We start from the raw sequence: 144,179 nt of genomic DNA, 5'->3' as shown, positions 1-144,179 counted from the left end.
TATTATACATAACCCTGTGACTCACTGTTCAGCCTTCCACAAACTCTGGTCCATGCAGACCTAATTTTTGTATCCTGACATCTGTATCCTGGTGCCCATAACTCCCTGACCCCATGAAATGAACTTACATCACTTCCAGTGCTGTCAGGGAGATTTCACAGTGTCAGAAGCAAGATTTGTTCCAGTAGAAGTATTCAGTGTTTCTTGAAACTCATTTTTCTTTTACCTGTGAACACCAACTAAGACCTATTTTGAGGCATTGTAACTAATGCTACTACTTGGAACATAATCAATAAAGTAATAGAAACAGCTTGGGAATGCCGCTCCTTTATGTTGTCTTTGGTATTTGAGTCACAAAGTCTGAATTGCTGCAGGGGAATAGACATGTGTTTTCAGCTGCATGTAGAGAGAAGCCTGAGGATTAATAGAAAATTATACATCCCCATATATTGTACCAATTACAGATTCTTGGTTATGACACATGTTGCAGGAACATTTTGTTTAGAAGTCAGTTGCTATAATTTCAAGAAGCCGAACTGTGGAAATAGCATCCCTGCCTCTGAATACCTTGTTCGTATTAGTGAAGTCCACAGTGTGGTGACTGTAAAACCCATGCAATGATTTTGAGGCACGCCCTACTCTTCAGAAACTGACAGATCTTCTTTAAGCTTTGGTAGGATTTCAGGGAAGTTTGTGTCTGCCCATCACTTCCTGCACCACAAGACTGAAATGTGGTCAAATGTTTGTTTTTTTAATTTGCAGCTTTCAGTTCTTTCTCATAGTATTGAAGTCTCTTTTATTAGAGTTAAGTTAGTCTCCACTCCAGAAAATGATAGCTATTTTGCCCACAAGAAACTTTCAGACAACAGCTTATTTAAAACAATTTTGTCTGTAGTCCAGAATACTTGATTCAACAACAGAACTTGGTAAATGGGAACACAATACCTCTCCTCCCTGCCTCCTCTTTTGTGTCTGTTAATTTAAATTCTTGAAGTCTGTAGGAGATAATCTTTGTCACAAGTACTCAACGGGCCAACTAGGAAAAAACGCCTTCCTAGACTTGCTATTTGTGGATAGAGGAGGACTCATGGGAGATGTGATGATAGGTGGTTGTCTTGGCTACAGTGATCATGAAACGGTTGATTTTCAGTGCAATGTGAAAAAATGGCAACAGAGTTGCTACCCTGGACTTCAGGACAGCAAAATTTAAGATATTCGTGGAGCTATCTAGCAGAATACCCCCAGAATCTGCTTTCAAGTACCTAGAGATGCTGGTTCATTTTTTTAAGAACCACTTTTTAGAAGACCAGGAGCAGTCAAGCCCATTGTATCCTAAGTCAAGCAAATGGGGCTGAAGACCAGCTTGGCTGAACAGTGACATCCTTGTGGAGCTCAAGAGGAGAAGGAAATTGTGTGATGTCTGGAACACAGGTCAGGGCTTTGCAGGAAGGTTACGGAGCTATGTTTCATATACGCGGGGAGAAGACATGAAAGGCCAGTGCTCAATTAGAGCTTAGACTGGCCAGTGTTCTTTCATTTAACAAGGAGGGCTTTTTAATGTATGTAAACAGCAAGAGGAAATCTAAAGAAAACACTGGACTGATACTTGTTGAAGGTGGTTATCTGACTAATAGGGATGAAGAAAAAGTGGAGGCATCAATGTTTTTTTTTTTGTCTCAGTCTTTAGTAATACTGATAGAACTTAGGCTGCCCAGTCCCCTGAGGATCACAAGTGTGGGAACAGCCACTTTCCCTATGTGAACACTGAAGTTTTAAGGGATCAGCTGTGCCAGCTGGATGTGCAAAAGTCCATGGAGCCTGATGGGATTCATTCCAGAGTCCTGGGAGAGCTAGCAGATGTTATGGCAGGACCCCTTTTGATTATCTACTTAATGTCTTGGGACTCTGAGGAGGTCCCTGCTGACTGGAAGCTAGCCAGTGTCATTCCAATCTACAAAAAGGGCATGAGGAAACACCTAGGGGGCTACAGACTGTTTAACCTCAGTTCCTGGAAAAACTGCGGACAGTACAACTAAAATGCATTTAAAGAACAATGCAGTGTCAGGCACAGTCAGCACAAGTTTACAAAGGGAAAGTCATAGAATCACAGATTCACACAAGGATTTGGGTTGAAAGGGACTTTAAATATCATCTAGTTCCAACCTTCCTGCCATGGGCACAGACATCTACTAGACCAGCTTAAGTCCTGATTAACTAATTTGATATTCTTCTATGATGAGCTCACAGAGCTAGGTGAAGGGAAAGGTGGTGGATGTACTTTTTTTTTGATTTTAGAAAAGCTTTTGATACTGTCCCTTATATAATCTTTCTGAGAAAATTGTCTAATGAACTGGTTTGTGGTGCACAGGGCTCAGGCCTAGGGCCAGTTCAGTTCAATATGTCTATTGATGATCTGGATATAGAAGTCAAATGTACCATTAGCAAGTTTGCTGATGATACCAAATTGGGAGTTACAGTTGACTCTCTTAAGGACAGAGGTCTTGCAGTGGGATCTAGATAGATTGCAGCATTGGGCAATCATTAATGGGATGAAATGTAACAAGTCCAATGCTGGATTCTGCACATAGAACAGAGTAATGCCAGGCTCAAGATTTAAGTGGGAGAGGGGTGGCTGGAGAGCAGCCCTGCAGGTAGAGATCTGGGGGTGCTTGCTGGCAGCAGGCTCAACGTGAGCCAGCAGAGTGCCCTGGCAGCCAAGAGGGCAAACACACCCAGGGTTGCGTCAGACACAGCATCACCAGCTGGTCAGCAGAGGTGGTTCTGCCAATGTCTTCAGTGTTGGTGCAGCCTCACCTGGAGCACTGTGGGCAGTGCTGGGTCCCACTATTTAAGGAGGATATGAAGGTCCTTAAATGTGTCCAGAGGAAACAGAGCTGGTGACTGGGCTGGAAGAAACTTCCTGTGACGAGCGGCTGAGGTCTCTGGGCTTGTCTAATTTGGAGAGAAGGAGGCTGAGGGGTCACCCCCTTGATCTCGTACAGCTTCCTGAGGAGGGGAACTGGAAATGGAGGTTCTGAGCTCTGCTCCCTGGTACCCAGTGACAGGATGCATGGGAATGGATCCAAAGCTATACCAGGGAAGGCTCAGACTGGACATCAGGAAGCATTTCTTTTCTGAGAGGGTGGTCAAACTCCAGAACAGGCTTCCTGGAGAGGTGGTTGATGCCACAAGCCTGTCAGTTGAAGAGGCATATGGAAAATGTCCTTAACAGCATGTTTTAACCTTTGGCTAGACCTGAAGTGGTCAGGTAGTTGGGCTAGATGATTGTTGTAGGTTCATTCTATCTGAAATAGTTTATGTTATCCTAGTCTATTCCAAATTACTCAGTAATTTTACTCATAAAAATATGGAAGCTGCATTATTTCAGACCATTTCCCTGCTGTCATTAGGTTGGTTTTCATGAGGAAAGTGTGCTGAAGAGCAGTTCAGCTTTGTAAGCCAGCAGTAATTCCACTGAAGCCATTAATTTTATGTTGTTTCTAGTAACTTATAAAGGAGAAATATCTCAGTCTTAAATACAGAGTAGAGAAGGCATTTTAACAAACATATAAGACATTCTTACAAACAGATGTAAGCTAGAAACAGCACCTGCTGTAAACAAAAGAAATGTAAATGCAGAATCAAGGTGCAGGTTCTGTCTTATAACTAACAAATAGTTCTGCAATTCAATAACCTGATCTTATTTTATATCCCTCTAGCAGGAAACAAATTATCCAGAAGTCACTGGAAGCTTCAGAATATATAACAAGAATTTGAGATGGACACCTGGTCAGGTGGCATGCTACTATCCCTTCCCAACATAAAAATTGTCCCTTGTCTTCAGTAATTCCCATAATCATAAAAGAAATTGTCAGCTATTTAGACCATACCAAGCCTTTTTCCACAAAGGAATCTGTTATCTGCTGCCAGAGGCTGGTTTGTGGCAGCCTAATGGATTCACACATTGTTACAGAAGTAGGGCAATGTTCAGGAATCACTATTTATAATGCCTATTATGATTGTCTATTGGAAATTTTGCACGTTAGTCAAGTTGTTAGCAAAGAAGTTAGAGCTGCAGATCACAGTGATTTTATTCATTTGGCCACAGGTTGTGCCAATGTCATAAACTCAAACTACAGGAAAAAATGTCTAGCAGATCCAGTCTCTAGTTCTGATTCAGCTCACATTTGCAGTCAGACATACATACACATGTGAGGAGAAATTGCTCTGAAGAAATATCTAAGATTTCTTGGTCAAAAGTGCCTTCTTAATGTTGTTGGGAATTAATTTAAACAGTAAATTTTTCTTGTATTCTGGACAGGCTATGTAAATATAACTAGGATTATACAGGCATCAGTTTGCTGATTTAAATAAAAAACATCTAATTGGTGCATCTCCAGATGAATTAAGGTAGGGTCTTCAGACCTTCTGACTTTTAATGTGGGATTCATCTTGCAGATTGAGACACCTGCCTTTAAGTGGTTACATACAGGTGTATGCATATAAACCGTGTATTTACAACTTGTATGACAACCAGCGGGGCTCTAGCTAACCTAAAACATACTCTAGCTGACTCTCAGGAATTCAAGACATCATATAGCTGATACTCTGGAATTATCTTCTTAATAGATTCCTCACTTCTTTTCCAATTTCAGTTCACATTCCAAATATTTTCCTAAGGCTCATCTCAGGCCATGAACCTGGACACAGTAAATATGCTATGGAAATGAAGGAACATATATGGAGGTTTTGATTTATTAAAGATTAGTGGTTCTTTCAGGCTTGCTTTCTTATTTCTTATTATTTCAAACTTTTCTTTTTTTTTTGACAGAATGCTAGTATAAATCATGTAAATTTGAAAGAACTATATGGATAGCTAAGTCCACAACTACTTTGGAGTACATCTTTTTTTACATGTATACTATCCGTAATATTTTATCAGAAGTTGAATTTGCTCTTACACAATGGAAAAGCTTTGCAGTACCAATGAGAATCATTAGAAGCAGATCTGTAAGCAGCTAAAGTTTTTACAGAAACTGCTATAGTATCCTTTCTTATTTGATTAAATATAAAGTTAAATATGCTTGACTGGAGCATATATGCTTTGACTATAGTGCTTGAACCATATTGCAAAGGCAGAATTGAAACCATACGTAAATGGAATGCAGATATGGATGACAGGAAGGATGTTCTCATAAACAAAGCATTGGAAGCCATATCTCCCTCCTCCTCCTGCTTGTTTCCATCTGCTGGTCAAGTACATCCTATGACTTAATCTGTGTTAGTTACTGGAAATAAGTGTAAGAGTACAGTGGACCACAAGAAAGGTAACTACTTGAGCACAGCAGCAGCAATGATGGTGAAATTATTAGCACAATTGTGAATTGGAACAAATGGGTCTCTTCTGTGTAAGTGTAACCCACAATTGTCAAGGTAAAAAACCTTTTTTGTGCCAATAGACATATTTTTCTGATGTTACATTTTGTTACTGGCAACAAGTACACAAAAAAAGCATTCTGTGCCAGGCAGTTAATCTGTCTTCATATAGGTGGAAGAATAGCTGTATAATGTACATTTGATTGGTTCAAGACGAGCCTCATCTGGAACTAAGAAAATGCTTACTGTGAAATGAACTCTGAGAAAAAATATTTTACTCCTGACAGTGCAAACAGATGCTTTTTCAAAATGTACTTACCTGCTCATATTATACACAAAGGAGACTGGCATCTATTTTGCTGCAACTCTGCATTACAGGCAATGGAATTATTTCGCATGAAAACTTTTATTCATTTGAAAAGACTAAAGAGGCCTAGTACATACAAATACATTAAACATTATATGACTCTTCACCATTTCAGAAACATTCCTTGAAAGATTTTTCATCTCTGTGGCCCATAACTGCTGATTGACTGTCCTGTGAAATTGACAGTGCTTTAGACTCTTGTGGAGGAAGCCTTTTGAGGACCTTTAGCATAAAGTAATTATATGAAATACCATTTTTCATGTTAAAGCAGAGGCAATAAATGAAATTTCCTATGATATTTAGAGAAGCTTTATCTACCGTTTGCTGGTAAGTGAGTCCTAACCTTGAGGATAACTGATAACTGGGCAGTGATCTGAGTTTGTGTGAGCCTAAGTCAATTGCAGTTGTAAGTCTATTATAGATGAAAATGGAATTGGTGGGACTGGAGAAACTGTAAGGATAAAGAACTGAGCCTTAGATTCAGTTGTTCCAGGCCAGAGGAATGTTTGAGATTCTCAGGTGACCTCAGCTCTATATTAATCTCTTGGGAATGGGATGTTATAAAAACTAAAGGTAGAATACAAACACTTCTTAAAAAAGATGGTGATTAAGTAGCAGTTATTTCTAAAGAATTACTTTAAATATGTGAAGGACATACTTATAAAAAATGTTCTGACTAATGCATAAGCAGTGTGCCTCTCAGAATAGATCAACAAAATTTATGGATGAAATAATTTTATTTGATTCTGCTTTTGGTTTAATGCAAGTATATTCTGCTTTTCTCAAGGAAATTCTACTTTTTTCCAGGCAATTCTTAACAGAATTAAATTTTTTTTGGTTGTCAAAAAAAAACAGATCGATCCAGTGAGAATACTTGAGGGGAAAACCAAAATTAATAGATGAAGTCTTCTGTGTTTAATGAGAAAAGATCTTTGTGGAAAATTCTGACATCCTAGTCACATATAGCAGGATGAGGGCATGTTTTAGGTAACTCTTTAGAAAGAAGGAAAGGGTAATTTTGCCAATAAACGCAGTACATCAAGAGAAATAACATTGATAATGAGCTGGATTTGGTTAGAACTTTTCCAGATTCTTCCTTGATATCATGTCCATTTCGCCTGCTTTCATATGCTGTCTGTTCTGCATTCAGTAAACTGAAAAAATTCCTAAAGGTAGAATTTTTATTCTCTTCTGTGAAAGTAGTCAAAACCAAGCAGTTATGTTGATTCACAGCCTCAGCACTTGCCCAGATAGCGGAAATATTTCCCAGAAATGGCTGTTGTGTTAAGACAAAAAAAGTCATTAGAAGCATGTCTTTCTATGAACAAACATAACTGCTCAGTGCTACCATGTCAAGCAAAACTACATGAAATAACTCAAGCATTTCCTTCCTTGAAAATACCTGAGATTCCTGCCTGGGTACTTTGCGTAGAAGGGATCAGAGGTTGTGTCTTCTGTGTCTCCATCGCCACCCGCCCTCCCCCCCCCAAAAAAAGAAATAATAAGACACTAAACCCCCCATGAAACTCAGGAGAAGTTGCATGGAACAGCTGGCACACAGCAAACTGGTGAAGTTTGCTTGTATGGGGGAATCAAAATCTGCTTAGATTGTAGAGCTGAACAGTAGATACTCCTCTAATGTCTTTAGTTCATCCTCAAAGCACAGACAAGTTTTCAGCTGATTTGTAAACATGAATGCAGAAGACCCAGCTGTGGGAGGAAATGACTAATAAGCAATGCATGACAACTTGACTTACTGTTGACTTTTTGAGTGACCAGTTCAAATAGCCAGAGGATATGTTAACTAAACCAACAACCAGATTCCAGTGGGTGGAGGTTATGACAACATTTGTCTTTCCAATCCCATGCCTGCTGACACAGACACAGGGCAGATTTTTGTTGTTTCTGAAGACTCTCTGACACATGGAGCAGCTCTGAAGTTTGTATAGCTCATTTTATCTTTGGATTGTAAGAAGAAAAAGGGTAAGAGTAAGGGAGAGTAAGTGAGCTAAACAAATGAATAATAAATAGGTCCAAAACCAGACAAATTTTACCTATTTCATTTTAATTTAGAGTAGTTTGTACATTTTGGCACTCACCTAGCAGGTTAGAAGGAGAAGGCTTTATTTGTGCTAAGTCATTAAGTCAAGAAATTCCAGACAAGTTGATGCAAAGCATTAAAAGGAAGCATCATGATTCTTCTCTGATCTTTCCAACAAGACCAGCTCTTTCTTACTGGAGTATTGTAAAAGGACCTAATTTGCAGACTCACAGAGGATATGGCTCTAAGAGACTCGTGCCGTGTTTTAACAGCATCATACTGGTTATGGATTTTTTAATGGCAGAAGGCATAGCAATCACTTTGGGGACTCCTGTCTTAGTCACTTGTCTCTTGTTTTAGAAGACTAATTAAAAAAAAAGAAAAGCTCTGTCATCATGACATGCTAGCATGCTATTGATACACAGCCACAGTTTTAATCCCCTGCAAAAAAATTGGCCATTGTATCCTTTCATTTTAATGGCAAAACAAAGTATACAGCCCTCAGTTTTGTGGTGTTATAATGCTTCATGTGAATAAATTTTATCCTAAGAAAGCTTCTTAGGAATTTGGAGATGTTGCCTCATATTTTATTTTTTTTTTTGGGTGAAGTCTGAGGCAAGTGTTGTGGGAAAACAGCCTATGGTTACGTGGAAAGTCTAAATTAGAAATTATGTTCAGGTCACCTAAGTGCCAGAATGCAAGGAAATCCTCCTTTCTATTGTGTTATTCTTTGTAATTTTTATTTTTTATTTTTTTTCATTTACTGAAAGAACAGATTCTGGGTGATCATGAAAATTAAGGCCAAGAGCTTTTAATTTCCTTCTGAAGTAGGTTAATATCATTCTGTCTTCAGTCACGTAACTTTGAAACTTAGCATTTAACTTTCAAAATCATAAGGAAATTGCTTTTGGCAGGGATATAGGTCTCAATTTCCTTGCATATTCTGGTTATTGCTTTTCCTTTCAAAAAAACATTTGGAATACAGAACGGTTACTTGGATGCATAGTCATATCATAGAATCATAGAATGGTTTGGGTTGGAAGGGACCTTAAAGATCATCTTGCTCCAATGTACCTGCCAAGGGCAGGGCCACTTTCTCTCAGACCAGGTTGCTCTAAGTCCTATCCAACCAGGCCTTGAACACTTCCAGGAATGAAGCATCTATCATCCCTGTGGGCAACCTCTTCCAGTGTCTCACTATTCTCACACTAAAGAATTTCTTCTTAGCATCTCCCCTTTGCCAGTTTAAAGACATTCCCCCTTGTACTGACACTGCATGCCCTTGTAAAAAGTCCCTCTCCAGATTTCTTGTAGCCCCTTTAGGTACCAGAAGCTCCTCTAAGGTGTTCTTGGAGCCTTCTCTTCCCCAGGCTGAACAAGCCCAGCCTGTTTTCCTAGCAGAGGTGCTCCAGCACTCTGATCATCTTCAGGGCCTCTCTGGGCTCATTCCAACAGGTCCACACCCCTCTTATGTTGTTGCCCCAGAGCTGAAGGCAGTACTTCATGTGGGAGAGAATCACCACCCTCAGCTTGCTGGTCACACTTCTTTAGTTGTAGCCCAGGATCCTTGACTCTGAAGATTCATTTCAAAATGGCACCTTCAGCTGCCTTAGCAGGAGCTTGAGTCACTTCAGAGGAGCAAAAATACAGCTGCTGTTTCACTTGGATTTCTGCTTCATTACCCCAGACACAATTAGTTTAATAATCTGATATGAAATATCTTTCAGACCTTGAAAGCTCCATTTCCACACTTTCCCCATACATCTGTCAAAATCAAGTCTGTCTCACTAAAATATATGATTGTCTTGAAATTCATAAGATGTAATAAAAGGCCTTCTGGGATTTTATGTCCACTGTTTGCAGTTTTCTGACTTCAGGTGTTCAAGGTTTTTCTATGAAGGTATAAATGCTAAAATAAACATGATTCTTAAAGAAAAAACCAAAGTTATCTCCTATTCCCATGACACCCCTACCTGGCTCCGTGCCTCAGGAAGCGACAACTAATACTGTAAACCAAATAATAAACTTGTGATCTGGATGTATTCTGGAGTTTCGTAGTAAAAATGCAATTATTAATATAACTTTAAAGCTGTATTTGCATATATAAATGAAAACTACACAAAACAGGTAATGATGACCAAATCCTAGTTTGTTTATTCTATAGTTGACAATATAGACTATAAAGTGCCAATGAATTTAAGCCAAAATATTGGTACTTTTAAAACCAAGAATTATCTTAGTGTTTTCTAGCAAAAATCATTACAGCAGCATTTTCTGTTGCTATTATCCATTGGTGAAGTTGCAGGTTTTTCTTTTGGTAGGTTTCATACAAACTTCACATTGCTCATAAAATTTGTGTGCCTTTTCCTTAAAAGCAGTTTATGTATCAGAGCTGCCCCTGCCTGCCAATTCCATTGTGAGATGATTTGTGGGCTAATGATAGTCCATATAACTAGAATCTATGCCATGTACACTTAACTTTAATCTCTCCCTTTTTTAATATTTTTTCACATTACTGTCGTATCTTGCTTCTGAACTAAAATAGATGGACAAATCACAGGAATGTGTTTTTACAGTTGTGTCTTTTTGCTACTTCATTGTGTAGTCTAAAATTGATGTTTTTTTGAAAGCTTTATATAAAAAGTGATGTGTGGTTCTCTTATCTTTGCTATGTGCCCAGCAGTGGATACACAGGCTGAAGTGTTTTCAACTGTCTCAGCAAAAAGGACCTTTTCTTACAAACTTGACAAAGTTGACAAACTTTAGGGTTCACAATGGGTGGAGCTGCACTCGGTGCTCCCTGGTGGAGGTCCTCCTGCAGCAGGGGCTGAGCTGCGGAATGCTGTCTATAGGCTGACAGATGTCAGGGTAGCTGAGAGGAAGCAGGAATGCTTGCTACTGGCCCAAACTGTGCAGGGGCCTCAAGAGTCCCCTGTAGTTCATGGAGGAAAGAAGGAGGCCGTTAACCCAGGAAACTGGGAAATAGTTAAAAAAAAAAGACCAGCAAAAAAAGTAGGAAGAGGACAATTAAAAGCAAGGGGCTTCCCCCTAAATCTGTTGTCCCCCCGCAGAACCACTTAGCTGTCCTGCAGGAGGCTAACGAGGAAACACACTCGTACCAGAAACAGCCGGCTGATGCACTGGTAAAGAAGATCTCTACTGGCGCTGCCAGGAAAAAGCATCAGGTCATAGTAGCAGGGGACTCTGAAAAGAACAGAGGCACCCATCTGTCGGTCTGACCCCGTCTCAAGGGAGGTGTGTTGCCTACCAGGGACACAGATCAGGGATGTTGCAGAGAGGCTGCCTGCTCTAGTAAATCCCACTGACTATTAGCCACTTCTAGCGATCCATGTGGGTGCTAGTGATATAGATAGCAGTAGCCTGGAGAACACAAAGAAGGACTACAGAGCCCTGGGAGAGGTGGTTAGACTCTCTGGAGCTCAGAGAGTCTTTTCGTCCATTCTCCTTGATAAAGGGGAGCACCTTAAAAAGGCTAGGAGGATTGGTCAGGTTAATAAATGGTTAGAACAGTGGTGCCATAGTCAGGGGTTTGGGTATTTAGAACATGGGACTCATTTTAGGAGTCCAGGTCTAGTGGGGGCTGGTGGAGCTGGTCTAAGGGGAGGAGCGGTTTTGGTAGGAGGCTTGCCACACTGGTCAAGGATGTCTTAAATTAGATGTGTTGGGGGAGGGGAGCACCATTCCACCCCAACACACCCAGTCAGTTGCCAGAACCTATAATAAATGCTTGGAGCAATGTAGAAATATTCCAGCCGCTCCAGCCAATGAGCCGGCTTCATTTGGAGCTCGGCTCAGATGCCTCTATACAAACGCCCGTAGCATGGGAAGCAAACGAGGAATTAGAGATGTGTGCACGTCTACAGGGGTATGATATAATAGGCATCACAGAAACATGGTGGGATGGCTCCTATGACTGGAGTGTTGGAATGGAAGGTTACAGGCTCTTTAGAAAAGACAGGCCTGGCAGGCGGGGAGGGGAAGTTGCTATTTGTGTTAAGGATAGGCTGGAAAGTATGGAAATCTGTCTGACTCTGACTCTGTGGATGAAGCACTCTATAAACAGATAGGAACAGCCTCACACTTGCAGGCTCTTGTCCTAATAGGGACTTCAACCACCCTGATATCTGTTGGAGGAACGGTACAGCCCGGCACAAGCAATCCAGGAGGTTCCTCGATTGTGTGGACGACAACTTCCTTCTGCAAGTAACAGAGGAGCCGACAAGGAGAGGTCCCATGCTTGACCTTGTGCTGACCCAGGGAAGGGCTGGTTGGAAACTTGACACTCCAGGGCAGCTTTGGTTGCAGCGATCACGAGATGGTCGAATTCAACATCCTAAAGACAGTGAGAAGAGCGTGCAGCAAGCTCACTGTCCTGGACTTCAAAAGAGCAGATTTTGGCCTCTTCAGGAACCTGCTTAGTAAGGTTCCATGGGATATAGCCTTAGAGGGCAGGGGGCCCAAGACTCTTGGTTGATATTCAAGGATCACCTGCTACAAGCTCAGGAGTGTTGCATCCCAACTAGAAAGAAATGCTGCAGGAGGACCAGGAGACCTCCTTGGATGGATAAGGAGCTGCTGAGGAAAATTCAAATGAAAACAGAGGCTTATAAAAGGTGGAAGCAAGGACAGGTGGCCTGGGAAGAGTTAGGGATGTTATTCAGGAAGTTAGGGACCAGGTTAGGAAAGCTGAGGTCCAGTTAGAGTGAAACTTAGCTAGGGATGTGAAAGATAACAGGAAGGGCCAATCCCAGGCATGACTACAGGTTGGGCAGAGAAGAGATTCAGAGCAGCCCTGTGGAGAAGGACTTGGGGGTGTTGGTCAATGAGAAAATGAACATGAGCCAGCAGTGTGTGCCCCCAGCTCAGAAAGCCAACCGTATCCTGGGCTGCATCAAAAGCAGCATGACCAGCAGGTCCAAGGAGGTGATCCTGCCCCTCTACTCTGCTCTTGTGAGACCTCACCTGGAGTATTGTGTGCAGTTCTGGTGTCCTCAGCATAAAAAGGACATGGAACTGTTGAAGCAAGACCAGAGAAGGGCCATGAGGATGATCAGGCGACTGGAGCACCTCCTGTATGAAGATGGGCTGAGAAAGTTGGGGTTGTTCAGCCTGGAGAAGAGAAGGCTGCAGGGAGACCTCATAGCAGGCTTCCAGTATCTGAACAGGGCCTATAAAGATACTGGAAAGGGACTCTTCATTAGGGACTGTAGTGACAGGACAAGGGGTAATGGGTTAAAACTTAAACAGGGGAAGTTTAGATTGGATATAAGGAAAAAAATCTTTATTGGATATAAGGAAGAAGTTCTTTCCTGTGAGGGTGGTAAGGCACTGGAATGACCTGCCCTGGGAAGTTTTGAATGCTCCATCCCTGGGGGTGTTCAAGGCCAGATTGGACAGATCTTTGGGTGACATGGTTTAGTGTGAGGTGTCCCTGCCCATGCCAGGGGTTTTGGAACTAGATGATCTTAAGGTTCTTTCCAACCCTAAATATTCTATGATTTTATTATTCTATGACTATCAGCACTTTTAAAAGTATAGTCTAATTTCCTGAATAAAATGTCAAAAATTGTCATGGTCATAGTCCATAATCATTTCAGTGGTTCTGCTACAGGAAATCCAGATAATGGGTGTGCACCTAATTTGTTCTCGGGCAGTCCATAGGGAATCAGCACCCTCTTCCACTGTCTATGCACAGCCACAGGGAAAAAGATGCAATGCCCTGAGATCACAATTTATTGCCTCATTGCTGAAAGGAAAAAGAAAAAAGGTTGGGCCTGCCCATTAAATTGGCACTGTCTGTTAGAATTCCTTTCAGCTTTTCTTTCTATTATATTGGTTTTTCTTAAGTAGATTAATAGTAGTACCTATTTGGGCCTCAAAGGAAAACTCCCTTATCAACTTCTTAGCTAAGAAAGAAAATTATCCTTCAGTACAAAGAACACAGCAAAGCAGAATTAAAGCTAGAATCTGTCCTCCTACGTAAGTTACACAAGGCATGAATCTTAGAAGATATAAGGAGTGGTTTGCAAATAGAACAAAACATCTAACTATATGACTCAGTGGTATTTATTTCCAGTAAAGGTTGGAACAGATGATCCTTGAGGCCCTTTTGAACCTAGTCTTCTATGATTCTTAAGCATCCACACAAATCATTGTGGTTTTATTAATGACTGTAATTGTGTTGAGAGAATAGAAAATATTTTCATGTTCACTGATAGAATATAGCACTAATGTAAACAAGTTTGGTTTGCATATGCAGTGCCATTTACAAGCACTTAGAGTAGAATTTAGCCACTGTAAATCAGTGAAATTCTGACTTGGAGATTTGTTGATTTATCCTAGTTGAGGACTATACTTGTTAAAATGTAAGTCCCATTTTTTTTTTTTCCTGAATTGTTATTTTAGTATCTGGTAAGTAAGCTGCAAGTGGCATGTCAGTGCCTTCTGACATGGCTGTGTAATTTATATACAGAGACATCACATATAACATACATGTACATACTCTCTGAGAGTAAGCTCTTAAAAGCACAGTTATAGCACTGGGGTGGGAGTCAGGACATCTCAAGAGTGTCGGCCATACTTATGAATGAATGAGAACAAAAGATAGAATATTGCAGGTAGTTATTGCAGCACTATGTTCACTTTCATTTTACTTTCTAATGAAGTCTATCCACAAAATGCAGGTTTTTAACTTGTAAAGGACAAAAGACATACAATTTTGTGTTTAGAATACCAAGGGATATATTTAATTTTAAAAGTATACCTGGAGGATATATTTAGAGTTTAAAGCACCTGGGATACCATAGTGATTAACAGAGAATGAATACCTAAAATAACAAAAGGGCTTGTGTGTTCTGAAGTTTTCGTATTTTCTGATTGAAGCTAAAGCCAAACTGGAAAAAATGTTAAAATCAGATGTACTAACAGATCACAGGGAAATAAGTTATTTTTGTCTGTCTGTCCAGAAATAAAGACATGCAAAACCTTTGGAGAATGCACATCTTCGTGTGATTTTTACAGTGAGACCTAAGAAGGAAAGGAATTTCAGAAATATACAATAAAAAGCAGATTAGCAAGCCTGTCACCAAAACCTCTTTAGGTTTGAAAAAGTTCATATTTAAGGTGGCAGTTTGGATTTATTGCTGCTTTATCTGATCTGAGCTGCCATTTCCAGAGGAGTGAGTACATTGCATATATTTGTTTATTTATAATTTTTATGTTTCTCTAATATTTAAAAGAGCTATGCAACAAGAACTGGAAAAGAACGAAGTTTTTTAGATGTGTAAACAAGGCAAACAATACATTCTTTTTTTTTTTTTAATGGAAAAAAAAAAACAAAATACCATCACCACCCAAAAAAACCCCAAACAAACAACAAAATAACAACAACAACAAAAACCCCAAAACCCAAAGAAGTTTCTGAATTTATATGTTCTTCCATACTTGCCTGACTCAAACATTGCACTGTTTTTTGAGATGTAATTTTGCAAGTCCTCCCAGTCCACCCTGTAGTGGTACATTTGGCTACTAGGAGAAATAAACATTTAAAAATAGCTAAATACATCATTTTAGAAGCACTGTTCCTGAACATGTTTAGCCACAACATACTCAACCAAAAATGTCACACAGTTTTAAAACTAAAACATGTGGAATCTGCATTGAGACGTGTAATAATAAGCCTCAGCAAGGGTGCACATTACAGACTGTTGGTATACTCCTTGGATGTGTTGTGAGCATGGAGACCAAAGGCTGAGAGATTTCAGTATCTTCAGAAGTTTGTTAATAGCATGCTGCTGTACATCTTGACATCCTTAATTTATCTTAAATACAGTTTGTTGCTACGATATTTCATTGAACTCTTCATATACTTCATCTTTCAACTATGAACAATAAAGAACAGTAGAAGAAATAAAAGTTTTTAATAATTTCTCCTTTTTTCACAATATTTCTTTTCATCCATCTTGACTTATTTAGTTCCTTTTGATGAATTCTTTTTGCCAGTGAAGCTGGCCTGTTGTTTTAATAGTAGCCCAAGATGCAACAGATATTCTAAAAATTATCAGCAGCCAATTTTGAATATTGAAGGGATCTGCTTCGGGTTTTGCTTGTGCAAATTTAACTGTCTATTAATGCTAACTCTTATTATGGGCCTAATGTATTATGGTGTAATTCCCACATAAAAGACTTAAAACTGCCATATTCTTAAGGCTCTGCAAATGTTTCAGGTAGTTTTAACTTGCTGAAAAAGTACAGCAAATTCAAATGCCATATGCCTCTTCATGAGAAGAACAGAACTACCCTTAGCTCTCCAGTTCTTAAGACTGCACGTAAGAAGAAGCAGTAGGATGAAGATTTTAGTTTTCAAAAGAGTTATATGCTTAGAAGTGACTTCCACAGGGGTATGCAAAGTGTAAACATACCAGAGGTATTTTGTAATCTCCTTTACTCATTCTGCCTGTGTCCAAAGAATGTGTATCAATATATCTGAAAATACACATTTCATTTTGTTGGAAAACTAAGGGTGAGATTTTTCTCTTAGGCTGAGTGACTCCTTCTCATGGTCAACGGAGGGAGGTTGTCACCTCTGGAGAGTGACTCATACCATCCTAAAATATAACTTTGTATACTGAATAAGAAGGGGTCCCAGTTACCATTTAGATGGCTAAAGATAAATCAGATGACCCTGTATCTAGAAATCTACTGATATCACCTGAAATAGCTGGTTGAAAAATATACTTTGAAAAAGAGTTTTCTACCTAGAATACTTTTATTTAATTAAAATGTAGGAAACCCCAAATATACCACCTCTGAAAAGGAAGTAGAAACTGCAAAGGTATCTGATAATGAGATAGAACCACGTAGAAAGATGAAAGTAAAGTATAACTATTTACATCTTTGCGGCTTGACAGACTGTCCATTGTAATTAAAGTAAGATAAAACTACAGCTTTACAGTATCACTCCCATAGAAGTAGATACCATTTTTCCAAATGTCATATGCAAATGATAGACAGACTAATACCAGTTTATGTGATAAGGTGGAATATTTGTATGCTGCTTTTCTCATAGTGTGAAATTACACTAATGAGTGGTGTTGCACTGGTTCTCCTAAATGGCTGAAGAAATAGCTTGATCTTAAGGTCCTTTCCAACCCTAACTATTCTATGATTCTATAAAAAGTATGCATGTGCCCTCTAATTGTAATTAATTTTTAGCAGAGTACAAACAAAATAAAGACTTGATTTTAAGGTGACATAATCTACTAAACTAATGTCTAGAAAAAAAGGATTCATCTTGTGGGCTGCCAGCCCAACTTCAAATTCTTTGTAAGGGTCATCTACCTCTGAAAGTGCAGCTACATACGGGTAGGTGTGAGCTTGTCACAAAGAATTTTTCATTATGTTTTTGGAATGAAGAATTAAAATCTTCTAAAAGTTGTTTGGTTTATGTAACTTTAAATCTTTGCTGTCTTCATTTTCTGTGAATTGAAATTTGACCTTTTTGACCTTTGCACTTTCTTGTGTGCAAAGACAACATCCATTTTTCTTTGAGTGAGGCTAGAAGACAAAGCACACGGTTTCTCACATGGAGATGCCTTTTTTTATACACTCATTTTGTGGCTTTTATTGTGTGGGAGAGCTCAACACAGATTCAGATTCTGTCTTGAAGTTAACAGAGACACACTGAAACAGATTATAAACAGGTATAAATCAGCACAGATGCCACTAAAGCAAGTGGAACAGTATCTCATGTCAGAGAAGGGCCTGGTCAAAGGTTTCTCTCTGGGTTCTTTTAGAACTGAAATCAGAAATAAGCTTACTAAAAAATATCCAAACACGAAACAAATTCAAACAACTTTCATTCTGCTATTCAGGGTGGATTCAGCAGGAGTGGCTAACAGAACTGTAGACCCATGACCCATGAACATGGCCTTTTGCCATGCACGCATTTCCAGATGGAGGGAGAAGCTGTGCTTCTGAATCGCCCACAGCAATTTTGTGGCTGTGCACAGCCCTGGTACTAATAAGGAAATAAAAAAGAAAATGGTAGGAATGACTGTTGGTGGTTTTTCCTCTTCTCTTTCTTTCTTCTTTTTTTTTTTTTTGGTGGAGGGGTTGTTGTTTTTTTTTTCTTTTCAACGAGTCAAATGTCAATATTTTGAAATCATGCTGGCAAAATTAAATGTTGCCAATAAGGTCAAACTATGGGTCCGGTAAGAAAAGATGTTGGCTTCTTCTTCTGCGTGTGACCCAAAAGTTAGCAGTGTTGAATCTAATATTAACTCAGTGCACACTTCTCCCAGAGTAGCAACAAAAGTGATTATTAAACACAGTGTTTGAGCTGTAATGCTGTCTGTAGCACTTGGTGAAATGAAAGATAGCATTTCTTAATAGACATTCATACTTTTGAAAGTAAAGCATCATCAAGTTTTGCAGTATCCATGCGGATTATTTTTCCTGATTTACTTTCCTAATAAAAATTACTTACAAAACTAAGAAAATTGTCAGCCTACAATCTACAAAAAAGGAAGTCAATTCTCCCGAATGATTTTTTTTTTTTTGTAGGGAGTAAATATTTTTAATAAATGAAAATACAGTATTTCACAGCTATCCCTTTTCACCATTTTCAACTTTAGCTGAATAATTTTTTCCAGAATTTCCTTTAGAAACTCCAGGGACCTTTGCATCGTACCTTTCAGAGAGTGGGGGATTACACTGTACACTGGCTTGCTACAGTGTAGGTAGTAGTTACAATTTTTAGAAGGTATTTACTGTCCAAATGTTTTTCTTTATGTTGAAATATAAAACTATTCTTGCACAAGCTACAAAACCAACAGCTTACTGTCAACTGGTAAGCTTTGGCTGTCATTTCATTTCATATGACTGTGCTGAGCTAGTTTAATTTCTTCTTAAAACATTTTATTGATATGTGAAATAAATGGGATATGGTTTCTGCATACAAGTTTGGTCAGTCTTAGATAGTATAGATAATTGGAATCTGAGTGTACCACTAAGTAGAAAATAGGAAGGTTTGTCCATCAGATCATTTGGTTATGTGTTTTTCTGAAGAACTTTCAGCTCAGTATTTCCAGCAATTTCATGTTAGGATGTGGTCTCAATGGGCAACAAACTTAAATGTCCTACTGTTGACTTCTCTGTAACCTGCCTTTTGTTTTAAAATGATTTTTCCATCACTGATCCTGTTTCTAGATCTAGGTATCATGCAGCTGAGCAGAAAATCCTCTACCTTTGGAGTTGTTTGTAACTTACAGACCCAGAGCCAAAAAGGTAAAAAAAAAGTGGAATTTGTCTGGAGTTGTTTTTTCAGATATCTCAGGTGAAACAACTTTTGATATGCTTATTAATTAGAAATGATTTTAAAGTAAGTAAACAATGCAAACAAGAAAGAATAATTGTATTAGTGAAATTAGAACATCTTGAAATAACATTCTAAGATGCAAAGCTTGTACTTCCTAAAAGTAACTACAGTAAATAAGTGCTTGTGCCTTTGGGTTCTTTGTGATATATTGTAAGAATCCAGGGGTACCATAATTAACTGCTACTTGCCAATATTTTCCAGCAGTGTGTAAAGTTAACTGCACATATAAAACATCTTGTCTCCTGCTGCTGACTTTTTATTGTCCTGTGTCTGTATTATATGCTAGACTGGTATGCTTAAGGATATAATTTTGTGCAGGAAACCACAATAAGGTCTGGGAATAATTGCAACAGAAGATCAAGATTAAAAGATCCACTTTTGCAAAAATAGTTTGACACTTCTATCAAAAGGGTTTCTCTGCAAACCAGTGATCTGTCCATGTATAAAGATAAATGTTAGCGAGAGTAACTGACGTTTAGTGTTGCCACACACCAAAACAGTTACATAAGGCTTGATCAAGTCATGACATTACCTTGTCATCTGGTTCAACACTCTGCTTGAAAAACATTTCATTGCAGTATTTTACAATCCTTCTAGGCACGAACAGTTTGCTTTTAAAGAGTATGTTAGATGCAGAGTTTGGCTCAGTCTTCCACTGATGCTGGTAAAGCTATTCTCAAGGCCAATTGCAACTTCTGGAGATCTATACAAGACATGGTTGAGTATAGTCTGCCTTCCATTATAGCTTGTTGTAATGGAGATTTTCTTTCTGATATATGAGGTCAGGAGAAAAAAATCGTTTTATTCAGGATGCTTCCTCATGTGTTATTCAGGCCTTCTATCCTTGATGCAAAGTCGCCCTAGCTTCCCTGACCCTTGCCATTTTGGACGAAATTCCCCTTGAAGTATTTTTTCTTTAAGAGGGAGAAAAGTTGATTTATGGTTCCAGTGTTTCACAGACAATTCAAACCAAGCCTGCAGCAACAGAACAAGCAACACTGTAATCCATACAGCATGTGCCATCTGTAGAGGATGTAATTGCAACAGTGTTATAACCTCTTCTCTGTCGGCCAAACATGTGAAACATCCTCAAGATGCTATGCTTGGCTGAAAATGTTTAATGTCATGTATTTTGAATTGGGATGAACAGCCAGTAACAATGTTCTATTCCTAAGCATTCAACAACTGCATCAAACACAGCATTTGAAGACGGGCTTGTAAAAGACAAGGGCTTATAAACCCTATACAGACCTCCTTGGGGTCATAATGGAGGAGCTGCGATTTAGAGCTGTAGTATGAGATTCATGAATTATGCTTAACTGTGTTTTGGTAAACTAACCTCATCTTGATCTGAGGACTTAACTCATACCAGTGGTTCCAGTTGGACCAACAAAAAAAAAGAAATTAGCAGGTATTTTCTTTTTGTAGTGGGCAAAGAACAGGAAACGTGCATCAGTGCTTTTTGCTATTAAAATGGATTGCTAAAAATAATGTATAAACTTAAAGAAATCATATTAAGAACACCTTAATTGGTATTTGTTGCCACAGAAGCTTCTGTCAAGATTATGGACATTTTGTGGAAGGAAATGGCACATAATAAAGTCAGTACTTTTCCTGAAGAGATAATAGTCTTAAGATGGTATGGTCCACCTTTAGCTGTAGGAAAGTTAGTATCTAGTCCAAGCTGGATTCCTAGACTTCTGTTGTAGCTAATGTGGTGACAGCTGACTTCTCAGGACACACATTCCAGGCTCAGATAAATTTATGCAGAGTTTAGTGTTGACCTGTATAGAGGTAACCTCCTGGGGGTTTATTCTTGGGAACCCTAAAAACAGTGATTCCATACAAGATGTGTTTTGTTTTGTTTTGTTTTTTGTTTGTTTGTTTGGGTTTTGTTGTTGTTGTTGTTTTTCTTCTTTCTTTTTTTGTTGTTTTTTTTGTTGGTTTTATTTGTTTGTTTGCTTTTATGTGAAGGGCAATAAAGCAGAACAAGCTTGAACATGGATTTTCCTCTTCCTTAGCACATGATATAACCTGTAGTTTAGTCTAAGCAGCAAGTTAATCACCAAATGGTCCTACATGGGTCAAGGGCACTGTAGAATTTATATACTAGCTAGAGGCAGGTAACTATTGTGAAGTACCAGAAGCAGAAATTTACAACCAGCTGTTACTCTGAATTTAACCAATTAAATTAAAAATACTTAGTTTCTTCCTTAGTAATTGCAACTGCAATATGATGGACAGAGAAAGTGAGTTTGTTCCACAAGGGTAAATGGATTCTCGAAGAGATCATGCTTATCAACATTCTGACAACACTGCTCTAAGTGACAGATAGAAAAAAAGCCTGGCCAGCCACTGTGTTGTGGAAGACAGCACCCATAATTTTTGTTGATTTGGTTTTGCTGATGTGAGATCAGCTTCCCAAATCCTCAGCTCCCATTAATAACTCACAAAGGAGAAAATCATGCTTAGGAGAGAGCTTGAAACTGACCTGGTGGATCAGAATAAGAGATAAAACACATACAGTGTAAAGGATCTTAACCAAAAAGAGAAAAATGACAACAGGGTTCAAGCAGCAACCAAGTGAAGGTTGTCAGATTACAAATTTTGATGCACGCAGCTATCATCTGCCACAGACATCTGAATCTTTATTTTAGCCATTTTTTCTTACATCTGTCTCTACATGACTTGCCAAGGTCATATATAGCCACTCTGGCAGCTGAGATTTGAGGTCAGAATTCAAGTCCAGTGCCTTACCCACAAGATTAACTTTATGCTTAGACACTAGAGGCATCTTTGAAAAGTTTGGTCTGTGGTTAAGATTGCAAACAGATTTCCTGTCTTCTATAGTAAACATTTCAAAGAGGGATAGCTCTTGGTTTGAGGTGACATGAGGATCTAGCACTCAACAGTTGCCCTTCAGAAGTGGAGCATAAGGCTGTAATAATACTTTTAATATGGGTTTTCTCATGTTCTCCCCAGCTTAGGCTGGAAAGATAATTTCATTCTGTCAAAGCCAAATAAAATCAAGTTTTCATACTATTTTACCTTTTTTCCTTGTCTGAGGTTCCCTAGCGCTGCGGTGCTCATATGACTCTAAGAGCATGCTGAAAACAAACTGAAAAACATGCTTTTTGAGGCAGTAGATTCAGGATTAAATAGTTGCAAACCTAACTAGCCATTTTGTAATTAAATATATACATTTAAATCACATCAGAGCACCAGCCTTGGCATATTAGTTTCAGCATCAAGCAAGTTTCAGTAAAGCACTGTTTATATTCAGCAACCTGCTCTTAGCATGCACCACAGCATCAGAGCCTCTCTAGATCTCTAGTCTCAAAGAAAAGCTAATCTTCATATGGCTCGTTTATCACCAAAACACAATCTAATGTATTTTAAAGATCTGTCTCACTCCCAATCTCTCCTGCCACCCTGTATCGTGAATATCTTAAAATTTTGTTTTACTGGAACAGTGGCATAAAAAATACCCCATGTGGTCTGTAGTGGAAATGTGAGCAGATATATGTAAAATGCTTTCTAAAATATGTCTTGCAAAATTGGAGTCTGCCTCCTTTTTATCTATAAATCTTCAAAAATTAAACAGCTTGCAGCTGATGGTCTACTGTTTTTATTCAATCAGTTAAGTGAATCTCCCAAGTATATTTTTAGACTAAAAAGGAATAGTCTATCACTAAACAACAGAAAATGAAGACATCCCCCCACCCCATTTTTTGTCAAAAATAGTATTTATTTTGTTTATTTCCAAGGCAAATGGATACACATATACTGGCAAGCACAAAGAGAGTAAAAGTGGAAGAGAACAACATGGATACTGAGAGGGGAAGCTGTGCCTTTATGAACTTTAGGAGTTCATAGCTGTGCTTATGAACCATACAAAACCTATGTCCGTCATATTTGAAAAGTCATGGCAGTCAGGTGAAGCTCCTGATGACTGCAAAAAAGGGAAATATAACCACAATTTCAAGAAGGCAAATACGGAAGCCCCAGGAAATTACAGACCTGTCAGTCTCACTGCTGTCCTGTCAGGATCAGAAAAGACTCTCCTGCGAAGGATGCTGAGGCACATAAAAAACAATGAGGTGGTTTCTGGCAGTCAACACGGCTGCATTAAGGACAAATCCTGCCTGTCCAGTCTGGTGGTCATCCATGATGGGCATACAGAACTGATGAATAGAGGCAAAGCAGTTGATGTCATCTACCTGGACTTGTGCAAAGCATTTGACACTGTTCCCCATAACATCACAGTATCACAGTATCACAGTATGCTAGAGATTGGAAGGGACCTCGAAAGATCATCTAGTCCAATCCCCCTGCTGGAGCAGGAACACCTCTTTGTCTTTAAGCTGTAAAGACATCAATTTGATGGATAGGCTACCCACTGGATAAAAAACTGGCTGGGTGGTTACACAGAGAGAGTTGTGGTCAACAGCCTCATGTCCAACTGGAGATCAGTAATGAGTGCTGTCCCTCAGGGGTCAGTGTTGGGACAGACTCTGTTCAACATCTTTGTCAGTGACATGGACAGTGGGATTGAGTGCACCCTCAGCAAGTTTGCCAATGACACCAAGCTGTGTGGCTTGGTTGATACGCTGGAGGGAAGGAATGCCATCCAGAGGGACCTTGACAGCTTCAGAGGTGGCCAATGCCAAACTCATGAAGCAAACCAAGCCAAGTGCAAAGTCCTACACCTTGGTCAGGGCAATCTCAGGGACAGCTACAGGTTGGGCAGAGAAGAGATTTAAAGCAGCCCTGCGGAGAAGGACTTGGGGGTGCTGGTTGATGAGAGATAATATGAGCTGCCTTCAGTGTGTGCTTGCAGCCTAGCTTGGAAAACAGAAGGCTGTGTGGGGACCTCATACCAGCCTTCTGGTATCTGAATGGTGCCTACAAGGATGATGGAGAGGGACTCTTCATCCGGGATGGTCATGATAGGACAATGGGTAATGGGTTGAAACTTAAACAAGGTAAGTTCAGATTGGATATAAGGAAGAAATTCTTTACTGTGAGGGTGGTGAGGCACTGGAATTGGGCTGCCCAGAGAAGTTGTGAATGCCTCATCCCTGGCAGTGTTCAAGGCCATGTTGGACAGAGCCTTGGGTGACATGGTTTAGTGTGTGATGATCTTAAGGTTTTTTCCAACCCAAACCATTCTGTGATTTGATGATTCTATGTATAATGTGATATAATTGATGCACAATACTAATGTGATATGGTATACCTGTGTTTCCAAAAAAAACACATATACCTCTGACTATTTACAGCTATTTCTTTGCTATTGAGTTACTTTATTTCATCTTGAAATTTCTCATATTTTTCATGAGATCAATATGGAATTATTGATAGATTTTTTTTGTCCAGTGATTTTTATTTTCTTGTTAAACATAATAACAACCATGGGCACACTCACTAGCCATATAGGGTGCATTTCATAAATATGCTGCATCCTGATCCTTCCTGTCCTAAGGCAGAGAAGCAAAACGTAAAAGACTTTCTAGTCCTGACCTCAATTAATTTGCTGCTCACAACCATGGCAGATGTAATTGTTTTTTTCTGGAAGTAACATTCAGAGAATGGCCTGTTACAGCAGAGAGGCTAGCTACCTATTTCCAGAAATTTAAAACATGATATCTGGGATTGTAGGATGCTTTAGATTATTATAGTTGCAGTTAGCTGTCTTATACCGAGGCTTGGCAAGTGTTTGAATAAAGTAAACTTGTTACATGTGTTACATGTTAGAATAGGCTAACTAAAGTAAACGCTTGCCTAAATAAGGTTTATATGAATGCCCAGCCAATTTAGCTTGACTTACTTTCTGGATCTCAAGAAGCAAACCTGTTAACTGAATTGTTAGAGCAGGAGCAGGCAGATAGGAGGTAGATAGGAGTCTGCAGAGTAAGGTTGGAGGGCAGGGAAAGGAGATTCTTAGTTTATATGAATTTTGGCTCTTGATGGGAATTATCAGAGTGTGGGTTAATATTTATCTGCACTAGTTGGATGCTTTCACTGTAGTCCTCTGTTCCGTGATCAAGCAAGTTAGAAGCATATGGTCTCAGTGAAAGTGATATAAAGTGAGCTCACATATGGTAGAAAACCATCTTACCTATTGTACATGAATAGGATTGGCTGGGCAAATCAAGAAACAAGTTTGGGATGCAGGTGCAAGTGAATATTCACTTATAAAAGAGGTAAACGTCATTCCAGAAGGTTAGTAAATGAAGGTCTCTTGTTAGGTTTAGAATGTCTTTATTTTGTGCTACCTGTTGTTGTTGAGCACTTTTTTGGGGGGAGGAGACACTTTTTCTGAAAGACACAGAACTGGAGATAATTTTTCATAAATAATATGGATTATAAACTGTATAGAAAACATGACCTCCAAAGCAAGTGTGAAATAATTTCATTTGTTTAGTCTGGAAAAGAAAAGAATGAAGAAGGATATGATGACAGCTTTCAAATGCATAAGAGGTTATCGCAAACAAGATGGTGATCAAGTGTTTTCATCCCTGCAAAAGGCAGAACATGAATTAGTTAGATTAATTTGTAGCAAAGACCATTTATATTAGATACTAAGAATCTAAAGCAGGCTACTTGAAGAAGCAGCAGGATTTCCATAACTAAATATGTGGAAACTGTCAGATGAACTTCTGTCTGGGGTGGTTTAGGTAAAGGATTATACATAAGAAAAAAGGCCTGGAACAGAAAACTATCAGTTTTCTATCTCCAGATCACTGATAAAAGTAATAAGTACTAGGCAAAAAGAAAATTAACTGCAAATTTTCAGAGACATTCAGTAATTCATTGCTTGATTATTTTGCTGGATAAGCTAGCAAATTTCCTGTGTGACTCATTATTAATGATTCATAAGCAACAAAACCAGCATTTTCTTCTTTCTTCTTTGTTATGTTCTTACAGCAAGCCACTGTCTTAATGATTAGGTGAATAGCCTTCAGCTCATTTGCAGAGTCAATGGAAGTGGAGATGTGAATTCAGCAAATTAGGCTGGATGGCGGCACACAAAGAATTGTGGTCAAGGGCTCAATATCTGGCTGGAGACCAGTAACAAGTGGTGTCCCTCAGGGATTGGTGTTGGGACCGGTCTTGTTTAACATCTTTGTCGCTGCCATGGACAGTGGGATTGAGTGCGCCCTCAGCAAGTTTGCTGATGACACCAAGCTGTGTGGTTCGGTTGATACGCTGGAGGGAAGGAATGCCATCCAGAGGGACCTTGACACGCTTGTGAGGTGGGCTGATACCAACCTGATGAAGTTTAACCATGCCAAGTGCAAGGTCCTACACCTGGGTTGGAGCAATGCCAGGCACAGCTACAGGTTGGGCAGAGAAGAGATTCAGAGCAGCCCTGTGGAGAAGGACTTGGGGGTGTTGGTAGATGAGAAACTGAACGTGATCCAGCTTCAGTTTGCACTCACAGGCCAGAAAGCCAGCTGTATCCTGGGCTGTATCAAAAGGAGCGTGACCAGCAGGTCAAAGGAGGTGATCCTGCCTCTCTACTCTGCTCTTGTGAGACCTCACTTGGAGTATTTTGTGTAGTTCTGGTGTCCTCAACATAAAAAGGACATGGAACACTTGGAACAGGTCCAGAAGACGGCCACGAGGATGATCAGGGGACTGGAGCACCTCCCTTATGAAGATAGGCTGAGAAAGTTGGGGCTATTCAGCCTGGAGAAGAGAAGGTTGCATGGAGACCTCATAGCAGCCTTCCAGTATCTGAAGGGGGGCTATAGGGATGCTGGGGATGGACTCTTCATTAGGGACTGTAGTGACAGGACAAGGGGCAATGGGTTAAAACTTAAACAGGGGAAGTTTAGATTGGATATAAGGAAGACGTTCTCTGCTGTAAGGGTGGTGTGGCACTGGAATGGGTTGCCCAGGGAAGTTGTGAATGCTCCATCCCTGGCAGTGCTCAAGACCAGGTTGGACAAAGCCTTGGGTGATATGGTTTAGTGTGAGGTGTCCCTGCCCATGGCAGGGAGTTTGGAACTAGATCATCTTAAGGTCCTTTCCAACCCTAACTATTCTATGATTCTATGTTTCTATGATTCTAATAGGCCTGGATGGAAATTTAGACCATATGAAGTAAATTAGATTTTCTTTACTAAGGTAACGAGTTTGATAAATAAAAGCATGTAGATACATTAAGTTTTATAAACTTTACATTAAGCATCATATTACAGTTACAAAAATCAACATTATAAAACAGTAATAAAATACATGTTAAATGATTTACAAAGTGGCAAAAAGTAGCAATCAGAGAAAAAACAACCAAATAAAGAAGTTCCAGAAGTGAGCATATTAGGCCTGATGCTATTTAGGATTTTAATCTATGACCTGGCCATAAACATAGATTTCTTACATATTGATACAAACCAAGTTCATAAGAAAGCATTCTGTGGCAAAAGGTGAACTAGTCTCATCCTCAGACTTATAATTAGGGGCAATAAAACTAGAATTTTTTATTTTGCTAATAGGGTACTGTAGGCACTGTGGATGCTGCTACACCACAAAGTCTTAAACATAAGAGGAAAAGCACCGCGCTTTACGATGAGCAACTGAGAGTTCTGTCTATTTAGAAATGTTGAAAGTGAACTGATTGTTGTCTTTCACAGAGAGTAAAGCACTGGATATCACTGCTTTTTAGCTCCAGTGCAAAAAGTTAGAATTGAAAATGAGATTCATGTTAAAGCCAGACAAAGACAAATTTTAATTAAAGCATGTCACTGAGATAAAACTGGACTCACTCACTTTTCAGATACTCCTGTCAAGATAAGGTCACCCACCAAGAAGAGATGCCTTAGTCAAATACAAATTAGGCTGTAATTAGTGACAAACTGGTTGAGCTGAATATAAACACAATGTGAAGATGAAATGATATTTCCTTCTAGTTTCATGTTTTCTGGGTGCATGAGAGAAAGATGAACAAGATAATTGTTTTGTTTGCAAAAGCAATTACTGAAAAGTTCCATATCTGAATATATGTGTAAAAATATTGGTCAAATGTTGTGCCTAATTAACAAAGGCAGAACAGTCATGGGAACATGGAAGCAGTCATTCATTAGTGTAAAGTGTTTGCAGTGAAGAATTAGATAATTTACTGTACTGATGGTGTTCTCTTGGTCACTGCAGACAGTATGTTTAAGTACAATCACAGCAACCCAGGTCTGTCAGCCCACTGTGCAGCCAGCTTCCTGCATTTTTTACTTCAGCCTTTTTCCTCTTGTGTCTTGACTTCATTATTTCTTTCTGACCTTTTCTCTTTTCTTTCTTATGTTGTTCTTTGTAGGAAAAAATGGTTCTAGTGGAGTTGTTACCTGAACATGTCATAGAAAACGTTGACTACATCAACTGTACTTGCCCTGATTCCACTGTATAAACTACTTTCATTCTTCCTTTATGTTGCTGTTTTTTCAAAGAGTGAAGTGTAAAGTTCTGTGGCAACAAAAAACAGCTGCTAATGTGAAGAACTTCTTCCCTAATGGATTTTCTAAGATCAGTGTTAGAGATCTGTTTTACAATGCGTGCTAAACTGCCTCAGGATCTCCTATAGAAGCTCCTGGTTTGGTATGGGCTGCATATTGGAAGTGTGGGTTAACACAAACTGCTACTTAGTCCCACAGTCAATGTTGTGGCTCTGTACAGTACCAGCTATGTACATCTGCAGGGAAGAGTAAGAGTGAGAGTATGTCTTCTTCATTTCTACCTAGGTGGCAAGAAGTCTGTTGTGGATTTCATGCTCAATAAAAACAGACGGGAAATGGCACAAGATTTCTATGTATTACAATGGTGTTGCCAACTGTCCTCTGTTTAATTAGGGATGTACTTGTTACATAGTGCTTGTTTTAAATGTGATCTGGCTCAAGTTAAGAAAATTCTCTGTGTTTACATAAAGCACAATAATGTTACCAGTAAAATGTTTACAGCACAGACAATCTGAGAAGGACTGAAACAAACAAAAATCAGGTTTAATTTAATAATTAGAACCAAATAGCAACTTTCTTCTATGTCTGGATTAGAAGAAAATTTGAACTTTTCCCTAAGGCTCAGGCACTGCCCAAAACTTGAATATTTTCTGTGAGGTTCTACAGAGCTAATTTAAGTCATTCTTCCCAATACTCCTTATTACCACTGCTGTACTTTTTGGTGTAGCCACACTTAAATACTTCTGTTGCTTTTGTGATATGAAGCCTGTCATTGCCCAGCAGTTTTTTGCAGTTATCCTTTATACATAAAAATCCTTATATTACCTTGCGGCACTTAGGGCATACTTGATAATATTAAGGCTGTAATTTTGCTCTACAGTGCTGATATGATGCCTTTTATTCTCCTGTAACATAGCTTTGAGCTAACTATTTGTTTAAAGGAAAGAGGTAAAACATTTTCGATAAAAGCTTCATGTTTGGCTCTAGATCTATCCCTTCCTGCAGCTTTTGATTGACACAGTTGTTTCTGTCACTTCTGAGCACTGAGCATTCATGTTGGTCATTACAGTGCAGTATCAAGATTCACATTATGCTCCTCTGAGATACATTGATATTTATAAGAAAATATGTATAAAGAACAGCTAAATTTGTGTGGCTACTATGTTTTCCTCAAGAACTTTATTTTCAAAATAAAAATAATGAAGTACTATTTAGAGATGATATTTCAAATGGCTAAAAGTCAATTTGCTTATAACTCTTTCCTGAACCTATTGAATGAGAAAAATGCACATTGTTCTGAGATGACCATCATGATCACATACTTTAAAGATTACGTCCTGTTGCTGTTTGGCTTGGATGACAGCAATGCATCCCGTCATTAGGAGGCTCAAGGACACAGCTGCTAAAATCATTCTTCTATGACAAGCCTTGGCACCTTTTCATTGTCTTTCTATCTTTGACCTCACTTAAAGAAAAGGGACCTACTGAGACTTCCCCTGATATTATACGACTTGTGATAGTGTGATGATAGTAGCTCTGATTGTTGTTTCTACCTTCAGCTCTGGTTGTTGCTTCTACCTTCAGTACATCTGAAGGGGTTTTGCTCATATTCCTTCCTTTGGACTGACAACAGAGTGTGAGAACAAGAAGCTGTGGCTGTCTGAGTTGTCCCCACTGTGAGTAAAGGGCTTTATATGATGCAGGGTCAGTGTGTCATTTGATAAAACCACACTCACTTTAAAATAATCAACAAAAGAAAACAAATTTCAATAATCACTACAAAATACAAAGCTTGTATTAAATAGAACAAATTGATTTGCTGGTTAATTTATAGCACTGTTAGTGATAGCTGAAATAAGGGGAGGGACAGTATCTCCAAGTCAGCCAATACTAGAACATAGCACATCTCGAGGAGGAGTGGGTAAATAGAGAAGTTTGCTCACTGGGGCATTATTCTTGCAAGAACCACTGAAAAAATACAGCAATTATTCATGAGAATTATCTGTTGATTTAGTTACTAAATGTCAAAAGGAGGTGGACATTGACCTTTGCATATTGTAACAGCCTGGGTCAGTCCTGTTTTCTGCAACCAGTGTGCAATGGCAGTGTGGGTCAGACCCAAATATTCTAACAGTGAGCATGAAAGTGTGGTAAGGAGGTGGAGCAGAAGAATAGAGCAATTTTATAGTATTTCCATAAAGTACACTTCCAAAGTCCAACATTAAGAAACTCAAGAAATTCCTGAGCCAAAACCTCGTGTCTTGTTTTAACAGTCCTTAGCGGACAAGCTGAGTCAACTGTCCAAAGCTCACTGAAGTCCTTTATGCAAAAATAAATTACAAGTTTAGGGAAAATCTGATATATGTAAGGATTAACCCCAAGCACAATACCTGAACATAAGAGCTGAGGAGTAGTCTGCTCTTACCTCTTGTCCTGTTTGTCACAGAGAGCTCTCAGCAATGTGTCTGCAAGGTGCCAACTCCAAGTTTTCACTTGAGATTTTTCACTAGTGAATTTTCATCCTTAGTACCTGGTACAGATAAGATGTGACGCTAGAAACCTCATACAGTATTTCATTTCAAGCGCAATAAAGAAAAACTGTGTTTGTGTTAGGACTTAGAGAAGAAGCCTAGGGAAAATGTTAAGGAGTGTCGGGAATGAAACACGGCTGCTGCAGGTGACTTAAACTGTTGCTGGTCACTTTTTGACAGTAAGCACAATTTGCATCATGTTCTGCATCTGTACATGTAATCCAGTCAATTTTGTTGTGACTTAAATCTGGAGAATTGTTAAGACACTAGAGCAACCAGGGGATCAGAGGGCCTACCACTGCTTCTGGAGAACTGACTTTTTCAACTCTGGAGGCCTTGGCATTCATTTACAGCTCAATGTCAGCTTTCGGTATAGGTGAACCTTGCTGCAGGATTTCGCACTGAAATAATTTAGCTATCCTGACACTGTACTTTCCCACTCCACCTCCCAATTGACACAGAAATGTAACAATTGTAGCTATTCGCAAGACTTTCTCTCACACTGTATCGTTCATCTCAGAGCATTTAAGAAGCAATCAGTTAAATAGATGAATGGATTAAATCTTATCCGTCTTTGTCAGGAAAAAGATACAGTTCTCATTTAATAGGATAAGCGGAACCATATCTCCTCTTCCAAAGCTGGAATCTTTTAACATAATCTATATTTAAGTGAACATAAACTGTGTGCTATATCAGTAGCACTCAGTAAGTTAAATTGGCTGACCATAAGGAGGAGAAAGAGGCTGATCCTTCTTTTACAAGATTGCTGATATCTCTGTTCTATTTCATCACGGAAATAAGATCCAGTCAAAGACTAGCACAGGTCATGTACTGGCTACCAATGAAGAAAAGCATTGAAGATTTTAAATAACAACAACAATAACAATAACATATCCTTTCCTTCTATTTCCATTTCCTTGACTGAACCATGGAAAGGTAAAGAAAATTGCAGTGTATCTTGTGCACAGTGATTGTTATAATATTCAAGCTATTCTCACAATGCATATTCAACTTCTGAACCTAATTTGAATATTTGCTAGTAAGTGTATGAGTAGTTTGAGGGCAGTCAAGGATTAACAAAACACTACAGTATCACTGGATCTCTGTGTCATGTTCTACAGAACCAGAAATGAGTCGTATGTTTGTAGACTTATTGACAGTTTACTGCAGATATCAGTCATGCAAGCTCCTGAAGTGAAGCATTTATGAATCTGGCTGTTTGGATGAATGATTACATGTAAGAGAAGGAAGAAATCATAGGAGATTATCATAACTAGATGAGAAATATACGGGTTTAGCATGTAAAAGAAAAATATATGCACGGGTTTAGCAGTAAGAGTACACTTAAAACTATATTTTTCAAAAAGATAAAATAAGAACTGTTCTGAGCTCACATTTTTAGTGCAAATTTAAAAAATTAAGATACCTCATGTGGAAAAAAATCACAGAATCTTTTGCGTTGGAAGGATCCTTAAAGACATTCTAGTTACAGACTTCTGCCATGGACAGCAACATCTTCTGCCAGACTATGTTGCTCAAAGCCCTGGTCTTGAGCACTTACAGGGATAGGGCATCCACAAGGCCTTGGGGCAACCTCTTCCAGCAGTTGCTTCCATCAGCTTCACAGTAACGAACTTCCTAATATCTAATCTAACTCTACCCTTTCTGAGTTTAAAGCCTTTCCTCTTTGTCCTACCCCTACATGCTCTTGTAAAAAGTCTCTCTCCAGCTTTCTTTTAGGCCCTTTTAGGTACTGGAAGGCTGCTATAAGGTATCCCTAGACCCTTTTATTCATAACTTATGTTGTGATTTTCTTTACACCCAATATATTTTTTCTTTGATTTGTTAGAACCGTTGCCTAAAAGGTCTCTATTATCTAGAAGATGTTGAGGTTTTTTTCCAAGATTCTGCTGTTCCTGGACTAGTGCTTCTACAATTTAGTATAAATAAAATAGTTTTTTTTCCAGTAGTCATTTATATCTGAAGTATGCTACTAATCAGTATCCAACTGATATAGATACCAGAGGACCAAGCTCAAACATTTTGATTGTCCTGAATGGATTATTTTAGTAGAGTTTGGAAAGAATGTTGAACTGTATGCACAGGTTCCTGATAAGGCAGTTCCTTTTCTGGTTGCTGTCTCAACTTGTTAAAAAAACAAACAAACAAAAGAAAAACAACCTAAGCCAAAAGAAAAAAAGTGCTCATACTCTTTTGTTATGTACATTTTTTGAAACATGGGGAAGTGAGACTTCAGGAGTATTTCTAGTGCAAGAAGGTATATAAATTAGCTGGACATCATGAAAATAATGGAGTCAAGAGATTCCTTTTTTATCCCACTCAGATATACTTCACTGAATAAGGCAAGTTCCTCCACGTACAACATTGAAAGTAATCTGGCTTTTTTCAGCTATTTATAGCTAGGAAGAAAAGTGCAGATTCAGGTGTGGACCAGCATTTGGCCTTTTTCCATACTTCTGTGAAGATATTAGCAAATGAAAGGTTTAAAAGTTCTTTAAGCAATTAGTAATACAGTTTCATAATCAGAAAATCAGATAACATAATTTAAAACAGGCCACAGAATAGCTTGGATGGTGAGATAGTATATCTGGAGCTGCAATGAATGGCTACACCAAAGGTATGCACACTTTACATTTCAGCAAAATTAAAGACCCTGTAATGCTTTGATTCTTCTTTTACTACTTTATTGCAAGATAAATATAGTGTCTGAGCTTTGATGTGAATATAGACACTGTTTTTTTCACTGTGGTACCTATATACCATCAGTGCCCTAAATACTTTTTTCAGAACTGTACAGTGGAGTACTTTCTGCCATTTTTTTTCAAGATACTGTGATTCTTCATATCTGGACAATGGTCTGATAGGACATGCATTTCTGATGTCACCATTGGCATACCCATTTATTCAATTTCATGAATTAGTATTTTGAAATAGTGTACAGTGACATCAATAAATTTCCTCATCAGAAAAATTGCATTAATTAATTCCTGGCTCAGTGACTGGTGTCACTTCAGAGTGTTTTTTTTTTACCATGGGTCAGTCTACACAGTATGAGGCCTGCTGGTGGCAAGTGGGGTACGCCTGCCCCAAAAGCGGGAAATGGATTCTAGCCCAGAAGCTAGCAGGACTTATGAATGGAGCTTTAAACTACGTTCAAAGGGGGAAGGGGATAACACCCGGTTCACTAGACATGAGCCATTGGGTTGTGTGCTGCTGCTGGAGTCCAGATCCACAGGACAACTTAAATGCATTTATACCAATACCTGCAGCATGAACAACAAAGAGGAGGAGCTGGGAGTCATTGTGTAGAAGGGAAATTGTGACATAATTGCCATCACAGAAATGTGGTGGAATGATTCACATGATTGGAGTGCTGCAGTGGATGGCTACAGCCTCTTCAGAAGGGATAGGCAAGGAAAAAACTGTGGGGTTGTACTGTATGTCAGAGAGCACAGTGACTGCCTTGAATTCAGCGTTGTGAGTGAGAAGGCAAGGCTGGTCTGTGTGTAAAGATCAGGGGGAAGGCCAACCAAGCTGATATCCTGGTAAGAGTTTGCTATAGACCACCAAGGCACGATGAAGTAACAGATGAAGTGTTCTTCAAACAGCTGGGACAAGTTTCATGATTGCTTGCTCTTGTCCTTGTGGGGGACTTCAACCTACCAGATGTCTGGTAGTACAACACAGCAGAAAAGAAACAATTCATGAGGTTCTTGGAAGGTGTGGAAGGTAACTTCCTGATCCAGCTGGTGAGTGAGCCAGCTAGGAGAGATGCATGGCTTGATTTGCTGTTCCAAACAGAGAGGACTGGCGGGTGATATGATGGTTGGAGGCCGTGTTGGGCAAAGCAATCATGAAATGACTGAATTTTCAGTCCTTGGAGAAGTCAGCAAGAAAGTCATCAAAACGTCTACCTTAGATTTCCAAAGGGCTGACTTTAGCCTGTTGAGGATGCTGGTTGGCAGAATTTCTTGGGAAACATTGCTGAAGTACAAAGGGGTCCAGGAAGGCTGGACCCCCATTCAAGAATTAAATCCTTAAGGCACGGGAGCAGGCGGTCCCTGTGCGCTGAAAATCAAACTGACAGGTTAGAAATCAGCCTTGCTAAACAGGGAGATAGTGCTGGAACTCAGGTAAAAAAGAGAATCTATCACCTGTGGAAGAAGGGACTGTCACCCCATGAAAAGTACAAAGATGTTGTTAGGCTGTGTAAAGTTACAAAGGTGAAGGCAAAGATGGAACTAAATCTGGCCACTGCCATAAAAGATAATAAAAAGTACTTTCACAAATGTATTAGCAGTATAAGGAGGGGCAAGGAGAACTGCCATCCTTTATAGAATACTGGGGAAAAGCTAGTAACCAAGGATGAGGAAAAGGCTGAGGTACTTATGCTTACCTTTGCCTCAGTCTTCAGTAGTCACACCAGCCATCCCCAGGGTATTCAGTTCCCTGAGCTGGATGGCAGAGAAGGGAGCTGACTGAAGTCCCTGTAATTCAGGAAGAAGTGGTTACCAACCTCCTGCTCCAGTTAGACGTATGCAAGTCTATGGGGCCAGATGGGTTAAACCTAAGAGTGAAGGAGCTGGCAGAGGAGCTTGCCAAGCCATTCTCCACCATCTATCAGCAGCCCTGGTGTAATGGGCAGGTCCTGGAGGATTTGGTGTTGGCCAGTGTGAAACCTCTCTACAAAAAGGGCAGGAAAGCAGACCCCAGAAGCTGCAGGCCTGTCAGCCTGAGCTCAGTGCTGGGGAAGGTCATGGAGCAGATGATCCTAAGTGAGATCACAAAGCACACGTAGGAAAATAGAGGGATCAGGCCCAGTCAGCACAGGCTCATGAAGGGCAGGTCCTGCTTGACCAACCTGATCTCCTTCTACAACAAGGTGACCCATCTGGTTGATGAAGGAAAGGCTGTGGATATTGTGGTTTTGGTTGATGAAGGAAAGGCTGTGGATATTGTGGCTTTGGATTTAAGTAAGTAAAGCATTTGACACTGTCTCTCACAGTGCTCTCCTGGAGAAACTGGCTGCTCATGGCCTGGAAGGAGGATTCTTCACCAGGCTGGAAACTGCCTGGAGGTCCCAGCCCAAACAGTGGTGGTAAATGGCATCACATCTTGCTGGCAACCTGCCACTAGTGGTGCCCCTCAGAGCTCACTGTTAGGGCCAATGTTCTTTATATCTTTATTGACAATCTGGATCAGGGGATCAAATGCACCCTCAGTAAATTTGTGGATGACACCAAGTTGGGTGGGAGTGTTGATCTGCTGAAGGATAGGAAGGCTCTGCAGAGGGATCTGAACAGGCTGGATTGATGGGCTGTGGCCAATGGAATGAGGTTCAACAAGGATCAGTTCTGGGTCCTGCACTTGGGCCAGAACAAACCCATGCAATCCTACGGACTTGGGGCAGAGTGGCTGGAAAGCTGCTCTGCAGAAAAGGACCTCAGGGTGCTGACTGACAGAGATGAACATGATCCAGATTGTGCCCAGCAGCCAAGAAGGCCAACAGCATCCTGGCCTGTATCAGCAATGGTGTGGCCAGCAGGGCCAGGGCACTGATCATCCCCCTGTACTGAGCACTGGTGAGGCTGTACCTCCAATCCTGTGTTAATTTCTGAGCCCCTCACTACAGAGACATTGAGGTGCTGGAGTGAGTCCAGAGAAGGGCAACGGAGCTGGTGAAGAGCCTGAAGCACAAGTGTGATGGGAAACAGCTGAGGGACCTGGGGGCATTTAGTCTGGAGAAGGCTCAGGGGGGACCTTATTGCTACCTGAAAGGAGCTACCTGAAAGGAGGTTGTAGTGAGGTGGGGGTCAGTCTCTTCTCCCCAGTAATAAGCAATAGGACAAGAGGTAACAGCCTCAAGCTGCACCAGGGGAGGTTCAGGTTGGATATTAGGAAAAATTTCTTTGCTGAGAAGGTGATTAGGCATTGGAACAGGCTGCCCAGGGCAGTGGTGGAATTACCATCCCTCAAAGTGTTCAAAAACCATGTGGATGTGGCCCTGAGTGACATTATTTAGTGGTGGACTTGGCAGTCTTGGGGTAATGCTTGGACCTGATGATCTTAAAGGTCTTTTCCAACCTAGACGATTCTATGATTTCTGCTGAGGAATTTCAGGAGTGCAAATTATCCTTATTTATACTGCAGTAGCTTAGAGATCAATGATCCCATATCAGTTACTTGAGGTTTAGTCATGGTTCCTTTATTTTGCCTTTCGCCAGGGTGTATTTTCTTTACATTGTTGGGCCGGGCAAAGGACATACATCTTATTTTCTGGGACTAGTAAGTGAAAAGACATTAATCAGATATCTGAGATTCACCATGCTTTATTAGAAAATCCCCAAAGTTACTCCAAGAAAATTTCCATATAGTTAAACATGAAATTCAAATATCTGAGGAGGTTAAGCGTAACCATAAATCATAATCTGATAGGTCCAAATCTAATTGATTTTCCATATTTGATTTCTTGCTTACAATATGATGGGAAACAACTTTTTATATCTTTTTGCATGTGTTTGTTACTTGCAGTTGCACCAGCATTGATTCAATCAATGAGCTTTTTCTGAAAAATACCATCAGTAATCAGGCATTTACTATCTGCAGCAAAATATGTGTTGTCTTGCACTTCCTTTTCTCTAATTTAATAGAAAATTAGGAGGATGAATTCTGCCCCACAATCTAACTTAGTAAAGTAAATAATGATACTTGATACTACAAAAGAGGGGCTGTCTCCATGCATTGGTTACAAGATCACTCCTTGAAGCAGTTATGACTGATAGTGTGAATAGAGACAATCAGTTTCAGAAGGGACAGAAATTACAGTTGTGCTGATACACTGGTAGTCTTTTATTACTAAAAGTTACTAACCCTTAGTGAACTTCATAACATGAAATGTCTTGAATAAAGTCTTATATAAAATGTAACTATTTTTCCATGTCTAAAGTTTACTTTAAAAATGTGAGTACATGTTCTTCCTAAAGCCCTTCATTCTTTCATCAAATGTACTTGCTTTAAATTCATTGCTTTTTCCACTTTATAAACTAAGTGGATTTGAATACTTACAGGAAGAATCTAAAGCATTTGGTTGTTATTAGTGTGGAGATAGCTGACTCACACATGCAAAAAATTAAAGAAACTCAGAAATGTTCAAGTGATATTTGTTTTGTTTTGGGGCTATACAGCACCAAACCACATCCTGTAGTACAATGGGTATTTTCCCTTTTTATTTTTGTTGTGCAGTATCTTTTCAGGTTAATAAAACAAACATGGACATTATTTTTATTCTCTATCCCCACATTGATTTTTTTTTTTAATATAACATACTATGCATTGTTGCTCAATGATTTTTATTTCTCTTTTAAAAATCCCTACCCTTATATTTCTTTTGCTCAGGAGTCTGTTATGCGAAGGGTGACATAAAACAGAGCTTATGGTTGAGGATCTGTGATACTCTAGATAGAGTGTCTGCAGTTTCCTCCCACGACAGTATATCAAACACACAGGAATCAATGATTCCTTCAAGGTTTTCTTTTTTTGGTTAATTTTCAGAAACCACTATTCATGCCACAAATGGTTCTTGATTCACTTTGGAAAAGTGGTATTTCCTGATTTTGGCCTCTGAGCAGCATGGTGTTTTGAGTACTATGATCATATTTATGCAGAATCCTTTCCCTGACCAAGTCATTTAGGTAATTCTGTCAAAAGAGAAATTCATTTGTACCCTATATGTTCTTTAAGTGGTCATCCAATACTGCATTCATCCAAGCTCACATTGAATGTTCTCTGTGGGTGGTCCTTTAGGTCTTGTCAGTTTTAATTAGTGATTACAAATTTAAACAACAGAAACTTGTCTTTATCATGGCAGTTAAGTTTTGCTATGACCTGCAATTACATTTAAGGTCTGAAATTCTTATTTCCCTTTCTACAAAAATCTCATTTGTGAAGAAGAAAGTTGGAGATAAAGTATCATGAAATACAATGCCAGCTATCAGCTAAAATGTCTCTCAAAGAATTCTTGGTTTGAAACAGTTGACTTTATATAAGGACAGGAAATACAATCTATTTTGTAGTTTACGGAAAAGCTGTTTTTTTTTTTCTTTTTGCCATTTTTTTGAAAAAAAAAAAAAGAACAGCTAATATTTAAATAACAGGTTAAGATCGAAGTGCTGGTTAAACATTGACTTAAATAACTTACAGAAGATTCCAACTACACCAGCCTTTATAGAGGTTAAACATTCTCAAAAAGACACATTAAGCAAGGCTCTCCCTTGTACCAAAATACAGCTTCCAAACAATAAAAATAGAACCAACTTTTTCACAACAAGAAATATTGAAGATAAAACTGCAGCATCCATATAATCTCATACTTATCAGTTAAAGTATTTAGAACAAAATAATATTATACTACTTTTGTTTCTTACTAAAGACACTGAAAAAGGCTTATTGATTTATTTAGTGGAATACAATGTGAAGACAGTGGTAAAAATTGGTTGATGTACTGTTTTCTATTTACCTGCTCTAACAAAATGAATCTCAATATGGTTACATTGGTGAGCTATCCAGAGCTCTCTAAAATTACAGAGTAAAGCAAAACATAAAACATACCTTATGTACCTTTAATTGAACAGACTTCATATTATGCTTAACTTTATTATACTGCAGTTGCTCAAGTTAAGCCATGGGACTAGTAACACTTCATAAAAATGTGCTGGATACTATGTATTTTAAGCCTTCAGTTACTATGATGGATATGAAAGGCAGGCTAAAGCTGGATAACCAGCACAGCTTTTTGGTTGTGTCTCATATATAATATACATGTGAATAATAATCTCTGATAAATGCATGAGTATGACTTTGGATCTCCTGTCCCTCAGTCCTTACTTAGGTATCTTTCCCACTCTATGCATGTGATTCTGCAAGCTGATAACTAGAACAGATGGGCTGAATGGGTGTATTAGTTGAGTAAGCAGTGCAGGACTGCGTGTCCTTTTTTACTTATGTTTCAGATGCCAAATTTTACACTTGGGAGTTACACACTCTAACATTTGTAATCTCGGTGACTTTAACACGGCTGTCAACATCTATGTTCCAGCCCAATGCCTGCTGCAGAATATTTCACTGATTGCGATGCATCAGATCTTCACACTCTTTAATTTTAACATTTGTAATCTCAGTGACTTTAACACGGCTGTCAACATCTATGTTCCAGCCCAATGCTTGCTGCAGAATATTTCACTGATTGCAATGCGTCAAATCTTAGTTTTAAATTGGAATCAGTCAGATGAATATACACATGCACTGACACCCAAGTACATATGCGGCCCCTTCTCTCTATTTCAACAGAAAGACCCTTTGAACAAAGTATTTTTTGAAGTTTGCTCTTGAGTGTTGATAACTAAAAAAAGTTATTCTCTCCAACATAAAGACACCCAGTACCACAAATGCAAGCACTGCTTGTTTGGTCTTTTTGCTTAAGTGCAAGACAGTTTAGGAAAAAAAATGGATTATACATATTAAATTCTGCCTTTAAAGCCTTGTCTACTACTTATTCTCAGAGTACTTCTGAGGTTTTGACATTTAAATCTATCAACCTCTGTGTGAAGTACTGAGAAAAAGGGAAAATAACAGAGAAGTAAATGAGGAAAATATTTCAAATCAGAAAGATATTTAACATCCTATTAAATAAATAACTTAAGAGAGAAATAAAAAGAAATGAATTTTGAACATACAAGCAAACCATACTATTCATTTTGTTAGAACAGTTTTATACTACTTTGCTTATATTCCTTAAGTCTATCCATTCGTCCACAAGGCTCCTCCAGAAATGTCATAATTTGTGCATATGACCCAAGTGCTTCCAGTAAATGTTTGTGTGTCTAACTGTTCATTGGATCATTAGGCTTGAACGAGCAACTAAGGTCTTTGATATGAGTTAGTATTCCATAAATAACTTTCCCCATGAAGACCATTCAACAGATTGTCTCATGTTCGTTAAGTTCTGTTGCAGAGATAAAATAAAATTAAAAAAAATTGTTCACACTGGCAGTAACTTACATCCCCATTGATCCAGCTTATATCTTGATTATAAGATATGACACTGAACTGATTAAAAGTATTTCATATGCCAGTAATGAGTACAAAACCTTCAAATGCTTCCCCTGCTCTCTTTTCAAACAAGCAGATGTCTGCACTATTTCTTTGCATTTACTCTTCAATAAGATTACTGAATATTCTTGACATAAGAGCCTTTGGTTCAACTGTATCAATAGAATAGTTCCTTCATCTATGACATCACTACCATTGGAAGAAAGTGAGCTGAAGTGTTTTTCCTTCTTGTTTTCTGTCCTCTCTTTGTGGCTCCCCTTCCATTCAGGGCCACAAACATTTGCCTTCCGTTGTGCTTCCAATTTAATGACGCATATGTGTTATATCCATTTTCTTCTATTCTTTCCTTCAATTTGCAATCACTGTTAAACTCCTTCTGTTAAAAGAAGAAACCAAATACACAAATTCAGAAAAAAATAATCTGTCAGAGTTGCAGTATAATGAAGGTAAATCGTTTCTAAAAGTGTTCTGGAACATTTGAGCAGTGTGTATGCAACACACTTTTAGAATTCTACAGTGTACTTAAAGAAAAGTTTCATTGTGTACATAGCATTTAAAGCAACATTAGTTAGACTGTAAAAGGTGAAATCAACATAAGACTTTTTTTTTTGGTGCATAATTACAGCGGTGAAATTATATAATTCACTCATAGCTGAATTTAAACTCTGTGTTGGAATATAGCAACAATGTTAAATCATATTCTCAGTCATAAACTCAAAGTATGAGGTAGCACTCTTGGAACCATTAATCATAACAAATATAACTCTTAAATATCTTGAATGAGATTATTGATACCATATGTTAAACAAACATTCATGGCATAGGCCTACTTCTCATTTAAGTAAGATCCTTTACACCACACTGGCATTTCTGGATGTGTGCAAGTCACTGTTACACTGCTGTTACGATGCATGTGAGGCTTGTTTAATTTGCAGACCTGGAAAAGGGCTTAGACTAAAGAAGAATCATGGATGGTCCTGTATCTTATTGACTAAATAAACCTGAAAGCAATTTTTTTATATGGTGCTAGGGATTAGGGTTTTTGTTTTTAAAGGAGAGCCAGTTGACAGTTTGCTAAAAAAAAAATACAAAAATACAAGCTGGTGGAAGCATGTAGGAGAAAGACCATTTTTGTCTATAATGTTAAATGCACTTTTATACATATCTTCTGTACAATGAAGATAAGAATGCTTTGTTTCAACAAACAAGTACTTTCTACTTGTTTGTAGTGGGTATAAAACTCCCTAGTTTTATCAAGTTACTTGTATTCCACTTAGAAGGCTTTTGAAAGGGGAATAATTACAACATACTTTAATTACAACCAAAAATTAGTATTCAGAAAATGAGATGTCATTTCACAGCTCAGGCAGAAGCATGTCACAATCTTAGAGTGTGATATATTAACTACATGTGGTATTTTTACCCTGTCTATGAACAAGATAATAAATATGTCTCAACAATAAAACAATTTTCATGGCACAGATAAGAATTTTAGGGGCATTTTATCTTTTATTATGATCAAAATCCTCAGATATTCAGCTAGTAAAGATATAGAAAGTATCCACAGGAATAAAAAAGGATATATTTTAAAAATATATTTTTCATTCCTATTAATTTAAATCAGAATTTTTAAACTGCCAATGATCAGTACTTTGATATAGTAAGAACTTTTGGGTCTGTAATTAATATTTCACTTATTTGCTGCTAAGGCCACAGAATGCTTATATTTTCCTAGCAGAATTTTGTATATTCAGACTTAATTTGGTTCCCAAAATGTTCTTTGACTTTGGAATTAGTAGTTAGTTGAACAATGTCTCGCACGATCAAGAGAAGACTCTATATGATCCTTGATACTGCCCATATTCATAAAGATATACATAGCTAATTTAATATTTATTTACTGCAACATGCCACCTCTGGTGTCAAGATACTAAGGACCAGCAATCAGTTCTAAACTCTGCTTATTTTGTTAAAGAAACCAAATAGTCTTCTTTTAGTCTCTCATTCGAACCAAAGTAAGTCAAATGGAAAAGTATTTGATAAACATAGAAAGTCTTACTTAACTTGTTTTCCCAGATGCAGAACTGTACTCAAATCCAAACTTTTATCTCTATTCTTAGATAATAAAGAGAGAACAGATGATGTTGTGATGTGGTTAAGAAGTCTTATTGGCAGGAGTCTGAGTGTCAGCTCGGTACTGCTTTGCTCATTTCAAACAAATTTCAGCATAAACCTACACCAGTGTCTATTGTGCACATGCTCAAGAGTGTTTTTAAAATTGTTATTGGTTCTGGTTTTCATATTCATCTGCAAGCTGCCACATTGTAGTAATATGAGTCTAACTGCAAGTCTTGGGAGGATGGGAAAAATAATAACAGAAGGATTCTTGAAATCTCTGAGGTATTATGGAATAGGTTTTGATAAGCCATTATGTTGTGATTTTATGATGTGAATATTGAAAAATTATCTCAGCTGGAATTAAAAAAAATGCTTTCCACTTTCGTATCCTCCTGTCAACACTATTTCTAATACGCTATGAATTACTGAATCTTATGGAAGCAGTTTCCACCTAGGTACCTGAAAGCTGCTTTGACTTCTTTTGTGTGCATATAGGGTTGGGATGGATTCTCACCATATACCAGCTGTGGCTAAAACATGGGTAGAAAGATCTTTTCTCAAGCTTTGGGAAGGACCATCATAAATGACTAAATCAAACACTGTAAAATGAGATGTGTCAATTGAAGATGGTGATTTATGCTATCGCCTTCACATAAGTGCAGATGCATATCCACGATCAATTAGTGTAACTTAAGTTACAAAAGGTTACTTTGTCAGCAACTCAGTATATCTTATACCTCCCAGTGGTGCAGGACTGACCACTGATTATCCTGTATTTCTGACTAGTGTAATACTAGAAATTAAAATACACACTTACAGGAGTTTAAGAAAAATTTCTTTGTTTTGGTCTCTCCTGAATGTGATTTTTCGACACTGTACAGGAGTTTAGAAAGGAGTGACTAGCTACAATGCAGATCAAGAAGGACAGTTTATATAGTTTGTATGAACTACACCCAACCCATAGAAACGCTTCCTTAAAACACAGGACCAAATGACTTTAAGCCCCTGGAGTTGCAGTTGAAACTGGCATTACTTCATTTTTTTCAGCAGAGGTAAGAGGCTTAGCTGTATCGCCTGAGGATAAAGCCAGCCCCAGTATCTATCTGTGACCTGCTCTTTTTTAAGCATATAGGTATTTGAAAGCAATCTAAAGATTGGTTCATAACCTTTGCATATGACTTGAATAAGTTTACATTTATGTGGGCTCATACTCACTGGAACTGGCAAAACTGGCCTAACTACAGGCAAAATTACAAACCAAACCAAATGTAATACCAGAACAATCTGGTATTTGTGTAATCACATGGATGTGTGAGGGTACACTTGAGTTTAGTAGTCAGATTTATAGATTATTGTATCGGACACTCTTCAAATTATACCCAAATTCAGCTCAGTCAAACCTTATCTGCTTATATATAAGTTCACATCTGTCTGCACTGCCCATAATCCTGTTTGTTAATTAGTACACTCAATTGGAAGCTGACTACTCTAGAAATCTTCAAAGTTGTAATTTCATATTGGATGTGTCTGCTTCAACAGCTGATGTTTCCAAGATTTCAGGTACACTTTATCCACACATAGCAAATTACTGATAAATGTGACTGCACTGCAGAAAACCAGAGAAAAACAGCTTTAAAGATTACATTTTGTAGGATCCTCTCCATTGGCCACTACTTAATAAGAAAACTGACTGAAGCAATAAGCACAATAACTCCCAGCAGCTGCTTTGGTGTGATACAAGCTTAACAAACAAAGGGGAGATTGTGGAGAGTGAGGGTGCTGGTTTACCAGAGGATGAAACAGCTTATTTCAGCTCTCATTAGTCATAATACACAGTATTAGGGTTTTCAATAAGTAAAAAAGAGAACTATGTGGATAACTGAAATCCATTTGGAAGGTTAAAAAATACTTACAGAGCCGTAGACTTTTCCTTTCTTGTTCATGGCTAAATAATAGTTGCTCTTAATAGATTTAACTGCCACAACTCCAATTTCTACAGATGTTATTTCCAATATGCCTAAAAAATAAAAATTGAGCTATTTAATCACTTCATTAGAGGATTTTCTTACTATAGAAAGTCAATAAGCCTGAAGAACATTAAACTTCTAATATTCAGAACCAACTGACCAACAAACTTTTGTAAAATTTTTTAAACCATTACAAGAATATACACAAACATTGTTTCAATTAATGTTTCCTTTGCTAACCCTGCATTTTAAACCCGACAAATACTGAAACAGCTTTATTCTTCTTAGCATAGATCTTAATAAAATTTATCATAAGAGACATCTGAACCACAGCATTAAATTAAATCTACAGCATATGTCAATAGAAATGTTAGATTTCCCACAATCTTCAAAACCCGTGGTAAACTATTTATTTCTTGTAGGACATTTAGATAAACTAAATCTCTTGGCTGAACTGAGCTGATAAATTCACTTTTGGCAAGTGTGTTGACATTCTGGGATATAGTAAGACTAACCCTAACGGCCACACTATCTTTGTCTTTCAGATATCAGAAACATTTTGCTCTGTTTGTAATAAATATGATTAATTTTTTTTTTTCTTTAAAACAGACTCTTTCTGGTATACTGGATGGCTCAAGGGGCCAGTAATGGGAGACAGGAATTTTCATCTCTATGTTTTCTGCCCAAGAGCATACTGATTTGGGAGCAGTAGAAGTTACTTGACTTTAAGAGATCCCTTTTCAAATATTGCTAGAGTAACTGGATGGCTATGCTGTTTTATCATTGAATCTTAATACAGGATAAGTATATCTCCAACCAAATAACTTCTAAATTGTTTATCCAGGTAGTATGCCTGGCTCCAACAATTCTCCTGATATTAAAACAGTAGTAGTCAGAACAATTATACATCTAAATCAGTAGTCACTAAGGGTCTAAAAATAGGGAAATTACAGGAAGGGCAAAAGTGTTTAGAAACTGTAAAGAACATCCTAGACCAAGTAGAGCAAGCAAACAAATAATGTGACAAATAGATCAGGTGGAAAAACCTTGCTGAATTGCTACCTGTTTAAAAAAAGAAAAAAAAAAAAGAATCTGCAATAATTTATTTCTCAATATATTCTATGTTTTTTGTCTGAACAGGGTAGTACTGGAAAATCCATATATTTTTTCATTTACTTAAAAATTCCTTTTGGTAAACACAGATCCACTGAATCCAACAGTGTAACTTGGAATTCAGGGCTTTTCACGGAAATTCTGATTTTCTGTCCCTGAAAACTGAATGCAGTCTGTTCAGAATGTGGAACCATGTGGACTTTATTGTGGAGCAGATGTGAGGAAGAAGTTCTTTTGCTGTAATATTTTTTTAAATGGCTGCTTTATATACAATGCAAAAGCCATTCTGTATGGGCATTGAACTCAGGAGCGAGGGTGCTACTTCTTCTCTGACTGGAAGTAGAGACTTTCATGTTAGCTGGGCAGCAGCTGTGAGTCAAGCATGAGAAGGCAATAGCTGATTTTTATTGGGAAGTAAACTGATGACACAGTTTATGTGTATGAAGGAGAGAGAGAACATCAAACTGGCCAATTTAACATGAAAGACCTCCTTTTGTCAAGAATAAGCGGTGGCTTTTCCTGGATGCATTTTAAAATATATATATAAAATTCTGTATTTATATAAGCTGCAAAATATTTTGATATTAAGATATATAAATTCTAATGCAATAACCAGAACCTTTGTTTTTACTTAGTGAGAAACATTAGGCTGGCAACAGATATAAGGTCTCTAGTCTTTACATATAAGAAAGACTTCAGTGAGAACTGCAAGATAAACAGTAGGTCTAGGACCTATTGAAGCCCCTCAGAAAATGGAACATATTAAACAAGAAATAATGGGGAAAAAAAAATACCTTGCTCAACTCTGTAACGAGATGAAAGTGAAGGATTCTTTTGTTTAAATATTGGTATAAAAATACAAATATAAATGTTGACAGACACATCAATCATGTGCAATTAAAAAAACCCCAATTGATAAAGTCTGCTGTTGCAAGATTTTTATGATATGATTCTTATTTGTAGCATTAAAAAAAAATCAGCATTGCTAGGGGTAGAGTTCCATTTATAAACTAAGAAAACTTTACCTTTACTGTGAAATATCTGAATATCCACTGAGCTTCTTATAGCTGTGTGAGAACAATTCTGCATTAATGGCCTCTCAATCTTGAAACTCAGATTTGAACAAGCAAAGTGAATGCACAGTTGCATACAGAGCTGCAAGTCTGCTGCTTTTGAGAGAGAAAAACAGTTCCCCAAATTAGCTTATTCCATCCTCAGTGGTACCCAACAGAAGCAAAGGCCTCTTCAGTAGCTTGAGGTGCTTAATTACTGCCAAGCAGAAAAGATATGGCTGGCTGTCTAAACAAAAACTCTAAACACGACTTCCATTAGTTGTAACTAATGTTAGCTTGAGAATTAGCACAAGATGCTTAGGTGGAAATAAGAGGAGCTACAATGTGGGGAACTCTGTAATATAAGAAGACTCGGCAAATGTGAAGGAAGAGTCAGTTAAGACCCATGACCTACTTTGAAGGCTAAATGGTCTACTTTTGCAAAGGAGCCATATATAATTTTCCATACATAAGCTGAAAAGAATAATGCTCTCTCATCTCAAGAGAAGTTGTGAAGGCTCCTTAAATAGGTCTTGATAGTCAGCTCATATATACCAAATGTCATGCCATTGATATAAGCAGATCACAGAGTTCATACTAGCCAAGGCCTATCATGTTTATATTAGTCTTAAATTCACATTTTCACGTTTTCACACTTTCAAAGTATAGAAAACTCAAACTTGTTTTCCTGACTTTCTGTGAGAATATTAATACAGAACAGTGGACTTTAATATTTCTCCCATGTGAGACATGACCTAAAGTATTTGTGCTGTAAATGAAAAAAAGTTAAGTGGGGTGCCTAAAGTTATGTGGGTAACAAGCTATCAGATAATAAGAACGCTGTGCAAACACTACCACAGTGTTTTGCTGTTTTTTTTTATTGTATTTTTCATCCAAAAAGTGATGCGAAGACTTTAGTCAATTCTTTCTACAGAAATTTATTGCTGTATCCTGAACTGTGTCACCAGCAAAACTAAGCTGGGTCCACCCATTTCTAACAAGGGCAGCAACCAAAAAAAACCCCTACAAAACCTCAAAGATACTGACATAAAATGTGCCATTATTAATCTTTATGTTAAAATGGATGTTATATTTTGAAATGAAGTTATATTTTGTCATATTATCCATGAAAATAACACCACGTTAGACCATTTCAAGTCACTGTTACACCTGAAGCTGAAGGAGAACAGTTCTTAAATAAGAAATTTGTACTGAATAAACCCATTTTAAGTGTCTTGTACTTGAATGATGGAAATGGTATGTCCTCTTCAGTACAATACCTAAGCTAACACAAGTATTCATACAATAAAAGATAGTAATTTTTTGTGGTGAAGTTTGTTTGCAATCTTACGTTCCATTATATCCTCAGTGGAGCAGTTGAAAGGAGGTAATCAGGCGTAATGTTACTACATTTACATTTTGTCTTCAGTAACTAGCTTAATTATACCTAGTTACGCTATTTAACTGGAGCCAAATGTAGCTGAATTCTTCAGAACTATTATCAGTTTGATCTCATCACCAGTGTTCCTGGATTTATTGAGTGTGTTTTGTGTATTTGGAAGTTGAAAAGTGCATAATTTTCCATGACAATTTTGCATATTCTAACCTCTGCAGTATTTGGTGGGGAGAAGGGAAAATTTTATTGAGTATTTTTCTTTTAACTTAGTTTAATACTCTTGATCTATCACGCTTTAGTAACAGGGACCTAATAATGCTAAAATGGTAATTTCCTACACTGCTACTCTCTATATGTCCCAGATACCCCACTGGAATTACATGATAGTTACAAGAAGAAAAGTAGCTTTTGTCTAGATTGCAAATTATTCAGTATTATTTACAGATTTTCTCAGGAGACTCTCTTATGAGTTTGATACAAATCTATTGAAGACAAAAGGAATCATTTCCTAGGTGCCAGTGATGTAGACGAAAATTTCAAAGGTCAGCATGAGAACACCAACTCATCTGACATGGATCTACAAGCAGAAGTCATTAAAACCTTTCAAAACCTTGGAATAGACGGGATTGAAATCAAATGCCTTTGATGTAAGGGTGAAAATATGTATTTGATTATTCTTGAGTCATTATTAAGTTCAGCAGGAATGTATAAAAAAAGAAATTGAGACATAACAGTATGAAGTTTAAAACTAGTGTTTTCCCCATCTAACGAAACTGACTTCTTTGACGGCACAACAAATTTTGTATTTTCCTCAAGGTCTATGCAGTAGAGTCATTGGCTGTGATTGCACGTCTATACTACTGCAATAAAAAATAGGCTGTCAAGCTTAACTCTCTAAAATTTCATATTCTTCAAGTGCTACAGGCTTGGCGGTAAGAGCCTATGTGTTGTCATAGACAGTATGTCTGAAAGGACGACAGACCACTGTGGGTACTCCCCTGGCCTTAGTTAGGAGAACAACGCTTGACAGATGGTTGCCCTCAGACACCTTCAAAAAATTCAATTCTATGACCTGCCAGGTAAGCTCCTCTCCGTCTACATTAGAAAGTGTTTTAGAATCCAATCTGCAGGTCGAAGGAGGTGATCCTACTCTACTCTCTTCTCGTGAGACCCCACTCCTGGTACTGTATACAGTTCTGGTGTCCTCAACATATAGAGGACATGGAACAGTTGGAACAGGTCCAGAAGATGGCCACGAGGATGATCAGGGGACTGGAGCATCTCCCGTATGAAGATAGGCTGAGAAAGTTGGGGCTGTTCAGCCTGGAGAACAGAAGCTGTGTGGAGACCTCAGAACAGCCTTCCAGTATTTGAAGGGAGCCTACAAGGATGCCAGAGAGGGACATTTCATCAGGGACTGTAACAACAGGACAAGGGGCAATGGGTTTAAACTGAAACAGGGGAAGTTCAGGTTACATATACGGAAGAAGTTCTTTACTGTGCAAGTGGAGAGGCGCTGGAACAGCTTACCCAGGGAAGTGGTAAATGCTCCATCCCTGGCAGTGTTCAAGGCCAGGATGGACAGAGCCTTGGGCAATGAGGTCTAGTGTGAGGTGTCTCTGCTCATGGTAGTGGGACTGGAACTAAATCATCTTAAGGTCCTTTCCAACCCTAACCATTCTATATTTCTATGATTTGAAATGGCCTTCTTGTAATTTGAGCCTATTAATTCTTGTTTAAACTCTAAACTAACTTGGAAAATGAGATATTTTCTTTGCAGAAACCTTTTACATATTCAGTATTTATTATCACACCTACCTAACTAGCTACCAATTTCTGCTCTCTAGCACAGTTTTTCAATGCTTTCCTTAAAGCTGTCAGGTTTTCTAGACCTTTGGATACTCTTGTGCTTGTGTCCACAGAATGGTCATAGTCCTCTTACTGAAGTCTTACCAGTATTAATACATGAAGGAACATTTCATATTTCTGCACAGAATGTATGCATACTCACACATTTATGCATGTTTACTTTTACATTAATATGATAATACCGATTCATGTTTAGTTTGTGATCCACCACCTCAGATACATGGAATAAATGTAAGCAATTATTCCTCATTCTGTAGTTGTAAGTTTGATTACTTCTGATTAAATGTTGTGCTTTGAACAGGTCCCAGTTAAATGCCCATTTTTTTATTTCATAGTTTGTCTAATTTGTCAATATTGTTTTGAGTTCTTATTCAGTCTGCCAAAATATTTGCAACTATTATAGGTTTCATATTGCCTTCAACTTCAATAACCATGTTTTTCTTCCTTCATTCAAGACATTAATGAATTTCTGATTAGGAGATATCCTGAAGAGAGTCTTGGAACTTGGTGCCTCTGTTCAGGTTTGCAGTGAAAACCTGCTAATTCCCTAGTATGGCTGTAAGATTTTGCTTGCTGATCTTAGTTACGAGGATATCATTAGAGAGATTAGAGTCAAAAATCATTCTGAAATTTATGATGTCTACTTACTTTTTTCCTATAAATGAAGATTTTTATCTAATCACAACTGAAAATTAGGTTGCTATGGTATTACTTCTCTTTGATTAATTCTTTTTGGTCAGTAATTTCTTTTGTGTTTATAACCATGTATTTAAAAATTATTTTCCCTGTATTTTTCTCAGGATATGCTGACTTGTCTCTAGGTCTTTGTTTTTCCCTTTTTAAAGAAACGTAGCATATTTACTGCTTCCTCAGTTATCTGAGGAGTGTTTTTTTTTTTTCCACAAGTTTTCAGAATGAATCTCTATAGACTTTTGGCCAGCCTACTCAGTAGAGTGAGTAAATTTTATCAAGTTAAAACCAGATAAATCATCTAACTCATTTTGATCTTGTTCTTTTTCTGTTCCAACCAATATTAACTTTTCTCTGGAGCTCCTGTTTCTTTGCTGTGAAAACTGAAACAAAAGTGAAACTTCAACATACTGTGATGCTTGTTTCTTATATCTTCTTTTATAACATTGCTTGGGCTCAGGCATTTCCATGACTTAAAACTTTTAACTCCAAGAAAATGTGTAAGGTAAAAAATTTCCATAATATAATGTGACTTGTAATTAGGTGTGATAATAAAAGCTATCAAAAATCAATATTCTTGGAGGAAAATTCTTGTTATTAGTGACTTATTTCTGCTTCCATGCTTTTTAGGAACTTGGAAAGAAAAATAAAATAATTAAAAAAGAAATGCTGTGGCCTCCATTATGGTTTTAAAACAGATAGCATGCTATTATTCTACAGCCGTGATTCTGTAAACTTCAACAATTACAACTAATCCCCTTTGACCACATCCACTCTAAAAGCATAGCTTTCAATACCCAAACCATTTCCAACTCATTATAATTAGAAACATTTAAAACATCAACTTGAGATGTGCCCTGTAGCTATGCATGTGCTGTCTTTACAGGTCCCAAAGGCTAGAAACATATTCCCAATAGAAACCAAATATATTTAACTTAAATAAACTGTATTTTTATAGTTTATAAAAATGATCATTATATAAATAACAAGGCAACAGAAAGCTGACTGGCTGTCTTTCTCTGCACAGAGGGACTGTAAAAAGTACTAGTGAAAAATTGCTCTTACATAATTCTGTACTCTAATTCTAAATGTCCCATGTTTTTATAAAAATTACAGTAATTTGAAACAAAAAGTTTCCTAGAAATATGCTAGAATATGAGCAAAAAAAAATATCCTAGAGCTTGAGTGAAACTATTTCAAGTAATTTGATAGGACATTTGACAGAGAACCAGATGCATTATGAAGGCAGTACTGCAATGGATCCAAACATACCCTGCAATGAGAACCACTTGATCCTGTGACCAAATACAACTTGTCTGCAGTGAAATGAGGCAGTGGCCAGTTCTCTACAGCTGCATCATTTGTGTAATAAGTTCTTAAAAAGCACTTTAAATGTCTGTAACTCTAGTTGAAGTCCTTTAACATAGAGAAACAGGACCACTTTGCATCTTCCTTTCCTTTTCAGAGATTAGCCCGTATATGAGGCAATCCACAGGCACTCACTCCCTCCCTTGCCTGCAGAAATACTGCAAATGAGGAGTGAATTCAGCTGGATGGAATGTGATCATGACTGAGAGCTTCCAAAACTTTCCAGTTTCCCAAATGGTGACAGGAAGCTGCTGCTCTTGGTGGGCAACTGGAGAGAATGGAACTTCGTAACATTCGTTTGAACTGATTTTTCAGAACTTTTGTTTGTACACCCTCCAGTGAACTTCTCTGAAGAGGTAGCTTTGACTGGCATTGGTTTGCATCAAACAAAGTCACTGAAAAGGCAAAACATTAAAGATTTAGTAGTTCAAAAAGCTCTCTTAGTAGGTATCTTGAAAAAGAGTGGTTTGAAAGCAATAAGAAAACAGGTTGGATGTGGTTCATGAAAGAGTGAAGTACTAAGGAATGAGAGGCCACTGACAGTGTTTCCACTCTGTTTCACCATTTACACCTGTGCAAAGCAAGCTGAAAACATCCCCAGGTGACAAGTTATATTGTTCTTATCTTTTCTTTGTTTTGTATAAGAATTACTGACAACAGAAAGCCAAAGATGATGGAGTAGAAGATAGGAAATGGAAGATGCGCTAAGACAGACTCGCCTTTGGAAGTTTTTTCAGCAAGAAAAAGCAGTGCCATTAAAATGTAATCTTACAGATTTTACAATAGTCTTTGAAGGCAGCTTAAGATACAAACTTATGTTGCCATGTAAATGATGCCACACTTATGGGCATAAATATCAAATAATAACCAATGTGAACCTTAACTTGATCCTTTACTTAAAACTAAAACTTCATGTGCAGATAAAATCAGTTCAGTGCTTTTCATTATTATTTAATATTTTCTAAGACCTCCACCCTTCCTGCTCTAAATCAGAAGTACTGAAAGATTGCAAAGCAAGTTGCTAACGTGTCATCTTTAGATCAACTATAGCCAAAATTCTAGTGTCCCATGAGGTTTCCAGTCCAATTCCCACATCTGATGATTTGGATAAGACTGAGATATGCATCCAAACTTCTGGAAGGCTGTGGGAACAGGACTTCTGAGCCTTCCTGCATTATCACAATATCAGCATAAGATGTGAAATCTCCATGGTGCATACATACCATGTAAAAGACTAACTATTAGAGCCTTTTCTCAGACCCACAAGGGGATTATAGGAAAACTAAAGTGTTCCTCATTTCCTTATCTACTGCTTTTATAGCTTTAATATCATAGCATAACAAGGACCACTTAGCAGTGTTCTGTAGACCAAGTAAATGGAAGGGTGTCAGAAGCAAGAGTACATGGGAAGAGAGAACTTCATTAACAATGCAATAGTGAGAGCTGTTGATTAGCAAAGGAGGAGTTTAAGTTTAGCTACAAGAATGACAGGAATCATTTTAGCTAGTATACATCCTGACACTTAACAGAAACAATCCAGGAACAGTTATCCTACGTTTTTCCCTCTTGTCAGTGAAGAGAGGCATCTCCAAAGAACAGTTCTAAACACCACCAATCTCTGTAAAATGTCCAAAGTTAGATGAGATAATCTTAAGTAAAGGAAGTTCTGGAAGCGACTCTGGGACATATCAATGCTGTCAGTTGAATTCAGATCTGCACTCTATGATACCTTGTCCATCACCTTCATCACTAACGTGTAAGCATGTCATCAGATTTAGCCAAAGTTCTAGAACTATCATGCAGGAGGGAAGATAAACAGTTTGCTTCCTTCACATGGATTTAATTCATGCAGTGGAGATGGGATGGCTACAGGTAGAGCCAACTGTACTGAGCTCATTAATCAGAGATCAAGATTTCTTGAGCTCTATGCTTTGATTGAGATTAGGCATAGACAGTGTCAGAATTCATTAGCTGACCTGTTTCTGGGATGGAGGTTTTATAACTTATGACTCATACTGACCGAAGAATGGTAGCAGTTCATACACCAAGAGAAAAAAAACAACACCCACCCCAGTATATATGGTTGAATGCAGCGTTGCAGTTATCTGATTTGTTAGATTTCTTGACAAAGATGGCTTAAGGAGTTCCAGCCCTCCCCTCCCCCAGATACATTTTCCTGCCTCTGTGCTGAAGTTCACCAACCCTTCAAATATAGCAGCACTATAAACAAAATCATTGGAATGATCTGTCTTGGAAATAACTCTCAATAGAAAACAAATCAACCTAAACCCCTAAGGACTAAACAATCCAAGTTTTTTGTAGTCATTCCTAGTGGTATATGTTTTCTAGACCTCCTATTGCTCTCCTTCTGGTACCTTTCCAATTGGCCAATTTTTTAGAAATGAGGTGGGTGCCCAAGACTGGACTGATGTACTAACAAGGGCCTGATGGGTACTGAATTGAACAGAAAGATTACTTCATGTGTTTATAAGGAAACTTGGATCCCAATCCAAATCCTAATCGAAACTTGGCAGTCCATATATGTTTCCATTTAGTAGACAGGACCAGGCACTCAGGATTTCTGCCAGATCTTAAACTTTTAGGTCTCCACAGAACTACACAGGAGAATGAAAAGCATATAAGAGACTAGTAAGAGACTAGAGCACAGTAAATTTTCTCAGCTGCCTATTTCAGCCTGGGTGGAATCCTGAATTACCTTTCACATTCATGATCATTACATTTACCTCTTGCATTTTACCATTTATTTAAGTTTCAATGTGAATATTTGCCAACTGGAATAAACTGGATGACGTTAAGGCTGTTCATTGACCATCCTAACACACAAGGAAGGGATAATACATAAGTAGTGGCATTGCAGAAGAAACAGTCAAAACACATGGTGACTGCCAAGAGAAGTAGCTGTCCATCATCTGGAATCTCAGGGAAGGGAGGTCTTCTCTGTTCCCGCAGTCAGCTGCTGCTCAGTCAGGAGCTTCTAGCAGATACAGTAAATATATTCACAGTTGGGGTACAAATTATAATTAAATGGAGCCAGTCGCTATTTACCACTTGCAGGTATTAGCAGGCGGAAGTGAGACAGGGTGTTAAACTGGTCAGAGGATGTATAAACATGAAAAAAAGTATCCCTGTGAGACATATGGAGGTTTTGAGGCTCAAGAAACTAAGTGTGCTGCTGATGGCCTCTGTTACTTGTCTGTCAACAATCTTTATTCCCATTACAGGTTTGTTGCCTCCTACTGAGACTATCTGACATACGGTAACTGTTCCAGCTAAGGCTGCTCAGCTGCACATCAAAACGAGACAAGTTTCTTTCAACAGTTATGTTTAATTTGGGGCCTTATTTGCTTTTGTGATGAATCTCAACTTGATTCCCCATTGTGCAGAAGAACAGGACTGGAAAAATATAGTCTGTCATTTGCTAGTCTCAAATACGTATGTTCTTGAGAAATGTAGGAGAGAGAAGGAAACTCACTGCATAACTGTACAATAAAGCTCGGCAATGTGGGTCTCACTGTCTGTGCTAGGTAGGATCCTCTCCTAAATTTGTATGGGCTTAATTACCTAATAATAGGGTAAAAGAAAAATCGCAAAGTTCAGCAGGCTCCTCTTTAAGAGACTATGACTAGGTACAGTTCCTAGCAGTATCCTGCTGCTGCTATGTTTCTCTGGAGGGAGGGAAAAAAAGGATGTTTTTGTGTTTTTCCTACAAATCAGAAACCTTCCAAACACACTAATCCACCACATCAATTAGCTGTTTGTTCTAACGGTTTATGTCTGTCTTTGCCTCATACAGGAAAAAGGAATTCATGGTATTTTTAAATATGGGATCCACATGTTTATACTGCAAGACTACCCCTGGACAGTTATAATGATCACTCTTTTTCACATAATTATCTTTGGTGGCAGTTACTCATCAACACTTTCAGCAGTTTTCTTCTACAATGCCACAAATATTCCTAATATTGCTTGGTCACAGTAATCACTTTTTTTACAACAAATTTTATAATGACTCTGGGAACAGAATTAACATCTGAGAAATGTAGATTAGGGTTGTTGTATGGTCTGGGAGATGAGTATTAAGAAAATGACTGCAAACAATAGCTCAGTGTATCTTAAAGTTCTTAACTGTTGCTTGTCCATTGTAACTTTTTTTTTTTCCTCCACAAATTCTTTTCTTAATGGACATGGAAGTGATCAAATTAAAGGCAGGTCTCTTACCCTAATACTCATATTTACATAGTTTGGGTCAATGTTGTATATGATTTTAAGATGCCCAGTCACAGTCTGTAAGTATCTCATAACCCTGTGAATAGTCTGCAAACAAGCTACTGTCAAAACTTTTCCAGATAAAATACTTCTTGAAAGACACAATTATTATAACAATTGTTATTGGACAATCTTGGAGTAAATAAACAGAGATTAATTGCAAGTTGTTACTATATGAGAAGATGTTAAGGCCCACAGTTTAGCAACTGAAAAGAATTCAGTGAGTTCTGATTACTAGGTCGTTGCTTTGTCCATTTTTTTTTTGTTTTCTCTGACATGAATATAATACTTAATTCATCCTAAATTACAACCAATCAGAAGACACCATTTAATAACTGCATTATTCTTGTTATAATGCTGTGTGATCAGCTTCTCACATTTTAATGTTAGGTTTGTACTTTGTCTTACATGTTTTGTACTATTCTTTCACCATCAAAGGTATGCTGAAACACCAAAGCAAGTAACAAGGTCTGTTCCCTTGTACACAGATGTAAACTATTGCCTGCTATAGTGTGAGCACCTGATGTATGTCTTTCACAGTGTTTTCATCTTCAGTACTTGACTGTCTCCTAACCTGGCTGGACCTGGTAACTTCAGTCCTCTAGTACAAACAGTTTTTTTAAAACTTTGATGAGCAATGATAAGTGCTGCCTTCTTAAACATTCATTCAACACCTCATCAAAAAGCAGGATGACAAAATCGTCAATCTTGCACAGAAACTTAAAAGGCTGATTTGAAAGAGCACAATCACTTCACACCCTTCTGCTTTCACTATCCTCAAGTCTCCTTCTATATTGCTTCCTATCTTCCTTCCTGACATCCTCAGCAGCTAACAAGCATATTTTGCACACAAGATTGTATGATCTAATTGCACTTGGTTGTGCCACATGTCTTGTTCTTTTACTCAAAATCTGCTTCTCTAGCCTGGGTTGCTGAAATCCTTTTGGTTTTCCCTTTCCTTGAACTATGTAAATCTCTTGCACAAATACAACACTGTGCTTGGGACAGTTAATGGACAATACAATTCAGAAGGTTTGATACATTCTTTTCAGCTTTTTTATTCAACCTTTTGTATTAAATTGCTCTCAGGAGTTAACAGCACAAAATACCACTCAGCCAACCAACCCCAATCAACCACTGAATTGACAGCCAGTGCAGTTTCTGCTGTGATCCCAGTGGAATACTTGTCAGGGGATGTGTAGAGGGCAGGCAAAGACCCTCCTATCTTTTCCATATACTTTTATGTCAGGCTCAGAGATACTTCTGCTTACACTACTGTCTAACATTGCAAAGAGCACCTGGTCCCCAAACCGTTTGGTGAAAACATGCTGACAATCATATTTGCACCTTCTAGGGTGGTCTGGTGCATCCCTGAGAGTGCTTGGTTAAAATTTCCCTCAGACTATTACCTCTAGAGACATTACCTATAGCCCTCAGACACGTCTGTGCTTTTTCCATTCTGAGTCTCCGACATATTGTGAAGACTGTGTGGTAGCCCACCAGTTTGCTGTTTGCATAGTCTGGTGCCAAGGTCAAAGCCAAGGTCATAAAGACATCCTCTTGCAGGGCCTGTCGTGAGAGTGTATAAAATGAAAGAAACCAAGTCTGGCTTGGTCCTGTCCATATTTCTGCTTAGTGTACTTCCCTGCAGTTAACTATTCTGAGAATTCCCTGCAGAGAACTATCCTAAAATTCTGAAGTTCACTCCAGAAAGAAACAGTTCATGCCAAAAAAAAGCAAAGTGTGAGCCAGCATAGGCAACATGAAAGGTCAGAAGCTCTGAATCCAAAAACCACCTGGGGAGCTAAGTTATTTAACAGTGCAGACCTAGTCTTAGACTGCTACGGAGATGAGCAGCTGAAGGACAGAGCTGCTGTGTTTCTGTCTAGGATTTTGCATGTGGAGACAGATACTTCTGGGCAATGTCAGAGCAATAGTGTGTGTGCTGCTTCTATAGCCTGGCTACAGACAATAAATATAAAACTATGTACAATGTCTTATTGCTTGTGCATGAACCAGCTGCACAATTACATTCCAAGAAGCATCAACTTTTCTATACACTTCTTGTATAACTGATGCATGTTAACTATAAATTAATAGGTTAAAAATAGGGAACAAAATTAACCATTTTTCTCAGGAAGGTAATCAGCAAATTACTGTGTTTTCTGTGCTCAACATATTCATTAAGGAGCAACAGTAATGCCATGACAAACCCTGCTGATTATACTAAACTATTCAGGGTAGTAAATCTGAAGGAACTGGGAGTTAACTGTGCAAGTATCTCAGGATCCAAGCTGACAAGGCAATAAAATACCAGATAAAATTCGGTGTAGGTAAATGTTGTAAAAAGTGTTGCACAGAGGGAAAGTAATGTTGGGTTTATAGACATGGAATGTGTTACAGAATGGCTTATGGCCCTGATATCACTTCTTGGTCTTAGGTAGTAAAACAAAAATTAGGAAGGTAGAGGACTGTGCTAGTGAATGTTTAGGAAATGGAAAGTATAGCAACGAAGTTTAAATCCATCTGTGCTTTTATTTTGAACACTCACTCTATCCTAGTCATCTGATAAAAGATGGAACAGAACTGGAAAAGCTACAGGAAAGGACAAGATGCATGATCAGAAATAAGGATTAACTATTGTTTGAAGAATAACTAAAACCTAGGACTTTACAAGGTAGAACAGAAATGGTTTGAGGAGGGGGAATCTATAAAATTGTAGACCCACCTCGAGAAAATGAAGAAGCAACTATGCACTGAATCTTAAATAAAATAATTGGTCAGACATTTAAAACAACAGAAAGTATTTTTTCACATTTGTTAGATTACAGCAGTCATTGGTGGCATGTCAGTTTACACGAACTGAAAAAAATCAGAACAATTACTTCAAAAAACTTGTTCCTAGGACAAGTAAATAGATAATGTCATTAGTCTCTAAATTGCGTACCGATGGACACTAAGAAAGTATAATAGGCAGTTACCACTGCATGCTTGTTCTTCCTCCTCTTCAGTCTTCTACTGATACTGTCAGAGATAGGAAACCAGACTGACCTTTAGTCTGAAGCAGTAGACTTGACCTTTAATTCTCATGTATACATCTCCTCATATAGAGAAATGGAAGAAATTGCGGAAAAAAGCTAACAAAGGTTTGCCAAAAGCAAATTCTGTTAAAACTTATTTCATTTTATGACAATGTAATAGGTCATATAATGAAAAGACCTATGCAGTTAGGCTTTTGACAGTATCACATTACATTATCATAAATACACTAATTTCATACAAAACTGTATCGTAAGTGGGATGAAAATCAGTCTAGAAAACATTATTTACAGAACCATTCTCAATGATTTACTGCCAAAACAGAACAAATTACTCACAAATGTAATTTGAAGATGAAGAATGAGACAGTAATTTTACAGAAGAGTGTCTGGGTGGCTAGTGCTCCACAATATGAGCTTGAGTGAACAACACGGAAAGCAAACATACTCCTAGCATGTCTAAGTATGAATATAAGTGCATGAAATGCAAAAGAAAATCTTTCCACATACTCCAGCATTTGGAAAGCTTCTTCTGGGCTCTGGGCTCATTTCAAGGTATGTCTAAGGAGGGTAATCAGCATGGTCATAAGCCTAGAAAATATTATTTACAATGGAAAATTAAATAAATTCATCCTGTTTATCTTAAGAAGATGAGAGTTGGGAAGAGAAAGCATACCAGTAACTTTCAAATACTTAAAAGAATATCTGAAAAGAGGAATGCAATACTCCTTGCAAGAGGCAACAGAAATAACAAGCTCAACAGCACAGAAGAATAAGAGAGGATATTAAGAATAATAAGATTTTAATAAGGGTAGTAAAAAATCTCTGTATTCACTAAACTCGTTTGGAGTGTGTGCAGTCTTTAACAGCAAGTGATAAAGGGGGTTGAAACTAGACAGTCTTAAGGTCCTTTCCAACCCTAACTATTCTATGATCCTATGATTCTAAAGGTGTCCAGCAGAGTTGATGATAGGTATTATCCATATGTACAATGTGAGACATACATGGATGATAGGGATGCACCAAAAGATCTTTTGAGATTTCTTTCAAGCCTAAGAAGCTGTGTTTCCATACATAACAATTCAAACCAGTGTTTCTGAAAATGTTGGACTTACTACACTACAGACCAGTAATCTGCACAGTGTTGTCATAGGAAGTCAAACATTTCTGGAAATGGATGGACTTGCAGTGCACATGGTGTGCAGCAGATGTCCTGAAACATTCAGGATTTTTGGTTACACAGAAACCAGTAAGAACTACTCCATGATATTTCTGATCAATGTGCTGGAATTCAAGAAGAAATGCAAAGAATCATAAAAAGGCCCAGGCAGCAGAGGTCAGTCCAGATGTGTTAGATCTAGGTGACAGTAGAAGTGTGATCATTTAGATTTCTCCCATAAAAACTTCAAGAGTGTAAATATTTTTTATAGTGCATGGTCTTTATATATTCTGTAAAAACCTTGGAAATCTTGCCCCTGAACTGTGAACTTTATGTCCCTCATACTCACGTTCTTTATTTCCAGGTTTGTACTTACTGATCCTAACTGATATCTGATCAAATGCAATGCTAATCATAATTGCTTTTTGCTTTAATAGAAATGATTCAAACACTGTAGTCAGTGGTGATTAGAAATCAGATACCTATTTACTTCTGTCAAGGAAAACATAATTATGACAACAATACTACGCCTTTTACACTGAAATCTGAAGGGAATTCTACTTACAAAATAACAAACTTGCATACTGAGGTACCCTAAAGAACCTGGGATTCAGAATCTGCAAGCTGGACTCCTAACCGCAGCTCCTACAAGACTTAGAAATTTCTGGGAAACTTTTTCACAAATCAGGCTCACAGGCAGGAAATATCCTACAAAGCAAAGCATGAAGATAACAGAACCACTTCTGAAGATGTGATTCTTTATGTCCGTTTTACTCTGCCCACTTCCAATTAATTATTTTCTTTATATTCCTAATTTTCCTGTTGTCTCTTTTTCTCCTCAATCCCACACTGTAATCTCTTTCTCTCACCTTGTGGTAGATACTAACAAAAGAACTTGATAAAAAAAGAGTAAGTTGAAACATACAACTAAGAATCACAGTGGCTTCCTTTAAACTGTCAGTGTATTTATTTTCTTTATTTACTTTACTGGTTTGAAATCTGTGTGTGCCAAGACCACACTTCGGGAGCTCCTTGCTGTGTATAAACTAACACAATAATCAACAGTTACAAGTCACTGCTAAATCTATTGTAATGCATCCGCACAATCATAACTCACTTCCATGCAACTACAAAGCAACTCGACTGCCCACTCAGTCCCACCAGCTGCATTGTCAGCTGTCTATGAAAAATTGAAAGCCCTCAGAGAAAAGCAGGAGATAATAAACCAGTGTCTGGTAGGAAAGATGGAAGAAATTTTTATATCAGGATAAAATTATATTGAAAATATTTCCTTTGTTACGGCTACAGAGTAAAATCAATATATTACTGACACTATTTACAGGTGATTTTTGATTTCCATGCCTCATATATTTCATGTACATAATGAACAACAGCTAGAGCTCTCTAAAATCTTTAAAAGGCCAGTTGGTAAACTACCTTCTCAGTTGCCTACTATCAAAGTGTGACAGTTCTGGTAAAAAGATTTCTAGCATGCTGCCTGAAGGTACTCAATGTCAGTGCCACCGCTGCAAAAAGTGGGTCTTGTCAGCTGACAAGACCCATTGCCCACTGACCTCAGAAATCCCTTCTATTTGATCCTCACTTTTTGAATACAATCTCTTATTTCCAATGTAACAATTCCAGTGCTGTGGGACACATAGAAAGGAGATCTACGGCCACATTCCCAAACTGAGGCAGACTACCCACAGTAAGGAAGACTGGAAGTTTCCAAAGGCTGACTTAAGTTCATGCCAGATCTACCCTTCCTCCTTAAATCCCATTTCAACAGGAGATGTCAGACAAGTCAGTAAGTGACCAGTCTGGCACAGTTCTCACGTGGTTCACCATTATTTGCTCAAACTCAAGATTTAAGTCCAGTGCTCAGAAATAGATTTTAACAAGCAATATGCTCTTGTGTGAAGAGCATTATGCTCTTGTGTGAAGCCTTATCTCATCTTAGTTGATGTATAACACATAAAGTCAGTGATCAGTACTCTTAGAAAATACACTGTAATCATCTGCTAATACTTCAGCAACTCCTTATGCCTCAGCTGCTTCTGACATATCATACATAGCTCTGAAAACTAACAAAAAATGTTCTTGCAGATCTGTGGCCCGAGGTTGATTAAATCTATCATTTCTCTTAGCGCAAAACTAGTAATTTGTCACTTCCCTGATTGCTTGCCTAGTATCTCATAACAGCTATATCTTTGTTTACATGAAAACTCTTGAGCTATAAGCTACTCATTAACAAACCTAAATGAGAATTTCCAGCAAATGCAGAAGTTATTAGGAGATGACAACTACCATAACTACTTAAACATTACTTCTTCAAGAAACCTGGCTTACTTTTTAGTAACAAGTGGGCTAAACCAAATCACTAATGGATTTGTTATAGGACCACTCTGTAATGTCTTCCCACTCAGCCCTCATAAAATAGTTTTTATCATGTATATTAAAAACAGGCTATTACTTGTTTACTGTTAAAAGACATACTCCTGAATGCCATTTCCCCTTTATATCTGTATACATGTTACAATACCCAGAGTGAGTATGACCCACATTCCAGGACTGTTAGAGCCAGTAAGATCAGTTTGAGAAGTGAGTAAACACTGTTGAATCATGAGACTGATAGCTTTCCAGTAGTGACCTAGCAGAAAAACAGCTAAGCCTGAAAGAGGACTGAGCTATCTAAATCCTATGTCAGTGTTTTATCTACTGAGGTTACAGTATCTAATGAGAGCAAGCTTTCCTAATTACCTTAAAAGATCTGAATATCAACCACTGATTTCCAGCTTAACATTTCAGTGTTGTGGGACATAGAAAAGATTTGTAGATGCCTTTTCAATTCAGAAACAATTTATGTTGGAAAAGGCTTTTGGAGGTCATCTGGTCCAAACCCCAGAGACAAATTCAAAGTTTTGTTAAGTTGTTCTATTTCTCCTTTTTGGTATCTTTGTTAACTCTGATGTGTCTGTCCTGGTAAAGAGTTGACTGACTTCATGTTTGAGAATCATTAGAATTCATCTCCATCAACAGTCTCTTCCAAAACTTAATCTTCCCTGTGCAAACTGAAACCTAAGTGGAAGTCACTCTAGTAGAACTGGCATCAGATTCAGAATCTGGTCTTGATTCCACTGTAAATGAATTAGGAGCGTTAAGCTTGCAGAAGATCACTGACTTTTGACAAGAAAGTGGCTAATAAGGCACTAGAAAACATGCAAGAAGACAGTGACAGCTGATTCTGATTTCTCTTCCAACATGTGGATTATGTTACATCCACCCAAGCGCTAAGCTTTCATCTCAAGCAGTTGTGAAGGTGAAGGCTTCTGGGGTTTCATTCTTTAATTACGCCTGACTTAGAAATCACTTAACTTAGACTAACATGGATAGGAAGTCAAGTTCTGTTAGCTGTTCCACCTTTCACCTTACCACACATCTGGGAAATATTCAGATCAAGATCATAACCTAGCATTTTGGCATTAGCTACCTAAAAAAAACATTAAGATATCACCAACAATTTGCCTTTGACTGGGAAAATTAGAAGCATATTTGAGATGTAAACACTATTGTGGCACTAATTTTACTGGTAATGATTAAAAGCTGCTACTTTAACTATAATAGAATAAAGCAAAACTGACAGGTGTAGTCCATGCCCATTTTTAGTTTAAACAAGATAAGGAAATCCCAGTGGTATATCATATTCTGAATGAAACGGAAAGCTGGGAAAATTTAGAAATGAGTATTTTAGACAAGGTCTACAAATGGAAAGCAGTGTGTGTAAAATACTGTAACAAATTTGTGGTTACAAAGCAGAAGTGGGGATATGACCCGGCTTTTTCTGCTCCAACAGGCCTCTCTAATGCTTGATCTTAGGAGTTGTCTTTAAATGTAAACAGGGTAGATCTATGCATACCCTAGAGCTGACACAGTAAAGGGCAGCATTCATTAAACAATTTATTTTATATTAATTAGACAATTTATTAGATGTCATTACATCATTGTTTTTTTACTTCAAGAAAAAATATCAGAAATTAGAAGCTGGTAATACAGGAGTTCCAGGGAAAAAGCAGCTGAAGCTATCCAAATGCAGGAATGAGGAGACCCAAATTCCCTTTCCCCTACTGTTTCCAAATCAAAAGTCAGAAATGAAGTCTAAAGTTGGGCCTAGGTTATGAAGGATTTGCTTTTACTATCATATTGGCAAGCCTTGCTCACTTTTAGGATTATATCTGTGTGGAGGTTTCTTCTCAGAGGTGCAGAAGAGATCAAATTGTAAAAGCTGAAGACAGGAAAATTCATTATGGATGAAAGCACTTTAATAAAAAAAAACTGATCAGGCTAAAGTACCAGCTATCAAAGAAAAAATGAAGATTGTCTACACCAAGACTAATGCCTGTCTGGGATATAGGATTAGCCAAATATTAGCTATGCTCAAACTGGAAGTTACTATTCTCTCTGCAGCATTCACTGTAGGAAATAAATAGGCTGCAATACATGTTATAAGAGATGCTATTGCTCTTTCCATACAGTTAAGATTTCTAAGATTTGCTGTATATTAGCAATTTACTATTTACTTTTTATTTTTCTTCTATTTATTTTCTTTCTTGGTTTTAGGTTAGAATTGTTGTAAAAAGAAAAAATTCCCCTCAGAAACAAGTGTTTCCTACTGTATCATATTTTCACATCAATAAGCACCAAAATAGTAATTCTGTCAAATCATGAAGCTGTATATGCTGCTAAAGATGTTGAAATGAGATACAGCTCAGGTTAAGGAAAGCATCTGTCTCACATGTTTGGTTTCTTAAGCCTTTGATGTTTTTCAAATATCAGTAGAGCCTTTTCCTCATCTTCCCTATTGCAGTCTAAGTTCAAAGAAAATACATCACAAAAAAGCTGAATTGTAACAAAAGTTTCCTAGGAGCTTTGAATTGCCACATACAGTTGCAGCATTTACAAGAAATGCTTTACTATCTGACCTGAGATCACTGAACATTTTTTGCTAGTTTGTGACCACTTACCTACCACAAGAAAAATAAATGAGGGTGGCGGAAATAAACTATATGTGCCTGGGGACATTAGAAGTATACATATAGGCCATTTACTGGCTATAGGATTTGCTGTGAAAAATTCAGTTCCATATGCTGTATATGCTTTAATTTAATATCAAAATTTAGTGTTTGCTCCTTTGAGATAAGTGTGCCTGATTCTGCCATCTTAACACTTTAAGATTTTCCTCCACTCTCCTTCTGTTGCTTTGCCTGAAACCACAGAATGAATCAGCATTGTAAACAAAGCAGCACATCTACAATTACTTCTTGGTACACAAGGCTAAAACAGTGAATACTGACTTAATACTTAAACTAAACTAATTTTGGCACTTATTTCCTTCAAACAAGCATTGGTTTCAAATACAGTTTTTTGAACATCTGTGACAATAAAATTCTGTCATACATAGGTATGATGTGCAGAAACAACATGCATAATCACATGTGTAGGTGCTGAAGGTAGAAGTTTTCCTGCTAGGGAGAAATGAAAATACCACAGTATAAACTGAAAACAGCTCTTCTGAAATCCTTGGAATTCATTAGAGTCTGTGACTAGAGAAACGTGTGTAACATCACTTACCAGACCAATTGAAAAAAAACTACAGTTTTTGCAACTGTTGAGGCAGTACAGAAATTCTTTCAAAAAAGAACATGATTTGTCTGTTTGTTAAGACAACCCAGGATCTGAAAGAGCAGCCCTGCCTCTGTCACAGGCTCCCTCACAGGCTAGGAGCCTGTGCTGATTTATTTAAACCATTTGATTTGAATGGAATGCCTTTAGAGGCTTCACACTGTATCTGATAAAATATAAAACCCAAGCAAATAACATGTTTAATGACATAACTTTTTTCAGAGGAACTGTCACTTATTTTGTACTTTCACTGTGTTCAGCATGACAGTATTGGCACCACAGAATTTAGGTGCTCCGCAAGCAATGTGTTGGCTCTACAGTGATTCAGATTAGTAGCTTGATTGCTGCTAGCTAGTTTAAAGCTAGCTTTAACAGCTCTGCAATACCATAGTGAAGAAATAATTTGTCTCTTCTCCAGGATAAACCTCACCCTTTGTGTTTGACTCATTCTGTTTCTCAGTGCTTAGCTACTGTCTGGCATTTGACGTTATCTTTTTATGGACCATTTGTCCAGTTGACCAGTATTGTTTCCACTTTTTTTCCAGTCTTGTGTCTTCAGATAGTACTTAGAAACTGGCATCTGGTTGTAAGGACTGAGTTGCTGTGAACAATTCAACATGCTCCTTTACTTAAAAGACATCAGAAAAAACAAATTACTTTAAAGTTCAGCTACAAAACTGAACTGATAGAGGTCACATCTTTATCTACACACCTGCCAGTATCCACATTCATCTTGTTCCTACCGCACGTAGGAAAAGGTTTATTTCACATGTATTTTTTTGCACAGGTATTAAACATATGTATCACTGTATACACATGTATACCTCACTCTGTCTCTGATGCAAAAAAAACCAGATCCAACCGTATGAATGTTAGTTACTGAAATACTATTTATGAAGACTTCTTATATAGAGAGAACATTTCATATATAATTTAGAAATGTACTTCCAAACTCTGAACTACCTGTAACTGGATGTGAAATCCCTGGTATATTTCCTATCAGAAGTCAAATTGCTGCATAGATATCAAATAGTTCATACATTCAAATTATACTGAACATGTATAAAGCAAACTAGTTATTAATATTTCTGATCCAGAGAATGCTGTAGAAAAAGAAAAGTTACAGGATTCTACATGCGAGCAAAATGATGGTGACCTCTTGTCAACAGTTCTTGTAATCCAAAGGCACAGGGTGAATTTGCTTCTCTTAAAATTTGATGCATTTCAGCACAGGCATGAGACACCATTCATCTTCCCTTCTCATATTTCTACCCACAAGACAGATGTCAATGTTGTCTAATGGATAGATCTTGTCTAAGCTACTTCCCATCTGGAGGCAGGTCAAACAAAAGAAATAACAGCTAAAACCAGAGAAAGATTATTTCAGAAAGTATTCCGAGCTCTTCACTTTTTAGCTCCGCTGTGTTTAGCCAACTTTTAGCAAACATCTGCCAAAAATATGATTTAGTTTTGGTGACATCAGATGATAAATATATTTACATTGATATATCCCTAAAGATAATAAATAATATGTACTAGTAATAATCTAGTTGATTAACATTAAGCTCATTAATGCAGGTGTTCGCAACTCTCTCCACAACACAGAAATTTCGGCCAGTTGTCCAAATGAAGGATTTTTTAGTATATATATATTAAACAGAAACATCATCAAGTTCCTGTAAAAGAAAATAAATACTGAAAACTGAACTTGATGGACTATATTGCAATGCGCAGTTCTGCACAAGGCTGAAGAGTATTCACACAGCATGCTCACAGACTAACTGCAAATACATCACAAGTGCATCATCAAAAAATTTGTCTGTACGGAGACACTTCATTAATAAAGAAGAGATCGCAATGAAACATTTGGCTGGCTTTGCTGAAAAGAATTGTGAAATGCAATTATGAAATGCAGTGTCCGAAAATAGGTGCACAAAATGGCTGAAGTTTATAGTTTTTCTCCCTGTGAGCCATGACCAGAGCTGGCAAATGCAGTGGTGACAGCAGTTTTAGTAGAGATGTGTCAGCTATAGCTAAATCTCAAGTTTGCTCTCTGACTTCTCCACATAAAATACTTTCACTTTACATCCTGGAAGTCTTGCCAACACTGAAAACAATCTACTGCTTGAAAAAAAGCTCAGGTCCCTGAAAACATCATGAATAATAAAAATCAGAGCTTAGTGAATACTGCAGAATCAGTAGATATTGTAGTACACATGAACATTTACAGTTCATCATACAACAACCAAGGCATCATTATTTTCCTTGCTTATTGCAGTAATATTTTATTTGTGCCAGTAGAGTGGGAAATAAGATAAATGCACAGTTACATTTAAGATTGGCCTAAATCTAAACAGTTCATTCTTGTGCTAAATCTGCTTCCACTAAAATCAACGTTGAATTTCTTTCAACCCTACATGCCACTATCCCTTTATAATATTATGCCTCCTCAGTATTTACTAATGGAGCTTTTAACTCTTAGATATATAAACAGATATTACTTTGATTGTAGTAGGATGTAGAAAAGTCTAAATAAAACACGGGGTTTTGAACTGGTTTTGACTGGAGTAGAGTTAAATTTGTTCATAGTAGCTAGTGTGGAGCTGCGTTTTGGATTTGTGCTGGAAACAGTGTTGATAATACAGGGACATTTTAACTATTGCTGAGGAGTGCTTACACAAAGCCAAGGCCTTTTCTGCACCTCACACACCACATGACCTGTGAGCAGGCTAGGGGTGCACAAGGAGTTGGGAGGGGACAGCTGGGACAGCTGACCCCAGATGACCCAAGAGTTATCCCACACAATACGGTTCCATGCTCAACAACAAAACTGGGTTGGAGAGTGTGTTTGGCTAGGTATGCCATCACCTGCGGACCGGCTGGACACTGGTTGATTGGTTAGTGGTGAGCAACTGTGGTTTTTTTTTGTGAGATTTTTTTTTTTGGTGGTTTTGTTTTGTTTTTGCTGTTTTTCTTTTTTCCCTTGGGTAATTTGTTTGTTTGTTTGTTTGTTTTGTTTATTTTTAATCTAGCACTTGTTTTTCTTGGGTTTCTTTTCCCCTTTATTGATTTCTTTCTTCCTTCCTTTTTATAAACTTTAAAAAATTTTAAATTATTAAACTGTTTTTCTCTCAAACCACGAGTTTTGTCACATTTACCTTTCCAGTTCTCTCCCTGTCCCACTGGGCGGGGGAATTGAGCACTATATAGAGTTTAGCTGCCTAATGTTAAGCCATGACAGTTTTGAATCATGGAAGTCGATCAAGCAATTATTCCAGGCAATACTACAGCACCCCCCATTATTAAACCGTCTACCCGGTCTCTCTTTAGTATATAAATGGCAAAAAAATACAAATCTGTAGCTTTAGATTTGTTTTAATTAAAAAATAATCAATTATTAAGACTGACACTATAATCATGATGTTAAATCATGGAATCATAGAAAGGTTATGGTTGGAAAGTACCTTAAGATCATCTAGTTCCAAACCCCCTGCCATGGGTAGGGATGCCTCACACTAGACATGCTGCCCAAGGCTCTGTCCAGCCTGGCCTTGAACGCTGCCAGGGATGGAGCATTCACAACTTCCCTGGGCAACTCATTCCAGTTGCTTCACCACCCTTACGGTAAAGAACTTCCTCCTTATATCCAATCTAAACTTCCCCTGTGTAAGTTCTAACCCATTATCCCTCATCCGATCACTACAGTCCCTGATGAAATGTCCTTCTCCGGTATCTTTGTAGCCCCCCTTCAGATACAGGAAGGCTGCTCTGAGGTCTCCACGCAGCCTTCTCTTCTCCAGGCTGAACAGCCCCAACTTCCTCAGCCTGTCTTCATACAGGAGGTGCTCCAGTCCCCTGATGATCCTCATGGCCCTCCTCTGGACTCGCTGCAACAGCTCCATGTTCTTCTTATGTTGAGGACATCAGAACCATACACAGTACTCCAAGAAGAACCTCGTAAGAGTCTCATAAGTGTAGAGAGGAAGGATCACCTCTTTCAACCTGCTGGACAAACTTCTTTGATGAAGTAGTACACTTGCTGAAGTTAGGTATCAAACAATTGAATTACAAAGCACATGGATGAAACATTCTGCACCAGAGGTTTAGCAGGCAAAATTTTTGATATTTATGATTATTATTTATTCATTATGATTTATTCAACTTATGTCAATAAGTCATCCATTCAAAGTTAAGAGGTATTAGAAATTTGAAAGATAACAAAATTTGTAACATGAAAGAAATCAATGATTACTAGTAAGATGTCTGAAGATGAGTTCTACTACTTTTAAAAAGCTGTAATCAGAAACAATCAGTTTAGTACAGTAACTGCATAAAGTTCTTTTGCTTAATAATTTAGTTCATACTAAATGCAAAGCACGTTTTGACAAATTGCTCTGTGTTTCCAACATAATGTCACTTGGTGTAATTTAACTAACAAAACAATGTTAAACTGTTGGGCTTGAATTTTTTAGGTCATGCTAATTTATTTCCAAATGTGGCTTGACAAGAGCCATATGTAAATGATTATCTTGTAAATAACTAACTTATCTTCCACCATTTTCTAGCAATACCAAAAAGGAAAAATTACAAATCTGAATAACTCTTCATTAAGCCACATAACACATATACAAATCTGCAGATACTCTGTGGTTAGCAAAGAGGTGTGTTAAACGGTACCGAGCAGTGAGAAACAACAAAATGACTAAAACCAACAAATGCAAAATGATTGTTTTTAAATTAAATATTCCTGTTGGATGCTTTAAATCATGGTAATATGCAGTGGGTTAGTAAAGCTGAGCTAATTGTCACGTAAAGCAACTGCATCATATACCCATTCCACAAACTTATAAACCTTAACGCCTGCTTATTTTTTGTTGAAAGTGCAAGTCAAAAATTCCTGTATGGTAGTGTTAAAAAATACAAATTCCAGCAACATTTTATAAGGGTCAGCTTTTACCTTTTTCTTCTAGTTTAAAGAGTCATCTTGTCTCTTTTTCTCTCAGTGTTTTTTTTTCTTGGTTAAGCATTTTTTTGTATTTTTTTTTCAGCCTCTCTGATAAAGCTGTTTCTCTCCATTGCAGAGCTCTCCACAGATTCATATCTACCTCAGCTACATTTCCATTTTTTCTCAACTAGAATAATGCATTTTATTTCAAATGAGCTCTTAACAGTGCCAGAATGGAACTACAACTGCTCCCTCTCCCTCCACCTTTGCAGGAACTCTCCAATACAGAATACTAGAGGCGTGTGTTGGTATTTTTTATGGCTGCATCACATTAGAAGTTCTTATTCATTCTGTGAGGAAGCTATATGCCAAAAATCCTGCTTTCAGATTAATTGATAGTTGCCTGTAATATATATTCTCGTTACTAGCCTGTAATGATATGTCTTGCTTTCAAAACTATCAAATTTCCTCCCCGATCTTATCAAATACTTTCTATATACTGCTATTGCTATATATTTTTGAGATTTCTCAACGTCACACCACCAAATTTAATTTAGTTGTTGTCCAGCTTACTACTGAAAGCACTGAAAATGTATCAATTCTCCTGAGGTTTAGCCAGATAGATGTCATTTATTTTCAAGAAAAAACACTCATCGAAGAAAGATACCAGATTACTCTGACATTATGCCCTTTAGGAAAATAAATGTTAAAATTTGTCCCATTTTGTATTTATTTCCCTGGATTTAAAATGAATATTAAAGAAGAGAATAATTATACCCTATGATTTTAAAATAATCTGCTTTTAAGTTGCGTGGATGAGTCAAAAAGGAAAAAAAGAATGGAATGAGCAGAAGGATCTCAAAGCAGTCAGATCACTAAGAGCAGTCTTCCTTCTTCCAAACCAGCAGTAGATCCCTACACTGCTGAATTTTTGTGCCTGATAACAGCCAGTGGCAAAGCATTCCATTTCTTCAATTGATGCCTCGCAGTAAAGAACATGTAATGGACAGATGTGGCCAACTATGTGGGACAGAAATCTCAGGGTACCAGTTTTTTTGCTAAAACCTGCCTTTAAGACCTTATGTCCCTTAAAAAACAACTCAGGAGGTTTTTTTTTCTGGGGAAAAAAAAAAAAAGGGAAAAAAAATAAAAGAAGGGAACTTAAAGATCATTGAGTTCAAACCTCCGTGGCATAGGTAGAGACACCTTCCACTACATCAGGTTGCTCAAGGCCCTGTCCAACCTGGTCTTGAACATTTCCAGGGATAGGCATTGACAACTTCTCTGGTCAACATTTTCCAGTGCTTCACTGCTGTCCCACAGTAAAGAATTTCTTCCTTACATCTAGTCTAAATGTACCTTCTTTCAATTCAAAGTTATTCCCCTTGTCCTGTCCCTACATGCCCCTGTAAAAAGTCCCTCTCCAGAGTTCTTGTACACCCCTTTAGGGTACTGGAAGGCTACAAATTCTCCCTGAAGCCTTCTTTCTGCAGGCTCAACAACCACAACTCTCTCAGCCTGTCTTCGCAGAAGAGGTGCTCCAGCCCTATGATAGTCTTTGGGCTTGCTCCAACAGCTCCAACATCCTCCAACTGCAGGTGGGATCTCACAAAAGTGGAGCAGAGGGGGAGGATCACCTCCCTCAACCTGATGGTCACACTTCTTTTGGTGTAGCCCAGCATATGGTTGGTTTTCTGGGTTGCAAGCACATATTGTCAGGTCATACTGAGCTTCTCATCAATCAATACCCCCAAGTCCTTTTCCTCAGAGCTGCTTTTAATTCATTCTCTGCCACCCCATACATCATCCTATAATATTGTTAAAAACTACTGTTTTAAAAATAGACTTGTCCTGTAGGTAGGAGATGTCCAGTGAGCTCCATGAAATGAAGGAAAGCTCTTAACATACTGATGCCTACAGTCCTCTTAAGCCCTATGAGTTTGATGAGAGTGGAATAGCGGTACTCCATGAACCTTATAAAAGAAGGAGAGGTAGCTGCATGCTGTCTCCAGCTGCCTTTGGACAAGGCTGCAATGGAAGCCCACAGTGTGCATTAAATGCCTCTTGCACCCTAGGTCTCAAGTGAGGGCAGGATATATGAACCATGCCTTACTATTTCCCTTTCCCCCCACAATATAATAATATTTCCTCAAAGGAAGAGAATAAGCTACATTTGCCAAAAAGGCATCTTCTAATTTAGTTCAGATCTTTATCTACTGGACTGGAATCAATAGTCTTTTCTCAGCCCCTTGGAGCATATTAATAACAAAAGACAAGTACACATGTGAAATTCCTGGATTCAGCTCACAAGCTAACAGGGCAGGATATGTGACACTCAGTCTGGTTCTGGACAGTCTTTATCCAATGGAAGACACTTTCAAACTGGTATTTATCAATTTCAGGATGACCCTGCTGCCCTCATACTGTTGTGCCATGAATTTCAAAGGACTGCTGACCTCAGAGCACAAAAATATGCCAAAAGTTGATTGCTGTCTGCCCCCTGCTATGTACACAGAGCACTGCAGTGCTCTCATCTATAGAAGTCAGCCAGAGGACTCCGCTTTTGTTGGTTCTTTGCTTTCTGCATGGCTGAGGTTTTCAACCCTTGGAGAGTCACCGATTTGCCTTCAGGCCAGAGTTTGTAATGAAAGTCTGGGTGCCAGGATTTTGTACTTCTATTCTGCCTCTAGTCAGGATGAGGAAACTTTAAAAATAATTATCCAATTTTAAAGACAAAAGTAACAAATGGGTATCCAAGGAGCTATAAGGTTCAATATAGGCTATTTCTTCATACAGTTAATATCGGCCTACAAACACCAGGCCTAAGTTTAACAGTGATTAAGATTGTAAACGGCAGAGCAAAAGAGAAATAAATCTGTATTGAGGAAATCCGCTGTGGTGGGGAAGCTGCCCTCTACACATTACCACCCACAAAGTCATATGGGGATTCCATGGATAAATATATGACTGCTACTGAGAGCTGGGTGGGAAACCATCCCTCTAGCCCAGGAAACATTTTAAGATTTCAAAAGTGTTCCCATTCTGCACCAAGGAGGCTGACCAGGCCACTGCTACCAGAGAAGTGGGTATTTGAGTCCAAAATAAAATATGCTACAGAGCAAAAAAGATAGTGGTGAGATAGTTTTCAAAATCTACAGAATTGGGGGGAAAAAAAAAAAAAATCAGACATTCTCAGCAGTGGAGTTTGAGAGTGAAACTAGAATAGGAAAAAACTAATGAAGTTCCTGATTTGTCAGATTCCTGACAAAAATAATATACAGGAGAATGGACAAAGCCTACAAGAGATACAGCACACTTCCATTTTTTCAAATGTAAATTCTTTAGCGCGAAGCATCTGGTCATTGGATAGTTTACGACCGGGGTGAGAAAAACCTGAATATCACAGGGCAAATCCAGAGCACCATAATCTACCTGGTGGCTGGTGCCCCGCTGCCTTCTTTCTCGATGGCCCTGTGACAGTAGTCACAGCAAAATGTGACTGTTCCTGATGAATACTATTGATCAAATCATAAACACAATTCCATTCTCAGGTCAAAGAGATGGTGACTCTCAGGTTTTTCAATGCTTCTCTACTTTAACTACTTTTCACTAACTCTAACCAAATGTTTTCATCACGGATTAACATCTGCATTAGCAGACACCACATCCTACAATTGCTCTCAATAAACAAATTCCATTTCATATTACTTATAAACAATTATAATGTTTCCCTAACATGAAGACAACCTTCAGAATGACATGAGAAATGAAAACTTTCTGTAAGAGCTTCACAGGGCTACTAGGTGTAAAAGGCAAATTCCCTTTACATCTGTCATATTCCTATGATTTTTCATTGATATCAGACAGCTCAAGGAAGTCTGGAAGCAGAATAGGCCATAAACTGGGAATGGTGCAAACAGCAATTATGCTACCAAGTGAATTTTCTACATTTTAAACAGATATTGATGGCAAAAGCCTGAAATATGGAACACTTCATAGGGAAAAATTATGGCTTCAGTTACCACACTATTACTCCAGCTAATATTCAAGACTATTTCTCATGCAGACATGTAAACTGATTATGTTATCCCACTACATCAGATTCAAAGCACTACAGGACTTTTATTGCTTCCTGTGCTTCCAGAACATTAGTTTATGTTGCTATAGCTTTGAAAATCTGAAGTACAAATTATAAATTTTATTCTGTTCAACAGGTTGATTAGTATTACATTTAATTTCACAGCTTTGATATTTCAAATAAAAAAACATGTAAAATTCAGGATGAAGAGGTTCTTTGGCTGGTGAATTGTGCTTGCTCTGTATTTCTTTGGTGCACCTTGTACGGAAAAGAAAACAATACTTTCTCCAAAGTCTCCTGATCTATAAAAATGAAGAACAGACTGAAGAACAGCCTCCTCTAAGGATAAATGACACCTTGGAATGCTGTGTTTGAAGTCAGTGTTACAGTATCATCTCAGCTAAATGTTCCTCCTGTATATATAGGAAAGAAACCATCAAAGCACATGGATGAACTTGAGTGTCTGATGTATACAATGCAAATATTTTAGTAGCAGTGAAACATTGTCCAGCTGTCTCTTCTAAGCTTTCAATCCAGTTTAGCAGGAAGCCAAATGGTCCTAGGCTGTTACATAAATTTGGTGACATCTGAAAGAAGTGGTGTGCTCAGCTGGACAGACAGGTTTTGCATGGGAATATGTCGTATTAGGAAAGTTATAAAGCAGCTGGAGATTTAATACAGAATCTGTGATGGATAAAATCCAGGGCTACTGGCTGTGCTACTGCCTGCCCTTAGTCACACCATCTCTACTCAACCAACACATGCGACATATTAACAGTGCAATAATTAGTACACATTCCTGTCTGCTACTTAAAACTTCACTCCCAGATGCTGCTTTGGTCTGATCTCAATTTTACTACCTTTGATGATTTCGTGCACTTTGTAATGCCAGGCTCCATTGCTATTCATTAGTCCCAACAGTGGTTAGGCAGACGCTATCAAGGTTTAGCTTGACTCGAACAACAGAAAATACTTTAAAATACCTTTATCTGCCTCCTTGCTTATTGCCACAGCAAAATATACTGAGCAAAAGGGAACAAAAGCCCCAGTTGCCTAGTTTGCAACAACTGGAAATATTCACTGGAAAGACAGAAATTGTGAAGCTTAGCAGACATTGACTTTAATGAACGTTTTGGGATTGAGCTGTTGCAAGTGTTTATACAAATCATTCAAAAAGGAACAAGGCTGGTATTTTTGTCTATGTGGAAAACTTTCTATAACTTGAATTTTCTTTCAACATTTTTATTCAGTGAAGCCCAAACTACAAAGCTAATGCTTGGAAGAAAGAGCAGTATACATGTACATTGACAGCACAGGCCCTTTACAGCTGCCGTTGTTAATTTTCAGAGTTTTATTTCAAACTGGCATAAATACGTTCTATTCTCTATTTTCAACTTACTTTCTTATTTCCTAGAATAACATTTAATTTCATCTTCAAAGTTCAGAGATATCCCTAGCTAAAATTTCAATCCTCCCTCTCTTTTGCTGATTTAATTTAGAACATTTGTCATTTCTCATTGCACAACCAACACGAATTTAAGAATGGTGCAATGGTTTAACTTCTGTTACCCATAATAAGGAATTTTTCAGCATGGCTATTTCACATCATGTTCTGTTTCAGGACGCATCTTACACTGCTCTACTTACTGATGGGATGGAAGAAACAAACAAAATCAAAAAGCTACTCAAATTCCTCTGATTGGACAATGACTAATTAAGTGTCACCAAGAAAGGTGTCAAACTAAACAAGGGACGAATGGAGCTTGTTTGCCACACTCTTGATCAAAAAACTACTTATGAAACATGTAACTGGTCATCTTGATAATGGAAAAATAAACAAAAAACATAACTCATTATAGCTGGGGTGTGCAGAATTTGTCCAACTGAAAGTGCCTGGGCAACTTGCAAGGAAACCAAAGCTGATCCTGCAAACTCCTCCATCCGAGTGAGATTTAACCTCAAGAAAACTACTCAAGTACCTACAATAGGTTTTTGATATAAAGAATGAGATCCTTTAAATGGTATGTGCACTCTAATTTACAAAAGAAAGGAAAAGGCTGCACTCATTCTGAGAACCAAAGTCTTATTTGAGAGAAGACAGTACTAATTCTCATGGGCCTCTTCCTACCACTGATGTGGTGGTAGGAAAATAATTTTTTTACTTTTGCTGTGAGTTAAAAGAGCTTTTTCCCAGTGCATTGTTCTCCCGGGATCAGCATCATCTCACCTGTCCAAAAGGGAAGTTAGCTACACAGACTCTCATTTACATGGAATCAAAGTTCCACTTTAGACTATTCCATTTTAAATCAATCTCTTTCCAAGTTGTCTTCTTAGAAAAACTGCTATTACATAGCAGTTAATTCCTATTTACAGGCATTATATTATCAACAGCTTAGTCTGTTTCAATTAATATGACATAGAATTCAACTCTCCTTCCACCCACTCTCCCAAATCTAATATTAAATATAAACTCAATTTAACACCACTCTGCCAAAATTTAATAATTTAATTAACTTGACTACCTAACACTTTTATTACACAATATACTAAATTATATAAACATAACTTTTGGCACATGTGCATTTTAATTCAAAATCCGAGTTGGACAGCACAACGCAACAATTGGCAAATCACAGTCTTATCTTGGCTTTTGTAGGAATAATGTCTAAACAAAAGTAGACATTTACTGGCAACAGCAAATAGCCGAACTTGTGTCTTTTCCTTTTCACAATTCACGGTATCATGTTGGCAGTTGTTATACATTTCTAAGCACATTTTGACAGCTAAAAATGTCCCACATCATATCTCAATTTAATGGCTGTTTTACATTATATTTTTGCATCTAATCCACTTAAAAAAAAATTATGATCCAATTATTTTTGGTACAAAAGAATTCCTTAGAAATTCTGGTAATTAAATCTAGCAACCTAGAAAATTCCTTGAGTGTCCTATGATTTTTCTTTTTTCTGTGATCTCATATGGGCAAAGTCAAGACAGCTCCTATGCAAGCAATGTCCAAGTTGCTTCAAGCATACGAGCCTTATCAAACAGATTTAAAAGATTATTGTGCTGCTGCTCTGAAGAAGCAGGAATGAGGTGAGACAGAAGTGAATTGCCACACTTCGAGCTCACTGGCTGACCTTCCAACCCTTCCTCAACTTGTTTCTGCACACTCCAAAGCATAAAGCTGCTTTCCTCTTCAAAAAGAGTAAAGAAAATGGTGTTGGAATGTAAGAAAACATTGTAACAAGAGAGAGAGGGAAGCAGGTACTTGCACTTTAATCTTTGTTTTGCACAGGAGTTAATCGATTTCACTAGAGTTTGGTTTGAAACAAAGTAATCTTAATCTTTGTTTTGCATAGGAGATAACCCATTTCACTGGAGTTTGGTTTGAAACAAAATAATCTTAAGCGAGACATGATTGCCCTGAGACTGCTTTTGTTTGAAAACCTTATGCTTTCTTTTTTTAGCGTAACACATACAAGGATTCTATTAAAGAGAGAGCAGTGATTTATCAGTAAATTTTTTTTTTTTTAGTACACTTCAAGCTTGACAACATTTCTGTTTTATTAGGTTTATGATTTTCTTAATGAAAGCTTCTGGCTTAATATGGAATTTTCATGGGAAAGCACAGAGAAAAGTATTTCTTATACTAGTCTTATACTAGCAAAATGTAATCACAGAACCTTGGAAGTTCTTGACAAGTACAATATATGCAGGTGTTCTACCAAGATTACCTCAAGCTTTTATTAAAAAAAAAAGAAAGATTAGGTAATTTAAATTAAAAGAAAGCCTTTAGAAAGGTCTATTCAGGTGTTAATTTTTTGTCGGCTAGGTAAGAATCTCTTTCCTTGTATATAAGAAAGAAATACCACACAGCATGTGCAGCTGACCAACAAACTTTTTCGAATTCATAAACAACTCATGCAAAATGTACAACCACCTGGGAAGAGTTTGAAATCCGAGAAGATAGTGCAAGGACTGGAAGAGTGTGGCACTCAAGCTTTGCTAATGATATCTTCTCCCAGACTGCTTATGAAGTGTGCTGAGAGTGTCAACCAATCTGGATAGTATTGGAAACTTTCAGGCGGAATTAACCTCTGCAGCCTCTTAATGCAGTTTCACCTATAATCCTCAGGTCCGTATCAGAGAAGAGCAAAGAGTTTTTTCAATTGCAACATTTCACAGAGAACTCACTGATTAGAGCCAGACATACAAATGGTAGAAGGAAAATATGAATAAAAAAAATGTCATGTGTTGCCCATTATCTCCATGTCCATGTATCAGCTGCAACAGTCCACACTTCTGTGACATCTTGATGTATCAGGGGAGCACTAAAAATAGCTTTGGTTGATATATCTTTCTTAGAATGGCAGAAACAAGTCAAATTATACTTAAAAGCCTTGGGAAATACAACACTGAAAAGATCTGTCACAATATGAAAAAAAAAAAACAAAAAAATTGTCAACACATTCTTTTCACCCCTCCTCAAAACAGAAGCAAGAGACCTGTATGGATTATATCAAATGCAAATACACAGCCTCATAAAACAGTTTTCTAAAGTCCTTTCTAAATACAAATGTGTGTTTAGCACACAGAAGAATCAGCTTCATGAAAAAAGTTGTGGTTGCTCAGCTTGCATTGTATTCAGAGCAAATGGCAGTTGTAACACTACTCTAAAAAAGTCAGGAGGAGCAATGCTTTGCTTGGGGAGCACATTTCCTAATGTTAACCCTAAATCCATTGACAACACTGGGGAACGAAGCAAGGAGGAAAGGGTAGAGCCCTTTTCCCTGTGTATGTAGGACACAGACATAATGACCCATGGGTAGGTTTCCGTATGAAAAGAGACAGTCCTCTGCACAATGTTAAGCCATTATGGGTATGTGCCTTCATTCTCAAGTATTTCTAATTCAATAACTCAATAACTGCTAGGGACTGAAGCTATGAAGGACTAGCTGGAACTGTTTATTCTTTCAGTCATACAGACACCAGTGCCTTGAGCCTCAAGTATTAACTTAGACACTTTACAGATGGTCAAACTGCTTGTCTGGACCAAGAACTTGGACACACGCCTGTGTGAAACACAACACAGTCATTCTCTGTGTTTAGCATCACGTCAGTGAAGGCCTAATTATTTTGGAAATGAATACTACAACTCTTCTGAGCATTTATTTCCTTGCTCTCCAGTTCTTTTCCTATTTTGAAGTTAGTAAGCTATAGATAGAATTTTTATGACCGAGTATAATTTCATTTGAAAATATCACAAATTTTATTTTCTTACAGAAATAACAGGCTTCAATTAAATTTTAAGTTCAACTTCCTAAAAACTGTATTTTTTTTAGAGGGGAAAGAGAAATCTTAAGCTTACTATAGCAAAAAAGAAAAAAAATAGACAATTTTTATTATATATTTCTAACTAATTCCCACAAAATGTCATACTTCATCTAAACTGGCATTATTTTGGCCTTTGATTTTGTAGAAAAGTTAGATGCAATATTCACTCTAATTGGAAAGTGCTTTGGCATTTCAACATCTTTAAGAAAGTGAGGAAAATAAGTTCATTCCACAAAACTTTCATAAACCAATATTCTTCTTTCAAATTTCAAGAAAAGTCTTGAATTAATGCAAATTAATGACAGTAAAACGCCACAAGATAAATTGCTTCAATTCACCTTTTCTACATCAGCTGTATTCTGAGCATCACTCTTAGCAGAGTACTTCAACCTTTCAACACTGCCCAAGTAACAAGCACATTGTAAACCAGGCCCATTTCTACAGCTCACATTTCTTTTGATGTTTGGGCAAAGGCATCCTTTGCTAAGCCGCATATGGGAGGTCTTTTTGCATGTTTGCTAGTTTCATCAATCTTGGAATTCTTTTAGGTCTGGGACATGTTGTACAGTTCTGGTTTAAGACCAGGCATCTAGAAGCTGCTCTGAAAAGGCAAGATAATGAAAGTATCTTATAAAAAAAGAGCATGTCCACATAGAGCCAAACAGAAGACCCACAGGGACTACTTCAAATTAAATTGTCACAGTAAAGCTATTAATCTTGGGTATGAAAAGCAAGACAGCTATGTTTTCAGGGTGCCACACAGGACTTGATATTCTCCATCAAGACACATAGCTTATTATTAGCCCATGAGGATGTAGCTAGTTGCTTCACATCCAAAACCAACAGGAAGATGGTGGGGTATGTCTCAGCTCACTGTTCTCAGTTTAGCAATGAACTTGGCAATCTAATTTTAGCAGAGGGAAAAAAAAAAACAACAACTTATTAGCTTTTTTATATTTAACTGCTTCCTACACATACTTGTGGCAGTGGATTCTAAAGAAGAAAAGCTGGGGAACAGCAAAGGATACTACTGGGCAAAAGAGCAGGAAGAGTAGTGCTGCTGCTGATTGTATTTTAATAGAAAATAAGAATTATCTGTAACTCTTGCAGGCATGACATTGTGGAACATACTTCAGATAAACAGTATGGTAAGCAAACCTGTGTGGTACTAACTGAAATTGGTAAACTTCTGGACAAATTTATATGACCAGCGCTGGTGATAACACAGGCTATATTATGGTTCCGAGGATGTTTCCTTGGTCCTGCTTTTCTGTGACTTGACACGTTTTTAATTAACAGACACACACCAGCCATGTATAACATATGCCCATGGTGAGGTTGCGCATGCAGCAGAGCTCCCCTGCAGTGCTGGCTGCTTCCTGATCCTGGGACACAAGGCCTGCTAACCACTTTGAAGTGGTCCACCAAAAGCCGATGTTAAAAGAAGCCAGTGAAGAATGGAGAGGTTTTTGGTACTATAAGTTCACTTATTACATGGCTTTGCAAAACTTCCCTGCTCTAGGGCAAAAGACACAAACCACTCCCCAACTACCTACAGATCTCAGTGTCGTACACTGAATGTTAGTAGGTGGGAGGGGCCACCTGGAACTGCCTATCTTGTGGATGAGAGAGTGTTCTGGAAGTGTAGTGAAGATGTGCTTGATACTGTGCATAGAATCTAGTTCCACAGAAACCGTCTGCTAAAGCTATCCAGTACGAATGGTTCCAATATTAATGTTTTACTTTTGAAACAAAGTAAGACAAGATTTCTAAGGTAGTTGCAAAGCACAAAACATGAGGAGCTTATAGTGAAAATTCAGAGTGATCCTGCCTCCTCACTGCAGCTTGTGGCATGAAGATTTCCTCTTCCTCTTTATCCCATAACTGACCTTTTCCTTTGGCTATTTCAGCCTCCTGTAAAGCTGACATCTGCAATTTTTCCAGAATTGGCACAACTCATAAAGTCAAATGGTATTTTCTCCTCGACTAGGTTCTAAAGTGATATTATTACTTTTGTAAGGTGCTGAAATGATACTCTTGATAGCAATTGAAATCACAGTGCGAATAAATTGGTTACTTTACATTGACAGTTTCAGAGAAATACGAGGAACGCATTAACTGAGATCCTGGACTGCTGCACTTAGGTACATGGTGAAAACTTCATCTTCTCTGCTCAAAGTCTAAATGATTTTATATCAAACATCACTTCTAATACTCCCCCCCCCCCCCGCTTCTTTTTTTTTCTCTTGTAGAACATCCCTGTTACTAAGGGTAAAAAAAATAATAAATCTATACCAGCCTGATTTTATGTGATTCCCCCAAATAAGAGCTTAGCTGCTCTCCAAACACTTTAGTGTTTTCAGGATAGCTGAAATCTTGTATTTAAGGCAGTAAAGCAAAGGTGTGTGATTTGGGATGGGGCAAGTTAGGGGATGCTAACATAAGCTCACAAAATTTAGCAGTCTTCAGCAGAAGAGTTAGAACAAGTTGCTGGAGGATTTCTCCTCTACCCAGTCACTTCTGGTAGTGATTCCCTGCTTGCAATAGTCTCTTCATTTTTTTCAATGTCAAAGATGTTTCTCCTGCCTTTCTGTAGGCAACTTTCTTCTGTTCCTGAGTGAATAACTTTTCTTCAGTTAAATCTCTCCTAAACCCTTACTCATACATAAAAGCTTAACAGCATGAGACGGAAGCAACTAAAATTAGGAATTTAGAATCTATACGCAAAATAGTCTGGTTTTCAGACTGTGTACTTCCAAAAGGACACACTCTCCAGCTGTTATCTATAGTGAATACATTAACAGCACTTAAAACATTTATCTTTTATGATAAAACAAATGCAGTTCTCAAACTCTTACAAAAGATAGCTTATGGGTTCCCAGCAGCTCTTAGCTTTGCTCATGAAGAACAACTCGTTTTCAAACATTGACAATTTTCTTGACTCCACTGGTTGACATTTTTACCAAGAGAGGACATTTACCAATACATCTGTCTTCAGACAGAATTGTCTGCTGTTTCTTTTCAATCACTTCTGTAGACTTTCTTATACTTTCTGTATCTTCACCTAGTCTTAAAGTTGTCACTTAATCTGTCATACATCTACATCTATGTTGGAGACGTATGATGCTATACAAATTAAATAGTATTATACCTTACCCTGCAAGTTCCATTTTTATAAGAACATGAATATCATCCTTTGTATTGTGAACATAAAATAAGGAATAAAGAATCCGTTCAGGGATTTCTGGTGGAATAAGCATGAATCAAGATAAAAGAGAGAAAATCCTGGTCTTTAAACTTTCTGCTAAAATTCCCTCTCTTGAGGAAGGGGAAAATAACACAGCCATATTTCAAGATTTGGTTAGCTAATATCTGTGGAGAAGAAAAAGTCTAACATTGAAAAGCAAACCTCAGATCTGTAGCACAGTATTTCTAGATTTTCTTTAACACTTAAGAATTTTAACTAATCCTTGCTTTCATTTTTGCTGCAACTCAACAAACTTTCTGCCACTACTTATCAAAAGCATACATGGAGTTACTGTTCCAAGTATCAGTGTACCACTACATTAAAACAGTCTGTTGGCCTAACATAGGACTCTGTAATACTGTCTTTTTCTAGAGTCCTTATCCAGTTGAAACGTTTACCTTACCATATCAGTTATTTTTGTTTGGAGATATTTTAACTTTTTGTTCCTAATGGAAGCCAGTTAGAAAAAAGAGGGTGAGGGGTTAAACATACATCTGGTCTCCCTATTTAACATAGAGGTTTATTTTTTGCGTGTTGCTGATGATAATTTGGGGGGGGGGGGGGGGAGGGAGAGACAAAAGGAAAAGTAAAACTTCCCTGCCGTAGCACTTGTATATTTTGTTATGAAAATGGCAGCCTCCATTTCTCATTTGACATATGAGATAGCTCTGCCATAAACCCCTGTATTTTTTAGCTTTCTGTTTAATTGTTGGAGCCAAGAAAAGGAGGTGAAGAAATAAGACAGATCTTTCTTCGGCTGATACTGTTTAAAAAGTAGGCAAGCATGGCTCTCATTATATTTAAGTGAATTAGCCTGTTTCCTTTAAAAAAGAAGGGAGGGGGAGGGTGGGAGTAGGAGAGATTAACAAGCCACCAAGGGCCTGCTGTAAGATTTTGACACTTTTAGTGGCTTGTGACATATGACTTGTGAGTATCAGCTCTCCTTCAAAATCAGAAAACAAATCTATAATTTGGATAAGGAATGAAAAAAAGAAACAGCAAAAAACTCTGCTACAAGGTCATGTTAACCACGATTCATTAGCAAGGTATTTATTGGAACAAGGGAATGAGATATGATCTTTAACTAAACTCTGAAATTATTATTAAATATCTGGAAGTCTCTAACATTTATCATCCTTTCCTAGCTAAAGCACATGTGATGGACCTCCTGAAGACATTAATCTAATGTGTCCAAATACTGCAATAATGACACAAATTTCTACCTGTTCTCAAGATGTTTCACATCATGAGCTTTTACATCATAAAATCAATACAGAAAGGTCTCAGAGGAGCTTACAGAAATAGCTGCACAACTATTACACCTGAAAATGTAAGCGTACTTTTCAATTAGGGCCCTTTCAGGTTCTTCGGAAACTTCATCTTAAGCAGTACATAACTTGCATCATCATACAATCTACCCTTCTATTATGTCTGTGAGTTTGTAACAGGAGTTTTGCATGTAGAACTTCTATAGCTTGGCACACAAAACACATGTATAAATGAAGAGCTTACATAGATATTTATGACTGGTTACTGTGAAAAGCAGAAAGATTCTGAAACTACCACGAAAAAATATTTAGTTGAAAAAATAACAATATGAATATTAGAAAATGCCAGACTGAAGTTTACTCAAACACCAAACTTATGTTCCCATCACCATTAAGGTCTTAATGAGAAGCACCTGGTAACCTCAACTTTAACTGAGGTAACAGGAAGTAGTTAGATGTTTTACGTACTGGTTTTCCTGCTCATCATCACAGATACAACTTGAGTCTGCAGTGGTGTGTGAGCAGAGGTATCCTGACATCTGTAATTCCTTTTCTAGGGGTTTTAAACTGATTATAGTCTGGAGGTCCCTAGATAAGAGTGCTGTCTAATACTTCCTCCATCCACACAGTGGCTGGTTGGAGTTTTTTTTAGCATTATTGAATTTGATACTTCAGACAGCACTAAAGATATTCCTAAATATAAGCACTGGGGTTTGCCTTTTTTTTTTTTTTTTTAATTTCATTTTTGACACAGGAGTTACTGCAATTCAGTCTGTACTAAAAGCTACATCAGTCTTGTTATGTCCTGAGTACAGCTGGAAACAAAAGGTTACATCTTGTTTACCTTTATGGTCTACTGTTTAAATTTATAAAATCAGCAAAAAAAAAAAAGGAACAGTTCCACAGAAAAATTATTACAGATATTTTACAATAGTGTTTGTCTCCAAATCCTCATCTTTACAAAGTGTTTCCTGTTTCATAAGCAGAATCATCTGCAAGCAGAGTCCACAAATGCATGTGTGGTAGAACTGAAGGAATAAAGCAAGCATGGTGAATTTTGAGCAAATCTGGATAATGCTTTGAGGAATTATTTGGTGTGTGGTCTGAGGCAAGAAGCCACAGAGAGGCGGAAGTTAATCTTATGTTCTCCCCAGCTGCAGATATGTTCTTTTCAGAGCAGGCTGCAGGAGGAAACACAGAAGAAATGACCAAGAGACCAGATTAATTCCACATGAGCCAAGTGTCAGCCTCATTATGTGTTTTCACTAAAGTTGAAAAGACTTTAACTTGGATGGCTGTCATTTCAAAGAGGAGTTGTGACATGTAAAAGTAACTGTAATAAATTAAGCTGAAAGAATAATGTCTGTAACACTAAAGGGAAAGTATCAATAATAATTAATTATAATAATAGTAATAACATGGTAATAAAAGAAATAAAAAAAAAAATTCCAGTAGTTCAACAGCAACACATTGGCAGCATTTCATGGAAATTAGGGTAGTCTTAAAAATATATAATAGGGCCAAGTACAATAAATATGAGATGGAGGTCATATGCTCAGATTTCTTTGACTGATAAGCCTACAGTAAAGAGAGTGAAATAACAATTATATTTTAAGTGTTTAATCATGGAGATAATATAGGTCCTTGAGCTGAAACCTCTTAATATTCATACTCTTAAAGCAAAACAAATTTTGACATCACTCATGATTATAATGTTCATACAGCACAATCAGTTCTAGAACTCAGCTTGACAGAAGGACAGATCCAATTTGTGCCTAGACCCATGCTGTCTGGTTAGAAGCTGTTTTGTTGTTAACTTTTGTATTATGCTATGCAACAAATTTGTTGAGTAATCTTGACAGAGTGCTTGCAAGAGAGTCTACAGAATACGTATTTTTTTTCCCCTTGGGAATCTTAAGCTTTTTCTGGTCAAAGGACAAACATCTAAGTGTGCTAGAGTTAAGAATTAAGCCTAATCTTTCCTGTTCTATAGGATGACAAAACTGCCCTTGCTATTCCTTACATCCAAACCTTTCTGTAAAAAGAGAATGATTACCCTCTGGGCAGGCTTTTTTTCCCCTGGCACTCACCACAGTGTTACTGGTGTGCTTCACAAATAATTTGCTTTCATAACACCCTTGCTCTTGCAGGAAGTACTACTATCCTCATTTTGTAAGCAGCAAAAAGCCAGAGAGATTAGAGTCAAATACATTGAAAGATTTTGAGGTACAATGGATAACATATATAGGACCTGATATTTCATCATATTAGTACTTTATGGCTAATGAACCCTAAGTTCAAAGTTTAGTTCCCTCAAGCTATCCTTGTGCCAAATTTTCAGTCTTTTTCCCTCTCCCCTAAAGAAGATTCCTCCTCTGTGTTGCTTGATCACTGTGAGGAGCACAAGGAACTCAGAATGAGTCCCCCTGCTGCCTTTTTATGCTGAGGATATCTTCACAGCACATGGTGAAGGATATGAGCCTTTAGTTTCCCACATCCTACATCATTATTCCAGCCCTTAAGCATTTCTGTCTTGTTTCGATAAAAATTTAAAAAAAAAAAAGAAAAAAAATTCACTGTGGTCATCTTTCTAGATCTTTCAGAATTTTTTGGAAGTTCAAAATTCCACAAACTCTTCTACAAACTTGTGTTGGACTTTTTCTTTCCCAACCAATTCAGTTGCAATCTTAACACACTAGCTGTTCTATGAGCTATGTGCAGCTGAAATGCACTTCCTCATTCAAAGCAATGTATTTTATACACTGTATTTACTAACAGTAATCTTTCTGTCTTCCATACAGTGACCTAAAAATGTTTTAGCAATGTCAATAAATTCAGTCTTATAGCTCTTAATACACAGTTATCATCAGCTTTGAAGCAATTGGCAGTCACTGTTCTTGACTGGTTTACGCCATATGAGAAAAGTACCAAGGAATAACTAATTAATATATAGCTGTTACATAATTTAAATACCATGGGATGTACAGATTGGGTTCCAATTACTACTCCTCAGGTTATTCACGTACATGAAGCTGTGAAGAAATATCTTTACATAGTACTTTGAAAAGAGGTTTTTGTTAGTATTGCCCCCCTCCCCCTGTCCTCCAGTATCTCCCACTGTATATTGTCAGTACGAAACATCACCATTGCCAGGATAAATAGAATTGCCAGTCTGGATAGAACTGCCAGTCTGCATGATCCCAGTATTTCCCTTCATGCTCCTTAACCTAGGACTACCCACAAAGCAAAGCCTAAGGGAAGGAGCAAAACTGCTTGAATCGAATCTAATTTGGACCTCAGAAAGGCATAATTTGCACCTTCCAGTGCTAACCTTAGTAAATTTTGTTTTATCTGTTTAAGTGGTGTAAACTATGCATTGCCCTAAAAAGTGAGTCATTGCTTGTGTGCACTCATGGGTGCCTGGAAGCAGAGGTGATGCTGGTCTGTGAATAAAGCAAACAGGCATGACAGTAAATTTTACCGTTGGTAATAATCAGCACACTTACATATGTTCCTTCACCCAGCATCTTCACCTGTAAGAAGCTGAAACAGTTATAACTTCCTTCCATTTCTCACATGCTAGTCACTTTCTAAACTATTTTTGTCAGAACCAGGTGAAGTGATAATTTACAGAGTTTGGATGTCTGGTCAGAACACCCAGTGAAATTCAGCTCTTACTAATGTCCCTCTTCAATTTACACACAATGGAGCCTTAGCCTAGCCCTCTGGCCAAATTGCCTGCTGCTGACCCAGCCAGCTGCTAAGGGTACCACCAAAACCACATATGTGCCTTCTACAGGAGGGGGTTATCTTTTCAGCATCTAACAAGCAGACTAACAAAAATTGGCCACAGCTCGGCTCATGTGGCTAGCTCTAGACTGCTTCTGCTGCATCTTTTCATACTATCACTAGTTTTGCAGTTACGGATCCTCAGTGAGTGCCCAGTTGCTGTATTGCAGTTATTAGCACTAGTGTTTTGAAAGGAAAAGTGTCCTGCCATCAGAATGTGAGCCACATGCACCACTCTGCTTCCCCCAAGACAGAGAAGGGCACAGTGAAGTCAGATAAGGTTATAGTTCAGGGGGAGGTTTTCATTAGCCTCCTTGTCTCCATACGTCCTAAGCAGAGACTAAGCAGGTACTTAATTTGGCTGGGAGAGGTACTTCCAGATGAGTATGGTTTACATTTCTAATGTTTACATCCAAGAAAACCACAGAGGCAAAATGTATAACTGGGAAATCAACAGAACAAAGTTTGTTCTCAGTGTAAATCAAAAGACTGTTTCATTGATCATCAGGAATATTAGCATCTCCTGAAAGATCATAAAAATGTATGAAATAAAGGCATCAAAACTGCAGTCTGATAAAACACACTTCATATTACAGTCATCCCATATTCTAGTCTAGTCTGTATATTCCCTTTCTCACTGTAGTAAAAAACTTGTAACTATGTAACTACTTTAAATCTTAAAGATAAGCTAACAAAATATGACTCGCTAACATACCAGTCAAAAAAATACCTTAGTCCACTTGTAACCCTATTCCATCCTCAGAAGATTAAAACACCTAGAAGTTTAGAATATCTTTCTGTCCTTCATATGTTTCTCATAACAAATATTGTTGATAGTACTGGCATAGTAAAATTTGAAAAAAATTTGAAGAAAACCCAAACAAAATACCAGCTTTTTCATCAGTAACAGTGGTTTGCTTGTGGCTCTTTCAAATAGCACTATATGTGAGGGCAAATTTGCCCATCTTTCTGCTTGCAAGTAGTCTGTAGTGACTTTGACACTAAGAATGAAGTAGATTATTAATCCTCTTGAAGAGGACAGGATGAAGAAAATCGCAGAGCGTGTACCTCGTAGTGTCTAGCATCTACAGTACTATAGATAAGTACCACAGATATCTATAGTATCTATCAGAGAAGACAATGAAATTGGGAGTGGGAAGAGTTTATATTCCAATTCTAAGTACACACTTAGACAAATTCAACAGGCACCTTAATGGCTTCATAGGTTCAGTCTGTGAGCAAACCAATGATGCAGTGAGATGACATGGGACAATTCCATCACCAATAGTCCACTGCTGCCAAAATGGGTAAGTCACACTCCTCCTCTCCCCACTTCTCTCCCACTCACGACACATGCTACACCTATTTCTTTCTTGTCATTCTTTCTAGTGTTGCTCTGGGACTTGTCACGCTTCCCATCCCCTTCCTCTAATGTGAACACGATATAATTTATTTACGCCCAGCCTTCACTTAGAACCGTAACTTAAATCCCAACTAAACAACATCCTGAATGCTTCGTCATTCCTTTCCCAACTCCCACACAGACTGCCTACAGCTGCACAGATGTGCATCAGGAGCCTGAAAGAAAACTTGTATGTTCTTTATTTATATGCAATATTTGAACCTCTAATATCAGTGGCAGAGGAAGGAAGAGCAACTGGGCTCCTCAAATCCCCCATTTTCACTTCTGCTCCCCACGTAGGAAGAGGAGTCAGGAACTGTGAAAACCAACTAAGTTTTTGTCCCAAGTATATGTTTTCCACCACGGAAGGAGTAGGCATCATATTGCTTTCCTAAATCAAGGTTTATGAAAGACCCGATCACTGGTTTTATATAAAATTTATGAACATTCATGTTTCTACTGTCTGTAGACTTTTCCTCTTTTGCACAACACCAAAATTATGGAAGAGGGAATGGAGAAAATGAGTGAAATTTTTTTGTGACTTTTCAACATTTCCTTTTTCTTGAAAGTCAGCTTTGGTGCATATGAAAATTCCCATTTAACTGTAGAAGATATACACTACTGAAAAATTATTTAGAGGTAAACGTGAAAAGGGACAGGCTAATAATTCTTTAGGCTAACTATAAAATAGAATGCTTTGCCGCTGACATTGTGAGTATATCAATCCAGTAATTGGATGCACGTGTTAGGAGCAGTAAAAAGGCACTGTCCAGTTGTCCACCTTACATGGGAATCTACTTTGAGTGTATTCTTTGATTTACTGTTGCAATTAGAATGGAATGTTCAAAGTAAGAACACAAGTGACCTAATTTAAAAACAAAGAGTGCCTTTAAAGCCATTATTTAAAGTGTGACCTGGCTCACTTGTAACCATTTCTTTCCCCTCCAACTTCCATTTGTTGCACTGTATTCATGAAGTAGCATAATCAGTTTTAATAATCCACTCATCTAACGAATTCAGTTGTAATATCCATTCAGTGATTAAAGGTTAAGCCACTTCCTCCTCACTCCTACCCTTGAAGATTTTAATTTTCTTCATGAACAGAGTTCTCCCACACTGAATTTTCAAAACTTCATGCAACAAACACTGTTTCCTATGTCCTTTTTACTCTGTTGCAACTAATAGAGCTCTTTTACAACAAACTGGCACTACAAACAGAAACAATACAGCTAAGGAAGGATATTTATAGTTAACAGAACTAGTGTTTACAAGTCCCATTGACTACTTTCCCTTGTTCAAAGCATCTGAGCAATGAAAGGCTGAAATATATTAAAATATTGTATCAAGTTGTTGAAACACAAGAAGGAGTTGTTTGGTAGGTACACACAGACTAGCGATACCAACACACTTATCAACCAAAAAACTATATATGGGCTAACATTAACTGAGTGAATTCTTTATTTCTTAACTAGTAATTTCATTTTTATAAGCCAAAGCAAGCAAAGGTTACTTTTCCATGCAATCTTATCTAGCTGATGGTGGTTGTAAATGCTGATAAACATTCAAACTATCTGCACTATTCAAAATGGCAAAGAAGTCATTAGATGATAAACCCAGAATAATAGGCTAAGGTAGCTCAGTATCTTATGGCAACTGCAAGCAATGGTAGCAAGTGTTCAAATTTTACAAATTGGAATTTCAGCTCAGTGATATTTTACAGAAGGTGGCACTGGTTCAGAAAGTTCTTCAGGAAACTGTGAAAACAAATAAAATGGGACATGAAGGGAGCATTAACAAATCCCAAGTCAACCAAATAATTTCTTTGCTTTGCTGACACTATTTCTATAGTCCTAAATATTAAGCTTTACAAGCACAATATTGTTTACAAAGAGGTTTTTTCCCTATTTAGAACCTTCCTTGTACAACTGTATTTCTTGCTCAGACTAAAAGTCAAGAATCCACCACAACAGGAGATGTTGCTCTATGTTCATACAGGTACCTGCTATTTTTAACTTAAGATACACAGGTTAACAAGATTTGCTCACAGAATGGTTTTTCTTCTTCCAAAATGAAAGACTCTGCAGAATAAATGAAAACTCCCCTATTGCAGGATCTGATCTGACTCCCATTTGAAGTGAAAAGGCCCCTATTCACACACACAGCTCAAAGACATCTGAAAGTCATCTTAGAATGCCTTATTTCAAAATAGAGGATCTTATCCTATGAGTGAATGCATCCAAGATGTTTCAGAAGTGTAAGCACATATTCTATATTGCTCACTCAGCTAATGCCATCTTCAAGGGAAGTTTCACTGAGCCACCTGAGAACCCTCCTATTAAAACAGCAACACAGCATCTATAAGCCTGCATGCCCCTTGATTTCTTTCTTCTGAGGTTTTAAGATCAAACTTCCAATTACCCCCATTTTTATTTTTTTTTCTAAAAGTGGCTATAAGTTAGATTTATGAAGACAAAAAGACCTCTTACAACTGTGTATTTTGAACAGATTTATGACAGGACTACAGTATCAGCATGGAGGGTCCACAAGGCAGGAATGCAGTAAGGGTAACATGAAAGTGTCATGTAGATGTTAAATAGCACAATTCTTTCCACATTCATAAATCCTAGGTGTCTAAGGTTGTATATTGCTGGTTATAAATTATGTGAGTTCTGCAGAAGAAAAAAAAGCCTTAAAGTGAGAAATCATCTCCATGAGAACTTACCCATTTTGTATTAAAGAATTTCCAAGTACTTCACTGAAACAGTATTATTTCCTATTTAAAGTCTTTTGGTTGCTTAAAAAGTAAACCAGATACCTATGGAGAATAAAACAACAAAACATATATGCCTACTAATCAGTCTTCAGACACACAGGGAAAAGTTCTCACATTAATTTACAAACATGAGTTCATAAGGAGTTGATAAGCCCCAAAAGGTGGTTTCAAAAATGTTTAGTAGGAAAATAGCACATTTTACCAAGTATTCCAGTCTGGTTTGAGCTTTACAGCTGAGGTTAAGGGACCTAATAAGCTTTATGATTTCATTACGCCTGAGGTATAGTAAAAAAAATTAGTATCAAACTGAGTATACTTAATCAAAACACATTTAATGCTGTTTTTATGTATATAACCACAAATACAACACAAACCTGTATTTATATGTCATGCGTACAAACACACACTTAAACTCTTGATAATAACGTTCAGCATTTCTAGAAGACTGGTTGTTTACAATCTTTTGGGCTACACAATGGGGCTTAGAATTTTCTTGCTACAGTCACTGAGTTGCTAATCTGATCCCACAATAACTAAAGTAAAACCAAAGACTGTTAGGGACTTCAGCAGATCCTAAAGCTATGTATAAAAGATAATTGCATACTCAGGGAAAAACCTGGAATAGGTTAGCTGGTGAGAAGTAGCTAATTATTTCATGCTAGGTCCCTCAGTAAACACTTTTACTCTGCAACTGCAGTGCCTTTGCACTGTTTGGATTAATTCACTTTGGATGCCTAGAAGGCCGATTAATAGAATCTTGGTTGGTGTAAGATCTTTCAGCTTTCCTTGGTGTAAATTAGCTCACACAGCTGAGGCTCCAGCCCCTTCTTGTCCACCTTCTTTGACCGAGCAGAGGTGACACTAGACAGTGGCTGTACCGCCATCTACTGTAGGTTTTTAATAGCACTACTTGGTCTACGCTCGCAGAAATCGCCGCACCAATTCCTCCCACTAACATCCAAGCTCAATGACATAGTCTCCGTTCCCTAAACACGTACTTAAATAATGGCCTGATCCTGCAATCCTTGCTCAGGCAGGACTCCCCCCTACAGACTTCTGGTTGGCTGCTACTAATCAAGCATTGAATATTGTGCTACTGTTCTTCAGCTACTAAGATCTGTTCTATAAATTAGAAATCTGTGCTTCATAGCATTATAAACAGTTGTTTTAAAAGTCAACTGAAAATAGTATAATGCTGGAAAATACATTCAGATTTTCCTGAACCAGCTTATCATGTGTTCCACAGCCTGACGAATGCTATTCATTAAACCCAAATTTTCACTACCTTCAAGAAAGCTTTCTGCAAAACACTTCAAGTGAAGTCAGAATCTGCACACATGCAGCTCTTTCTCAGTTTAATATATGGCTTAAGCTTCTCTTGGTCATCCCAGGCCTCAAGTTATACTGAAAACTTCTGTAATTCCTCTTTGGATGTTTTTTTGGTTTTGTTTTGTCCCGTCCCCACAACTACTTAAGTCACAAGAAAGCAGTACAGATCTCCTTATTCATGCATACAAATGACTGTCAAGAAGAGGGGCAAGAAACTTCACAGCTGTGGTGTTGAGGGATGAGGTAGTCCCAAACTGCATTTTGAGGACAAAACTTGATATGCAAGGAACTATAAACCAAAACCTAAAAAGCATCCTACTTCTATCTAGTGACACACACCCTCTAGCTATGCTAAATGCTGTTAAGTTCCCCCAGCCTCCTGACAAAGTACTCAGAAGCCACCTTTGTTCCCATTACCCGATAGGTAGAGAAAAGCTGATGGAATAGTTAAAAGCAATCAAGTTGGAAAACATCTGCCAGAGTAAACTTTAATTTAGCACACTCTACACAATATTTATAAAGAAAATCTATGAATGCTGCTTGAGTCATTTAAAAGCTGGAGACTAAATTCTGTTTTCTGAATGTTTATTCTGACTCTCCAACTGTTCTTCTTGACAGTGCTTAATTGGCAGACAGCCACGAAAGCTGTTGTCTAATTACACAACATATAGTGATCTTACAGCCCTACAGATAAGGCTTTACTGCAGCATAAATGGATTTTAAACATTAGCATACGAGAAAAAGAAAATTAGCTTCCAAATGAGGATATTTCAAAGTCTTGTGTGTCAATAGCCACTATTACTTAGGAAAGCATAATTTTGAAAGAGGAACTTAGAGAGTAATGATTTTTTATGTTAAATGGGCTACAATGTAGTTGGCTGGGTGGTTAACTCTATGCATGGTGGAGTTCTAGTCATACCTAATTATGTATTTTAGACTATCTTAAAGATACAATATATCTGCATGGATTCAGTCCAGCTGGGGGTTATGGAAGTGTTATGATGGCAGAGCTACACATGAGGTTATGAAAAGAATAGCTTTTGTGAATCACCTGCAACATTTTGCTATAGAGACACCCTTGAAATAAAGGCACATTAAACATATTCTTAAATTGTCTCAGGCTAGGTACTTCTGCAGAATATACAATATCACATTGCAGATTATAATGACTGCTAAGGAACATAAGTCAAACAGGTTTATCTTCTGCTAACAAGATCCTAATTGTTTTGTATTAAAAGATGTTGTACTCTACATCTGACTCTGCGATTTAAGTGTGGTTAGCCAGTTACAAGTTTTAAGATGATGGGAGTTCTTTCTTCACTGCACATAAAATTGAGGGACAGGATACAACTATGTATAATAAAGGCATTGTTTTGTTTTTATATGAAAAAAAATACATTCTCCTCTCTTTCAGCAGATACTCTGCAGATGTGACAATGATGATATCACTGAGAATGACAGTTCTCTTTCTGGTGTACTGACTGAAGAACTAGGGAAAGAGAATCATACCACACAGTTGCAGGGGGTTGTTCTTGCATGCAGACTTAACAAATAGAAAGATGTATACATGAATTTCAGCGTAGCTTACCTTTTCTTGGTAAGATCTTGCAGAAGCTCTTGCACGTGTGCAACTGAACAGCTCTGCTGGTTAAGTGGGACTGCTCAGAGCATTAGTTACTTCTCTGAGTACACTGTTGTCAGATTGGGCTCCTTACACAGAATGGCTTGATGCTCTCAGAGGAGTTTTCAGAATCCCACTTTAGGGGAATTATGACATCCTCCTCCACAAACAAAATTAATCTAAGAAATACAGTGCTAAGACCTCATTCCAAACAAATACAAAGTGAAGCCTTTGTCAAACCTTTGTTTTTCAAGAACTTGGCTTCCTATGAAATACAGACAGGGAGGCGGTAAGATTCAGCTGCTTTGGCACCTAAAGCTTGTACAAACATTAAACGTGTGATAAAGTATGAAGCTGCAAGGTGGAGCAAGTGAAGTAGTGACATACGATACTGCAGCCTTCTCCTCCCTGTTTCTAAGCCTATACTACATGTACTTAAGAGAAATACAACTGAATTAACAGTAATGTCTATCACGCGGCATAGCAACCTGCTGAAGAACTCCATACTTTACACGTTAGCTAACAAGGGATCTACTTAAGTTCCCAGGTTTATCTGGATTTATATAAACCAACTCAAGAACCAAAACGTGGTTTTCCACCACTGAAGTGGGTCAAGAGAGTTTCCTCCAACAGTGGCATAACAGCATGCTCCTATAGTGGGATGTAGTCACATGAGAGTTACAATACAATATATTTTGGTTTGCTACATACAGTTACTTCAGTTTGAGATTACACAAAAGGAAAACTGAATAAAGGCTACATTTCTAGCACTGACAGTGAAAAATACATTACCAGAAGCCAGTTAGTACTAAAAACCTAGTTAGTGCTACAGAAAACTTCAGCCATGGAGACAGCCATATGACTTTTGCTTTGAAATACTTTCTAAAAAAAAAACAAAAACAAAACCAAACAAAAAAACCCACCCAAAACAAAAAAAAAAACACAAAACCAAACAAAAAATTCCCAACCAGAAACCCATCCGACAATGAAACGCGTGTGAGGTCTAAGGGAAGGCCGCCTCACATGTTTACAATGGGGCAGCAGCGGTACGGCGGCGCTGCCGCCCCGGAGCGGCGGGGCGCACTCCAGGGACGCAGCAGGCACCGGCATCGTCGCACCGCGGGTGGCTCCGCGGCACAGCACCGGCTGCCGAGCCCGCCGGGCACCCCCACGGCGGACAGCACACTCGGGGCAAAGACCCAGCCCTCGGAGCAGCCCCTGCTCCTGGCTGGAGAGAGGGCAGCGGGAGAGACAGATCTTAATGCTGCTCAGGGAGAAGAGCGTGTGTGTGTGCGTGTGGGAAAACGATGCATTGTTTCAATACAGCGTTCTCGTCAAGACACTCGTATGACAGGGGATAATGATTTTCAGATTCGGGAGACAATGCCCCACCCCCCCCTCCGCCCCGCTCCGCGCCACATCCTTACAAATCTTTCTAATTTGCATTTCTGCCAGGCAAAGAAACAAACCGTGCTCGGTGAAGGCATTTGCAGAACAAATGTAACCGGAGAGATCTGCAGATATGGCCTGGCGAGGAGCGTAGTCCCTGAGGAGCCCACCCTCCGTTCCCCTGCCGAGCCGTCACCTTCCCCTTCCTTTCCCTCCCCGGCTCGGGATTGCGGGGCCGGGGCTTCCGCCGCCGGGCGCTTGGCTCGGGGGGCAGCGCACCGGCAGAGTCGTACTTACTGAAGGGGCAGTTCTCCTTCTTGGTGCCGCTGACCTTGCCGTTCTTCTCGATCTTGAGAAAGTACTTGTTGTAAGAGTAGAGCTTCCTCTTGCGCACATCTCCTTGGAGGTGATTGTAGCTCCGCACGTGTCTCCCCGCACTGGAAGGAGAGGAGAAGGACGAGGGGAAGGAGGAGGATGATGAAGAAGAAGAGTTGGTGGCCTCCGGGGACAGCATGTCCTGGCTGAGGTCATGGCAGGTGACAGGCACAGAAGACACCAAGAAGAGCAGCAGTAAGCAGCAACAAGGCAGGTGGGAAGAGGCTGAGGCACCATTTATCAGTATCCATTTGCACATTGTACTGAAACTCTGGGCGCTGGAAAATGTCTTATCAAATGAAACATACTGGAAGGGTAAAACCTGGTAAAAAGCAAGTGGCGAGCCGGTGGTTGCTGCTTCTGGTTAGATTCCTCTGAGCTCTGATCTGGCCTGAAGTAAGTGTACCAACATCCATAACTCAGGGGACAAATCGCCTCAGAAGTTTCTGCCTTTTAATCCTTCGAGTCCTCCCTCAGAAAAAAGGCTGTTGGATTTTTTTTTTTTTTTGGGGGGGGGGGATTGCTGTGGTTAATCCTCTTTCCTTATTCTCTTCCCTCTCCACCCCCCCCCACAAGCACATACACTCCCCAACCTGGTTGGAGACTTCCCAGTAGTTATTTTGTTCTCTTCCTCACTCCTTTCTTCACCATCTTAGATGCAGAAAGGTCTGAAAAATAGATGACACCAAAGTGAACAACAATAACAACAACAACAAAAATAATGAGAGGAAAGGGGTGCCAGGAGGGATTTTTCACTCATACCCCTTACAAACGCACTCACACTTTGTGGCTTTGCACCTTCTTCTGATCCCCACCCTCTCGCCTTTTGCAAATCCCAAACCAGTTGCACGACACGTCCTTTCTCACTGACAACCCCAGAGCAGGGATTGTCTTTGTTTTGCTTTGAATCCTCCAGAACAGTATTAAAAAACAATAAAAAAAAAAAATCGGGGGGGGGGGAACCCGAACTTGTTCCCCCCTCTTCCCTTTCTCCCCCCTCCTTGGGTTGTAAACAGGTTGGAAGTTGTAGCCTAAATGTCAGCGAATACAAGTCAGAGGTGGGATGTGCCTCTGGTGGTCAACCCTTATTTGCAGGGGGTCAAACAGCAGTGGGACATCTGAAACCCGTTTGCAGCTGGAGCGAGCGGTGCCTGCTGCGGACGCAGCCCCGGGAGCTGCCCTCGTTTCCTCTCGCGCTGCAGCGGCAGCCGCCGCCGCTGCCTTCGGCTCGCTGCTAATTGCTCCTAAAGCGTCCTTCTCCTCGGAGCGCCGGCCACCAGCATGGTTTAGAGACTCATGCTTTACTAATTTCCCTGTCCTCCAGGCTGAACCAATCCCCTCCAGAGAAGCTTCCCTCCCCCTCCACCCCTACTCTCCCCCCTCGCCCCCCCCCCCCCCCCCCCCCCGAAAATAGAAACTTGTTTCCTAGCGGAGGATTTTATTTTATTTTTTTGGCAGTGAAGTGATTGAGAAAGCCACCTGGAGCTTGTTGCCTGCTAGATCTCCCCCTCCCCCCCGCTGGAGGAGGGGTTGGGTGGAGAGGTTGGAAAGAAGTGTATACTACAGGCAGACCCTGGAAAAACAGATTATATGCTGGTCAGAGAGAGTAAAAAGGGAATAGGCATAATTAGCTCCTTTTCCCTCTTTGCCAGCTTCCATGGAGGTCTTTCTCCCTCCTATAATGAATCACTGATTTCTCGCTTCCGTTGCTGAAATAAAAAGTTCACACTTTAGCCTGCTCTTCCTTTTAAGCCTCTCAAGATTTATTGAGTCTCTTACCCCACCCTCACCATCCTTGTCTCAAAAGAAATCAAGGCCCTAAGTGACCATTTTCTAATTGCTAACATGAGTCATTTACTGAATCATGCATCTGACTTCAAAGCAAAAGGGGCTTTATTGGGATTGCAAAGGTTTCCCCATAAAATGTCTGAATATTTTTGCTGTCTTTTTTTATTTTTTTTAACTAATGGCAGTTCCCTTTGCCAGAAAGAAACAAATTTTCCATTTTCAAGGCTATTTTAAAGCGATTTTTCAAGCTATTATTTTGCTGGAGGGGCATATGTTGTTGTTTTTCTCTTTGATTTCATCTTTCCTAATGGATTTGTCATTTCACATACTGAATGTTATGACAGATTCGTATTTCTAGCCTGTCACTGAACTGTCAACTTTCCCAGTAAGTAACAGGCATCTTCCATATGATCTTTTCACACCAGAATAAGGGATCAGGGACTGACAGGATATGGGCAGCATGCAAAACAGTAGGTTTTAGTTCAGTATTTAGTACTGTAAAATAACTGTTTTGGAACGCAAGTAGGTGGAACTTTCACTAACAGAATGGAGTAGCAAAGGAATGAAGTAGTACGGAAACACAGTGAGTAGCTCAATACATAAAACCAGAACTTTTTTTAAATAGAGGCAGTTTAATAATGTAGCTCAGTAGAATGCAATGGAAAATGGCCTATGCAGTTGCATTTGGCATTTGGAATAAATTTTAATTTAAACAACAGAAAATGCAGAAAAGAACAAATAGTTCTAAATTAGATTGATTCATTAGATTAGGATGTTAAATATATTGATAACTTCACAACAGAAATTAGAAATTATCTTCTCCAATTGTGATGTTTATTCTGGAGAGAGTCAGTTCTGAAATTTATGTGTTCGGCTTCTGGAGGCGACATTTAAACAGCCTTAAAAATGAAACAATTTAATGCTAGAATCAATATGTTTTATGGTGTTGTTTATAGTACTTCAGAGTATTCTGCGTATATTTGCACTGAGAAGCATTTCAGATTTTTTTTTTCCTTTTGTGAATCTGGTTTTAGGCTTTCCTTTTTTGGCAACTCATAATAAATTAAAAATAAAAATAAAAATAAAACCAAAATGAAAAGCAAAAGCCTGCTTTTTGGTGAACACCAGGCAGCTAACATGTGGATACAAAGCCAATGTCAATGTTTGCTTGCTGCCTAGGTCATGAACGGTACAATACATTGTTTCTAAAACTGAAGTTCCTTTGATTCCAACCGCTTACATCATAAATAATCAGTATAATGTCTTAAAAGTATACACCTGAGGAAACCTTTCATTTTTCTTTTCCTGTCAAATGCTGGAAAATACAATGAATTGGTATTTTAGGATCTCTGGTGGCAGGAAAAAAATGGTAGTTTGGAGGTCAAACAGATATTTAACACCTACTCATTTAAAAAATAGGTACTGTCATGAATTTACTCAAGAAGAGTTCTTCTTAGACCTATTTCTTGTACAGCTTGTGATTGGCTGTATGTTGATCTTGTGGTCAAGAACAAAACCCACATATCTGGAGTTTCATATTAAATCTGCTTCTGGCAGGTGCAGTATTCAGTGCAGTTCTTAAAACAACTACAACTCATAGAGTCCTTTTTTACCCTGTGTGATGACAGTGAGGGCATTTACAAAACAGAGTCCAAATGAAAAGCTGACATAGCTTTTTAGATTGTATCTCATTCTTTTTTCTACTTTCTGTATAGCCTTTCTTTTATAGCACAGTTGAATCCCTAAATACCCCACTACTTTGTATTGTCAGGTCACCTTTTAGGTTAGCCTGAGAAAGCCTGAGAAAAGTTCCACAGGAAAGATGCACTATTTAACGGAATTCAATCTGTCCCAATAGATTTGAATCACTAACATAAATGTATGAATGTAGATTATATCTCTGTAATGAGGCCTGAATCATTCTCAGTCACTTCAAAGGACTGAAATTCAACCTTCCTTTTTAGCAGCAACAATCAGACCTTAATGGGTTCCTTTATTAATTGTTCCCCTGCTAAACTTGAAAAGCAACTACCTTCAGTACAGGTCCTAGACTAAGAATGGTACCTGCTGCTTTTAAAACGTTTCTGCGTTGCTTTATACCACTCTAAGATTATGTGAAAAGCTTCTGGCACTGCAGTTTTATAAATGCTGAATTACATTGACCAAGGCAGAATGAAATAATAAAACCCCTTTTCTAAAAAACTGTGCAAAAAATAGAAAATATATTTTAAGAATTTTCTTTTGGGGCTGTTTTCTTTCCAAAGAATATTCAGGGAAATTACTTGCACAGATGAATTTTAACGAAAAATACTCTAAACAAATTATTTATTTTTATACTTGCAGTAAATGTTTTTTGTTTTCTTGATAGGCAAAGAGTAATTTATTTTTCTTTTTTGTGTGAGGTAGGTAACTTGAATCAGAGAAGCAGTATTTTAAGGCAGTTGGAACAGATTTTGCCATTTGGAATAGATTTTGCCTTGAGTGTTAATATGATCAACTCACTCTCAGATGTTACCACCCCTTAGTTTGAATTTCTAGATAGCAATCATGGCCATTTGCTCTTTACAGTATGGTGAGAGATGCACATGCATCTTGTGGTCATGGGACCCAATTCTGTTCTTATTCAAGGTGTTGGGAAATTTGCCAGTGATTTCATTGAAAGAGAAGAGAGATTTGGGTCAGAAATGTCACTACAAGAGATGCAAGCCTGCCAGAAATGAGGCAAGGAATGCCAACTGCCAGTGGTGGCCTGTATGCCTCCATTTGTATGTCAGTTCTGAACTGCAGAACATGGTAGTGTTATAAAACACTAATCTTGGTTGTAAGAAAAGGCAGTGTCACATAGTACACATCATCAGACAGCAATGAGACAAGCTCTTTGATTTGAGATGCATCACTCCTTACTGAAATCTTTACAGTGTGGAGTTCATGCCCACCAATAGGAAGGATTGAAGGCCACTGTATTTTATCGGAATAAGGTATGTCTTGAAGCTTGAGGCAGAAAATCGTTATAGTTGTTTTCTTCTGAGAAATCTGAAAAATCACTATGATTTTATTTACCCCTATTATTTGCTATATCATGTACCTCCATGTTGTTTAAAAAGTGTCAAAATACTAATATTATTCTCATTTTATGTACAGAATTAGGTATAAAATAAGCCCTTAAGTGGTCAAAGATCAAGACTGAAGGCATTGTAACTCATCTGTGAGTTGAAGCTGGACTAAGGCTTCTAAAATCAGAATACGATTTCAGCTGCCTGTAGTGGAATTTGGTGGTGTGTGGAGCATACTGCTTGGCTTCTCTACGCGCAGTCCTTTTCCAGCTCAGTATCTGTAACTGGAAAAGAACTCTAGCAGAGTTTAGCAGAGTATTTCTAGGTCAGACTTAACAACAGACATGCGCAAAATGAGTCTGAGATGACCAAAACATAGTTCAGCCAGAGATGCTTCCACCCAGCTTACATTGTTATTAGTGAGAATGGCCAAGAGCCCTGCTCAGAATGAGGCTAGTCCTCAGAAGGAGTAAGATGGTACCCACCCTGTGAGACCTGGTGGAAAAATGAAGAGTTGGCTGGGCTAGCACTGCCACTGGTGATAAGCAGTGATTAGCTGGAATATGCCCTATTTTGTGTTTTAAGAAACAGAATCAAAATATGGCAGCTGTTAGGACTGCGCAGGTCATCTTGTGAACACACATTTGAACTGTGGGACCAGGCAGGATTTGCCCCATTACTTAGTAGTATGTATTTCTCTCTCATGGATATATTGGCAAAATTGTCTGAATGCTGTGCTTGAAGTAGACAATTAAGGGAATTGTTTATTCTTCTTAAAATGCTTAATTATGGCTATTCTCTTAGAATGTATTTATAGTTCTGCTATGTCTGAAAATAAATTACAGAGAGGTATGACATTTGAAATATCTGTATGATTCTTGCATGATAAATAGAGCTATTAAAAAAAGAAGAAATAAGTAAAAGAATGGATTCTATGGAGGTCAGCTAGAGGAGACTACAGACCTCCAGACATGGAGCTGCAGTGCCATAAATAGCTATGTGCACGGTTTGAACACTGTGTTTAGTAATGGTCTGCTGGCAGCCAATTTTGCATACTCTGCGGCACAAACATAATTAAAAAGGCAATATTTTCAAGGAGTTACTTTAATCTTAGAGGATTTGTTTTAGCGTTTGTTTTTCTTTCTCGTTTCATACAGGACTGCCATGAATGTAGGCCACTTAAATACTCCTATTAATATGAATGATTGAGAACAAAACTGTCAGAAACTGCCAGGAAGAGGCAAGTGTTAGTTCAACCTTTGTAGATTCTTTCTTTTTTTTCCCCACTTAATCTCATCTAAGATTACATTTTATATGAGGATAGTAACCTGGATGCCAAAGAACTACTTTGTGCATTCTGATATACAGCCCCCCCCCCCCCCCCCCCCCCGTAAAACTATGCACCTGTGAGTTTTACTTGTAATTAAAAATGCTGATGGTAATGTTTGTTGTTTTGTTTTGTTTGTTTGTTTTCCCCTGTACTGGTTTTTCTGTTTGTACAGCTTCTTCTGAAGATACACTATAAACATTTTCACTAATCATTCCCAGGTTTCAAACCTTCAGCTGGAATAAAATGTTGGCTCATTTGTGACATTGAAGCTCCCATTCCCTGGAGAAAACTTTCCAGAAATATTGATAATTTGGTACCTATTAATTTTCTGGAAAAGGTCTTTGTGTCGGATGTAGCAGACAAAAGCCCCCCAAAAGTTATACAGGCTTTTTTATGAGCAGGGATGTGTACCCTGAAAGATACTTTCTGGTACTATTCCTGCATCCAACCCAAATCCCTTTTAGAAAGAAAGGTAAGAAAGCCAAGCCAAAACTCTTATGTTCTGCTATGCTCTGTCCTTCTTGAGTGCTTCTGGAAGGGGGTGAGGGAGTCACTTGTAGGCATTGCTTGTGGAGCTATTTGAAGCTATTTGAAACAGAGCTGACAGCTAGGAACATCAGCCCAGCAGCTGAACATGCTTGCCTCACCACAGGCAACCAGGGTAGCCAGCTGGGCTCCCTCTGAGCTAGTTAATAGCTCACACATTGCAGGGGCAGCTCACACATTGCCTCTTCTTTGTCAGTTAATTTGTAGCAGTGACTGGAATTACTTCTGTGAGTAAGCACCTCTCAGCGTGAGGAAGGGTGATGGAAGTAAGCGTTTCACAAGTAGAAAAGCATGGGGTAGGGCTGGGAAGCAAGGGACATCTTGCCATGGCTTCCACTAAGCCGTCAGTGTCAGCTACTGCAAGCCTGGCTGGGCATCCATCAGCCTTCCCAAGTGTGACATCATCCGGGAGATGTGTAACACAGCATCTCTTATCGGGCACCTTCTACCTGTGTTTCCGCAGAATTGCTGTGCAGAGTTGGACAGTAACTTTCCTAGACCACACCTTTCCACATATATGTGACAAACATGTCTCATTGAAGATACTGAGCAAACAAATGCAAATGATGAGTCAGTTCATATATATGGGACTTTTTCCAAAGCACTTCACAGCTTAGGGCACACTAATACCCCTGATGTTATTAGAAAGAACACCATGACTCAGATATAATTGCCTAGCTAGATACACCCTTATTATTATTTAGTTCTAGATTTCAGAAAGAAAAGCCAGGCTCTACTGCTGTTGTAGGCTCTGTTTCAAAGAATGAGTCCCTCAAAGCCAGCTTGTTGCTGAGTTGTGATCTTTTAAAAGATGATTTTCTTCTGTTATAGGGTACTCTCCAGCTGCTGATTATGGTTTTGGAAAAGCAACTTAATTTGTTCTATATTTTATTAGCAGATTGTTTAGCTTTTTATTAAGATCAGAACACAGAGACAAAGGATAAACAATATGGTATCTTCTTTCTAGCATTATTTAAAATGTTTACAGCATGTTAAAGATTTAAGCAACTCCCTGAAGAGCAGTCATCTATTCTGTGAGGCTTAAAGAGATTATTTTTCTTTACAGCATATGGGTAACAACTGGCCACACAGATATAAATTACTGCAGATTTTAACCATGTTGCCAGTTACTGATTATAGTGGTTAGCTCCTAAATGCCAGAATCAGTAAACTTGACATCACATTTCATGTATCCTACATGTAGTTAAAAGTAAGAAACTTTGAAAATGACATACATGATTTTTTGCATGCCAGTGATTGGTAAAATACCTTCCTTTGTATTTCTAAATGCTAAAAAACATGCTGAAGTTTTTTTCAGTTCAGCTCAGGAATATGTACCCGCTAAACCAGGCTGGAATTTGCTAGACCAAAAGACATTACAGACAATAACAAGCAGTAGAAGCTAATATATATCTGGTATAAGTTCATCCTGAGCAGTTTTCTAAAGCATACAAAAGCTTCTTTCACCCAAAGAATGAGGGAGGAAGCCAAAGAAAGGGAGACACCTCCATTTCTTTCTCTTCTATTCTGCTTGTGATGCTAGCTTGCCTCTGGTGCTCCTTCCAGCCCTGAATCACCAAGTTACCATGCTCATGTAATTACTGGGAACAGGATATCTGAATTATAGAAATACAAACAACAAAGAGCAAGTTACTTAGTTGTGGCAAATATTGACTGTTGCCTGTGGAAAAGCACTATTTAATGAAAAATACTGCCTAAGAGTATATGAAAGGGCTGACTAGATAGGCGAACCTACAATATCCACAAATGATACAGGGGTAAAAATACTTGGTTAATTTCTGAAACATTCAATATTAGCGCTTTCATGTCTTTTGGATTTCTGTTAGTCTGTTGTACCAGCAATTTAAACAAACAATGGTAACCCTTGCTTCAGCCTGCCCCAGGGCAGCTTTGCTTGCTGGTGCTTGTGTCAGGCATGCACCAGAAAGCAGAAAACTTTTCAACTAATTAACAATTCTATTATTTATTTATTTAGCCAGTTACCTAGTTAGTTAGTTAGTTAGTAAAGTGGTAGGTGAGCGCTCCCTACAAAAGACTTCTGTAGGCCTGAGAGACAGCTAGTTAGATTCATGGTTACTGAATGGCAATTAGTCAGAAAAAAAAATTAAAAAGCATTTACAAATAATGCATTAACCCAGACCATTCAGTTTAATCACCGAGCAGTCTTCCCCGTCTTGGTTCCTTGTGGACATGCATTCAAATTTGTCAAGACATCACATAATCAGGTAAGCCCACCGCAAGTCTGCTCTCTGAGGAGATGGGGGTGACGGAAATAAAGCTCTTTTTTCCTCTCCACTTTGCAGTAAAAGGTTCTTCTCCAGAAGACTAAGACTGGGAGCTTATGCTCAGCTCCATTGGACAAGTTCCTCCCTGATGACTTTCAGAAGAAATGTTCTTCCATTCTTTTGCAATTGGTTATTATCCTCAAATGGGAGCTAGGGAGAAGCCATGTATTCTTCAAAATGGAAACTTGGCATTGAAGATCTGTTCAGAAATACACAGTACTGTGGACCCTGAAAACAGCCTATCCTATACCCAACATGGAACATCTGCAGAGAAGTGAAGGCTGGGACGTTGTCTACCAAGCTTTTTGATTGATGGCTGACATGTGTAGATCTTGTTTCTGAACACGGTGTAGAACTGGGAGTAGAGAGAAGCCTGGCACTAAGAATGACTATGTCCATCCTGGGTTTCTGACAAAAGCAACTCAATCAGCATCAGCTTATGTGAAGAAAGCATTGTCCTCTACAACTGGAGCAAACGTGCAAGTCTTTGAAGAGATACTGAGGGAAATAAACATAAGTCAGCTCACCAAATCATGACACAGAAATCACTATCTGTAAATAAGACCCTCTAATCATTCTATTAGCAATCTTCAATCAAAACTGGGCTTGGCCCTAGAGAACTTTCAGCCTTTTGCCAGGTATTCAGACAACTTCTTACATCTTTGATTAAGCACCCAGATCTTCCAATAAATTTCAGCATGACAGCACATATGTTCAAACCTGCATGTGTGTTTAAGTACTGTTAGGGCAGATTTATTCAATTTTTCCTACACAGACTTCCAGCTGGCCTATAAAATTTCCTCAGGTGTGGAATTCTTCTTATAGAAATCTGGGTGTCAGGAGTGAGATTAACAAGATTTTTAAGGGATTTAAAACTACCCAAAATACGAGAACAAAACCCTATTTTTGCAAGGCACTTTTGCAAGTCTGAAAGATACTAACATTTTCATAACTAGAAAGAATGGTACCAAAGCAGCTGTTATGTATCCTCTCAAGAGAAGCCATTATTATGAACAGAATGTTCAGTGCTTTTTAATGACCATTACAAGCAACCAGTAGGTGTATGAACTTTTTCATGAAAAGTTTCAAAAGTAAGTTAGAAAGAAATTTGTTGACTTGTTGTAGCTGGACATGATCTGGTGCAGGGATCAGTGGTGGATTCTTTTGCTATAGCTTTTGTGATTTCGAAGGAAACAAACAGATCTTGATTGAAAGCTAAACAAAATGTTTGTATTTCTACATGACATCTTCTATGAAAATACAGCATAAGCAAGAACTGAGCAAGCTCTTTCATCCTGTCACAATAATTTATTTTCCATTTCTTTTTATGAGGATCCTCTCTAAAACTCTATTTCTGCAAAACTTAGAGAATAAACAGGACTCAAATTTCAGTTGATTCTGGGCAGCTGACTTCAACAGATTCTATGTGGTTTTCCTGTGCTGACCAAACTGCAGAAAATACATCAGGGTGTGGCAATTCTAGAAATTTCCTGGAAATTCCCAGTGTAGACTAAGGAAGTAATTATTCTTCCTATATTTTTTTCCAGTGTAGTATATTTGTGTTATGTGGGCACATCTAATAGAGTTTCATTTAGCAGTTTGTTCTATACAATTCACTGAATACCTGTCATAAAGTGTGATTATTTGATCCCATCTGAATGCAAGAAATCAAAAGCGTAGTATCAAAAGGCTTTTACTTTTATTTCTAATCCTTGGGGGTTTTTAGCTGTGCTATGCACTCATACAGAGGGTTTGCTGTCTGGTAAGAGGAAAAAAAAAAGAAAAAAAAAAAAGAAAAGAATGCTAACAATCCATTAAAAATTCTGAAATATAAATTTTCCCTAGATTGAAAATGACTTTTGCTTTACATACTGTTGGTATGTTTTAAAATAATTGCTGGGTGATTTTAACTTAGACAAGTGAACAACATTTAAAGTCTTCAAGACTTACTAGTGCATTACGGTAACATATGAGTAACTTTGTTAAGTGAACATTTGTAACCAATTATTCTGAAGAATGCATCCTTACAGCTGAGAAAAAAAGACCTTTTCAGATACCCTGGTTCCACTATCTTGGATTATTGGTCTGCTATGGTAGTGGTAAGTAGGGGCTATGTGTGCATGGTTTGGGGCACCAAGATATTTATTTACCTGGGAATGGTGGTAGCAGAGAATAGGCAGAGTTCGTTTTACTTCTCTGGTGCTGAGTTAGAGGAAAAAATCTTAACAACCTGCACAGAAAGGAGGGGGAAAAGCCAAGAGAAGCTGTCTGAAGGGCTTCTTCTGCCATGACACTGGTTTTTCGTCACTCTGACTCAAGGCTATGTTAACAACCCATATTCTGTAAATGGTCCTGGACCAGTTCTGCAGCCTGTTTACTCATACAGCTCCTGCTGGTTTTAAATTATCTCAAGAATTTATCTGTGTAAATACTCCATCAGTTTGAAGTAGTCTTGCCTTTGTGTTTTATGGAGTCAGATTTTGTGGTATTTTCTGTATAGATAGATAAAAGATAAGAGAAACAGGGAATCATACCAAGAATAGTATGCCCAGATGGTCAACATTCAATCAAATAATTCAGTAATAAAAATTCAGGAAGTTGTAATTTATACAGCCAAAAATCCTTACTGAATCAGCCTTTTTGGAGATGTGCATACACACACCTTCACTCCCTACACCTTCCATCAGCAGCTTTTTCCAACATTCTTGAAATTAGCTGTAATAAATATGACAGTAGGTTAAAATACTAAGGACCTGAACAAGACGTGGGCACTGTTTGACTCATGTCAGATTAGTTGCTGGTTACTCCTGATGACTGTCAGAATGTAATTTCTTACTGGTAACTGTTAAGGTACCTAAACCATTCTTCCTACACATTTTAATGAGAAAATGTGTGAGTTAAAAAGTTGGAATCTGAACTGAAAGACTGTAAGAACTGCCAAAATTGCTGTGTGTCTGGAGACATCATGATGTCTACAAGTGAGCTCTTGTTTCTGTGCAATATAACTATCATGAGAATCTGCTAATAATAAAGGGTTTCAGTACTGTGATGTTCATAATCACAATCTCCAAGTATGCTTGGCTCCTCTAGAGGAAGCTACAGCCTGATGCACCTAGACTGTTGTCTGTGTACCTAAGAGAAAACATTCTGACCTGGTTACTACGCTGTGGACCTATTTCTGTACTAGAGAAAGATGCCTTCTTCTCCTTTGAATTTACAGACACTGCTCAAATGAAGTAGTAATCAGTACCTTGAAACAGAGGTGAAAGCACAAGTAGTGTTTGCTTTCCAACCACAGATTATTACTAATGTGATGGGACTTTTTGTTTCAAATCTTTCTGCCTGAAGAGGATTTAGGTCCCCATCTCCAGTCCGAGAAAGTGCTTGAGGCATGTTTGGTGAAATAATCTCTCTTCTTCCTACTCAATTCTAGTGTTGTTTTTCCACTTTGCATGCACTTGTGTCCAGAAGAACACCAAGTGTGGCCTAAGGTTAAAGCTTTCCTCTTGAAAATATATATGGTCTAGTCATTGCTCCATGTTTATGCATTTTATGACTGCCTAATGCAAACTAAATGAACAGCAGTGCAAGCAGGCACTGAGATGAAATTCTCTTTTCACACAGTCATGATTCTTAACACCCACTGGACTGAATCCCTCATGGAAATAAGATTTATTTTCAGGATTCCAGCTGGACATGTGCTTATACCATGATATAAAGTATGCACTAGTGTGCAGATATGCCTAATCCTGTCTAGTTTTAGTTGCGTAGGTGCTTTTTTACACACTAGAAGTTGATCTTTAAGTGCCAGTGTACCTTTGTTGAAACCTGAGGACCCTGTGAACTTCAAACAATCTCTGAGAAAAGGTTTTTAAAAGTTCAGTTGATTAGATTCATAAGTCTGCCCTAAATCCCAGTTTGAATATTGCAGATAGCCCTGGGTTAACATTATTTGTCCAAGGATAGTGCTGTGGGATAAATGATATCCCACATGGCCAAACTATATTTTGCCTTCAAAAAGGATAAAATCACAGTCAAGTATGAAAACAATACAACTTAACAAAGAGATCTCAAAATGCTTTTCAGAGGAAATCCACATTACATACTGTGAAATTGAGGTACAACCTGTGGAAATGGCTTGCTGAAAACAACCCAGAAGGGTCAGTAGCAGACATGAGAGCCGTATCTCCAGAATACTCTATCTATGCAGCAAATTCTTTCTACCCATGTCATGTCCACTTACTTTGGATTGTAAAATAGCTGACAAAATAAGATTTTATTCTTATTTGTTCATTTGCTATTTTGCTCATCTGATGTAGTTTAAAATTTTAAGAAATAAACCATTAAATGTGTTTTTCTATTTCTCAATTGCATCTTGCCTTTCTTTTTTAAATTACTACCAGCTTTGTAGCTCTGTAGCTTTGTATGTGGTAGGCTTTCCTTAAAATATGGAATAAAATTTACATCCATTACAGATAAAGATTCTATTTTTTTTCATAAACACTAGAACCAGGAATAACTATTATGACTATCAGATCCATCTTGCATTCTAACTTATGCTACTGAAAGTTCTTGTTTCCCGTATCTATCTTCCATGTAATTCCTGTGGCTAGCACAATAATTTGTGATTGAAAGTAACTTTCCAGAAGCCTCCAACAGTGGAATCAAGTCAACATTGTGAGGAGGAGCAAGCTCTGAGAATGACAACCACTGGCTTATGGACTAGATGTTCATGAATCTGTACAATGGTCTTACTCCCAAAAAATCAAAATTGAAACAAAGAAAACATGTTCCAGTTATATAAAAGTGAAGCAATTGGTGCCTAAGTTCAGGACATTTATTTTTGGATGAAATGTTGAAACCTCCATATTTTATTTTCTGCTTTTACTGTATTTTTGAGATTTTAAACTTTTCCGTCAGTTAAAAAGAACAGAAAACTCAGCTTAATTTGTTTTCATAAGCAGCAGATGCATTCAGAAACAGATTTTTCTCTCCCTTTACAGTTTGTGCCATAACAATTAGCTTTTAGCTTTCATGAGAGAAAAATTAGTTTTGTGAACCTTATAGAATGCTGTTATATTTTATTGAAGCTAAAGATAGAGGAACTGATTCTGTTGTAACTTTTGTCTCAGAGTGTCAAAGCTGTGGAAAATATGCCATATAAAATGGAGGCTGACATTTCTACGTAACTGGTCTTTGTGTTAGAATGGAACTGAGGAAGATGATGCAGTGAATCAGAACTTGCAGTGCCAAATTTTTCATATGTCATTTCCTTTAGAAAAACATTCTTGCTTCATTTTTGTGAAGAAAAAAAAGAAAAAAAAGAAAAAAATTGATGGACATGTGTAGGCTTATGGGTTGTTCTGGAAGGTTGAGATATTAGAGTTGGTTTTCATTTTCTTGCCATTGAAACCGTAGGGACAAAATTTCTAAATACTGAAAACAAAGCTGAACAGCCAGTTGGTATTTAAAGTTTCTTGTTGATGTAAGATTAAATGTCAGCAAACATTAGGAAAAAACTTAAGAAAAATAGTACTCTGTATTAATTACTTTCTGATGTTTCTGGCTGCCATATTCCAATGTGTCTCAGGTAGATGCTGCTTTATAACCTTTATGATTTAAGTTCTCACACTGAAAGAAAACCTACTCACATGTATAAGGCTGTTTACAATTCCCGAGCCAAAGGTTTGTCACATCAATAAGGAGAAAGCCTCCATTAATATCAGTGTTTTCTGTCTGAAGCTAACAGAATGTTAATCTGAGGTTGAGTACAAGCCTTTGCAAGTGTAGCGACCCAATTGCAGTATCCCAGCCTGTTGTTAGTCGTTGCAGCAGTGTAACTCTGTTGGAGAGTTTTGACATCTTACTGTGCCAATCTCAAGATTTCAGTTTCTACTGTATGGCTGGCCTGCCATGCTGTTGGCCAAGGTCCCCCGGAGCTGCAAGAACAGTAGCCACAGAAAAGGCATTGACAGAGAATCTGAAAGATTTAGAAGGGAATTTGTTGTGAAGAATGGCTATTTTTACCCTCCTTCTCTCTTGTGGGTACTTGATGACAGATCAACTACCAAGCACTTTACTAAAGTGGAAGAATCTCTTTCTTGCTTGACAATTATCCAAGACATTATAATATGTTAAATGTTGCATATCCGTATAATAAATGATAGGTCTTGTCCCACAGAGGAACCTACATTTTCTCAGTGGATGACACAAGCAATCATATTTTATGTACTATATTTCACCAGCGTTAAAAACAAACAAGCAAACAAACAAACAAAAAAATTAAGCTGTTACAGTCAGATTTATTCTTGAATCAGTATCATGGCCAAAGGATCTACTGTGCACATCTTCAATGCAGGTCTGTTTTAAAGAAACCTGAGACCACACTAATAGGCAGCACTTTTAGGACAGCGCCTATAAATCTTTGGAGAGATTCAAGATACCAAAGGTTGGGAACACCACAGCATATTCTGTGATTCTCACTATTTGGTTCTGTGCTGACAGCCTGAGAAACATTTTTTACTGCTTGTTTGAATTACTGCCCAACTTTCTTTGCCATGCTGGCACAGTTTGGGTCAGAAGAGCCATGACAGCTTGATTATTTCATCTGGGGAAAACTGCAGAGGTAATTGTGTAACATTGGTGTCACTGTTGCTCAGAAGAGTACCCTAAAGAACCTGTTGTAAGCAATAACCAAATGTTTTCTTCTATAAGCATTTATAGATGACAATGAGAATTGTTCAAGCCTCTGAAGCCTCATACTGGTTTAAAATATACTAGATCATTCTCTTTAATAAGTTTGCTTATAACAATATCTTAAATCACAAAGTATTAATAAAAATGGGTTTGTCTAGAAATGACTGGCTGTATCAATTTTAAGAATACACCTTTAACTGAATGGTTGCTGTTCATTGTACAGGCACAGGTTTCCTTTCAGATTTCCTTTAAAAGCCAACTTTAACATGAAGGGGCAATTTGCCTTGTAGCCCAAGTGGGATTTCCTACTTAAAGTGACTATTTTTTCTTTCCAAGCAAACAAATAACTAGACAGTACCAACACAAAAGCCAGTTGAAAAACATCATGTGCATGGTGCTTACTAAGTGACTATAAGTCTTTTTTGATCTTTCAGCATAGACCTCTGAACCCAACAAAATAAACATCCCAGATTATGTCCTAATTGCTCCTAGTGAGCAGAGCTGCAACACCTGGGTGTGTGGTTTCCCTTTATAAATTAAAAGGTCAAGCTAGCCCCTCCTCTCTTTAGAAAAACATCCTGTGCCTATGCTCTTAGTGGCCTTAGGCAGCTAATCAGTTTTGCACTGGTGGGTTAGCTGTGTGTGGGGGGTGTATTTCTACCCCCTGTATTTCATTCTCTGGTGCTAGTTTCCTTTGGAAACATTCTTACTATTTACACATTAAAGCTATGAGCTTAACAAATGGGACTACTCTTTCATCAAGCCCTGAGCTCTGCAGGGATAGGATGAGTCTTCTGAATTAACTGATGTGATCTGCATAAATAGCTATATTACTGTATTCAAGGTATCTTGCCTCTCCTAGGTCTGTAAGCAAAGACTCACCCAGGGGGGATGAATTCCTAATCACACCAGCCTGCCATAACAAATAAAATAGGAAGGAAAAATAAAAAGTTCTAAATTACAATACAGCAACAAGGTAAGATACAAAAGTGTGAAAACATTCTCTGGGTTGCTACCTCATACCATTTCCTTTCTAGAAAGCCTGAAATAAGCAACTAAGGGCAGAAGGGGACCTCTGCAAAGCATCTGCCATGTCTCCATTCCCACATTTCCTATCAACTTTCAAACTGCATTTTTCTTTCTGTTGGTAAGTCTAAAGTTAGGATGATTGTGCTGGAAAGCACACAGCATGCTGCCACCATTTGTATATTTTTTTACAAAGGTAAAAACATCTTATCAGACTATAGTGTTGACAGTTTGCCTTTGCACTTTTCAGTGTAAAACCTACTCGTCTTTTTGAAAGTACTGCAGATAAGTTTAAAAAATAACTATTCTTACAGAATACAATTTCTCTCTGGAAAAATAAAAAAGTGTTTTGGAAAAATAAATAATCAAACAGTCCAAGTCCTGACATGTCAAAAGAGAGTATTATGGATATGTATTTAATGTTTGTGTCTAACTCAGCTGAAAACTGTGCCATAGTTGAAGCTCAAAAAAATTTATGTAATACCACTTGTAATAAGTAGATAACAAAATATGTCTTTTTACTGATGGAATGCACTTGTTCACTGAAAGAAAATGACCTAACTATACAGCACTTTTATATTAGGGCTGCTTAACAGAGCCATGATTTTGAGATAGTTACAGGTAACTTTATAGTGGCTGCCAAACAGTTATATTGGCATAACTTTGTTTAACATTTTAGCTAGATGCAGAATATTCTTGATTGGTTTGTTTTGCATGTGTTTCTATGGAAACAAAGTTTGCTGGTGGTGTGTCAGGTCTCAGCTGAGCTGGGTGACCAGGCATGTAGACTTGGTGGGATCAGTTTTGCTTCAGAGGTATTTGTTTGCCTCTTTGCACTCTATTTTTTTTTAATCCCAAGAAAAACTTAACACCATAATACAGGGTCTTGCAAGCTGTATCTTAAACTTACAGTTCTAGATCAATGAAAATTTTCTCAGGGAACATCCACACAAAGTACACAGAAACAGGGGAAAACAGTGGGAGATGAAATCTGTTTCAAAGTCACCAAGGCAGTAATAATTTTTCACAATAGATTAGGTCTTCAGGGGCTTTCAACTGAAAGATTCATAATCTAATTATAATGCCTGTGATATAGCTAATTCCTCTGTTTTACATAATATAGAAATTATTTTTAGCTATGGGGCAAAGTTGTGTTGCTCATATCTGTATCTATAGACTCTTGTGCCAAAAGGCTGCTTTTGGCTGAGCTTCTAACGATAATTCATCTCACTTCTCTTTCTCTGAGCTCCTTATGCTACAGTGTCTTCCTATCCTTGTTTGGACTCAAGTTCTTTCTAAAGGCTTGCTCCTAACAATGATGAGAATTAATGACTGTGTTTCAAGGCTTCCCAGTACATCCTGTCATCTCAGAGTCCGTCTTCTATACTGTAGGTTCTGAGAGGCAGTATTTGTTTTCATGTTTAGTCTCATGCAGTGCCAAGCAATTCATTCTGTTCAACAAACAATGTAACACTCACTGTTACATTTTTGCAAATCTTAAGTCTTTTTAGCTCCATATTCAGAGGAGCAAATTAATATATTTCATATGCATTGTTACGTGTCAATATATATCTGTGCAAAGCAGAAGTCTAATATATTTCAGTGGGGGGAATTCATTTATTAAGCCATGCAAAGCACAGGTTTCTCTTTACTGGCAAAAGCAAACATTTTCTTTGATAATCTAAAGCTTTCTAGTATTTTATATTGCTTTAGCAATTGTAGAACCATAGAATTGTTCAGGTTGGAAAACCCAAGGATGACCTTTAAGATCATCAAGTCTAAATGTTAATATAACACTGCCAAGTCCACCACTAAACCGTGTTGCTACATGCCCCACATCTACAGGTCTTTTAAATATCTCCAGGGATGGTAACCCAATCACTTCCCTGTGCAGCCTGTTCCAATGCTTGACAACCTTCTCTGTGAAGAAATATTTCCTAATATCCAATCTGAACTTCCTCTGGTGCAACTTGAGGCCGTTTCCTTTTCTCTCATATCTTGTTACTTGGGAGAAAAGACTCACCCCCATCTCACTACAGCCTCCTTCAGGCAGTTGCAGAGAGGGATAGGGTCCCCCCTGAGCCTTTTCCTCTCCAGACTAAACCCCCCCAGGTCCCTCAGCTGTTCCCCATCACACTTGTGCTCCAGATTCTTCACCAGCTCCGTTGTCCTTCTCTGGACCTGCTTCAGCGCCTCAATGTCTCTCTTGTAGTGAGGGGCTCAGAACTGAGCACAGGACTCAAGGTGCAGCCTCATCAGTGCCCAGTACAGGGGGATGATCACTGCCCTGGCCCTGCTGCCCACACCATTGCTGATACAGGCCAGGATGCTGTTGGCTTTCTTGTCTGTCTGGGCACAAGCTGCTCATGTTCAGCTCTGTCAGTCAGCACCCCCAAGTCTTTTTCCATGAGCACCTTCCCAGCCACTCTTCCCCAAGCCTGGAGCATTGCATGGGGTTGTTGTGGCCCACGTGCAGAGCCTGGCAATTTGCCTCGTTGAAGCTCATACCACTGGCCACAGCCCATTGATCCAGCCTGACCAAATCCCTCTGCAGAGCCTTCCTACCCTCAAGCAGGTCAACGCTTCTGCCCAACTTGGTGTTGCCTGCAGACTTATGGAGGGTGCACTTGATCCCCTGGTCCAGATCACTGATACAGCTATTAAACAGAACTGTCCCCAGTGTGAGCCCTGGCAAACACCACTTGTGGCTGGACATCAACTGGATTTAACTGCATTCACCAGAACTCTTCGGGCCCGGCCATCCAGCCAGGTTTTATGAAGTGAAGTGTACACCTTCCCAAGCCATGAGCAGGAAATTTCTCCAGGAAAATGCTGTGGGAAATCATGTCAAAGGCTTTACTAAAGTCTAGGCAGACAATATCCACAACCTTTTCCGTCATCCTCTAAGCAAGTCATCTTCTCATAGGAGATGAGGCTAGTCAAGCAGGACCTGACTTTCATAAACCCAGGTTGACTGGGCCAAATCATGTGGTTGTCCTGTATGCGCCATGTGGTTGCACTCAAAATGATCTACTCCATAAGCTTCCTGGCAGCAAGGTCAGACTGAGAAGCCTAAAGTTGCCCATATCCTCTTTCTAGCCAATCTTGTAGATCAGTGCCACATTTGCTAATCTTCAGTCCACTGGTACTTCCTCGTTTAGCCAGGACTGCTGATAAACAATTGAAAGTGACTTGGTGAACTCTTCTGACAGCTCCCTTTGTACCCTGGGGTGGATTCCATCTGGCCCCATAGGACTATGTGTGCCTACGTGATGTAGCAGATTGTTGATGATCTCCCCTTGAATTATGGGGATGTCATCCTGTTCCACATCTCTGTCTTCCAGGTCAGGGGCTTGGGTACAAGTGGTCTTACTATCAAAGCCTGAGGCAAAGAAGGTATTAAGTACCTCAACATTTTCCTCATCCTTTGTCACTATGTTTCCCTCTGCATCCAATAAACAATAGAGAGTCTCCTTAGCCATCCGTTTGTTGTTAATGTATTTATAGAGACATTTTTTATTGTCTTCCTCTACAGTAGCCAAATTTAAGTTTTACTTTCTCCCTGAAAAATCTCACATCCTTCTAGTTCTCCTGAGTTTATTGCCCCTTCTTCCAAACATCATAAACTCTCTTTTTTTTTCCCTTGAATTCTAGCCAAAGCTTTCTGTTCAACCATCACTGTCTTCTTTCTTGCCAACTCAGCTTTTGGCACATCAAGATGGCCTGCTTCCATGTCTTTAAGATTTTCTTCTTGAAGAATGTCCAGCCTTCGTGGACTCCTTTGCCCTTCAGCACTGCCTCCCAAGGGACTGTGTCAATTAGTCTGCTACATAGGCCGAAGTATGGCCTCCAGAAGACCAAGGCAGCAGTTCTGTTGACTTCTTTCTTTGTTTCTCTGAGAGTTGAAAACTTCTCCCATCTTCTTATACAGTATTTCCTCTTCATCCTGGTTGGGTGGACTATAGCAGACTGCCATCACAATATCTGCCTTTTTGGCCTTTCCCCTGATTCTTACCCACAAACAGTCAACCCTTTCACCATCATTGTCAAACTCTAGACAGTCAAAACATGCCCTAACATACAGGGCTCTCCCACCACCTCTCCTTCCTTGCCTGTCCCTTCTGAGAAATTTAGAGCTATCCATTGCAGCACTCTAGTTTTGTGAGTCATCCCACCACAGTTCTCTGATTGCTGCTGTATCACAGATTTCCTGCTGTACAATGATTCCAACTCCTCCTTTTTGTTTCCCATGCTGAGGTCAGTGGCTCAATGTCCAGCTGGAGACCAGTAACGAGTGGTGTCCCTCAGGGGTCGGTGTTGGGACCAGTCTTGTTTAACATCTTTGTCGCTGCCATGGACAGTGGGATTGAGTGAGCCCTCAGCAAGTTTGCCGATGACACCAAGCTGTGTGGTTCGGTTGATAAGCTGGAGGGAAGGAATGCCATCCAGAGGGACCTCAACAGGCTTGTGAGGTGGGCTGATACCAACCTCATGAGGTTTAACCATGACAAGTGCAAGGTCCTACACCTGTGTTGGAGCAATCCCAGGCACAGCTACAGGTTGGGCAGAGAAGAGATTCAGAGCAGCACTCTGGAGAAGGACTTGGGGGTGTTGGTTGATGAGAAAATGAACATGAGCCGGCAGTGTGTGCTTGCAGCCCAGAAAGCCAACCGTATCCTGGGCTGCATCAAAAGGAACGTGACCAGCAGGTCAAAGGAGGTGATCCTGCCCCTTTACTCTGCTGTTGTGATACCTCACTTGGAGTATTGTGTGCAGTTCTGGTGTCCTCAATGTAAAAAGGACATGGAACTGTTGGAACAAGTCCAGAAAAGAGCCAGAAGGATGATCAGGGGACTGGAGCACCTCCCGTATGAAGACAGGCTGAGAAAGTTGGGGCTGTTCAGCCTGAAGAAGAGAAGGCTGCGTAGAGACCTCATAGCAGCCTTTCAGTATCTGAAGGGGGCCTACAGGGATGCTGGGGAGGGACTCTTCATTAGGGACTGTAGTGACAGGACAAGGGGTAATGGGTTCAAACTTAAACAGGGCAAGTTTATATTGGATATAAGGAGAAAATTCTTTCCTGTTAGGGTGGTGAGGCAGTGGAATGGGCTGCCCATGGAGGTTGTGAATGCTCCATCCCTGTCAGTATTCAAGGCCAGCTTGTACGAAACGTTGGGTGATATGGTTTAGTGTGAGGTGTCCCTGCCCATGGCAGGGGGGTTGGAACTTGATCTTAAGGTCCTTTCCAACCCTAACTATTCTATGATTCTATGATTATATAAATCTGGTTTAAAGCTCTTGCAATGAGCCCCGATAACTCCTGTGCAAAGGTTCTTTTCCCTGTTGAGATAGATGTACCCATCTGTCACCAGCAGGCCTGGTGTCATGTAGACAGACCCATGATCAAAACCCTCAAAGTTCTGCTGGTGACACCAGTCTTGGAGCCAGCTGTTGATCTGCTTGGAGCCAGGTGATCTTCCCTCATCATGCCCTGAAACTGTAAGTATGAGAAGTATCATCCTATTGTCCAAGGGCTCTGAAGTCTCTCTTGATTGCCCTGGAACTTCTTGTTGCAAGTTCATTGCTGTCTACCTGAAAAATCAATAATGGGTAATAATCTGAAAGCTTACAGGGTAGGAAGCTTTCTCTTCTCATCTTCAACACAGGCCCCAGGGAGGCAGCAGGCTTTCCTAAGAAGTGGTTCTAGTCTGCTTATTGGCCCATCTGCTCCCAAAAGACAACCTCTTGCCTTTCCTTCTTCCCATCTTTAGCAAAGCTTCACAGTATCCATGTATTACAACTTAGCACTGCATGAGTAAATGCAGCCCTATTCTTTCCAGTCTTGGTTCAGCCCTTTCAAAGGAGAGTTTTGTCTGACACTTTTATTGTCCAGATGGCTTGTGATGTGTACAGATGTTATATTTGGTAATACGCTGATTATCAAAACACTGATTATCAGAACATGTCCTATTGCTCTCCTGAGGGTTACAACTTGAGGCATAGATTTGTTAACAAAGATTGGTAGGTTTTAATAAATGCTAACCTACTAATTCTGTAAGTGCAGAGACTTTGTTGTTTTTTTTTTTTTTTTTTCAAAGATGCTAGATGGCAGTGCTATCCCAGGCTTTATTTTGAACAGCTGGGTTTCATAAAGCTAATTCTGCAAGTTACTAAAAGGGCATGTAAGGTATTACTTTAACTTGACAGCTAATGCATTCTGAGAAATAGACACCATGATGCATACAATAATGTTTCCACTATAAGAGTATTCAGGTTTAGGACTATAAACAAGTCAACTGCACTCACAATTGTGTCATTTTGTTGCATTTTGTCCTCTGTGTTTCTTCTTCACATGCCTCATTTCATAGTTGTTGAGTTGTGATAGCATGGAACTTGTTACATATTTGATTTTTCTACTCAAATGTTGATAATGGTACTTCAAATACTTTATTAAAATTTAAGAATTGGAGATCAAAAAATGGGAAAAATATACTTTTTAAAAAACTGGAATCATTTTTTTCATAAACATTATGCCACTCATGTTGAAAGTTGTAAAATAATTATTTTGCAGTTCTGCAGAATATTTAGATATCTCTGTAGTGATAGTGCTTTCAATTTTCTTTGCTCATTTTAACTTCTGTTTAGTCTATGGTTTACCTTTCTTTTATATATCAGGGATTTGATGCTGTTACCTGTCAACAAGTGAGGGCTCATTTTAGAAAATACATTTTACACCTAAAAAATGGGGGGAGGCAACAAAAAAGCAGTCTTTGCAGTAAAAGACTCTAGTAACATGCAAAGTCACTCCTGCTGCATAAAGATTTGTGACTTGAAAAAGTTTATACAATGTTATTGACTATTCATTCTCTGTTTAGTTAGTATCGAATTCCCTTCTTTTGTTTATTGTGCAGTAAGCTTACAAAGAAACTGCAAATTCTCAGCCTTTTGGGCAGACAGTTGGATATCGTGTCTAAGCGTTCAGAGCAACCAAACGGAACCTGCACCGTTCTGACCACTGGCTGGGTCACCGGCTGGGGTTTAAAGACTCACCTGAGTAACTCGAGAAATCCCTTCAATCTCCCCTTTTGATTTGCCTTTCACAGGCCAGTACTTTTTATTTCTTCTCATCTGTCTGCTATCATGTTAACAAGCAAAGGAGAATCTCAGCAGTTCATTAACAGTATAATAAAATGGGATTTAGATTTCAGTATTTGAAGAATGGCTTGCTCTTAAGGTTTTAAGCTTTCGTCTCATACTCGCATTGCCCCAGTGATCAAAAAAGCCCCAAATCTCACAATGTACGACATTGGCCCGTAGGTGAACGAATTGTTCATCTAAGCTGTCCAGTTATAACTGGCAGAACATACAGTGTATAATGAATGTAATGTAAAATTTTGCCTATTTCTCTGTAATACTGTAATATTAAATAATGAATATTCTGTGGGGCTTTTCTCAGGTAATTATTTCCATCTAAATAAAGCTGAAGATGCAAAGTCTAATTCAACACAGTTGAATAGAGAATATCCCAAATTCATTCTAGACATGACTTAAGTGAACTGATGAGGTGAATTTGGCCTTGTGTGTCCGCATAGGAAAACTCATACTTCCTCCTGGAAACCCAATGCAAATGTAACCTAAGATTATTCCTTTGAAAATCTGCACTGGGTGATGCTCTCAGGTGAATATTGTAGTAAATACTTCATGACTGTTGAGAGATTTTCTTGACAATGTTGCGTTTAGTTCCTAGACGAAAATAAACACTGCTTTGTAAAAAATAAGACAGGAGCAAACATTGGTAGGTTATTTATTGTTGATGGAACAACTATCGTGTAATGCACTACCTAAACATTTGCAAGTTAATATACTCTGAAATACTGCAAAGCTTTCTATTTTTATAAGGCTGCATTATTGCCTTCAAATGATGCTTCTGTATGTATTTAATCAATTCTAATATATTTTTTCTGAGCAAGAGTAATGAGAGTGCCAAACATGGCAAATGGAAAAACTCCATCTATATATAAAACTGTAGATTCTACTCAAAACTGCAATTCACCAAGTATTCTGGCAACATATACAGTGATATCTCCAAGGCTAAACAGTTATGTTTATTAGTTTGTCAGCTGTTCCTAATTCTGCATAATTTAGATGCTGTGAACTGGAGAGGTGTGCATTATTTATCAATAATGTATGTGTGGATTAGTTTCATGTGAGAGAAAGCTGAGTAAATAAAACCACTGTAATGTGTGCTATCTATTATTAATCACTGCAACAGAATAACCCTTAAAATATCACAGTACACAATAGGCACCAGCAACAATTTTTAAGACTTGTGACATATTCTATACTAAGTTTTTGAGAACCTTATTTAAATTTTTGTGCTGTTATGTCTAAAAATACTCGAATGTAGGATTTGATGGGATTATTTTTTTTAAGAAGAAATATTTGTTAATTTTGCTTATTCTAATTTTAATCCATGTAGCAAGGGAGAATTTAAAATTAAAGCCTCCATGCTTCAGAAATTTCCATAACATATTAAGGCACTTGCTGGGAATTTCATTGGTTTTCCATATAGATATACATTCTATCCAGGCAGCTTTCAGTGCATGGTCAGGACTGAAACTGGCAGAGGCTGAGCCCATCTTAAGGAAGTTGCGTTCTTCTTACCAAACTGCTGCCTAGAAAATGACCCAGAATTAATATCAGTTCCATACAGAGGAAAACCTCAAGATGGAATCCAAACCAGCTGGTTAGAATCACTCAAGCCAGTCTGGGTGAAATGTGGTAAACAAAGGTGGGTTTCATTCTGGTCTTGCATATTTTATGTATTTTATTCAGGATTTCAGTGAGGGATCTCAATTTGGAAACCTCATGAAGCGCCAAGTGGGTGGGACATTCAATCATGGCCATCTTATGAGTGGTGAGAATGTGGGTTTGTGCTGAGAGGTAGGTTGCCTGCAGAAAGAAAGGATGATGCTTGCTTCTGAAGTCTGTTCAGGAGACTGCAGTTTTGCATGCCATGCTGCAAAAAGCCTCGCTCCTTCTTGCTGTCTTTTTCACCTTGATGAATTTTTATTTTTTTATTTGTTTAGTGGAATGGTTTCATCGAGAGGGTCTGAAACCATCAATTTCTCATCTGACATAGTTATCAGACCAGCCAACACCTGGAGGGCTTTGGCATACCTGGGGGCATGAATTCAAATGTCCTCAGAAAATTATTTAATAATCTACATGTTTGTTCTGATTTGTTCTTGGTGTAAAAGGGAAGGTAGTTCTTCCACACATCTAAATGAAAGAAATTGCTACTGCCTTTTACGGAGATACTTCTTCAGCTTGTGTTCAGAAGATGTGCTCAGAGAATGAGCACTTGGTAAGAGAAACAGGGTGACCCCAGATACAGAGCTCTTCTTACCTGCCTCCAGGTATCAATGCCTGAGGTTGATGATAGAATGAGTGGAATCTATACCATAATACTTTTGAGTAAATCTTGGGAGCAGGTGGATTGTGCCCCAAACTCCATTAAGTACAGAGACTTGATCTCCCTTGTCCATAGCAAGATACTTGCTAGCAATGTCTGAATAAGACATCTACATTGTAGACTCTCATTGCTCATTGGAAGAGGTTTGGCCCCAAGAGCGCTGGGTCTATATCTGGTCTTAGGTAAATGGTAAGTAAAGTAGGGAGAAATGTAACACTTCAGAAAAAAGCTGTTTAGTCTGTGCCAAACTGGAAATAGATATTCACAATAATAGGGGCACTGCAAATTTTAGGAAGTCAAAGAATGATTTTCAGGGCTATTATTTTGGAATTAAATACATAAATTGCTCTTAAAAATAGTATCAAGCACCTAAAGACTATTTTTTTCTTTTTTTCTTTCTTTTTTTCTTGTTTTTTTAAAACCTGAGCCACTATATGACTATCCTATGTATTTCCAGATTTAAGCCCAATGCTAAAGGGCTGATCTGCCTGCACTTGAGACAACTTTTGCCATTACCTTCAACAGAAGCAAAATTGGTTTTCATTTGTGTGCACACATAGTAAATCTGAGGTATCAACAAGGCCTTCCTGACACTACAGTACTTTCTAAAAAACTGTTTCATTTTTAACCAAGTTAATTAGTTTCCAAGTGAGTAGGATGCTTTTATACCCTTTTAATATTCTCTTTGCAGTGTGTTGGTTGCCTGGGGTTGAAGTGTTTTTGATTAACTATATGCGATAATGAAAACCATGAGAACGACCTTATGCAGAAGTTCTCTCTTTCTGATGTTACATATAAAACAGCGGAAGTCTTACAATATTTAACACATAGCTTTTTCTCTCCTCCTGCTCATTCCCCAACACCCTCCAAGCCAGAGAAAAAGCTAATTATGGAAGTGTTAGAAATGGTGGTATACCAAGACTTCAGCCTTCTATAAGGTATGTCCAAGCTGAGAATTTGACTACTTTTACTGGGAAGAAGGGACAGCACTGACTGATAAAGACACAAAGCAACTTCAGTGAGAGCTGCTTTGGCTACTATCATGTCCTTCAGTCTGATCATGCATAACATTCTGCTGAGCACATGTATGCTTTGTGCTTGTTAATGAAACAAGCAGGACACCCTGCTCCACTTGCACATTTGTTATTTCTTCCGCTAAATGTTGTTGGATGTTGGATCTTTCCTGAAGCCTATGAAATGGAGTATCACTAGCCTGATGGGACTAAATAAGATGTCTAAATACTAGGGTCTGAGAAAACAGTACTGACTGACTGTTTTGGATTCTATGTTATGGGCCTCATTTTTCATGTTAATTTACAGTGCAAAAATACTTTTGAGTACAGATGATTCTCCTGTAAAAACATGCATGGGAGGGTGCAGTCCCTGATAAAGATCTGAAGTGATCTGATTCTTCCCCCAGTGAAATGGGCAGGAGTTTTGCAATTTCGTTTAATCAAGAAAGGACTGAATTCCTTAAAATAAGGAAACAACCTTGATAGGCATATTTTGCTGTTTTACATGGATTTAAATTTGTATTAAATAGGTGAATTACAATGGTATTCAGATTCACCTTTGTAAGTATTTTAAGGCTATGAAGTTTATATCAGACTGAAAATCTCTACCTCTTTCACTAGTGGGAGGTCACTAGTGGGAGGAACTCTCTAAACTGCTGATATAGATGGCAATATGCCAGTTTGCTCTGTATGAAGTTCTGAGCTCTTGGCAGATATTATTCCAGCTGAACTGGGGGGGGCAGGCAGCAAATCTGATGGCCAGAGTTCCTTACAACAACACAGAAAGGCTTAGAGAATTAGATGTCTAAAAATAGCTGTGGCTGTGATGTTGAAATATATTATGTAGTGTATTAAGCTTGCTGGATATTGTTATATGTTGTGTCAAGAGGCTATGTTGCAATGTGGTTTTGTACCCATAGGAATTTTGCTGCAGACTGTCACTTTAAGCAGGAACTGAAACCCATATATTACTATTTGGCATAAGCTCAGAGAAAGATTTGGGCATATGTTTTATTTCCTTGTAATTAATTTTTTTTTTTTTTCTTTTTAGGAGCAAAGCTATGCCCAGAATGGAAAAGAAGAATCAAGTACAACTGAGAATTCATTGATTCTGTTTTATGCTAACAAAATGACCTCCAAACTGAAGCCAATTTAGATCAAAACAAACCCTGTTGGAGATTTTAGATTGTAGATTTGAGCATTGCAAACTAAAACTGCATGTACTCTGGGCATAAACTGTTTTGAAGCGAAAAATAATTCTACAGCAGTTAAAACTGCTGTGTATACTCCTGCCAAGGCCACGTTATTAGGGCTTTGTAAAATGCTGCATTGGGCTAAGAACTTCTTATAGCTTGTTGGCTTGTTACAGTTAGGGGAATCAACTTTTGTTGGTGTGTATTTGTTAATTAATTTCACATCATTTGGCAAATGGGCAAACATTTCAGTACAGGACTGTATGTAATCACCCTCTCTGTAGAAAAAAATCAAGAAGGTATTAAATAAAGCTGAAACAGCCTTTGTCAACTCCAGCAGAAGAACAGTGGGTACAACAGCAATTAGTAAGAACTGGTCCCATCTTTTTTTTTTTTTTTAAAAGGCATCTCCCTGTCTCATTAAAATCCTTCCTCTGAAACCACAGTTATCTGTTGCTTTACGGATGCTGTACTACAAAGTTGCTAAATTGCAGGAATCAAATTAACCCTCCATACATTCAGATTAGTGTTTCTCTGAAGTAAACACTGCGTAAATGTTCAAAGTAAGTGCAGTGGCTTTGAAAAGGTGTTTGGGATAACTGTAATATTAGTTTTTACTACAGCAGTATCCTGATGGCAAACAGACACATCGCAGCATGTCACCTTTTGGCAGATAACTGCTGGGCTGTTTGCATCCCTACTGGCTCTGTTTAGGATTCCAGATTATAAATCTGGGTAGAATTTGTCCAGTTGTGTAGAAAGAACATTTCTGTGAAAGTTAATGGGAAATTTACCGTTGGGAGAAAAGGTAGGAGATTGTGCCAAAAATTACTCAAAGCTGATTCTCAATTCCCATTTAAATATTAGTAGCCTGATACAGCTTAAAACCTTCTGTTGCTTTAAAAATCAGAAGTAACACTTTGTCAAATGTGAGAAGTATGAGTCAGCTTTCTACTGGCTAATTGTAAATGGTACAAAACAATATTTTAAGAACATTTGTGACTAATTTAATGTTACATACTTGTTTAATTAGATGACCTTTAAATACAAGCCCAAATTATTTTATAAATATTTAGCTTTCCAATAAAGCTAAATCCACATATCAGTCTTTTGATAGGAACCATCTGCAACATTTGAATTTTCTGCATGTTCAAATTCTTATTTATACTTTTGCTTTAATACTGAAAGCAATGCTTTTTTTTTTTTTTTTTTTTTTTTTTACCAAAGACAACAATGTGGCATCTAGATGAGATCCCAGCTCTATGGCATGACACAAGGCATAAAACTTAGATGATTAAAGGCAAGGCAAACATGGATAGGAACTTGGAATTAGACAACTGCTAAATTTCCTTGTTGATCATGCACATTTTGGAAATGCAAGTGCTGTAGGAGTATGACAAAAATCACAGAGACAATATACTGATTGATATATCCATGAAAATTATTTTGAAACTAGAAAATCATTTTTGTAAGAACAGTAAAACAACACATGACTAGAAAGGTTCTAGTGGTAACAGTTTTTCATTTGTCAGTAAGCAAAAAAAATTTTGTGGGAAGCTACTGATCTAAAGCAGTAATGAATATGTCTTTCAGTCTCTTACAACTTTCTTCATTTTACTTTTTATGCCCTCTGTTGATATACCCTTAAACTATAGCAATGCCATCTGAATTTTAAAGTTAAGCTATTAACTGAATTATTGCTTACCATTTCACCTGTTCAAGTTAGATTTAATAAACCAAACATTCCGTTACAGGAGATGAAAGGTATATATTTCCTGACAATAATAAATACAGTTCAAAAGGGCTCTTGTGTTTTCTCTGATGTGGTTTGTGTGCTTTGCTGTTAAACTTTAGGATAAACATCTGTTGTCTATGTGGATTTTCCCTGATGGTTTGATGTCAGGTGCACAGATTAGGACTTAATCCTGCTAACTTCTGCTCAGAAAAATAACCACCAGTAATCAGTGGTTATCCACAAGCCACGATTTTCAGAATAGGGCCTTCTCTGTTTTCTGAATAGAGAATGTAAATTGTTTAATCTGAATAGCTTTTGGCATGCGGTTGCTTCATATATAACTCATACGTAAATGATACTTGACACTAAGAAAAGTGTTGCACTAAATGTAATTGCTCACATTAGAAATGGAGGTATTTTTTGAAAAGACAAAGCTAAAAATCTAGCTAGGCACTTTTTCTCCCTCAGACACTTGCTATATTTTTCAGCTCTGACTCTGAGATGTACAAATACAAAGGTATTTCATTAAACATTTCATGAAAAACATATTTTAAATGTAATATATGGTACACACATAGAAACCACTTTCATGAAGTATGTTCAGAGCTTAATGCATCCTTAGCTTTATTGCTGTTGTTTGTATTTCCAGAATGTTGACTTTATAAAAAAAAAAACCAACCTGTGTCAGCTCCCTTATGTTTATGTTTATTTTCTTCTGGTTTTGGTATTTGTAAAAAGCTTCTGGTTCTCTTGTCTTAATGAGTCTGTCTGTTGAAAAAGTTGGTGAAGCTGGTGTACCTTTATAGCAGTCTCTCTAAGCTTGATCTGCACAGAGGAGTTTTACAGATTCTTATTATTGCAAAATTAGGGGACTAATTTCTCCTGTTTTCCCCTCACCCTGAGCAATTGCGTGGGGAGTGGGAGCATTATAAGGGGGATGAAAAGCTTCAGCATACTCACCCTGCAGGTCAGAGGATATGGAAGATCACAGCTGTGTCTACCTCTTGGATCTGGATCTTATTAATGTCGTCAAGCAGTGAATCCTCTGTAGCTGTAGGCTGGACTTTCCCTGCTGTTAACAGGCCTCAGAATGAACTGAAGTTCAACAAACTTTCTGCAGCTAAGTAAACTCAGCATTACTCAAAAGTTTTCTCCAGAGCCTAAGACGACAACAAATGGGATAGTGTTAGTACAACAACCCCATGGAGCTGTTTGATGTCTGCAAATTGACTGGAGTGCGAAAGTGTATCTCTTGGGAGCTGCCCCTCCTCCTGGCCATAACCTGCCCCTCTGTAAAGGAGGCGAAGTTGCAGAGGCTGCAGTGCTATGGAGGGAGGGCAGGCATGGTTCGGCTCTCACGTTGCCCACTAACTCTTCTGCCGTCTTAACCATAGCAAGCTCTGCCTTTGCTACCTGGCACATTCTGGTTATCCTTCATGTGATATGGACAAATTGGAGACCAGGGGAGAGGAGCACAAAATGCCCTTCTGCAGAATAGAATATAAAACAAAAGATCCAAGCTAGAAAGAGAGGGGAGTGTGTGGGAAAAGAACAAAACCAAAGTCAAGTCATTCTGCCTCCCCATTTTGAACCGTTTCTTTGTTTCATTTGGTGGTTAATAAAGAGTGAGCTCCTTTCCATGAAAAGTGTTCATGATAAATCTGATACCTTTCTATTGTACTGTATTTTGCTATCTATAGACGGTCTAAACCTGGGAATGCAGCTTCAACAGATACCCTATTATAACAAGCTGAACCTAAAATGCTTGGGAAAATATTGCTTTAATGTCTACAGAGTTCTATGGCTTTCCTGTGATGAAAACTCTCTGTCTGTTATTAGAAGATTTTTTTCAATAATGTGCAGCATTTAAGAGCATCATTGTTAATTAGCCCAATCATATTGCTTGCCTAATGCCAAATGTTTTCAGAATGTCATCAAATTGCCAGTAAGAATGGATGGCAAAAAAATAAATGTAAAATAGCTTCTTTTTCATTAGAGGTCCCCAGTGCTGCTATTTTTAAAAAATCTTGGTCTATAGTAAGAAGTTGAGCTAAATACAAGAGACTGGTAACCCCAAGGGTATTCTGGGGAGACACAGGAACTCCAAGTGACTACAGATGGAAGTATCATCTGAAAGTGATACTACATTAAGTGACTGCAACACCAAGACAAAAAGAAATTTTGGAAGATCACATAATAAGGAGGTGGGGTATTTTTCCTCTCACTGCTGCTTTACTTTTTTTTTTTTTTTGGAAAGCAAATCTGCTTGCCTGTGTATCTTACCTCTTTATCTGTGAAATATGGAAGCGATAATAAAAGATACTTGGATGCCACACTTCAGTAATGACAAAACATGTCATAAGCATGGAAAAATATTGACATATATTTTCTTCTAGGTGAAGCTGAAGCACACAGATTAAAACTGTCAGAGGATGTTAATGAGGCATTTGGTACTGCAGTCCAAGTTTCTGGCTTTCAGTTGCCTAAAAAAATGTATGTGTCCTGCCTCAGTGGATTCTTATTTATAGATCCTTATACAGCAGTGATGCCTACAAAGAAAGAGGAAAAACGAAGGTATGAAAGGTACACTGCAAAGAAAGAATATTCATATATTCTTATAGCAATCGGCAGATTAGGGAGTCTAAACTAATGACAGCACAAGGCAAAGATTTTAAATTTTGTGTCATTAAATAATTCTTTCTACAGATCTGGAGCCTTTATTCTAAAGAACCTCACAGAACTTTGACAAATAAATACTAGATTGAATTTTCAAAGGTTTCCTTAGCTTTAGTGGGATCCTACTTAGAAAGCAAGAGTATCTTTAAAATATACATGAAGACCTATATCCCCTGTAACAGCAGCAGAACATAAAATTTGATGCATGTACCAGGCCAGGCTTATTGAAACGGCTCTGGGACTAAGGTAGTTCGTGCCCTGGATTTGCCAAAGAGTAGGTTAAGACCACACTCCCAAACATTCCAGTGGTATTCAGTGAAACATTACAGTGGTATTCAGTGAAAAAGAGTTACATTTTATTGGAAAAAGAGTCTGCTCACAGAATAGTGCCACCTATCACCATATTAGGACATCAGTCTGTGTGGCTGGAGGAAAGAATGTGACCCATCCACCAGCCCTACACACCGCAGAATCCTAAGTTGGAAGTCTTCCACCCAAGAGTTGGCTAGACATAGCTGTAACATCCCTATAAAATGCCAAAGTCAATCTAAAATGAGGGTAGTTTGTGAGTGTCTTTTAATTCCTCCCAGAAGAGCTCTCCATTCGAAGTCTGATTTAGCAAAAAGGTAGTCAAGGGGGGTGAAAGGTTTGGCCTTTGTAATACAAAAGCCTGTTCAAGGTTTCAGTGGTGGGTTTTGTGGCATGTAGTATTTTGGTACAGACTGTTTTTTGAGACTGAATTTCTATAAGCAAATTAAAAAGGGTTTGGAAGTCTGAGTTGAGTTCTGAATTGATATCCCCAAAATCAACCTCAGATACTTCAGTACTTTAGTTTTACTTAGCTAATTTATGATGTTGTTGACTTTTAAGTGCTCTTGGCCTGTTCTGGATCATGAACTTGGAAGTCTTTTAGCCACTAAGTAAGAATTTTCTGCTGGAACTGAAAGCTGCTTTCTTAGGGGGGCTTACTGGAACTGGAAGCCAGTTTACTACAGTTTTCCAGACATCCCATCTGTAAGAAAAAATGTGTTACAGAAAAGAAAAAAAGACAGTTAGAAACTACATTTTTAAAAGAACTATGTTGCACATCTTCTTATTTTTAAAATCTAGTTGTGGGTTCATAGAAAAATACATTATTGGTCTTCCATGGTGTTTTTTGCATGTTTCCTGATACCTGTTGGAGTGATAAAAGCAAGAAAAAAAAGTCTGCCACCCATTAGAACATAAATCTAAAATGTCTATTCAGCATCAGTTTGAAAGTTCTTGTAAAGAATCTAATTCTGATGTCATTGCAACCAGATGAAGTAAGTTTATATAGAGACAACATTATGTGCTGTTGAGTATCTTCTTTGAAAGATGTGCAAATGAATTGTGAGATCTGAACCTATATCTTCTAGACTGTCTTGGAAAACACTGAATGGCATGTACTTCTGATAAAACTAAAAGTCCCAAATCAGAAGCCTGAAGAGGAGTAAGTCAAGATGGTCAAAACTGGTTTAAGGAATGTAGACCTTCAATTTCACTTGCTTTTGTGAAAGTCACTTATAAATTCTCAGTTTATGTATGTGTTTTTCATATTCCTCCTTAACAGTCTAGCCAAATGACCAAAGAGTTTACTTCTGCTCATTTCACACTGTTATCACCTGCTCCGGGTTTACTTCAGTTTTTTAGCTTTCTTTATAGATTTGGACTGCAGATTAGGGTAGTTCAACACAGCTGAAAAATGAACACTGCTATATTACCTCATTTGGACAGATCAGATAATGCTGGAAGGAAGAATTAAACTGGTGATAAAAACTGCCAAGACTGTGAAGAAGGTTGTGAGGAACAAATTCTCTTTCACATTTTCTATGTGAGAAGAGAAAAAGTACTACTGCAGATTATTTCTTCAGCTATTCTGTGGCTCTAGGGTGTTATCCTTGCGATTTCTTTCAGGGAAGTTTCTTTGGTGACAGAGCAGTTTGGAAGAGTACAAATAAGACGAACAAAGAGCAGAACAAAAGTTGTTCTTATGAAATACCAGCAAAACCAGAAGGCTTGCATATTCTTCCTCTATTGAATATTCAACTTGTTAGACACCAACCTCATCCCAGATACAAAATGAGGAAATTTTTGTGCCTTTTCTTAAATTATTATTTTTCTATAGAAAGCTTTCTGCTTTTTTAATTATTAATCTTAAGAAAGACAAGGTAAATAGGAAAAGCAGCAGTCAGGGGATGTTAGTGCTGAATTTACTTAACACCCTCACAAAACAGTGAGAAGGAACAGGATTAAGTCAGGATTTTGATTACATTCCTATTAGGTAGTTGCTAAATCTGATAACCCAGGCAGTCTTTTTTCAGGCCACCTAGATTATTTATTTATATTTTTTTAATTGTTCCCTGTCTTATGCTTATTTGTGTCAATTAAAGATGTTGCCACTGACTTGAAGGAGAACATAAAGGTTTGGATTTATATCCTGAATGAGGTCCCTGAATGCATAGGGTCAACAGAGTCCTCAAGGAAGCTAATACTTCTTTATGCTCACCAATTATGAAAGCCAAAGTCTAAATACAAAATATGTATTATAAATGCTCATCCCATTTATCACTGCCTTCTATAAATTTGCCTTCAGAAATACCCTTGACATCTTTGAAGGTAAAACATTGCACAGGCCAAGTGTTAATAGCCACACTAAGACAAATTCAGCTTGTAGTTCTATCAGCATAAATACAAAGTTATAGTGTTGTCTTTCAGTAGGCCCTGGGGAGGAACAATGCACATCCACTGAGAATTCACAATAATTCAGATTGCTGTTGTTGTTCTTGAAACATTAAAGTGAATGATGAAAACGAGGAAACGAGTGCTGGCAAGAGATTAGCAAGAGGCAAACTGCATGCAGCCATGTCCATGCAGCTACCCTGCTTCGCCTCCTTTGCTCATGACCTGCAACGCCCTGAACACTCTAGTCCCAAATCTTTGCGGAAAAGCAGTTACTAGCTGTGCCAAACTGTGTGATGCTTTTGTGCTCTGAATACATGTCCTCCAGGGGCTAGGATGAAACCACTGCATTCATTTGCACTTGAGTAAAAACTACATTGTTTTTGCAGTCATTTGGCATCATGTTCAAAAAATATAAGGTCAAATTCAGCTCTAGTGTTGCAACTCAAATGATTTCAATGGCATTTTGCCCACCTACATCAGAGCTGAATTTGGCTCATCATCTGGATCTACTTAGTGAATACTGTGCTAAATGTTCAATGCCTTGCACAGGGTTTTAGTTATGTGCTTACCATTGAACTAAATGGGAATTGTATTCTTAGGATCTTATCCAGATTATGAGAATGTAGGATTGTGAAGGGAGCTGTATTTTTGTTAGTTTGTGCAGCACCACACTAGAACTGAAATCCTTTTTAAAGGGATTTTATTTTAAAATTTTGACTAGACTTATTAGTTAACAGTTATCTGCAAAGTTTTGATGATCAAGGGAGCAACACAGTAAGACAGAAGCCTTCAGGAATGGATTCATTACATATCATAGAATCATAGAATAGTTAGGGTTGAAAAGGACCTTAAGATGATCTAGTTCCAACCCTCCTGCCATGGGGAGGGACACCCCATGCTAAAGTATGCCATGCAAGGCTCTGCCCAACCTGGCTTTGAACACTGCCAGGGATGGAGCATTCACAACCTCCCTGGGCAACCCATTCCAGTACCTCGCCACCCTAACAGGAAAGAATTTCTTCCTTATATCCAATCTAAACTTCCCCTGTTTAAGTTTTAACCCATTACCCCTTGTCCTGTCACTAGAGTCCCTAATGAAGAGTCCCTCCCCAGCATCCCTATAGGCCCCCTTCAGATACTGGAAGGCTGCTATGAGGTTTCCATGCAGCCTTCTCTTCTCCAGGCTGAACAACCCCAACTTTCTCAGCCTCTCTTCACACAGGAGGTGCTCCAATCCACTGATCATCCTCATGGCCCTCCTCTGGACTTGTTCCAACAGTTCCATGTCCTTTTTATGTTGAAAGAACTGCACACAATACTCCAAGTGAGGTCTCACGAGAACAAGCAGAGGGGCAGAATCACCTCCTTCCACCTGCTGGTCATGCTCCTTCTGATGCAGCCCAGGGCATGGTTGGTTTCTAGGCTGCGAGCGCACACTGCCGGCTCATGTTCATTTTCTCATCGACCAACACCCCCAAGTCCTTCTCTGCAGGGCTGCTCTGAATCTCTTCTCTGCCCAACCTGTAGCTGTGCCTGGGATTGCTCCCACCCAGGTGTAGGACCTTGCACTTGGCATGGTTAAACTTCATCAGGTTGGCATCAGCCCACCTCACAAGCATGTTGAGGTCCCTCTGGATGGCATCCCTTCCCTCCAGCCTATCAACCGAACCACACAGCTTGGTGTCATCAGCAAACTTGCTGAGGGTGCACTCAAGCCCACTGTCCATGGCAGCGACAAAGATGTTAAACAAGACCGGTACCAACACCGATCCCTGAGGGACACCACTCGTTACTGGTCTTCAGCTGGACATTGAGCCACTGACCTCAACTCTTCGCGTGCGGCCATCCAGCCAGTTCTTTATCCACCAAGTGGTCCATCCATCAAATTGATGTCTCTCCAATTTAGAGACAAGGATGTCGTGTGGGGCAGTGTCGAAAGCTTTGCACAAGTCCAGGTAGATGACATCAACTGCTCTACCCCTGTCCATCAGTTCTGTAGCCCCATCATAGAAGGCCACCAGATTGGTCAGGCAGGATTTCCCCTTAGTGAAGCCATGCTGGCTGTCACCAAGCATCTTGTTTTTCATGTGCCTTAGCATGCCTTCCAGGAGAATCTGCTCCAAGATTTTGGCAGGCACAGAGGTGACACTGACAGGTCTGTAGTTCCCTGGGTCATCCATTTTCCCCTTCTTGAAAATGGGGGTTATATTTCCCTTTTTCCAGTCATCAGGAACTTCACCTGACTGCCATGATTTCTCAAATATGATGGCCCGTGGCTTAGCAACTTCATTGGCCAGCTCCTTCAGGACCCGCGGATGGATTTTGTCATGTCCCATGGACTTGTGTACGTTCAGGTTTTTAAGATGGTCTTGAACCAGATCCTCTCCTACAGTGGACCTAGGGTCTCCATTCTCACAGTCCCTACTGTCTGCCTTCTAAGACTTGGGTGGTGTGGTCAGAACATTTGCCAGTGAAGACCAAGGCAAAGAAGTCATTAAGAACCTCAGCCTTCTCCAAATCCAGGCTAGCCAGTTCTCCTGATAGCTTCTGGAGAGGGCCCATGTTGTCCCTAGTCTGTCTTTTATTCGCGACGTACCTGTATCACCATGTGTCCAGCCAAAAGTGATCAAGTTGTTTTGGCCATATTTGTTTTTCATAGAAAATTAAGTTTCCAAACAGAGGATATTTTCAAAAAGCATTTCATTTTCTAGGACACCCCCCCCCCCCCCTTGATTTCCTACAAATCTATTAGGACCTTGGAAATGCTTGAATTTCTGGTGGTCAAAATGTCTTCCTCTGACAGAGAACTCTCTCACTGTCTCTAGCCTACCTAAACCAAATGCTTGACTTGCCACCCTCCAAGATCTTTTCAAGACCAGTATGCTAATGGAGTCTTGGAACAACATCTTTCTTTGCATTTCCAGGCATGAAAGCTTTCTAGAAGATAAATTAATGAATATTTTAGTTGAAGAAAGGAATCTAATTTTCTTACTGTCCTCCCACTCTTGCCTGATATTATTTCAGATTTCATTAAACCACATAAAAACAATGACATGAAATTACCTATATAAGGCACATAGCTTTAGATTTATTTAGCAGTTGTCTTCATGTAGTTGCAATTTCTCTGTCCTGTTTATTTTTAAATTAAGCAATGGTGTTCATAAATCTTATCATCTGGGACAGTTTCATGATTCTGTAGCCTTTTTGAAGCTCTAAGTACACGTGAAATACTTGTGCTGACTCTTTTTTCTCCCCTGGCTGGCAGCTCAGTAGTTACAGGGTGTGTGAGAAATAAAACAAAACACAGGGTGGGGAGGAAGGATGTGGTGAACATGTCAGGGGTGAATTCTGCAAGAATTACACATACAGAATACTTCTTAATCGTGGCAAAATGATCCTTTAAGGTCAGTGGGACAACACATGGAAAAAGACAACTCTACATGAGAAGGTTTTTCAAACCAAAATAAATGAAGTAGAAATGCAACTGCATAAAACTAGCATTGGATTGTGGCAATAAATGCACTGGGATTTTAAATTAAAATCTTTGCAGAGAGGAGCTATACTCCTGGGGGATGTATGGTTGAGAATACTGTGGGTGACCAAGAATTAGTTATTCAGAAACCAACGCAAGGATACTGGGTTCATTGCAGTTTATGCTGCAAAAGTTAATTCCGGGAGAATAAGAACTGTGAGGATGCCATGAGTCAGAGATACAGGAGATGCCTTAGAAGAGAGAACCAAAAAAGCAGGAAACGGTAGTTGTAACTGCAGTTCTCAACATTTGCTATTATATTTTCCAAAACAATAGAAAACCAGATTTGATCTGGTGCATTACTAGAAGAAGCTTACAACAGAGTTCATTATTATTGACAGAATGTCAGTCAGGAAGATTTTATGTTGTATCACCTATAGAAGATGATGTAGAACTTTGGGAACAAAATACATAATACATTTTGTTTCTGGCTATAACTAAAGTGAGGAAAAACTGACTGTGGAATTCTCTTTGGGTACGCCAGTGAGAAGTAAGGGATTTAACCCAAGTTTTCGTTAATGAAGATGTTCTAAAACAGATTATTTCAAATGTTTATATGGAATAGATATTAGAAATAGAGGTATTTGGAAGGAACTGGAAGGATCCTGAAGTCATCCAAATATATATTCCCAATTCAGAATTCACATCTTAACACACAGGAAGAGAAAGCAAGTTTAAAGGAACTTCATCTATGCTCCTGCGCCTCCAATTTCAGAACTGGAGGTAGCTGGGAAATTTCTTCAAGCCTGTACACAGGAGACTTGTATACAGTTTGGATGAGTGGCCAGTGCCATTGTTGTAGTACCAACTGAATGAGTGACTTTTGACAGAGGACCAACAAAAAGGATTTGAATTAGTGAAGAAAGGATTTTTATGAACTAGATTGTATTTAAATTTCCAAATTGATCCTAGTCACTTGCAGCTTCTGTATGGGAAATTACTTTTTATGCAATGCTGAAAGTTGCTGTGGGATTTGCACTTGAATAAATTGAGCTTGATTGGTGCAGAGTTTGGAGGCTGCAAATTAAACACTTAAAGTCTTGGTGAAGACTTTAAGTGCTAGAACATAAAAATAACTTTTGTTGTCTTTGTTATTGTTCTATTATCCGTTACTTTCACAGAGCTTAGTTTTGCACTTCTGCTTTCCTGTGGCTTAACAAAAAGGCACTGATAATTATCAGGGACCACTCTAGGTAGCTATTGATGCAGAGTTGTTACATCTCTGCCTTCAGCACAGTATTCCTGAATATAAGGCAGTTCTGAGCTGCAATTAAAGACAGCAGAAGCCCAAAAGAAATTAAAAGAATTATGTGCCCATCCAGGAAGCAGAAAATGCTTGGCTCTTGATTAGAACAAGTAGGAAAAGAATTCTAAACTTAATCCCTTTTGGAGAAAGCCTAGCCTGGCAATTAAGAAACTAAACAGTTTATTCTTGTTGATTCCAAAACTAAGAGCTCATTCCTTTGTTGAAGACCTGATGCAGAGATTTAAGAAACGTCCCAGAGGGATGAAGAGGGAATTTGGAACTAATCCATCAAGTTTAATGCCTAATAAGAGATGGCTTGTGGAGGAGAAATTGCCCAGGACTTTAGAGATTGCCTTGTAAACTGACAGATTTGGCTAGAAGATGCTGATAATCTCAAAGAACAAGCAATGCTTTCTGGCAGAAATTTAGCAGAGAGCTAACAAAACCTACTCAGGAGACATGCTATTTGTATTTCAGGAGTTTGGACAAAAATAAAAGTTTTGTAGATTTTGTGTAAATGAAAGGGAAAGGTAGTAGAAAACGGACTGCAATCAGAAGCCTGGGTATCGAAATCCACCACTTTTTATACTGTCATCTTTCACAATATATCTTTTTTTTTCTGTTCAGATTGAGTAGAAAGCAGTTAAAATCTTCTTGTGCTACTGGGAGGTTTACTTGTTATATTTTAATGAATAATTTCATTTCAATAAGCAAGAACTAGTATTGGTCTGCAACAGCAGAGCAATTAGAGGTTTTATAATTATTATGATATTATGGTTGATGTATTGGTCATCAGGACTCATGAACATACTAAGGTTATATACATATACTGCTAGAGCAGCATAATGTGCTAGCTCTGTTATCACTTATTTGCACTCAATAACCATATACTGTTTAAATTGAACACCAACACTGTTTTGAGCACTGCATTAATGGAGGGTTATGTTTAGATTTTTCAGCTATGTTATTAATATACAAGGCATGAGTAGCTATTTTGTATTGCCCAAAAAATGCATTTAAGAAGTATAGAAAGCACAATGAACAATACTAGTGATAATTGGAAGGGAGTATAAACCCACATTAACTTTTATACTAAGTAGAAGGTAAAATCATATACACTAGGGCCCATAGAGTTGCATTTTCAGAAATCACTTTCAACCTCTAGGCAAAATTGCTTACTCAATTTTTTAGGTACTTGATAATACTTATATTTATGTAGCCTGTAACTACAAACTTAGACCAAAAAAATTCTTTTGTGGGAATAAAATTACACGTTTTCTAGGGCTCTTGCTTTTAAGTAGTTTACCCACTTGACCAGCACACTATAGGACTGGTTTACAACTTGTTTGGAACAAATAACCTTTTACATATATTCCTAAATTGGCCTTCTATTTTTTCTTTTCCCAGATGGCTTTTCTGAAATCTGGTTGGTTGTGTTTAATGCAGGTTGTGTGTGTGAAATGGAGGTCTAATATCTCTCTCCCTTTCTAGCAATTTTTCTCTTGCAAACCTCTACAGCCAGGACCCCACCACTGAAGTCCTGCCTTCTCTCTGTGCTTTCCCATTCAGACTCAGCTTGCCTTGCCAAGACTATTGTGCCTCTAAGTCTGTATAGACAGAGCATTTCAACTCCCTCCTCCAAGCAAGCATGCTGCCCTGCCTTGGCCCTACTTCTGTGTACTGAAAAGCAGGTTTCAGTGCTGGCTGTATTCTTGCAGCAAAAGCTGCAAATCATATAGGTTGCTAAGAGGTGACCTCTGAAGCACAGAACAGTGACACAGTAATGATCAGCTGGAATTGCTTGTGTAGAAGTGCTTCAACTAAGCTAAGCCATCATCACTGTTCAGGGAATTCTTCAAGCTCTGCTCAGTAGACCAGTTTCGAAACCTTTGCTCCAAAATCTTTGTGTGTGGAAAGGTTTTAATAATTACCAGCCCATTCAAAAGAATACTTTTCAGGTCTATCTAGAGTTAAATGGTTGGATATGAATGAGTTCAGCATATGAAAGGCATATTAAAAGCAAGAATAGCTCTTATGACTAACAATATCACTGTGGTGTGTAACTAATAGTACAAGCTTGTAAATGATTATTTTAGGTAAAAAAATAGTTAAAATGTACATTCTAATATGTACTGCAATAATTGATTCATAACTTTTAAAATATGGAGTGTACTGCTAATACTTACACTAACACCTAAGTTTTGCTGTCATAAGCCAAATTTTCCCTACATATCTTTCCTATCTACTGCTATGTGTTATAATGTAAGCACATAGTTATTTTCTTTTTTTCCTGGCCTGAAAATGAATTAGCCTTTTTGCTTCCCATTGTGGCAGGAACATAGGGAAAGTCCTGTGCCTTCCCAAGGAGAGTGATTTCTGAGCTAGATATATCACTTGACATTTCTTAAAATTGCTTTCTCTGTTCCAAAGCAACTTAATTTACAGCTTTCTATATTTACAGTGTTTCATCAAAAGAAACTGTGTTTGGCTTTGTTGAATAAAAGCTGAACAGCTTGAAGTGAGGTATCTTCAAAGTAACAGGAATATTGTGCAAATACTTCAAAAAAATCAAATAAAATAATCATAATCAAATGTTGCTCAACTGTGTTTGGATCCTACAAGCTAAACTCTGATCAGATTGTACAAGAAAAACACTGTAAAAGCTAGCATGGGTTTACTGGTGTTCTGTTTCCTGGGCCAAAAACTTAGAGATTTGTATTCCAGCTTGAATCATTCCAAGAGGTTTGTGAACTAAATTTAATCAAGTCTGGTTTTGATGCTACTTTTTTTTATTTTTTTAATAAGACTTTCATGTCTTAGCCTTGGAAAGGTTGAACTGCCTTTGAGCATTCATGCCTATGATTACTCATTTTTGTGTTGCTACTCTATATTAGGCAGACATCTTCAGTTAGTTTTATTTTTCATAATACACTGCCTCTTAAGAAGAATGTCTGTCTCTTGAGAAAAAAACAGAGGAAAGAGAGAACCACTATGCCTACTGAAAACTCATTGGCTGCTCCAGCCAATGAGCCGGCTTCATTTGGAGGTCAGCTCAGATGCCTCTATACAAACGCCCGTAGTATGGGGAACAAACAAGAGGAATTAGAGATGTGTGCACATCTACAGGGGTATGATATAACAGGCATTGCAGAAACATGGTGGGATGGCTCCTATGACTGAAGTGTTGCAATGGAAGGTTACAGGCTCTTCAGAAAAGACAGGCCTGGCAGGCGGGGAGGGGGAGTTGCCCTTTATGTTAGGGATAAGCTGGAGAGTATGGAACTCTGTCTAGGGACAGGTGAGCAGTCGACAGAGAGTTTGTGGGTCAGGGTTAACGGAAAAACAGCGATGGGAGACATTACTGTGGGGATCTGTTACAGACTGCCTGATCAAGGAGAACCTGGGGATGAAGCACTCTATAGACTGATAAGAAAAGCCTCACGCTCACAGGCCCTTGTCCTCATGGGTGACTTCAACCACCCGGATATCTGTTGGAAGGACGGTATGGCCCAGCACAAGCAATCCAGGAGGTTCCTCGATTGTGTGGAAGACAAATTCCTTCTGCAAATGATGGAGGAGCTGACAAGGAGAGGTGCCATGCTTGACCTCGTGCTCACCAACAGGGAAGGGCTGGTTGGAAATGTGACGCTTCAGGGCAGCCTTGGATGTAGCAATCACAAGATGGTCAATTTTGAGATCCTCAGGACAGTGAGAAGAGCGTGCAGCAACCTCAATGCCCTGGACTTCAAATGAGCAGACTTTGGCCTCTTCAGGAACCGGCTTAGTAAGGTTCCATGGGGTATAGCCCTAGAGGGCAGGGGAGCCCAGGACTCCACTTGGTTGATATTCAAGGATCACCTGCTACAAGCTCAGGAGTGTTGCATCCTAACTAGAAGGAAGTGCAGCAGGAGGGCCAGGAGACCTCCTTGGATGGATAAGGAGCTGCTGAGGAAAATTCAAATGAAAAAAGAGGCTTATAAAATGTGGAAGCAAGGACAGGCAGCCTGGTAAGAATACAGGGATGTTGTCTGGAAAGCTAGGGACCAGGTTAGAAAAGCCAAGGCCCACTTAGAATTTAACTTGGCTGGGGATATTAAAGATAACGGGAAGGGATTCTACAGGTACATAGCAAATAAAAAAACAGACCATGGACAATGTGGGTCCCCTCTGGAAGCTCTCGGGAGAACTAGCTACACAGGATTTGGAGAAGGCTGAGGTTCTGAATGACTTCTTTGCCTCGGTTTTTACTGGTAAAGGCTCTCACTGCACCACCCAAGTCTTAGAAGGCAGACTGTGAGAATGAAGACCCTAGGCCCACTGTAGGAGAGGATCTGGTTCAAGACTATCTTAAAAACCTGAACGTACACAAGTCCATGGGACCTGATGAAATTCATCCATGGGTCCTGAAGGAGCTGGCAAATGAAGTTGCTAAGCCACGGGCCATCATATTTGAGAAATCATGGCAGTCAGGTGAAGTTCCTGATGACTGGAAAAAGGGAAGTATAACCCCCATTTTCAAGAAGGGGAAAATGGATGACCCAGGGAACTACAGACCTGTCAGTGTCACCTCTGTGCCTGCCAAAATCTTGGAGCAGATTCTCCTGGAAGAAATGCTAAGGCACATGAAAAACAACAAGATGCTTGGTGACAGCCAGCATGGCTTCACTAAGGGGAAATCCTGCCTGACCAATCTGGTGGCCTTCTATGATGGGGGTACAGAACTGATGGACAGGGGTAGAGCAGTTGATGTCATCTACCTGGACTTGTGCAAAGCGTTCGACACTGTCCCACATGACATCCTTGTCTCTAAATTGGAGAGACATCAATTTGATGGATGGACCACTTGGTGGATAAAGAACTGGCTGGATGGCCGCACGCGAAGAGTTGAGGTCAATGGCTCAATGTCCAGCTGAAGACCAGTAACGAGTGGTGTCCCTCAGGGATCGGTGTTGGGACCGGTCATGTTTAACATCTTTGTTGCTGACATGAGCAGTGGGCTTGAGTGAGCCCTCAGCAAGTTTGCTGATGACACCAAGCTGTGTGGTTCGGTTGATAGGCTGGAGGGAAGGAATGCCATCCAGAGGGACCTCAACATGCTTGTGAGGTGGGCTCATGCCAACCTGATGAAGTTTAACCATGCCAAGTGCAAGGTCCTACACCTGGGTGGGAGCAATCCCAGGCACAGCCACAGGTTGGGCAGAGAAGAGATTCAGAGCAGCCCTGCAGAGAAGGACTTGGGGGTGTTGGTTGATGAGAAAATGAACATGAGCCGGCAGTGT

At 38.5% G+C, this 144,179-nt stretch overlaps 1 protein-coding gene and 1 long non-coding RNA gene across 2 annotated transcripts; one reads left to right on the top strand and one right to left on the bottom strand.

The window, feature by feature from the left end:
- Positions 1–39,307: 39,307 nt before the first annotated feature.
- On the bottom strand, positions 39,308–99,060 carry FGF10 (fibroblast growth factor 10). The gene is made up of 3 exons (XM_061469432.1): positions 98,505–99,060; positions 45,325–45,428; positions 39,308–41,669 (listed from the first exon to the last, which is right to left on the bottom strand). The coding sequence occupies exons 1-3, from the start codon at positions 98,839–98,841 to the stop codon at positions 41,472–41,474; spliced, it is 639 nt and encodes a 212-aa protein (XP_061325416.1). The 5' UTR covers positions 98,842–99,060; the 3' UTR covers positions 39,308–41,471.
- A 26,451-nt stretch (positions 99,061–125,511) lies between these two features.
- On the top strand, positions 125,512–127,398 carry LOC133277492 (uncharacterized). The gene is made up of 2 exons (XR_009746225.1): positions 125,512–125,740; positions 126,867–127,398. It is a non-coding gene; the product is annotated as an uncharacterized LOC133277492 (long non-coding RNA).
- Positions 127,399–144,179: the final 16,781 nt, after the last annotated feature.

This window comes from Pezoporus flaviventris, unplaced genomic scaffold (assembly GCF_033815535.1).
Source record: "Pezoporus flaviventris isolate CSIRO_AGI_PZ_B2104156 unplaced genomic scaffold, CSIRO_AGI_Pfla_v1 ptg000057l, whole genome shotgun sequence".
NCBI lineage: Eukaryota > Metazoa > Chordata > Aves > Psittaciformes > Psittacidae > Pezoporus > Pezoporus flaviventris.
The sequence above is the reverse complement of the archived record's forward strand: the minus strand, read 5'-3'. Positions and strand labels throughout refer to the sequence as shown.

What these genes read in the sequence shown, in the direction of transcription:
- FGF10 (XM_061469432.1), bottom strand. Translation starts at nt 98,841, where the DNA reads ATGTGCAAATGGATACTGATAAATGGTGCCTCAGCCTCTTCCCACCTG. An exon ending in GAAGGAGAACTGCCCCTTCA is followed by an intron (nt 45,429 to 98,504) that starts GTAAGTACGACT and finishes TTTATTTTTTAG; the next exon opens with GCATATTGGAAATAACATCT. An exon ending in AAGGAAAAGTCTACGGCTCT is followed by an intron (nt 41,670 to 45,324) that starts GTAAGTATTTTT and finishes TTCTTTTAACAG; the next exon opens with AAGGAGTTTAACAGTGATTG.